The 144,179-nt window shown below is 44.1% G+C and overlaps 2 protein-coding genes across 3 annotated transcripts in view; both read right to left on the bottom strand.

Annotated features, from left to right (window-relative positions):
* Window positions 1-15,549, bottom strand: part of smad3b (SMAD family member 3b) — a 22,821-nt gene extending 7,272 nt beyond the window's left edge. The window contains exons 1-6 of one of the 2 annotated variants that reach the window (XM_066684267.1): window positions 15,096-15,549; window positions 4,201-4,394; window positions 3,934-4,068; window positions 3,228-3,443; window positions 2,602-2,673; window positions 2,450-2,500 (exon numbers count right to left, since the gene is read on the bottom strand). In XM_066684267.1, coding sequence (XP_066540364.1) covers window positions 2,450-2,500; window positions 2,602-2,673; window positions 3,228-3,443; window positions 3,934-4,068; window positions 4,201-4,394; window positions 15,096-15,298 — 871 coding nt within the window. In that variant the 5' untranslated portion in view covers window positions 15,299-15,549. The remainder of the gene's footprint in view (window positions 1-2,449; window positions 2,501-2,601; window positions 2,674-3,227; window positions 3,444-3,933; window positions 4,069-4,200; window positions 4,395-15,095) is intronic. The other variant, XM_066684268.1, reaches the window with a different exon arrangement.
* Window positions 15,550-78,211: 62,662 nt separating this feature from the next.
* smad6b (SMAD family member 6b) lies at window positions 78,212-115,194 on the bottom strand. The gene is made up of 4 exons (XM_066684785.1): window positions 113,595-115,194; window positions 108,377-108,433; window positions 107,165-107,242; window positions 78,212-79,178 (listed from the first exon to the last, which is right to left on the bottom strand). The coding sequence occupies exons 1-4, from the start codon at window positions 114,334-114,336 to the stop codon at window positions 78,628-78,630; spliced, it is 1,428 nt and encodes a 475-aa protein (XP_066540882.1). The 5' UTR covers window positions 114,337-115,194; the 3' UTR covers window positions 78,212-78,627.
* Window positions 115,195-144,179: the final 28,985 nt, after the last annotated feature.

Raw genomic sequence — 144,179 nt, 5'->3', positions numbered from 1 at the left:
GTCAAGCTAACGTTAACTAACACCAACTAAAACAGGCGAAGTGAGTGTCCTTACCCTGTTTACCTCCATGTTACAGAGGCTCTTGAACACCTTTCGTTGGTGTCCTTACATGCCCATATTGTTGGAAAAGCGCCAGTGAAATGAGCTACAGATAACGGAGTGAGCGGAGGGTCCTTTCCAAAGTGTCCGTTTAAAGTGGACAAATTTAGTCCATTTTCTGGATATTTTGGGATCTTTGGGCCATTTGTTCACAGATGTCCCACTGTACATTGAATGATTGCAGCCAAAAACAACACACCTTTTCATCATTTTGCATTAAATTAAGTGCAGCTTCTAGAGTTGTTGTCCACCATCTACGTCACAGGCAAGACGCCTATTAGAGTTTCCCAACACCGTTGTGGGGGGGGGACCAATAGTCTTTTAAACCTTATTCCTTCAATTTGTAAGAAATAACATGTTTTCTATCAATAAACACAAGTTAGGAACTCAAATTCCACTGTATTTATTTGTTTGACACTTTCATACAGCTGGTGCTTAGCATTTAACATAAAAATAAAAAGCAGCAGGACGTTAAGGCAGATTTAAAATTTGTAATTAGCACAGCCAGTATGAGCAGAAACAATGATTAAATAAGACACATTTATATTTATATTTTATACAATTCGAACTGCATATACTCCATATACACAAAAACACACAGATATTTAAACATTCAAGGGATACCTCCCTCCCTCATCTGAAGTGGGGTGTCCTAGAGAGCGCATTTGGCCTTGTTTTCTCTGAAGAGTCTCTAAACCATTTAACAGCGTTGCAGCAGTTCAGGGAGAGGAGAAAAAATAATAATAATAAAAAAAAAATTAAAAAATAAAAAGCAGTGAGCTGGCCTCACATTTCTCAGAGGAAGCATGTGTTGGCCTCCACCCTCCTGAGGCTGGTGACACTTTGTGAGATCGAAGGAGATTAAATGAAGTGTGGAATTGGAAATTAATAATAATAATAATATAAGGATGAAAATCCAGCCAAAACTATGATGAATTAAAAAATATTATGTTTACCTTGTTTCTTCATTCACTGTTCATTCTTTCAGCTCCACTGACCACAACATCTGATGCTCTGCATATTTTGTTAGCCTGTTTTTATTCTGTTCTCAATGGTTATGACCTCTACAGCACCACCAAAGAGCAGGTATGATTTGGGTGGTGGATGTGTAAAACTGAGGTCATGGTGATGTGGCAGTGTGTGTTGTGCTGGTATCAGTGGATCAAACAACAGTGATGCTGCGTGGGTTTTTAATCTGCTCATTGCCCCTGTTGGACTGAGAATAATCAACCAACCAAAAATATCCAGCTCACACGGTCCTATAGGCAGAGTCCTAAATAAGACCTGGTGTGTGTTGGTCCACTGGGAGATCCAGACCATTGAAAAATAGGGTGGAAAAGATCAAACAAGAATGCAGAGTGCAAATCTATATAAATTACTACACTTCTACCCAACACTGAGCCCTTCAAAAGCAGCAGGTTGTAGACACAGAACTTTCTAATTATTACTTCTACAATAGAGTAAGAATGAGGCAATACAATATTATCATTAGATTACCCCGGGCTGAGCAGGGGGGACAGAAACAAAGACTCCTTTCATATGAGGCTTCCTCTTACAGCAAAGAGGTAAGCCCTTGTAGATTACGACCTCTGAAGACTAGGGCTCCTTAACTCAACAAACACAGCATGGTTCATGTACAAGTTCAAAACTAATAACAAAAACTTTAATATCTGGAATATAAAAGGAAGTCAGATAGTGTTTCACACAGAGAAAAACATCCTGTGCTGATGTCGTCACAAACAACTGACCAGCAAACATTCCCCTTACTGTTACTTCATTTCCTTCACACACCCACATGCACACGCTCAGTCCTCAAAACAAAGTGTCAAACATCACCAACAATCCCATTCTCTAGGGGGAAAAAAAGAAAGACATTACAAAGAAACTGTGTTCATGTTCCAGGGCTGTGTGGTTCCTCCCCAAGGTCAGTTGCTGTAGTTGTGCTGTTAAGGACATGTCGGGGCCATTACTCACATTGCTAACTAACAGCGGCACACCCACAGGCCTGCGGAGGAGGCGGACTTCTGGCCTCACTTATCACTCCGTACAGGGCCTGGCGCACACTTGTTATGAAGATGTCTAGATAATCCCGCTAGATTTAAAGCAGCTTTAGGAAAATTAAACATCAAATCTCTCTGTCTCTTTTCTTTCTCAAGCACACCTTCACTTTCAGGAAATCTCAGGATTACCCGTCTTTACTCAATCACAGACTCAGGGAGAAGGAAACCCAAAAACCACTATCCGCATGTGAATACTGGCCTCTGACTGCAATTATTTATGAACATTAAACACGGTTGTATAACGCATGGTGAGGACAAGTGCTGAATAAGTAGTCAAGAGTGGTTCTTACCAAGGTTGCTATTTGCAGGGGAGACAGGGTTGGGCGACAGGCTTGGAGAACCTGCAGAAACATGCAAGTATGAGAGAGCAGTCTGTAATCTGAGTTACCACAAGCTGATTTTAATCACAGAGGAACGCAAGATAAGAAGATGGAGCTGGGACCTGTGTCCATGTGGTTCATTGGTTGATCACTGCTCTCACCATCCTCACTCAGGTATCCCGGAGGGGGCGTCTCTGAAACAAAGAAAGAGACTAGCGTCACAACTCAAAAACACAATGTCTTTACGTGAGGGAGGAAGGAACAGATAAAGAATTCAAATTCTATGTTGAAAAAAGGAGCGGCACGGTGGCGCAGCAGGTAGTGTCGGAGTCACACAGCTCCAGAGACCTGGAGCGATTCCCGCTCTGGGTGACTGTCTGTGAGGAGTGTGGTGTGTTCTCCCTGTGTCTGCGTGGGTTTCCTCCGGGTGACTGTCTGTGAGGAGTGTGCTGTGTTCTCCCTGTGTCTGCGTGGGTTTCCTCCGGGTGACTGTCTGTGAGGAGTGTGGTGTGTTCTCGCTGTGTCTGCGTGGGTTTCCTCCGGGTGACTGTCTGTGAGGAGTGTGGTGTGTTCTCCCTGTGTCTGCGTGGGTTTCCTCCAGGTGACTGTCTATGAGGAGTGTGGTGTGTTCTCCCTGTGTCTGCGTGGGTTTCCTCCGGGTGACTGTCTGTGAGGAGTGTGGTGTGTTCTCCGTGTCTGTGTGGGTTTCCTCCGGGTGACTGTCTGTGAGGAGTGTGGTGTGTTCTACCTGTGTCTGCGTGGGTTTCCTCCATGTGCTCCGGGTTCCTCCCACAGTCCAAAAACACACGTTGGTAGGTGGATTGGTGACTCGAAAGTGTCCGTAGGTGTGAGTGTGTGAGTGAATGTGTGTCTGTGTTGCCCTGTAAAGGACTGGCGCCCCCTCCAGGGTGTATTCCCGCCTTGCGCCCAATGATTCCAGGTAGGCTCTGGACCCACCGTGACCCTGAATTGGATAATTGAATTAGATACAGATAATGAATGAATGAATGAATGTTGAAAAAAAAAACTATTAATATTATCTATTAGTATATAATAAAGAATAAATATAGAGAAGTGTGTATTGTAAGCTACAAATTCTGAAATGGCATTTTCTGTTCATTTTATTGCAGTTTCTATTTATTTAAATCACACTGTGACACACCATGCTCAACCACTCAACAACACTGTTTAGAGGGTAATGTTATTCCAGTTACTGGACAGGGCATGTGACCAATAGCATCACTGTGTAGCGAGATTCTCAGGCATTTAAATCAACATGTGCATCCAATGCTTTCCTTAGTTCAATAAGGACCCAGACTTTACTCTTTGATTTCGACTAACAGTTTAACTATGTGTCTAGAAAATAAGGCTGGCTGTGTCTGTGTGTGTGTGTGTGTGTGTGTGGACCCAAGTTCATGTCTGGGTGACTGGCGGCATGTTTGTTTTTCACTAACCAGGTATGTAGTTTATCTGAGGTTCTATTCCAGCAGGAAAGTTGGTGTTTTCAGGGATAGAGTGGCTGTAGTCATCCAACGGTGGAAACTCAGTAGGGACGTCAGTGTGTCGGGGCACCAGCACAGGTGGCAAAACTATGAACAGATACACAAGTCATTCGACTTCTCATCGAGGAAACAGCAACATACGGCCAACTAGATGACTGTGTAACACATGATAATCAAAATTAAAGTCACACGCAACACATTCCTGCTCAGAGGGCTCACCTGGGGTCTCCACACGCTGGTAATGATATGGGTTCACGCAGACCTCATCCTTCTTCATGTGGAAAGCAAACTCACACAGGTCTACAGCACGTAGCTCATGGTGGGACTGAAGGTCAGGCCAGCGCCACAGACGACAGTAAATGACATGTGGGAGGCCCTTCCTGTGAGACACCTGTAGACGTCCATCCAGAGACCTGTGGAACACAGAAGAGAGAGATCTATGTAAGTGGAATGTTTAGTGTTGCATTAACATTTAGATTCTGTGATTGTAAATGTAGGTTTGCTTCATTATATCTACACTACACTGTAGAAGCCCACTATATGAATAAATTCATTCATTATCTGTAACCCTTATCCAATTCAGGGTCGCGGTGGGTCCAGAGCCCACCTGGAATCATTGGGCGCAAGGCGGGAATACACCCTGGAGGGGGCGCCAGTCCTTCACAGGACAACACAGACACATTCACACCTACGGACACATTTGACTCGCCAAACCACCTACCAACGTGTGTTTTTGGACTGTGGGAGGAACCCGGAGCACCTGGAGGAAACCCACGCAGACACAGGGAGACCACACCACACTCCTCACAGACAGTCACCCAGAGGAAACCCGCGCAGACACAAGGAAAACACACCACACTCCTCACAGACAGTCACCCGGAGGAAACCCACGCAGACACAGGGAGACCACACCACACTCCTCACAGACAGTCACCCAGAGGAAACCCGCGCAGACACAAGGAAAACACACCACACTCCTCACAGACAGTCACCCGGAGGAAACCCACGCAGACACAGGGAGAACACACCACACTCCTCACAGACAGTCACCCGGAGGAAACCCACGCAGACACAGGGAGAACACAGCACACTCCTCACAGACAGTCACCCGGAGGAAACCCACGCAGACACAGGGAGAACACACCACACTCCACACAGACAGTCACCCGGAGGAAACCCACGCAGACACAGGGAGAACACAGCACACTCCTCACAGACAGTCACCCGGAGGAAACCCACGCAGACACAGGGAGAACACACCACACTCCTTACAGACAGTCACCCGGAGGAAACCCACGCAGACACAGGGAGAACACACCACACTCCCCACAGAGAGTCACCCGGAGCGTGAATCAAACCCACAACCTCCAGGTCCCTGGAGCTGTGTGACTGCGACACACTACCTGCTGCGCCACTGTGCTGCCTAAATAAATAAATAAAAATAAAACCTGGGTCTGGGTGGTCTTGTTTCACAGTTGGTGGATTGATAACGTCCAGATCTCTAAATGAACATGCACAAACCCTGAAATTCATCTACTTCAAAACTCAGACAAACCCAACTGATATGCCTGATAAGAACTGTTTTTTTTTCTGTATCCATAGCAACGTCAAACTCCTGGACAGCAGGCTGTACTGGTGTAAACACTTGGTAAATGCAATAGAAAAGCATAAAAGCCTAGTTCAGGCATACACCATTAAGTCAGGATTTTTATGAGTGAGATGCAGAAACTGGGAGAGTAGAGAAACAGCAATAATTATTATTATTTTAAACATAATTCATTCCTTGGTAGTTGTTGAATATTCACCCAACCACCAATTGTCATTTCAGATTTCATCACATTAGCTGAATACCCCTTATAACACATGGTGCCATCAAAAATGGGTGGATGAGGAAAAGCATGTGCTTCCTCTGAGACAATGTTAACTATTGCCTTCATTTTGTACTGCTGCAAATGCAGTATCACTACACAGCCCAACGCACTGGAGAAGAGTGCCAACTGACAGTGCAGGTTGGTACAGTGCCATGTAATGAGAATGAGAACGAGTGCCATGTCCCCACCAACCTTAGGTTTTTTTAGGAATCCCAGCCTCGGTCTGCAGAGGTATCCCCAGGAATCCAAGGCAATTTCCCAATGTTAGCGTCAACACTTAAGGCTTATTTACACAAAGTCCAATTTTACCAGTGCCTTTCACGCCAAGTGCGAACTGGATGGACTGCAGCGCATTAAAATTTTTCAATTAGAACATGTTACATTTTCTGCCTTTACGGATGCAGTACAATCAGACCGACCAATCAGAGCTCACTTGTCATGTTTGTAGACCAAACAAATGAGCAGGAAAACAGCGGCTGAACCACTTGTCTTGTTCGTAGCAGAACAAGTTAAAATACACAAAAATGGGAGGCGCAAACATACAGAAGCATAGCTTGGATTTCCCTCGCTGACCTACAGAAACACCTTTAGAACAGCTCATTACCCAGCTGAATGAGGCGCTGAACTCCCCGTGTTCTGGAGACTGGGGTGATTCCAATGTGTGTTGTTTTGTTGCAGTGTGTAAAGTAAAATGATAAATTCATAATCGCTCCAACTCAGTGAATATACCTCCCCTTCTAGCATTTTCAGACTGTTAAGATACAAAGATGATTAAAATGAGTCAGACTTGATGCGAAGGTTCTGCTACAGGACCTATTATTCAGGAAATACGCTAGCAAGCTAGACGTGTTGTTAACACCTGTGAGCTGTTAGACCTGCTGTAGTGTACTTTGTCTGAAACCTTTGAGACAGCTTCTCAAGTGCTGTATCACGGAAGTCATCTTCAATATAAACAGCCCACAGCCAATCAGATCGATGGTGAAAGTCAACACTTCACCAGGTGTCTGACTGATTAAACTAACAGTGCCTTTCATTTTAAAACCTTTCTGCCAATGAATACAAATCCCATCCAACTGCAGAATACGGCGGAGTGTACATTTCCAAATGTGTGCACAAGAGCCCTATTATATTCATACATGGTTTTTTTTAAACCCTTAGCTTTCGTAACATTTTAATCAGCATGAACACGTCTTAATCCCTGTAACACCAAATACTCGTACTGCAGTATCCTTTGGTTATAATAGTGTTAGATTTCCCAAGCAGCCCTTAGGGTTTGCCATGTTACCAGACGAGAAGTGCTATATGTTTACTTTTCAAATTGCTTCAAGCTAAATATTAATAATACTGGAGGAGGTTTCTAGCTGTTTCCCATGCTGTTAAACACAACAGTGTTTTCTGGTGTTCTTACAGTGTTCTGTGAACCCGGGGTAATGTGAATAAAGTCCATGAGCTGCTGTTCAATTATAATAAATCAGCTGAAAAAGTGTTTCATCTTATTCAAAAGGTCACATTCAACTGTTTAGATTCCCATAGAATGAACTGATCAATATTAGAAGTGGCCAAACAACACAATTGATGTCTGGCCGCCACAACGAATGAGACAATACAGCTATGCTGATATTTCAAACTTTTCATTTATATTAAGAACTCTCATAATAGAAATAAAAATTCCTTTTTAAGGTGGTGCAGCACGTAGTGTTGCAGTCACACAGCTCCAGGGACCTGGAGGTTGTGGGTTTGATTCCCGCTCCGGGTGACTGTCTGTGAGGAGTTGGTGTGTTCTCCCTGTGTCAGCGTGGGTTTCCTCCGGGTGACTGTCTGTGAGGAGTGTGGTGTGTTCTCCCTGTGTCCGCGTGGGGTTCCTCCGGATGACTGTCTGTGAGGAGTGTGGTGTGTTCTCCCTGTGTCCGCGTGGGGTTCCTCCGGATGACTGTCTGTGAGGAGTGTGGTGTGTTCTCCCTGTGTCTGCGTGGGTTTCCTCCGGGTGACTGTGTGTGTCCGCGTGTGTTTCCTCCGGGTGACTGTCAGTGAGGAGTGTGGTGTGTTCTCTCTGTGTCCGTGTGGGTTTCCTCCGGGTGACTGCCTGTGAGGAGTGTGGTGTGTTCTCTCTGTGTCCGCGTGGGTTTCCTCCGGGTGACTGCCTGTGAGGAGTGTGGTGTGTTCTTTCTGTGTCTGCGTGAGTTTCCTCCGGGTGACTGCCTGTGAGGAGTGTGGTGTGTTCTTTCTGTGTCTGCGTGAGTTTCCTCCGGGTGACTGCCTGTGAGGAGTGTGGTGTGTTCTTTCTGTGTCCGCATGGGGTTCCTCCGGGTGACTGTCTGTGAGGAGTGTGGTGTGTTCTCCCTGTGTCCACGTGGGTTTCCTCCGGGTGACTGGCGCCCCCTCCAGGGTGTATTCCTGTCTTGCGTGTAATGATTCCAGGTAGGCTCTGGACCCACCGCGACTCTGAACTGGATAAGGGTTACAGATAATGAATGAATGAATTCCCTTTTAACTCAGTCCAAAAACATAGCACTGAACTTGAAATAATAAACAAACTTATACTAGTATATTTGGGGAGTCCTCCTTGTGCAAAGAGTGAATATCAAAAGCATTCTCCTATAGCTCTGATGCTACTGTGCACCAGCACAGTATTGATCCTGTGATTAGTTAAAACATACACGCCCCACAACTTTCTAAGAAGCAGCAAAACTCTCCGGACCACTGTTAGAAATTCTAGAGGTCAAGTTATTCCTATGATGCGAGTGCTTCATTGAAACTAAAGAGCAGCAGGCCTTATCTCACACTTCTTTCAGTTAGTCAAATTGAGTGGAACAAACAGCTGCTCGTTGAGAGGTCATTTGGTGTGAGAGTGCAGCGCTGCTACTGTGGCATGAATCATCCTCATGCGATTGTGTGCCAGGCCACACGACAGGCCACACAAAAGAACTCCATTATCTTAATGCATTTCCACTACAGATCAGGATTTTCTCACTTCTCATAGACCTCTGACAGCAGACGGGGCAGGTGTATGAATGACAGAGAGAGAGCAAGAGAGAATTCTGAAGTAGAAATTAAAGAAGGAAAGATTTCATTCCTCTCGAGTGGATGATAAATAACCTAGCACAAGAAAATCAAGCACGTACATCAGTCCTGACAACACTACACAAAGAATATATTTCAAACCTCCAAACACAGACAAACGAAAAAAAAAATTAAGAACTTATATAGATATAGATAAATTCACATAGTTCAATCAGCACACATCACTTTATCAAAATAGAAGCATTTGTTTTTTTACAGACGTATAGGGCCATTTAAAAAGATTTTATTCACCATGAAATGGGACACAAAGAGCTGCTGCCTGGCCCGTCTTCAAGAATGTGAACTGAAAGAGAGGGCCAACAGCTTCTATTGTGTAGCACCCCGTCCACACAGACAAAGACAAAGTCTGGAGTCTCCTAGCCACTCCTGCAGTGCTGCTGAATGAACTGTGTACTTTCTATTCTGACTGCTGCAGCCCCAGTGACCCCTAGTCTGTCCAGACACTCAGCACACCCCCACACAACCCAAAGTCACCATCAAGTGCATCAACGGGGCCCCCACAAACGTACTCAGCTTTCTTCAATTAAACACAAAGTTGTATGCGCCCACTAAAATATAAAAATGTATTAAAACTAGTTGAAGCCCAAATTAAATGAATGGATGCATGATGAACACTAGCTGTGGTCAATAAAGAGGTAGTGGAAATAACAATGGGAAAGTGTGGCTGACCAGTCACTCGAGGGCACCCTCCTATGCACCAGCCCCCAATGTGGCCTCTCTCAGCTTAAACACTTTCACAAATGCGCACATGCACTGCAATGTTGATTATGCAAAAAAACAAGCAAACAAACAAAAACAACCAACCACACACAGCACTAACAGCCCTGTATACTGTCAGTTAGGTTGTATTTCAGAGTCTCTTCTATAGTTGTGGGGAAAAGCTGTTCTCTGGTTTGTTTACGTTCAGAAGCTCTACATCTAAGGTGCAACGGTATGTTTGGAAACAATCAAACAAACAACACAACTGTTGTTTGTGCCTGGCTGAAGTTTAACTCTTCTGTAAGTATTTATTCACTTTCTGACTTACCACATGTAAACATTTGTAACTCAAGTTGTCACGTTTTGTAAAACTTTGTCTGCATTTGCTTTCCTGCAGTGTGCCATCTCGCACATTCAGAGCCAGATCCATCTACAGCAAAAATAAGTGAATACAGGAGGTCCTCGGGTCACGTCAGTCCCGAGTTACGATGTTTCGTGGTTACGACACATCTCCCATTTACTGTATAAAGCCTTGTTTCGACTTAAGTGGTTTTGCGTCGTAAACGTTGTATTGTGAACTTCGTGTTTGGTGTGCGCGGAATACACGGTTACGCGGCTCGGGACCGAGGAGGATAGGTGTGGGGGGGTAGGATAAGTGCTTACAGTATGTTATTTACGTACAGTATGTACGTATGTTCCAACTTACACCGAAAATCGGTTTACAACGCAACGTAGGAAGGGATAAGTTGAGGACCCCCTGTATTCCCAACCTATGGAGCAGGAATCCTAAACGTTTGCGAGGTCTCGTTGTCTGGAATGAGACAGGTTTTTTAAACCCCATTTACACTGAGACACTGGGGCTTTGTAAACACATTAGACCAGATTTAAGCACAGAGACTGGAGAGCAGCAAATGGTGAGGAATTTTATAAAAAGTGTTTTTTGATTTTTTGAAATCTTAAGAATTAGCTACGCTTCATATTAATGTACTGACATAAATCTGTCTTCTCCCAGATAAGCACGTACAAAAGAATCCGTGTAAAACTAATGTTTACAGATCTTAATCAGGCATCTAATATATCATTGTGCCTCCACCGGAAACCTGCGAAAAAGGAGTTCAGTTTGAATAAAGCAGGAGGAAAGGGGCTGCATTACAGAGATGTGTGGAAGAGTTCTAGCCTCAGTAAACTCAGAACAGCTGGAGATTTCCTGAGCTGGCCTTTGCGAGTATGCAGTCTCCTCTCTGTCCTTCAGCTACCTGAAAGAACAGAGACAGTCTACTCTCTCACAAAAGGACCTGCGGTGAATTATGGCAGCCTGAGAACTTTCCATGCTGTACCACAGTTGCTGCATATTTGTGTGTGTGTGTCTCTCCATGTGCATGCATTACTAACCCTCCTACTCCTCCTTTTCCCCTAACCCCCAGCCCTCAGGCTAAACCACAAACCAAACATCAACCTACGCCCTCCCCAGGGCCTGCGCTGCATTCCTGGCTGCTGAGCAGCCATGTCACAGCGTGCAGGACAAATATGTACACTATTGTGTGTTAAGTATCCAACGACCTTGTCTTCTTAGGGGTGTGTGTGTGTGTGGGTGCAGCTTGTGAGATAGCTGTAAGTCCACTACAGTAACAACCTCAGGAGACTTGTTTGACCATAATGTTCCTTTTGTTGGTTACTGATTTGACAGCATATCAATATCATGATTGATTTAACATTTTACTTCGATTCACTGATGAAGCTTGTACTGTAAATATGCTCTAGCATTAAAATAAGGATTTTTGTTCCAATGATGCTGATAAGCAGCAATTTATTTTTTGCTACAAGCTGCAAGAGTTACTCAGTTGTGTTTGGGTTCTCCTCCATGTTGCAGACTGGATGGGGCAGAATCACGTGGGCAGCCATGGCCTAGTGGTTAGAGGACCGTAAGGTTGCCGGTTCAATCTCCAAGACTGGCGGGAACATCCATGCCTGAAGTGAACCCACAACTGCTGCCTGCCTGCCGCTCCTGGTGTGTGTTCACAGCCCCCAGTGCACTAGTGTGACAGACGGGTTAAATGCAGAAGACACATTTCATTGTACATTGTAGAATGACAAATAATTACACATTAATGTGGCCACATGCTCAGTAATATGATTTAAGGGGACAGTACATCAACATGCCCCAGGGGACATATTAACAGAATTAATATATAAAAAAAAAAAAACTACAGAACTAACTAAAATAGCTAAGATCAGGTCCATTAGACCTTCTGAATGTTAATTTTCCATTAACTGCCTATCCATAGTTTGAGCTCAATCTTGTAGGGGATGACCATTACGGATTAAAAAGTATTTACATCACAATCCCAAAAATACATCAAACCCAAGCAGGTCTTGGTCAAACAAAGGCCACATTCATCCTAAAAGAAGCTCTACTGTGAATTACACTATGAATGAAAACACACAGACAAGATAATCAGTTGAATACGTAGGTAGAACCAAACATACATATTGGTTTGCTTTTGCGGAGGAGAACAGGATGCATGTGGTCTGCTTTTACGATGTAAAATTGAGTGCACCAGGACAGGGTAGAAAGAAGAAAAAGACAACAAATTGAAAAAAGAGCCGCACGCAAAACATTATCTCCCATCAAAGAGGTCACCCATTTTTTTCTGGTCAAGTTCTCCCACCCTCAGCAATAGAAAGACAACGCCACTCCTGCTCCCACATAAAAACGTGACCTCAGGCGCCAACATGTCTCTGAAGTCAGCTCTATTTAATAACACAACATGAGTCATGGGGGATTCCCAATGAGCTTTCTCTACCTACTTTCTCAGCCTTTCTTTAGCCTAAACAGTCTGCCTGTCATCTAAGTAAATGCTGACACATACTAATATATGTTCCATGATCAACAAGTGTAGACTTGTTTTACGTACTTGTCGGAGTGATTCAATATGCAGATGTCCAGGTCTTTTTTTCTGTGTTACAAATATTTTTTCGCAGATCAATAACAGTTTAGCAAACAAGCCTCAAGCACAGCTTAGGAGTGTAGGTGAAGGCACAATGATGAATGAAGTCTTGCTAAAGGTTTTGACGATTTGCCGCGTACCTCTGACAAATAACAAGAATCAGAAAGGAAGAAGGTGGCCTGTGGAGTTTTTCGGCATTTGAGACTCTTTCAGGAAATTCAGCTGAAAGTTCTTTATCTAAAAACATGGCAGAAAATTCTGCTCAGGCCACCAAGCAAGCAAATGGTCATTTAACAAGTCTCTTCATAAATCTCTGATTGTTAAATCATGCAGTGCCAAGTTATGAAACAAGCAGGTGGAAGGCCTAGTTGTTTACAACACAGAAAAACAGAATTCCATGCCAGAATGAGGGAGCAAGGGTAGGTCTATGAGATCTATTCAAGAGAGATTAATACTAACAGACTATTGGAAAAAACAGATCTGGTTGTGCGCTCTTGTGTCTTATCCCAAATCTTGTGTCTTATTCTTATTCCAAAAAAAGTTATATTTTCCAGACTGAGTACAATCATATTCCAATTATATCAGCTCTGCTGTGCAACCCTAAATGATCAAGTTGTCTAGCTCCACAGGCATGTGTTGATCATGAACCTCTATGCACTGTGGCCTGGAAGATCACTTAAGTTTCAGTAAGCCCAGCTTTGACTCTGCTGGTATGAGCTCTTTAAATCAGAGGGAATTTGAATCCATATCACCAGTGATGTCAGTACAGAATGACCAATCTAACCCCCTCCCATAAATTAGAAAACGTTTTAGAGGGAAAATAGGCTAGATCAAGAGATTGTGAGGATGGACAGGATGTATTTGGCCATTACTGAGGCAAGTGTAATTATATTTGTATTACCCTTTTCCTTAGCTTAATGTCTCACTCATACTGACATCGTACACACGTAGCATGTTATATGTAACACGCGTATGCTTTTACCTAGAAGAATGTCTTGTACGTGTATCATACTTGCTGAAATAAAGAGAATCTGATCAGAACAATGCACTTGCCCCAATAAAATGAAGGGCTATGACGCCAGAAATGAAACAATTCATTTTTATGAATGCCAATTCAGAGCTGCAGCAAATCTGGCCGTGACATAACAGGCTTTACTTGCTCCTGAAAGATCACAGTACTGGAGACTGACCACTGACGTATTACCAAGGGCATAATGGATTCACATGAACCATGTAACACTAAAAATACAAATTTGAAGGTATTTACTACATGAGTGTAACCTGGAATCAAGACCATAGCAAACTGATTCAAATCAGTGACTCTGTATGTTAGTTAAACCATTTTAAACAAGCTAGTTTTGTGTTTAACTAACTAATTTTACATGACTTACATATTTAAGTCCCACGTAAGTATTATAATTATTTTATTTTTATTTTATTTTTGCCACAAAGGCATGGACTGTCAATATGAGCCAGCCACTGTCCCAGTTAGAAGTGTGTTGCATAACAGGTGCTAAGCTGAGAAAGCTTTGTGGGCAGCTGAGTTTAACATTGTGGATGTCCTGCTAAGATAAATCCTTTAGATAACCTAGCTAGCTTCACTCCAAAATACACCTTACGTTTCTGGAAGTATTTACAAGAATACCTATCAGCAGTTTAAAACCTCACCAAGTTAGCTAGCTAAGTAGCTAGCTAGCCAGTCAGCCAGCTAATACCTACCCAAGTTAGCCTATTAAAAAGTAGAGTTGTATACCTAGAAAATACACTCTATTCAAATTACAAAACTACACTATTCAGCACCTCGAGGACGTTAACCGTTTGTATGCAAGATGAAAATGGTGGGTTTGATAACGGTACACGAGAGAGAGAGTAAGTTAACGTTGGGCTAAATGAGCTCGAGAGGCTAATGAAGCTAAACGACCAAGTTTCTAAGAGCTCCGCAATGCAGTCCATATGAAGTCAAAAACTACCTCAGATTGCCCCTGTTGTGTGTTTTATAACACGGCTATGAATTTACAACAATTTTCAGGACAACTTGGTCTCTCTGTGGACTCAGAAGGTAGTGTTTCAGTCCTCACACCGAGGACTTTGCGGGGAACAGCGTTAGAGCCGTAAGGAAATCGGCCCCACAAATCCTCACCGCCGTTTTTACAGGTAATATTGATGTCCACAGCCTAGCTCGGTTCTGTATTGAGACATTTATATAGAAACTGGACCCTGCTGTTAAGGGTAGCTCGGATGAATGCCGTATGTAAACCTGTAAGAAACCAAAGACGTTTAACAGCTAACAAACGCTCAGTCATCCGGCCAAACAGAGCTTACTAACTTATTCAGATCCCAGTCCCAGGGTTCAGTGGGATAAACAACTCTGTCTATCCCTTGGGTGTATAAACTACAACCGTAAAATGTGATAAAAGTATTGTTGTGAGTTACTCTGCTGCTACAAGGCTGACTGGTTACTATTATTTCTAACCAAACAAAACCCTGCCGGAGTGAGTGGCTCCTGGACGGATACCTCGGTATGGTTATGCATTTTGTGTTGATATTCTGGGTGGTTATGGCCTTCTCAAGCTCGTCCAGTTGCCCAGTTTTCTTCAGCTTCTTCACCAGACTCTTCACCGCCTTTTCACACCATTTCTCCTCTTGTCCGTTTTGCTCTCCCTTCTTCCAGCCGAGGAGCCTCTTCACTATCGGAGGGGTGAAAGGCAGTATAGACATCTTAGACACAGTTCCGTTCACGCCTCTCTCTGTCTCTGTCTTCTCTCAACACAACGCGGCGAAGGAGAAAAATAACGCAACAGTTTCCGTATCCGAACAAATCGAGTAACAGGTAAAATCCCGGGCCAACATCAAGCAGCGAATCTTGGTTCAGCTCCTATTCCAGATCAACAACAACAACAGCTCAATATCGGAGAAGAGGGACAGCGCTTGTGGCTCAACTACAGCTCGGCTGTAGATCAGCTTCTCTCTTTTTCTTTCTCTTTCCTCCCTCCCCGCACCCTTCCTCCTCCTCCCCCTCCTCCTCTTTCTGCTCCCCCTCCTCCTCGTATAGACTAATGCTCAGGCCATTGCTTGAACGTGTAGGCTGTAAAACTCACACAAAACAAGCATGGCTCTTGTTCTTTTAAGGTCAATTGTTCAAGTGGATTTTTACAGTGCAATTTTCTGTCTCCCTCATTCTCCAGGTTTCCCCTCTCCTCCCCTTCACTCTAAAGCCAGGTCAATTATTTGGACATTTCATTGTACTACATGTTTTACCAACACCTCACAGGAGATCTTTATAAAGATAGCTTCCTATAATTTAAGAGTGGTTCCCAATCCGGAGCCCTCAGTACTTGAATTACATTTTTTTTCATTGTCATTGTCACACAACGGTGTGTCTAGAGCTTAACTGAAAAAGTGGGGCGCAAGGCAGGAAAACACCCTGTCCATACCAGGCCATCACACCACCCAGGACCCTGGAGCTGTGCGACAGTGATGAAACCTGCTGCATCACCATGCCCCTACTGTTCGCATATGGTTTACCTTAATGTCGTTAAACACACTCAGATTGACATTTGTAAGTAAGGAGATATAACCCACGTGTAGTTACATGTAAATACCTATGTACACATTCACGTATGTCCATTTTGAGATCAAATCTGTGTGTGCAGGTGTATTATAAATTCAGTTAACAGGCCAAATCTATGCTGAGGTGGTGTAGCCAGTCTTCAGCTCTCAGAAACACTGCTTTGTGCAACAGCTCCAGGATCAGTGAAGGTAGAACACTCTGAACTACCGACCAAGCAAATCTGACTTCAAATAAAAACACAGACATCTCAAAAAAGTGTATACTGGGGCTAAGGTTTAGCCAACGCTGCAGCTGGGGAAAAAGAGGGAGGGGTGAGGGGCAGCAGTAGCCCCGGGTGCACTCAAATACATCTTTGGGCCTGTTGCAGCTTGTCCCATTTACATAGACACGGGGGGATCTCCCAAATCTGAGCATGTCTACTCAGGAGGACGGTCACTCCAAGCTACACAGAGGGGGCACAAAACACAGAGCTAGTTTGTTTAGCCAGATTGTGACATCTTGCCACACTTAAATGTCTTATCACTTGTAAAACATTAGGTTGTTTCCTCAGAAGTTATTCCATTCACACCCTTAAAAACTACGATCTCTACAACACGATTACCTTCTTTTGAGACCGTTCATCAATTCAGAAGAAACTCTAAGTCATCACAGAGCAAGTCCAAGCAGCTATTTCAGGGATCTACAAGGCAGATACGTGCCCTCCGAAAGAAATGACCATCTTTCTGTTTAAGAGAAGCTGCTTGTTTTCTGCTCTCAGCATTTGAAGTGTTGACACATTCCCCTTTACAAGCCCACAGAGCTGGCTCCGAAAATAGAGGACCACACTTAAGATAATCCTTTGATCTCCCGCACTAAAAGTGATTTAATTTCACCTTGAATGCATGTAGTATGTAAAGGTGACTGCCGTGTGGCGGCTTTGGTGTGGCTCTGTGGTGTTATTGATAAGCGCTGACCCTTCCCCCTCCACGGACGGAGCTGGGCCTGGGCTAAAAATAGCTCTGCTTAGAGGCCTGTCCTGACAACCCCCTTTTCCTTTTATCTATTTTTACTACACCATCAATGGACACCACTATATATTTTCTCACAGGTCTTCAGCATGGCGTAATGCTCCCATCTTCACTGACAGGCTCTGGAGTTGGGGGAGGGTTATCTGGGCTCTGTAATGGACATTTCGAATGGACAATGTAATAAGAGTTTTTTATCACCTGCTTTGTTCTAAGAATTAATGCTTGTGGATTCATGTTCCTTGGTGTAAAGTTAAACTATTCATTAAATCATTCATTCATTGTATGTAACCCTTATCCAGTTCAGGGTCGTGGTGGGTCCAGAACCTACCTGGAATCATTGGGCGCAAGGTGGGAACACACCCTGGAGGGGGCGCCAGACCTTCACAGGGCAACACACACACTCACACATACACTCACACACTCACACCTACGGACACTTTTGAGTCGTCAATCCACCTACCAACGTGTGTTTTTGGACTGTGGGAGGAAACAGGAGCACCCGGAGGAAACCCACGCAGACACAGGGAGAACACACCACACTCCTCACAGACAGTCATCCGGAGGAAACCCACACAGACACGGAGAACACACCACACTCCTCACAGACAGTCACCCGGAGGAAACCCACGCAGACACAGAGAGAACACACCACACTTTTCACAGACAGTCACCCGGAGGAAACCCACGCAGACACAGGGAGAACACACCACACTCCTCACAGACAGTCACCCGGAGGAAACCCACGCGGACACAGAGAGAACACACCACACTTTTCACAGACAGTCACCCGGAGGAAACCCACGCAGACACAGGGAGAACACACCACACTCCTCACAGACAGTCACCCGGAGGAAACCCACGCGGACACAGAGAGAACACACCACATTCCTCACAGACAGTCACCCGGAGGAAACCCACGCAGACACAGGGAGAACACACCACACTTTTCACAGACAGTCACCCGGAGGAAACCCACGCAGACACAGGGAGAACACACCACACTCCTCACAGACAGTCACCCGGAGGAAACCCACGCGGACACAGAGAGAACACACCACACTCCTCACAGACAGTCACCCGGAGGAAACCCACGCAGACACAGGGAGAACACACCACACTCCTCACAGACAGTCATCCGGAGGAAAGCCACACAGACACGGAGAACACACCACACTCCTCACAGACAGTCACCCGGAGGAAACCCACACAGACACAGAGAGAACACACCACACTTTTCACAGACAGTCACCCGGAGGAAACCCACGCAGACACAGGGAGAACACACCACACTCCTCACAGACAGTCACCCGGAGGAAACCTACACGGACACAGGGAGAACACACCAACTCCTCACAGAAAGTTAAACCACTGGAACCCGAATTTCTAAATCTTATGACCTCATGCTGCTCATTGTCTAAGTACGTTACCCATTACAAACTGGAATACAATGATGTGACGTAATAAAGCAACAGTTTAGTGGACATATTTCTCATTACAAATGTATGGGATCAGTTAAGGTCTCATGCTGTGTCTAAGGTTTGCTCTGCCAATTTGGTACTGGATATTCAGTGTTAATGTATGTATCTTACTTGTTCACTGACTGTTGTTTTGCGCAAATTCAGCCTCATGAATCATGTATCATGAGTGGAAGAAAGGACCAGGATAAACAAGTAGGATTTAGAAAAATACAGTACTGTTTTAATTTTATTATTCACTCTTAACAGGACCCCCCACACACACACTTTGCAGGTGTAATGAAAATTAATGAGTATACTCTAGCAAACCTTAGAGACACAAATCTGAGTGTAGTGCACCTAAAAGCACCTTGAAAACAAGCTAATTAGAGCAAGATGGATGGTTTTAACCCCATATAGATGTATGCGCAAAAACATACACACACACACAGCATGATGATGATGGTGAAATCCTAGTCATACACAGGACAGGAGCACAATTTGTCAAACAACTGCTGTACCAGAAACGGTAGCAGGGTTGAGGTGATGTTGTTGATCGGAGGCTGAGGAAGCAGCGTGTACTGCCATGTGCCTCTGCTCTGGCCTGTGCAAGCCCAGCACCTGTTTACACCCCAGGGACTGGACCAAGACAGCTGGTGTGGAGTGTGGACAGTGTGTGTGTGTGTGTGTGAGGGCGAGAGATTGGGGGCAGATGGGCTGGGGAAGGGTAGCACTGGGGAAGGCAGAGTCTCAGGCCCAAGGCTAGAGGAAATGATAGCTGTGGACAAAAGGCAAGAGCAGCAGGCTGAATGGGTAATGATGGCAGACAATCCGATGGATAACAAAGGCATTGTGGTAGACTGCACGCTGGGTACATGGGAAGCAGGCTGGATTTCGGGGGGGAGTGGGCGGATCAGCTGGACTTTACACTACAGCGCAAAGAGGAGGGGGTGAGGATTATACGGCTTTGTGTAACCACAAATAAAACTTAATAACACAGATGGAAACCGAAAAGAGAGTGTGTGTACTGCAATAACATGAGGGCATTTGGCATGTCTTCTTAGCTGCGTGTTATGGACGTCTTGATTCAGGAAATGATGGACAATATAACAAGAAAGGAACGTTTTTAAAGCTAGACACCTCTTGACTTCTAAGCATATTATAAAACTGTGGTGTATGGCCTAGAAATCCCCTTGCTTTGAAGTGACCCTTGATTTACCAACCTGCTTTTAGTCTTTACAAACAGTCTTATTTACCCTGGTGTTTGAACCTTCACTGAGACTACGGTGACTTTATTATTTACTCTCAAGGACTTACATCCTTCAGGCTAAGAGCCTTCAAAAACTGGGGCAGCAATTTGGTTTCAACCCCCCCTTCTCTACCTCATATCACTGCTGCAGCCATGTAATAAACCCCACAACCCCCCACATCCTGCACACTCCAATCCCTCTTTGTTTACGACTTTGTTTTTAATTTTTGGGTTGCGTCCAGCTCACACAAATGGTCTTCGTTTGCATAAATACATGTTGCGCATGCAGTGATTTCCTGTACACTACAAACTGGACATGATACGACAAAGAAATTGTTGCTTAGACTTCAGACATTCCAATAACTGTAATAAAACACAGCGATACAAAAGATATCTGAATAAAAAATCCAATGACGCTTGTCTTAAATGGCACAAAAATAAGGAAAAACGTAAGAAATAATTCCCTTATTCACTTGCACATTAACTTGAGCATCTGGAACCTACCAACCCTCACACTGTCAAACAAAACCACTTATGTTGCCTACGAAAGTTAGAACACATGAAATAAAATGAGCCATTCAGATTTCGATGTCAAGCACAGAGATAAAAATTGTCCCGTCCCCCCGTACGAGTCTCTCCCATCTCTGCTCTGGCCCCGTGTTCATGTGAGAACAAGTAGTATAGTAGCAAGTGGTATTTTCAACCAAATAATGTCACAGATGTTTCATTAAGACCCCAGAACTGTGCAGGAAAAGGGGTAGAATGTGTCCAGTTTAAGTTAAATGACATGTTATCAGTCTTTAAATATAGAGACAAGTTCTGGCAGCAATAAATGTCAATAAAAAAAAGATGATAAACTTTAAAGGACATAAATGTCTTTGATGCAAAGCACTGAATAGCACCTCCTTGTGGTCCGTTCCAAAAAAAAAAAAAAAAGGTGAGTGTATGACAGGCCAGTTCCATGCATCTAAAAATTCTCTGGGAAAATAACAACAACAACAACGCAGAAAAAGTACATGAGTATTTTGCTAAAGAAAAAAACAAAGTACAAAAATTTTCATTTAGATACAGTCAGTCAGACAAGATGTGTTTAGTATCCGCAATTTAATTTCCAAGATTTATTTATTTCTTTAGTTTAACAGTGGAAATACAGGGGTTAGACAATCAAACTGGGAGGTTTCATGGCTAAACTGGAGCAGCCTGGGGGCCAATCTTCATTAACTGCACATTGCACCAGTAAGACCCTGTGCATCCAATGGTTCAAACACTGTGTCCTGAAGGCGGTGCCGTGTATCAGGACGACAATGCACCAATACACACAGCAAGACTGGTGAAAGACTGGTTTGATGAACATGAAAGTGAAGTTGAACATCTCCCATGGCCTGCACAGTCACCAGATCTAAATATTATTGAGCCACTGTGGGGTGTTTTGGAGGAGCGAGTCAGGAAACGTTTTCCTCCACCAGCATCACGTAGAGACCTGGCCACTATCCTGAAAGAAGAATGGCTTCAAATCCCTCCGACCACTGTGCAGGACTTGTGTATGTCATTCCCAAGACCAACTGACGCTGTATTGGCCGCAAAAGAAGGCCCTACACCATACTAATAAATTATTGTGGTCTAATACCAGGTGTTTCACTTTCATTGTCCAACCCTTGTATCTCTCATCACTGTAAAACCTGGAGATCCAACATGACTTGACCGACCATATGGGGTAAGAATAAGAAATGTTTTACTGAATTATTCCTTTAAAACGTTAAATAAAATACGAGATTAGGCTTCGATAGGCGCTAGTAAAAGGCCTCGGGCGGAAGACTAATGGTAAGAATAATTGTGTTGTCATCTAGTGGACAACTATGGAATTGCAGCGCATAACGTTACTTTGCTTTTTCGTTGACTGGAATATGGTGGAACATGCTTTTTTCAAAGCTTGAGTGTGTCGTATACAATTTGAAGACACATTTGCAGTTCCTCTGCCTAGTAACAACATTTGTAAATCTGACCTGCTTTGCATTACGTCACAATGGACTTTTTTTCTCAGTCTGCAGAGGGTCATTTTTTGTTTATTTCATCCCTGTCCCACTTTCTACCTGCATGAGGCCTTTTGTTCCATGCTGACTGCATATGCAGAGGTTAGACAACTAACACCTTTGTCACACTACATGCATACAAACTACTGCCATCCCTAACTATGATAGAAACTTTCAAAGGTCAACACGGTTATTCATTCTGATAGAGGTACTGAGCACTGTCTGAGATTGGGGCAGTACAGAGGAGGTAGCCATGCTCTAGTGTATCTAATAGTCCAATGCCTGGAGGGTAAAACCTCTATTTGCTCCACGAGACAGGCCCAGGCTGCATGTGTCTCTCCGGGGACGCTTTAAGCCAACCGCAGACCGCAGAGCCTAACTACAGCTCTGATCGAGTCTATCCATCTCCAGCACGACTCACACTTGCACACACTCCACTCTCAGGAGATGCAGATCCACAGAGAGGCAGCGTGGAAATGAGTGGGTTGGGTATTTATACGCTACATGATGAGTGAGGGGATGAGAGTGCATTCAGCCTCAGGCCATAGTGAGGGGAGGGAGAGAAGAGTAATTGGCCTGGACCATGTCTGCATCTACTGAATAACACACACTCACACACACACAAACACACACAGACACACAGATACACGTGCCTGTACTTGTATTAACATATTTACAGCAGGCCTGTGTTTAGCCCTGTTTAAATGGAGCTACTCCTCTGCCCAATGAACCTTGCTCTAAAAGGGGATTACTTAGATTTTTCAACATTTCCACAAAATTGATTCATTAATATGTTAATTCCAAGTAGTTTGATGTGCAATGTGCAACTCTATAGCAACATTAAAGCAAAATCAGTCCATCACAGGGCAACACAGACACACGCATTCACTCACACATTCACACCTACGGACACTTTCGAGTAGCCAATCCATCTACCAACGTGTGTTTTTGGACTGTGGGAGGAAATCGGAGCAAACGGAGGAAACCCTCACTCCTCACAGACAGTCACCCGGAGGAAACCCACGCAGACACAGGGAGAACACACCACACTCTTCACAGACAGTCACCCGGAGGAAACCCACGCAGACACAGGGAGAACACACCACACTCTTCACAGACAGTCACCCGGAGGAAACCCACGCAGACACAGGGAGAACACACCACACTCTTCACAGACAGTCACCCGGAGGAAACCCACGCAGACACAGGGAGAACACACCGCACTCTTCACAGACAGTCACCCGGAGGAAACCCACGCAGACACAGGGAGAACACACCGCACTCCTCACAGACAGTCACCCGGAGGAAACCCACGCAGACACAGGGAGAACACACCACACTCCTCACAGACAGTCACCCGGAGGAAACCCACGCAGACACAGGGAGAACACACCACACTCCTCACAGACAGTCACCCGGAGGAAACCCACGCGGACACGGGGAGAACACACCACACTCCTCACAGACAGTCACCCGGAGGAAACCCACGCGGACACAGGGAGAACACACCACACTCCTCACAGACAGTCACCCGGAGGAAACCCACGCGGACACAGGGAGAACACACCACACTCCTCACAGACAGTCACCCGGAGGAAACCCACGCAGACACAGAGAGAACACACCACACTCCTCACAGACAGTCACCCGGAGGAAACCCACGCGGACACAGGGAGAACACACCACACTCCTCACAGACAGTCACCCGGAGGAAACCCACGCAGACACAGAGAGAACACACCGCACTCCTCACAGACAGTCACCTGGAGCGGGACTTGACTGCGATAGTACCTGCTGCGCCACCGTGCTGCCCCTAGTTACAAATATGTTGCCAAAAAATGACAGAAAAATGAGAGTATAATGACAGGACAGGTGCGAACACATGGATCACTGGACTGCTCAGAACACTTCATACTAACTCTCCAGATCTAGCCTTGTGCTTGAGGCACAACTGGAACAAAGTGGTGATCTCCTGATCATTGGCCAAAACCGCTGCACAATCTGGGAGCCCCAAAGTGGAGATGTAAACAAAACATCAGATTAGATGATGCTACCTCTTGGGGGAAGTGTAGACCTACACAAGTACAGCAGGTTTTAAGAGCACACACATAGACTCACTGCCGGGCTTCAGTAGGAATATCAGGAACGCTCCTCCTTACTAAACTAATTATTATGAAATTACTTTCAGTGCAATCAGAATCCCCCCACCCCGCTGCTATGAGCCCCCTGTCTCTGCACGCATGAAATTGCCTAAGTTAATATGGGTTATGAAATGGGGCTAATGCTGTGGATAATTCTGATAGTCTGCACGCACACTAATGTTATTTTCCATGAAATTGGGGCCTGTCTCTTTACTGAGGAGCCCTACAGCAGTCTGCTTGTAAATTGCCATGTACGGGTAATTAAGCATTACTCATGAACATTAAAACATGCTTATTTTGGAGAGCCGCTGGCTGAGGGACGTGTCCTCTCTTGTGGTGGGTGAAGTGTCTGGGAAGGGGGAGTTAAAGCACTGATCCCTAGAGCTCCTGTGTTAGTAAATGCACTAATAATTATAAATAATATCTCCAGGAAATCATGTACTGTACACGATAATATTAGCAGTATTGATTACGTAAGGTGTATCTAATTAAAGCATGTTAATCAATGGATATAATGGATCAACTCACAGAACCAATGAGAGGTCAGCCCTTTACAGCGACAGGTCAAGGTTAATATATCATGGGTACAACACTTTCCTCTTCAGTTTCGTATAAAATAATACTTCTCCTCGGCTACACCTCTCAACTGCAGTACTACATTAATAACTACGACTTTTTATAAAAGTTTATTGTCTCACAAATTGGTGAGCCACATGAAGCCTGCTATATAATGCTTAATTAGCTCCCGACAGAATTGCCATTACCTCATATATCGTTTCATTAATTTGATGCAATTCTGGACCGACGCTCCCAGCAAAGCAATAAAATGGTAAATACCACTGCCGCAAACAGCGGATGTTACTTTTATGGTTTCATAAATGTAATGGATATTAACGGATTTGCATTGAATTTTATTTTACGCCGCTGAGTGATAATGGCCCGGCCGTACGTCATTTCTGGCTCTTCTTAAGCGAATAGCATGATCAATGAATTAAGAGGTCCAAAAACATGCCCTTTAAGTTCATTTAACTTAATCTACACACACTGTTCACAAAAGCACCTTCTCTGGGAGTGTACTGTGTACCTGCTGACTGTCTATATGTACCCTCACCTGATGCTCTTAGGAAATCCATCCGCTCTGTGTATCCACTGTGTACACTATGGGCTTCCTGTGTTGGGATTTAGCCTGTGCCTGAGCTGTACAGCATGCGGAATGGTGACTCTCCAATGAAAGGGACGTGTAGTCTGCAAATGAGCCTAATCCCAGGTTGGAACACAGTGTACAGAGTGGGACTCTAGTCTGAGGACCTCTAGAGGATGTGCTTCTGTTTTGCAGTCTGTTGTAACTGAACACATACTTCTATTGAAGGGGTAATTACTTTACCTGGTTATGTATGTATTTGTCATTAATTAACTAAAATATTTTTATAGTGGTGGGCGGCACGGTGGTTCAGCAGGTAGTGTCCCGGTCACACAGCTTCAGGGACTTGGAGGTTGTGGGTTTGATTCCCGCTTCAGGTGACTGTCTGTGAGGAGTTGGTGTGTTCTCCCTGTGTCTGTGTGGGTTTCCTCCGGGTGACTGTCTTTGAGGAGTGTGGTGTGTTCTCTCTGTGTCTGTGTGGGTTTCCTCTGGGTGACTGTCTGCGAGGAGTGTGGTGTGTTTTCCCTGTGTCTGCGTGGGTTTCCTCCGGGTGACTGTCTGTGAGGAGTGTGGTGTGTTCTCCCTGTGTCTGTGTGGGTTTCCTCCGGGTGACTGTCTGTGAGGAGTGTGGTGTGTTCTCCCTGTGTCTGCATGGGTTTCCTCCGGGTGCTCCGGTTTCCTCCCACAGTCCATAAACATACGTTGGTAGGTGGATTGATGACTCCAAAGTGTTCGTAGGTGTGAGTGTGTGAGTGAATGTGTGTGTGTGTGTGTGTTGCTCTGTGAAGGACTGGCGCCCCCTCCAGGGTGTATTCCTGCCCTGCGCCCAATGATTCCAATTGGATAAGGGTTACAGATAATGGATGGATGGATGTTTATAGTGAAATTTTATAAGTAATATTGTTTCACATTTACTCCTCTGATTGTACAACTCTGGAAAACAGCTGTTACTTTGTTATCTTCGTTGCTAAGTCAGGATTTTCCCATTTCTCCAGCTCTGTTCCTACTTGGAGATGATTCTACTCTTAATATAAAGTTTTGTGAAAAGAAAATAATTATTACTGCTAGTACTGCGGTCAAGAAAACTGTTCTAAAAGGTGGTGTTGAGCTCTGTGTCCTTCTAAACTCTGTGTTTTTACACTTTTATTTGGACGTCCTTATGGTGCTGGAGCGAGCCACTGCCTGGCTACATCATGCAAGAGCCGCCACTGTTGAAAAATGGCCAGAAGCCATTGCTTTTGTTAAAGATGTTTATTGAAATGTAAAAATGTATGTAGTGTGCACCCCCCCTTGGTTTGTCCCCTCTCTCACATCTCTCAGAGCAGGACGGCCAGGTCGTCTTCATTAGAGAAGTTGTGGAATAGTGGGTGAATTTTCTGAAGTTTCTCATAGTTGTGTGAATATGTTACACTCGGGGAGGAAGTGCAGCTCTGTCTCCACAGTGTTCCTGTCGCACTGCTGGGAGGCTCTCTGCTCTTATAGAACATCTTATAGCCACTGGTCTGTATCTGATCAGTGTGGTTCTGTGTTTCAGGTCAGTCACTGTGCTCAGGTGCCCCTTCACCTTTCACTAAAAACATCAGGAGAGAGAGAGAGAGAGAGAGGGAGGGAGAGAGAGAGAGAGAGAGACAGAGAGAGACAGAGAGAAAGAGAGAGAGAGAGAGAGAGACAGAGAGAGAGAGAGAGAGAGAGAGAGAGAGAGAGAGAGAGAGAGAGAGAGAGAGAGAGAGGGACACAGAGAGAGAGAGAGAGAGAGAGAGAGAGAGAGGGACACAGAGAGAGAGAGAGAGAGAGAGTAAAACAAAGTAAAAGAGTGAAGACAGAAAAGTAGGATGGAGACAAAGAAAGAGTAACAATACTATGAAAACACACAGAGAGAGAAACAGAGAATTAAGTCAAAGAAAAAGATTGGAAGAGGGTGGAGACCGCAAAAGAGAATATGAATGTGAAGACAGAAAGAGAGAGAGAATCAAATTGAGACAGAGGAAGATGATGAATACAGTGTAAAGCCAAAGAAAGAGGATCTTTCTTTCCTTTGTTTACTTAGATAATTTTTTCCTTCCTAGAATATTCTTTCTTTCTTTCATTCATTTATGTTCTCTGTGGTACAGAGTAGGGAGTCAGTCTGGATGAGCAGCAGTAGCCTGAGCTGTATTTACGTGTAGCACAGGTATAAATGATGTTGTGGGGACCGATATTATTTTTTGCGTGCACACACTTTGGAAACTTGTCAGTGTAGTCATAGTAGTAGTGATAATTCAATTTGACCCTTGTTTACGATGTTAAACAGCCTTCACTATGTCACAGTGTAACTCCTTAAACGTAAAGGTGTAAAACGTGTGTTAATGTTCGGATTATGGTTAAAGTATTAGTATTTATGAATAGCCACACAATCTAAGAAAGGTCTAAGAAATGTCCCCGCAATTTAGAGAAACAAACCTGTGTGTGTGTGTGTGTGGAGATGTGAATGCAGTGCTCTTTCAGATCCATATGTAAACCATTTCCCTCTCTCTGCCTGAAGACTGGCCTCATTAGCGTGAGCTTTATGACAGAGCTCTACCTAAATAGCACACATTTTCCCTTCCCCTTCCCACAGTGCACTGCACCCAAACTCACCACATTTAGCCACACACACACACACACACCCAAACTAAAAACCACCACCACCCCCAGCCTTCAGATACAGTCAGATATTCATTAACAGAGGACAACATCATGAAACTAACTAAAGTTCAGAGATTTGATATTGAAACTGTATCTATATTTGATATACATAGACAATTTAAATATAAGGTAACACTAGCAATAAGATGTATATGTTGGCATCGCTTTCCTTGCCAAGAAACGTGAGGTGGAATTGAGATTGGAGTGAGTTTATGCCTCCCAACGGCACCATTACTTTCCCTGCTTGGTGCCCTGATAATAGCTTTAAAAACCTTTTTTTTTTTTCAAATAATGCAAAGTTAAACAGCAGTTTGATCAATTTCCTGAATATTATCAGACATACAGACGGTGTATTTGTGTCATGGTATTATACCACACCAATAAAATCCTTGTATCCTCACTCAGTGTCCATTTTATAAGCTCCACGGACCATGCAGGAGCACTCTGTACTTCTACAAAGTCTGGATTAGACACAGCAGTGCTACTCTGTAACACACCCCTATGTGATTGGTCCACCTTATAGATGTAAATTCTGAGACTGTAGCTCATCTGTTGCTGCACAGGTTTCGTTGGTCATCCTCTAGTCCTTCATCAGTGGCCAGTGAGTCCAACAGTGACACTGAGGATTTTAAAAACTCCAGCAGCACTGCTGTGTCTGATCCACTCATACCAGTGCAACAGCTGTGATTTCCTGGTCATTGAAACAGAGGGTGAAATGGGCTAATGACGAATGCAGAGCAACTGATTCGCTACAGGCTACATTTATTTGTACAATGACAAAGTCCATTTATGCGGTCAGTGGGGCTAAACAAACAGACAGTGTGCGGAGAAACAAGTAGGTCATTTTGGCTGAGTGGAGTATTCATACATTAGCAGTGTCATGCTGATCGCGAATGGTTTTGCATTTCAAACCTAGCTGTTCTCATGTAAGTGGTAATAACTTCTGTCTGCCACAAGGTGGCGGTAGAACATTTTTGTTGGAGTTGTTTTTCGTCCCCAGATTCCCACAAAGAAAACTCACTTTGGGCTTAATCCAAGAAACAAACGTGTAACCAGCATTAAACAACAGAGTGGAGCGAGAAAATGTCCTTCAACAAAAGTATTACATGTATATTTCACCATGGCCTTCCTTTGAGAGTTCACCATGAAATAAAAACAGTGAAAGGAGGTTTGAGTGAGACTTTCAAATGAATAGAGGTGGACATTAAACTCAAAGAAAACATGAGTGTACAGGTATATTTTGGTTCTCAATTGGAACCCAGACTGTAACTGTACATTTAAATGTACCACATTAGACTTTAAATCCAGTAGCGCCCCCTAAAGTTGACATTACATTCACTTTTGCAGGGGGAAATTCATTCATTCATTATCTGTAAGCGCTTATCCAGTTCTGGGTCGCGGTGGGTCCAGAGCCTACCTGGAATCATTGGGCGCAAGGCGGGAATACACCCTGGAGGGGGCGCCAGTCCTTCACAGGGCAACACACATAGTCACACATTCACACACACACTCACACCTACGTTTGTTTTTGGAATGTGGGAGGAAACCGGAGCACCCGGAGGAAACCCACGCGGACACAGGGAGAACACACCAACTCCTGGGGGAAATGTCATTACAAATTCCTTTGAACAGAACGAATAAAATAGTAAGTCTAGACAAGGCACAGTATATAATCCATCCATCCATAAATCCACACAGCCTCAGGGTCCTGGGGTCAATCCTCCACTTGGGTCACTGTCTTTGAAGAGTATGGTGTGTACACTCTGTGTCTGCACGGGTTTTCTCCAGATGCTCTGGGTTGTTCTCACAGTCCAATAACACACGTTAGTGGAATGGCTGTGTGAGTTTGTCCATTTTTGTGACTGTGTGAGTGACTGTGTGAAATTGTCCACAAAATGTGGAGCTCCAGACGCAATATGACCCTGATCAGGATGAAGTGTTTACACAAGATGAAGGAATTAATGTTTACTAAGTAACAGTATCGCAGTCACACAGCTCCAGGGGCCTGGAGGTTGTGGGTTAGATTCCCACTCCGGGTGACTGTCTGTGAGGAGTGTGGTGTGTTCTCCCTGTGTCTGTGTGGGTTTCCTCCGGGTGACTGTCTGTGAGGAGTGTGGTGTGTTCTCCCTGTGTCTGTGTGGGTTTCCTCCGGGTGACTGTCTGTGAGGAGTGTGGTGTGTTCTCCCTGTGTCTGCGTGGGTTTTCTCCGGGTGACTGTCTGTGAGGAGTGTGGTGTGTTCTCCCTGTGTCTGCGTGGGTTTCCTCCGGGTGACTGTCTGTGAGGAGTGTGGTGTGTTCTCCCTGTGTCTGCGTGGGTTTTCTCCGGGTGACTGTCTGTGAGGAGTGTGGTGTGTTCTCCCTGTGTCTGCGTGGGTTTCCTCCGGGTGACTGTCTGTGAGGAGTTGGTGTGTTCTCCCTGTGTCTGCGTGGGTTTCCTCCGGGTGACTGTCTGTGAGGAGTGTGGTGTGTTCTCCCCGTGTCTGCGTGGGTTTCCTCCGGGTGACTGTCTGTGAGGAGTTGGTGTGTTCTCCCTGTGTCTGCGTGGGTTTCCTCCGGGTGACTGTCTGTGAGGAGTGTGGTGTGTTCTCCCCGTGTCCGCGTGGGTTTCCTCCGGGTGACTGTCTGTGAGGAGTTGGTGTGTTCTCCCTGTGTCTGCGTGGGTTTCCTCCGGGTGACTGTCTGTGAGGAGTGTGGTGTGTTCTCCCCGTGTCCGCGTGGGTTTCCTCCGGGTGCTCCGGTTTCCTCCCACAGTCCAAAAACACACGTTGGTAGGTGGATTGGCGACTCAAAAAGTGTCCGTAGGTGTGAGTGTGTGAGTGAATGTGTCTGTGTTGCCCTGTGAAGGACTGGCGCCCCCTCCAGGGTGTATTCCCGCCTTGCACCCAATGATTCCAGGTAGGCTCTGGACCCACCGCGACCCTGAACTGGATAAGGGTTACAGATAATGAATGAATGAATAAGTAACAGTACTGAAGACCTCTGTGATATGAGAGTACTACCATAGGGAACAGTACACCTGTACTGTAGTGTGCTCCATGAACCCTAGGTGTCATTTAGATAATAGTGAAATTAATTGGAATTCTGGGTTATATTTGATAGATATATTCCTGCATATCTCACAAAGCTGTTGAATAGCTTTAGCCATTTCTTTCACATGACCTCATTCCCTGGGTCCAGCTGAACTCCCAAAATTTCAACTCAAACCTAAACTCGTATGAGACAAAGTGTATAGGCATTAGTGGGTTAATATCTGTATCTTGTGAAGAACAGCACACAGCCTGAAGTGCCTATACAGAATGATGCTCCTTTCTGTTGCAGGTCTGTCATTTCTAGATCTACAGTTTTCTGACCTAGTTTACGAGTATAGGTTTAGGCTCCATTCTCCTCTGTAAGTAAAAGAAAAGGCTGGCGTCCTCTAGTTTCATTCCTGCATGATGTCATGTGTTGGTGGTAATGGATGTAGCCTATGCTCTAACCGTAGGCCTCCTCCTCTCTCCACGCAGCCTCTTTACATTCCTCTCTCTCAGCCTGCCATGTCTTAGAGGACTCTGAGAAACGTGGGGGTGAGAAAGAAGCAAAGATCCAGAGGAAAACGAAGGAGAGTGGAACGTAAAACTGCCGAGGACTGGGAGCGAAGGGGAGTAGAAAAGAAAAACACAGCACTTCTTGTGCTTGCTTCAAGGTTCAGCTTTGTTTTATGGGGAATAAACCTGACTGAAAGCCAAGGAGAATTCTTCATGAAAGTTTCGCTGCTGTTCGCAGCCAGGGCTTTTCACTCTCATTGATTTATAGTTATGATGAATGGAGGGTTTGCCCTTCAGAGGTGATCATCTGCCAGGTTTATGACATAGCTTTGGGCTTCAGGAATTCGTCGCTGTCCAAAGAAAACCATCTCCATTTTTTTCCCAATTTTCATTTTTCAACTAAAATTTGAAAACCACAGATACTTTGTTCTATGTAACGAGTGCAAAAGTCTATGCTCCCTGATTGGAGTAAAGTCTCCTCACACTCACATTAAAAATGAATAATGATCTTATCTTCGTCTGTAAGGCCGCCATATTGGAAATACACGTTACTAGACAGTTGTGGAATTTAAGGAGCAAAACTGGTTTTATATCAACGTTTTTGGAGCAGGATTCTCCCTGAGAGCTAGAATATGTACATACCATTTTAAAAGCAATACACTCACATTCCTCCTACAATTCATTTAACCCTTTAATAGCCACATCTGAAATATTACATTTCTGTTTGGTCCATGTGTCTCTTTGACTTTCATTCATTCATTATCTGTAACCGCTTATCCAATTCAGGGTCGCGGTGGGTTCAGAGCCTACCTGGAATCATTGGGCGCAAGGCAGGCATACACCCTGGAGGGGGCGCCAGTCCTTCACAGGGCAACACACACACACACACACACACACTTACACCTAGGGACACTTTTGAGTCACCAATCCACCTACCAACGTGTGTTTTTGGACTGTGGGAGGAAACCGGAGCACCCGGAGGAAACCCACGCAGACACAGGGAGAACACACCAACTCCTCACAGACAGTCACCCGGAGGAAACCCACGCAGACACAGGGAGAACACACCAACTCCTCACAGACAGTCACCCGGAGGAAACCCACGCAGACACAGGGAGAACACACCAACTCCTCACAGACAGTCACCCGGAGGAAACCCACGCAGACACAGGGAGAACACACCACACTCCTCACAGACAGTCACCCGGAGCGGGAATTGAACCCACAACCTCCAGGGCCCTGGAGCTGTGTGACTGCGACACTACCTGCTGCACCACCGTGCCGCCCGTCTCTTTGACTTGTGTGAGCTCAAATCTGATTTTATTATCATTTTATTTTAGTCAGGATGAGTAAAATGGGTTTAAATTACTTTGTAATTAGATCATATTTAGTTCAGGCTGTTTATCACAAAAGTCTCTTTTTGAACAACCAAAGAAAAACAAATTCAATTGGGAATAAATGTGTGAAAATGCTAACTGTATAAGTGATCCAATCAGTGATAGATCATTCATTTTAATAAATAAATATAGGTATATTTAAATAATTAATTAAATATATAAATAATTAAATAAAATCAGAGAAACAGCTCAGTGCCATTTTCCTTCTGCGACATTTATTTGTTGGGGATGAATGGGTTAAACTTAGCACAGATGTTTCTGATAGAGCTCAGTCAATCTGCTCAGTTTCATTCAGAAACAGAAACAGGGTTCAGTAAAGGAGGGTTAGTGAAAAAGGGCAAGAAGAAGCAGAGAAAGCTGAAGAGTGACAGAGAGAAAGAGAGGAAGAATAACCTACGAGAAAAGTGAGAAGGACAAGCAGAGGATGTTCAGAGAAACGAGAGAGAGAGAGAGAGAGAGAGAGAGAGAGAGAGAGAGAGAGAGAGAAAGAGAGAGAAATACACAGAGAGAGAGAGAGACACAGAGAGAGAAATACAGAGAGAGAGAGAGAAAGACAGAGAGAGAGAGAGACAGAGAGAAATACAGAGAGAGAGAGAAATACAGAGAGAGAGAGAGACAGAGAGAGAAATACAGAGAGAGAGAGAGAAAGACAGAGAGAGAGAAAGAGAGAGAAAGACAGAGAGAGAGAGAAATACAGAGAGAGAGAGAGAGAGAGAGAGAGAGAGAACCTGATGGGGTAAAAAAAAGGGAACAGAGGAATATTAGACACTATTTGGGGAGTAAGAGAGAGAAAGGGAGCGAGGTACAGTGAGGAGGTGAAGAAGAAAGAGAAACACTGGAGAGAGAGAGAGAGAGAGAGAGAGAGAGAGAGAGAGAGAGAGAGAGAGAGGAGAAAAGAAAAGCGAGACAGAGAGACAATGTGTGTGTGTATGTATGTGTGTGTGTGTGTGTGAGGGGGGTGGAGGGGGAGGGGGATTAAAGTTTCCAGTGGAACTGTGAGCAGTTTGTTTTCTGTGTGTGGTTCTCTGGGGCCTGTTTTAAAGGCTACTCAATCACACTCTGCTGCTTTGTCTTCGCACAGAAAACACAAATGCACAAACGAATGATTTAATCTTCCTCGAAGTCCCCAAACCACTTCACATCTGACTCCCCTTGCCTTTGGAGTTCTGGCAGGGCTTTACGAGCATGATGTGATACTCTGTTGTCACATTTCCATAAGCATAATGTCAGTTATCAGCATTCTGTAGGTTAGCCTGAGGCCCAAAATGGAAGAGCTGGCACAGTGCCACCATGGCATGATTACTTCTGCGTTTACTGACAGCAGGATGACAGATGTACATAGTGAACGCTGTTAGTGCAAATCTTTTGTTGTTGCAATACCAGAAACTGAACTGAAGCTAAAGGGATTCTGCTAATACAGAAGTGATGGTATGTTACATTCACGCTTATGACATTTGTCAGAGGCTCTCATTTTAATCATGTTACAGAGTTAGGAGTCAACGACTCTCACCGCTGCTCTGTGGGGCTCCTGCACAAGTAATTAGGAGTTCAAGCTGTTGCTGTTACTGTACCTTTAATGCTGATATGTAAATGACCACAGTTTTGACGGGTTGCCATGTATTGTGCTTCATTCGAAATGCTCAAAAAGTTAAAAAACTCTATAACTACATTTTCTATTTATATATATATATGTAGAGGGGCGGCATGGTGGCGCAGCAGGTAGTGTCGCAGTCACACAGCTCCAGGGACCTGGAGGTTGTGGGTTCGATTCCCTGTCTGTGAGGAGTGTGGTGTGTTCTCCCCGTGTCTGCGTGGGTTTCCTCCGGGGGCTCCGGTTTCCTCCCACGGTCCAAAAACACACGTTGGTAGGTGGATTGGTGACTGTGTTGCCCTGTGAAGGACTGGCGCCCCCTCCAGGGTGTATTCCCTGCCTTGCGCCCAATTATTCCAGGTAGGCTCTGGACCCTGAACTGGATAAGGGTTACAGATAATGAAGATGATGATATATGTAGAGAACTGTAGGTAATTGAAGTAAGTGAAGGATACATTGTGTTCGTAAAACCTTTCCAAGAAATGCTGCAGTTCTAGGCTGTATTTAGAACATGCATCACAGGCTTCTAGAGCCTACTTTGACTGTGGGTTTTTCTTTAAAACACAGCTAGTGTCTTACTGCTGCACACCAAATTTGTATGTTTTTAACCAAAAGATTTTAAGGCATTACCTGATCCAAAACAGTTAACAGAGATTAATGGTACAGAGCTGTAACCATGGAAATGAAGTATTAAATTACTGATGACACCATTTTAGGGACACTTAAATATGAATAAATATAATTTTGCAAAAGAATATTTTAAAAATGTATTTAAAATTTGGAACTTTTCAGAAATATAAATCACAAACGTACAGTGCCCTGCGAAAGAATTTGACCCCCTTGAACTTTAACCTTTTGCCACATTTCAGGCTTCAAACATAAAGATATAAAGTTTTAATTTTTTGTGAAGAATCAGCAACAAGTGGGACACAATCGTGAAGTGGAATGAAATTTATTGGATGTGTCAAACTTTTTAACAAATAAAAACTGAAAAGTGGGGTGTGTAGTATTATTCGGCCCCTTGCGTTAATAATTTGTAGCGCCACCTTTAGCTACAATTACATCCGCTAGTCGCTTGGGGTATGTCTCTATCAGTTTTGCACATTGAGAAACTGAAATTCTTGCCCATTCTTCATTGCAAAACAGCTCGAGCTCAGTGAGGTTGGATGGAGAGCGTTTGTGAACAGCAGTCTTCAGCTCTTTCCACAGATTCTCGACTGGATTCAGGTCTGGACTTTGACTTGGCCGTTCCAACACCTGGATACGTTTATTAGTGAACCATTCCATTGTAGATTTGCCTTTATGTTTTGGATCATTGTCTTGTTGGAAGATAAATCTCCGTCCCAATCTCGGGTCTCTTGCAGACTCCAACGGGTTTTCTTCCAGAATGGTCCTGTATCTGGCCTCATCCATCTTCCCATCAATTTTGACCATCTTCCCTGTCCCTGCTGACGAAAAGCAGGCCCAAACCATGATGCTGCGACCACCAGGTTTGACAGTGGGGATGGTGTGTTCAGGGTGATGAGCCAAACATATCGTTTTGCATTGTGGCCAAACAGTTCGATTTTGGTTTCACCAGAGCACCTTCTTCCACATGTTTGGTGGGTCTCCCAGTGGCTTGTGGCAAACTTTAAACGAGACTTTTTATGGATATCTTGAAAGAAATGGCTTTCTTCTTGCCATTCTTCCATAAAGGCCAGATTTGTGCAGTGTACGACTGATTGTTGTCCTATGAACAGACTCTCCCACCTCAGCTGTAGATCTCTGCAGTTCATCCAAAGTGATCATGGGCCTCTTGGCTGCATCTCTGATCAGTCTTCTCCTTGTTCGAGATCAAAGTTTAGAGGGACAGCCGGGTCTTGGTAGATTTGCAGTGGTCTGATCTATCCAAATCCGGCTTTAAACTTCTCCACAACAGTATCTCGGACCTGCCTGGTGTGTTCCTTGGGCTTCATGATGCTCTCTGCACTTTGAACAGAACCCTGAGACTATCACAGAGCAGGTGCATTTATACAGAGACTTGATTACACACAGGTGGATTCTATTTATCATCATCAGCCATTTGGGACAACATTGGATCATTCAGAGATCCTCACTGAACTTCTGGAGTGAGTTTACTGCACGCCCCACTTTTCAGTTTTTTATTTGTTAAAAAGTTTGACACATCCAATAAATTTCATTCCACTTCACGATTGTGTCCCACTTGTTGTTGATTCTCCACAAAAAATTTAAATGTTATATCTTTATGTTTGAAGCCTGAAACGTGGCAAAAGGTTGAAAAGTTCAAGGGGGTCGAATACTTTCACAAGGCACTGTATATCCCTCATGTGTCATCATAGAAATGCTACATACAAGGATGACAACACTTTATTACTAATTTATTTAGCCATTTTTGACTCACTAAAAGTAAAGAAACCCAACATTAGATTCACTTTGGACTCACGGGTTTGAAAACACCTGCAGAACCAGGTTCAGTATGAAATTAATCAGTGATTTAATTACAAGGTTGGAGTAAGACTGGCAACTGACCCAACACGACAGTGTCTTTGCCGTTGTATTACAAGTAAGTCTTAAATTCTCTGTGATTTTCTAATGTCTGAGTAAGGTTTGTTTACAGTGTGGTGTTAATATCATAATGAAATGGATAGGAATCATAATGTTAAGGTTAAAACCAAGTCAAAATCCATAATGAAAATCCAGAGAACAATGCAAATGTGAGCAACTGAGAGACTACCAGCAAGAACAAGGCTGAGAGCTCAGTTAAACAGTAGATGGGGGGGTATACGTATGAGTGAGTTAATGGCTGTGTCATGGATCTTGCTGCCCATGCTGTCTCATGCATCAGTGCTTTAGAAGGCAGTGTTATGACATGATGGTATCTGTAACCGACTCACATTTGAGACACATTTCAAGGCATCGATACATCACAATGTTGCCAGGATACTGACAGCTAACCCACCTGGTGCAGTAACATGAACGTAAGCCATCAGTGAGAGGAAGAAGTAGAAAAATGCTAAAAATTTTTAACATTAATTCAGAGTAAAAAGAGATTTTATTTGACATTTCTCTTAAGACCCAAACTAAATAATGTTTCAAAAATATGGCATTTTCACATCAAACGTTGCTAATTTAAGCTCTCCAACAGTCCAAAAACACACGTTGGTAGGTGGATTGGTGTCCATAGGTTTAAGAGTGTGAGTGTGTGTCTCAGTGTGAAGGACTGGCGCCCCCTCCAGGGTGTGTTCCCTCCTTGCTCCCAGTGATTCTGGGGAGGCTCCGGACCCACCGTGACCCTGAATTGGATAAGGGTTACAGACAATGAATGAATGAATGATAAATCTTAGCTGAGCAAATTTTAAGTTTATTTGTGGTTCCATAAATGTCACACTACATTCTCTTTTCCAAGAGGTACAGTAAGTATATGTCAGAGAAATACTAAATAAAAATACAGTAACTGAAACAAGGTACATTAACTCAGTCTAACCGGTATAATTCTGTTATAGATATAGAGGACATCTCCTTGAGTGCACAGCGCTTAGTTACACGAGGGATACATCCCAGTTTTTCTAAGAATGTAGAATCCTCAGAACTGCTACTGTAAGCATGTTTCAGCAGTGGAACCAGCACCACACACCCAGCTGCCTGTGCCAGGATCTTAAACACAATGTAATCCTTCATGCTTAATTTCCTTTCATCCTCCATAAATCACCATTAGACCTGTGTGGACAGACAGGGAAGTGTAAACACCTGTTGTGGTGCGTGTCAGGATTCAGACTCCGGGTGAGTTCTTGCATGTATGCGTGTGTGTGTGTGTGTGTGTGTGTATGCGTGAGGATGAAAGCAAGCCAGACTTGGGGCGGGGGGAAGCAGTGTGAAATCAGAAGCAGCTCTGTGAATAGGCCTCAGCTGGAAGTGCTCTCCTGAAAAAGAGTTACTTTCACCCTTCAGAGCCACGCAGTGATTTGTCCATCTTTCGTTTCTGTGGAGATAATACAAGTTGTGTATTCACTAATAAAACTCAAGCTCCTAGATCCTGGGGTTGTGGGTTATAGTCCTGCTCCGGGTGACTGTCTGTGAAGAGTTTGGTGTGTTCTCCCTGTGTCCATGTGGGTTTTCTCCAGGTGCTCTGGTGTCCTTTCACAGTCCAATAAAAACCCTCAAAACACACGTTGGTAGGTGAACTGGCGACTCAAAAAGTGTCTGTAGGTGTGAGTGTGTGAGTGAATGTGTGAGTGTGTGTAATAACCATGGACTTCCTAGGAAAAGATGTTGGCAGCATATATCTCTCTAAAAAAAAACTTATGCCTCCACACCAAAAATACTTTCACACATATGTGTGAAAACAAACCACTCTTGTCTCAGGCACTAATCCTCCCTCAATCCTGTTACAGATGATGGTTTTTGCATCTTCCACTGGTATAACTTTCAGTGATGGACAATAACGAAGTAAATTTAATTTGTTACTGTACTTATAAGAACCTTCTTCATGTATCTGTACTTTACTGAGGTATTTCCATTTTAGACAACTATTTACCTTTTACTCCACTACATTTCAAAGCCAAATATCTTACCTTTTACTCCACTACACGATGAAAATCTACTGTTACATTTTTATTTAAGTGTAAATAAAACCGTAGTTTGTCTTAAAAAACCTTGTTTTTATCAAGTCTTGTGCGGATTTGACACTGTAATTATTTACTTTCAGTTCTAAGAACCGATATGAATTAACAAAATAATTTATACCATTTAGTATTTGACTGTATTTGAGTCATCAGTAACTACTGTTGATTCATATACATGGTTTACAGATCTGTAGATGTCACAAATCACTCACCAACTGTGAGAGTCAGTTGGACACAATACAAAGTGAGGAACCAGAAGAAATATTCCAAAACCCATAAATCTGTACAGTACATGTCCAAAAGACAAAAAAGGGTATCAGGCAAAAGGTCAGAAAATCAAAACAGTAGCCTGTTTAAGAAACAGATGTCCCATAATTGCAGAAACAGCTCAAACTATACTCTGCATATTTTTACCTTAAAATTACTGCAAAATTACTACTCAAAATCATTGTGATACTTCACTGACCTGTAATATGGAGAGTAGAGCTTCTGTTGTTGCTACTTTTGGAGGAGTGTAGGAAACCACCTCTTCCCTCCCCCTAACTACCAATTTCTGTACAGTGCTTTAAAATTTTATTGCATTAAGGGGAGCTCCAGGCGCATTCAGCCAAATCTTACCTAGTGTTTCAGTAAAAACTATGTTAGGCACAAGTGTCCTATGCCATTGTGAAAGTTTATACTTGTGCATTGGCGTCTGCCACGCTCTGCAATTACACCGTGAGACCACTAGGGCTGAATTTCAAACATTTTCTTTGTTAATATTTATTCTTAATATGAGTTAATATTTTTGGACTTTTGCCCTGTGAAGGACTGGTGTCCCCTCCAGGGTGTATTCCCGCCTTGCGCCCGATGATTCCAGGTAGGCTCTGGACCCCCCGCGACCCTAAATTGGATAAGCGGTTACAGATAATGGATGGATGGATGGACTTTTGAACTATGTTCATCCGACCAATCACAGTCTGCGTAGATGTGCTGAGTTACATTTCTGGAGAGGTTCTTATTCTGCCTATAAGAAGTGTTCAACACAGAAGCATTAATTAGGATTGATACTTAAAAGAGAGGGCGGCATGGTGGTGCAGCAGATAGTGTCACACTCACACAGCTCTAGGGACCTGGAGGTTGTGGGTTCGATTCCTGCTCCGGAGGAGTGTGGTGTGTTGTCCGTGTGGGTTTCCTCCGGGTGCTCCAGTTTCCTCCCACAGTCCAAAAACACACATTGGTAGGTTGATTGGCGACTCAAAAGTGTCCGTAGGTGTGAACATGTGAGTGTGTGTGTTGCCCTGTGAAGGACTGGCGCCCCCTCCAGGGTGTATTCTTGCCTTGCGCCCAATGATTCCAGGTAGGCTTTGGACCCACTGTGACCCTGAATTGGATAAGGGTTACAGATAATGGATGGACTCAGGAGAGTGCGACCACCTTAAATGTACTAAGCACGAGTCTTGTTACAAAAATGTTAATAGGACATTAGATCTATAATATGTCACAGTACATTTACTTTCAATACTTAAGTACATTTGAAGGGAAATACTTTTGTACTTTTACTCAAGTAGAGATCTAAAATGAGGTCTTCTACTTTTGCTGGAGTAATATTTGTATTCAACTGAAACACATGTTTTTATTCTTTTTCAACCAACTGAGATTAGAATTTGTTCAGAGAATTTTGCGGTTGCATTTCTTGATGCAGCACTAGAGGTGTAATGTGATGTTTTCTGAAGTATTCCTAGTACTATGTGTAATATATTTATCACAGTAGAAGGGTTCTCATGCAGTGCTGTCTGAGGGGTTGGTGGTAATACACTTTCAAAGGTAGATTTCTCAGATTCCTTGAATGTTGTCACTGTATTATATACAGTTTATGGTGCATGTTAAAAGAAAATCCCAGTCCTTTCATGAATATGGCTAGTCAAAATTTCTACTTTTTTTTACGGTTCTCCTAAATCTCTTCTGTTTTCATGAGAAGCTCTGAGGTACTTTTCCTCATTGCACTGAGTGGGTTTTTTGCTTTGTTGTGAGCATATATAGGTCAATATGAGCCTCTTACAGCTTTTACAATGGAGAGAATGTGTGTGTGCCTTCGTGTGGATGAGTATGCAAAGCTCTCTGTGACGCATGCAAACTTTTCTAAATGAGTTTGTGTACTTTGTGTAAGTGTGTGTGTGTTATGGCCCGCAGGCTGCTTTAGCTGACCTCTGAAAGTGAGCCTCATGACAGAAGCTTTGGCATTGTGTATGTGTGTGTGTGTGTGTGTGTGTGCCCATGCTGCTGTGGAGCCAGTCCGTCTGCCGGCCTCCAGCCCTGCTTTGCTTATAACTGCTGAGAACATCCGATCCCCTTGGGGAGGCCAGAGAGAGAGAGAGAGAGAGAGAGAGAGAGAGAGAGAGAGAGAGAGAGAGAGAGAGCAATAAGCAGAATGAAAGACAGAATGATAGAAAAAATGGGTAGAGAAAAAGAGAAGAAAGAGTGGGGAAGAAAGAGAGAAAGAATGAGAAGGAGGAAGATAGAATGAGAGAGAGAGAGAGAGAGGGAGGTAAGAATACTACAGCACTCTTTGCATTCTTCCCTTAAACTTTATCTCATCACTCTGAAATGAACAAGCATTACCTCCTTCAGCAGGAACTGTGTGTGTGTGTGTGTGTATGTGTAAAAGATATACAGAGAGAGAAAAGTGTTGGGTCATAATCTACAGAGAATGTACAGACAAGTACTGTACATAGAGAAAGAAACAGAATGCCTCTTAAGAAACAGTTTTGCTTCCTCAGTGTTTTTTTGCATGTTGTTGTTGAACGGCAGAGTTGAACAGTTCAAGCATTTGAACAAACAGGTAATTCAAGCAAAAGCTAATCAGGTTTCTTGCCCCCGGCCCCAAGCCTCTTCTAGTGGCGTCCTTTTGCGTTAGCTCTAAGTGCTGCTGCCTAAAGGCAGTCCTCTAGACTCCTCTGGAGACGCCAGCCTCTCAGCTCATTGTGTTTTTACTGTGGAACTTGTCATCAGCCTGAGGGTCCTCTCTGTTCGCTCGCTTCACATACACAGCTTTGTCTATCATAGCACAGACTCTGGAGTAGCCCCTGCACTCTGAAACCAATGAGCTGTAATTGTGTCCAGCCCCCCATAAGGCCCTGTCTACTCCTTGCTGTCTTGCCAGTAAAGAGGAGGCTCAGGATGCACAATCTTGGATGTTTGCAACTCCTTGAAACAATCAGAGTGTCCTCTCATTATATTTGTGCTCTAAGTTAACCCTATAACTGCCTCACAATAATTAAAGTGTGTTTTAATGCACTGCTATATAGCTCATATGGAATGCTAAGTGTACTGACATGAGTGTTCAGTCATTAGCAGATATTTGAAGAAAATGGCTTGATTCATAGATGCCAGTTTCACTGAAGGATACACTGTAAAAAGGTAACATAACATCTGTTTTTTTTCTTGAAGTGGCATATTGATTCACTTTATATGTTGCAGTTCTATAGTGGAGCCTTCAAACTAGGATCGAGGGTAATTTAATTCATATACCTTCTAATGCATGCATTCATCTCAGTATACTCAGCAGACCACAATAACCATTTACACCATGCGTCAGATGATTTCAGTGGAGCTTGAGCTTGAGGAAAACCAGCAGCAATTCTGGACATTGTTGACAAATGGCGTCTGCTGTGTACAGTAATTTTGCTAATGCTAATAGACAATTTATCCTGTCAATATTTAAACTCCTAAACACCCGCATATGTTTATCAAAATTACATTATGTCAAAGAATAAAAAAAATCCCCAATGCCTTGAAAATGGCTCAGATTTAAGTCTACCGCTCCACTTTAATTCAGTATGGGATCTATTAATATTTAACCCATCCCTTCCTCTACCACTATCTACCCGGGGTTTGATTACAGCTTTAAAAAACCCCACTTGCTGACTGGTTTGGTTTCTTATGTTTGTGAGGTAAGAAACCCTGGCTATCTGCTTAAAATTGTATTTATTATTTTGTTTCTTGGGAGGTGGCTGACTGCGTTACAGTAAGTGCTACAAAACTAAACAACTCGAGTTATAAATGAGTTTTTGTGGTATTTCAAACAGTGAATAGAAACTTAAGTTAAACCTCAGCCACATACAAAAGTTGTTATTTTCCCAAAAGATTCAGAGTTTATAGCTGTGTTTCCCCACAGTTGTAGATGTTCTCTTTAAGCAGTAATGCATTTTTAATTAATAGTAGTTTAAGCAAAACCACTTTAAGATCTCAGGCAAAAAAGACCATTACCAATGTTACAGATAAACACAAACATGGTAAAAGTCATGTGAATGGAAACATTTATTCCAAAAAAAAAAGGGTGTGGGGGTGTGGGTGGCTGTGAAAACAAAATTTTTTTAGGCATATATTCTTAAAATAGCTAGTGTTGGCTCCAGGAGAATGCGGTAAGGGTGTAAAATGGGGGGGTCATTGGAGTCATTAAGAGTTGGAATCGGATGATTCTCTTCCAAAGGTCCACTGAAGGGGCACAGAGTTTCAGGGACAGTGGCCTGAGCATATGGAACAATTCGGCCGAGTGAGGTGCAATATATTATCTGCCGTTAGTAAAGAAAAATGAATTTGAACAAAAGAGAGAAAGGGAAAAAGAGAAAGGAGTGAAAAGAGGAAGAGAGATGATAGCAGGGTCTGATTATTAGCGGGAGGACAACATGAACCAATGTGACCCTGGTTATGAAATGACAAACTGGCCTTGGGCACTACAGATTTTTCCAGTCTCTGTTTGTTTTGATACAGAGCAGTGTGGGTGCTATTTTGGGGAAAGAAAAATAAAACCCAGAGAATACAGTTGAGAATAGTTTATTTTTGGGTGAAATAACTGAAAAGCTCTTACACTAAGCCATGCAGGACCTATGAGTAACTAACTGTGAAAACACAAGCTTCTCTTGCGAAACATTTGGCTCGCCGCAGGAATTGCGTCGTGGATGGTTTTTCTGCAGTGATGGATGTAATTCCAGTTCTATGTCTTGCTTAGCTGGATGGAGACTGGCAGGGTCATGAATGCAAATGCTAACCTGTTGAGACAACCATTAACTTTTCATATGACATGTTTTGTATGAGGTCCAATGCAGTCATTCTTGCTTGTAATGATTCCTACACATTCTTAATAGGATCTATTCTCCCAGACTCTGTTCATCCGTGAGCTTGGCCACAACATTATTGTCAATCTCAGTGGCCCAAAGTTTGCTATCGCTTTTCATATGAGGGTTTTGTAGTTTGGCCCTCACTGCTGTGGCAACATGTTGGAACAATGTTGTGGACAACAATGTTGTCCAGAGAAGATAGTTCCACCATTTCACAGCCCAAAACTATACCACTGTAGCTGATCCTTGAGCATGGTGACCTTAACCTCATGGGCATTTTATCAGCTTGTAAGGTTAGTTTGTCACAGAATCAGTATATGTGGAGACATAATCAGGTGCTAAGGGTTTTAGCGTGCTTCTTTGGACAGCAAATGCCTAGAGGTTAATGAGTTAACAAGTGGTTGCAGTAATAAAGTGGTTAGGTTTGTGCACGAGAGGGAACTTATTCAAGAGCATGCGCAGGCTATAAATATTGGTAAATGGGGTGGAGCATGAGATTGGACTTTTCTGGTGGAAGTAGGTAAAAAACTGCAGGCCCCAGAGTGCATTGTGTTAACTACACGGAGGCCAAACACGGTGCTGTACTCTGAAAGTAAACAGATAGATTACTTCATAGAGTTTACAATTCCGTTTGAGGATGCAGTGGATGAAAAATTAAAAATTAAGAAGCTGAGATACATGAACTTGGCAGCTCAGTTGAAGGAACGTGGGTGGTAGGTATTTGTAAGACTGATGAAGATAGGTGTTATGGGATTTGTAGCCAAGTCTGCCACATCCCTGGATCCCTGCCGGCATCAGGGGCTGGAAACTGAGGGCAAGTGTGAAGGAGTTATCAGTTGGTTGTGAATAAGGAGAGCACAGACTACTTGAGAAGATACACTGTAGAGGTGCTATTTTAGTTGTTGGTGATGTAGCACGTAAAGTAGGGTGACCAGATCTGAGATAGTGAAAAAGAGGACACTACTGACGTGCAGACTGACCAATTAAATGTTTACAGAGAAGGTTATCGACCAATAACGGTAGCTCTACATTCAGAACGTCCGGGGTAAAAGAGGACGTCTGGTCAACCTACGTAAGGACCACATGGAAATAATGGCTCTGAGCATGCATTAACGGTGCCAGTGAGGCTAGGTAGAGCCTTAGGTTGTTTACACACCTGAACTTTTTAGATTGGTTAAATCAAATTCTGGTTCATTTTCATCCTTGGTGCGGTTTGCTTGGGCAGGTGTGAAAGTAATCGCACTCAGATGGGGACCAAAACAACTGCATCGAGACCCTTGAGAGGAGGGGGTCTCGGTCCGGTCCCAAACGAACTCTGGTGCGATTAGTTTCTGGTAAGAATGAGATACGACCTAGATCCGACCCAACAATAGGGTATACGCTGCAGGTCGGAGCTAAATGGCATTCGTAGCCAGGGTGTGCTTTGCATATTGGACGCAGGGGGCAGGTAAACAGAGGACTGGTTAAAGTTTAGCTGCTAATTGGAGTAATGAATCAGAAATGCACTAGTCCAGAAAACAAGGCCTTCTTCCTGTGTTTACGGTTTTGCTCCCGTCACAGTCGATCTGACCAATCAGCGATAAGAACAATCTCACGTGTTTTGTGGTGGCGTGCTTTGGTGCGCATCGATTATTCTGAGTGTAAAAACAAGACCAACCAAGTGTAAAATGCCCCAAGATTATGAGCTTCTTAACTGATTTGGACCAGAACAAACTACAGGTGTGAAAACACCTTTAGTAACTATGCAGGCCAGTGTGGATATATGGTGGTTAAGGGATGGTAGGGCTGTAAAGCTGGCTTTAAGGGGGGTAGGTATGGGGCACCAGACTTCACTGTTGAGCCTTCTGGAGGTGTCATGGGCTTATTTCAACAAAACACTGTCAACAAGTCCCTACCTGATGACCCCTGTGAAGAGCTAAGGATGCAGTGGGTGGTTTGGGTACTCCTGTGATGGGCTCAATGCGTAACATTAATTGTTAAATGTAGCTGGATGCTGATGGGATCATAAACAACAACAGCATCTTTAGTGGGTAGGTGTAGAAATTAAACAATGGGTGATAACAGAGATTTTGTGGCTGCAGGTAGGAAGACTAGACCAGGAAGGGGCGGGCCCTATGTTGAGCTCTAATGGATTGGCATAGGATATTTTACGTCTTGCATTGTTTGTGATTATAATTACTTGCATCTTTATTTACACTGAAGAGTACACAATATCTATGTCCTTAATTTGCTACTGTAATATCCAAGACTCTTCTTGTAAGTCTTTACAAATGATACTGTAACATGATGGTGACTGCAGTCAGCTAATTAATCATTAGTGAGGTTAGGCACCATGTCAGATGATAGGTTCTGGATCACAAATACCACTCCAGCTCATCCTTTTGGATGGTGGTTCATCACACCAGAGAATGCAGTCACACTGCACCAAATTCCAGTGCTGCTGATTTAAGATTATGTCTGAGAGTCCCTTACACATGTTCAAATCTGAACTCTGCTGGCTTGGTCACATACTAATTAAGATGTGCTCATCTCTGGCTGATATTGATACCGTCACCCCAGTGGGATTCACTTAGCCCTCCTGACCGCTGACCCCTCTGGACCTTGCCTTTCAGTCCCAGCGTGTTCTGGGAATGGCTTCCCTTCAGCTGTGCAAGAGAGATGTCAGAGATCGGTATTGGCGGCACATCAAAGCCTTCAGCTGTTCACCTCGTACATCATCACAGCGCTCCGTCAATGCAGTTTATCAGGGCTGCTGAAAATATTTCATTTGCAACTTTCACAATGAGAAGCTCCTTGAGTGATGCGCGCCCATATTTCTGCATTCTATCATGACGTTTATTATGAAAGCTGTCAAAGCTAAAGCCCAATTCCCAAGGCTGCGGATGGAGGTGATGAGTTATCAGATAAGCTTTTGGGTGCTACTCAACAAGTTCTTGCTCTTTAAATAAATCTTGCTCATGGGAGAGAATTATCTGCACACTTGTTTTTTGAATTAGTTGGAAATGCTTCTTGCAAGTCTAATATATCAGCATTCTAACAGGTTTCTAGACTTAAATTAGTTATATGCTAACTGATTACTAGTCTTATGGCTTATACATGTTAACTATTTTCTATATTACTTTTATTAGCATGCTAAATATCTGTAAGGCTAGTAAGCTTTTTATCAAAATGCTAACTATTTGTAAGTCTCATAATAATCATATTAGTTTTCAAGCTAATTATTATTCTTCTGCTGCTAAATCAGCATGCTAAAAGTTACTAAATTAGCTGGTTTACTAGTTGGTATTATATTTCTTATATAAGCAATATATTTTGTTGCTGATCCCATAATACTTATACAGTGGAACCTCTACTAACGAACTTCCCAAGATACGAACCGTATTTGAATATTTTTTTGCCTCCATCAACGAACCATGACTCTGGAAATGGCCACTGATCCCAATAGGCGAGTCTCCCAGCGCCCCCAGACTTGAGTGAGCTTTTAAGATTAGCAAATTGTAGCTTTAGCAATTTAGCATTAGTGTAAATAGCAGACATCGAAATTTGTGCTAGGTTAAGCCGTATCTACGCTTCGTCTCCCCACATTCACCCTCCTACTCTCCGTTATTCCACCCACCCCCACCTCCCGTCATACAGCCAGTGCCTGTGTTACTCCTCCAGCCAGTCGTCACGTCTTCAAGGTAGCGATGTGTAACCACTTAAAACTTTTTTATTTCTTTATTATTACTGTTTCCACTGTATTTTTTTTTTATTTTTAGTAACGCTACATGTATTTTTTTTTTACTAATCTGAGAGTGTTGTAAACATATATCAGTGCAAAAAGGGTGACTTTCGGGGTGGGGGCTGGAACGCATTAATTGCTTTTCCATTATTTTAAATGGGGAAAATTGACTCGAGAAACGAACTTTTCCACTTACGATCCGGGTCACGGAACGCATCAAGTTCGTAGGTAGAGGTTCCACTGTATTAGTAAGTAATTTATCAGTCTTTTATATTAGTCTGTTAACCAGTTAGAGGGCGCCATGCGGGCACGACTAGTAGTGTCATTGCCTCATGGCAGCAGGGCTCTGGGTAGGGTTGTATTTGGACACTAAAATAGGGGAACCAGTATGAGACGTAATCTTTTCCATATTTTTGGGGTTAGACTGTAGATGTTAAATTTGTTTGAGACGGAAAGAAGCAAAACTAAACAAGTTGAGTAACAAAAGAGTTTCTGTGGTAATACAAACGGTGAACAGAAAAGTTAAACTTCAGCAACAGTCTTTTTTTTCTCCCTCAAACATACAGTTCCATCTTAAAAGATGCTGTACATCTATTAGCTTGTAAGGTTAGTTTGTAGGTGCCCCCATACACAGAAAATTGGGATGTGACATTTGTACATCTCATTCATTATATAATGTTTTCATTCTGTGTGTCAGTTAAACTTAATGAAATGGAGGTCCAGAGGTCTGAATCTGGCCCAGGATGCTAGAGCGGCAACTGATTACTTACTACTACTGTTATATAGAAATTTTAACATGATGTAAGTGGCAGCTGGCATTTTCAAAAGCAGTAAAACAAAGTTAGAAGGTATGACAGAGAGGTTGTGTATTACTCTTACAAGAAGGAATATTAAATCAGTTCTGATAAATTATCTAAATATGGCTGACATTACTCTTTTCTGTAAGTTCAAATATTTTGGCTTGTTCCACTGAATTGTAGATAGATCTAAGATTGGAAGAAAATCGAATTTTGTTAGTGTATTCATGTAATATCTTGTTAGTTGTACAACATGTGTTGTGTGTTAGCCTGTGTGTATATGCTTGTATTCATGTCTTAGCTCACGCTCACTTTTAGAAATAAGTCCTTTAGCAATGCAGCCCCAGCTTGTTTGCAATGTCTAAGATTGTTTTACTAATAATAAATAACACAAAGCCCTAAAGAGGAGCCAGAATTCTGAGCATAACCTGTGGTTTCCATGTTGTCTGTGTCTTTACCACGAAGATACCACACGGCCCTAGGGCAAATCCTTGGGAATCTGAAGATGTTTTTTTCTTTCACTTTTTTGCCTGAGACAACCTCAAGCCTAGATGCTTGCTTCACTGTGGATCAAACTACAGTTGAGACAAACCACTTCATGGGGTGGAGTGCGTCTGTTGGATGGGTTTGTAGTTTTCCACTGTACAGGTTTCAGTCTTTTAATCAGCTGCTCATGATTGCGCTTTTCATCTGAAATGTGTCCTGACTACAAGAGCAAAGAAGCAAGCCTTCTGCCCTTCATCAAAACGACTTTTAGGAGAGTGGTGCTATTTCACAGCTATTAGGAGCCATGATCTTGAAAATGACAAAGTGGCGGGGTAGTTCCCATCAGAAAGAGATCCATTGTTAGCCTTCTGTTGTCTGGGCCGATGAGGTGAAATTAAGTTATTCAGTTTCAAACCTGTGCCCCAAGCAGACAGAGAGAGAGAGAGAGAGAGAGAGAGAGAGAGAGAGAGAGAAAGAGAGAGAGAGAGAAAGAGAGAGAGAGAGAGAGAGAGAGAGACTCTCTTTTGTGTACCACAGACGAGTCTCTCTCCATCCTGCCTGGCTCCTACCCCCAACCTTTTTTTCCTAACATCTTCCTTTTTTGCTGAACAAGGGTTGACAAGTTCTTGTCGTTCCTGGCTGGTTCTAGAAGGATCCAACAAAAGCCCCCTTGTTCCCGACTTACCCCTGTCAGACAGTGCACTTTGATATTAAAAACTCTGGAGTGAGGGAGGGCGAGGGAGAGTGAGACGGAGAGCGAGGGAGGGGGCGAGAGTGGGAGCAAAAAGATGAAAAGGATGAAAACAAACTCCTACTGTCTCCTAAGCCCGTGTCTGTAGGTGTAACCCCATAATGGACTCACAAATATTTGTCCAGTCAAAACAAAATAAAAACGGCTCTTTGACATGTTATATAGTGGGCTTAGTCAGTTGCAACTTGTGCGTCTCTAGCTTGTCTCCTCATAACAAACACAGCCGTCTACACTCGTTTGGTGTTAACAGTGATGGCATTGACACGTACAGTACCCGCTTTTCTCACAGAAAGTCTGAACTGCCATTTTACCCCAGCATGAAGCCAAAGCTGAAAATTCCACCCGACGCTGTAAGTCTAGCTCTCTGGCTCAGACACTGAAAATCCCAACCTGCCCCCCCTCCACTCCTCCCCCCCAATGTGAAATCAATGTGCTAACACAAGCCAAAACCGGTGTTTAAAGGATGCCAACAAAAAGAATATAACCCACAGTATGTCAGACTGAATATATTATAAAATATAATATATAAGGCGCTGGGATGTTATTGATTTAACTCATCTCTGAGGAGGGCCAACCTCTGTAACTTTTGAGTAGCACATATGCAAATCTATCATAAACAAGAACCATTGTAAGACCTCGTTTGACTATTCACAGTCCTGGAGAGCACAACCAACTTTACTGTCACTGCGCAGGATGGCCCTCCACCTCCCCTCATAAGAAACACAGTGCTTCTAGCCAGTGCAGTGCAGGCATCTGTTAACTAACATATGAAATATAAACCGTGAGAATTCCCCTCCAAGCGTGTTGAGCTGTTCAGTGGCACTGTGTTAGCAGCAGTCTCAGAGAATTCCTCTATGTGTTCTGATCATTCCAGATACACGCATCAATGCTGATACCTAAGGGAGACCTACAAAAAATACAAAAACAAATCATATGTGCACCTGGGAATAAGAAAAGATATTTCACTAGGTGCAGGATTAGTGATCATTTAAATATAGGACAAGCTTCCTTTACGGTGTGTACAGTGTTAAATAACACTGAGAGCATGGATGAGGAAGAGTGCGCCGAAGGAAGTGTGTGGCAGAGGGCGAGCGGTAACGGATGAGCATGGCGGAGGTCAAGAGTGGTAGAGGAAGGTACAGATAGAGTGTGGTAGAGGAAGAGAGTGGAGGACATAGGCTCCTCGTTGCTCTCACAGCAACAACAAGCCTCAGCACGCTACTTATCCAGAAGAATGCAGAAACAAGTGTAATGAGGTTGGGCTTTTTCTCTTCTCCCTCCTGTCTCTCTTCTCCTGTTCCAAGGCGCCTGCTATTACGCTGATTCGGGGAGCCCTCTGGGCAGCTATTACGCCATTTATATTAACTCTGGATTGCTTAATTTTGTTCATACAAGCAGAAGACGACAGACGATCGAAGGGGAATGCCGACAGTGCTGTGATACAGTGCTGCAGAAAAAAAAAAGCTGAAAGAGAAAGTAATAGGCCTAGAGAAAATAGGCTACATGAAAAAGGGATTAGGTGAACAACAATAAAGGCAGTGAATATAGGGTACATTAAAGGACTCAAAGGATGGTGGGCTGTTAGGAGGGATGTCTAAATACAGGTCAGAAACGTACAAAGATTCTATTAATATACATAAACTTCAACTAAGGCACTCTTTTTGAATAGTGTGTTTAGCTCATGGCACGGTGGCGCAGCAGGTAGCGGCACAGTCACACAGCTCCAGGGACCTGGAGGTTGTGGGTTTGAGTCCCGTTCCGGATGACTGTCTGTGAGGAGTTTGGTGTGTTCTCCCTGTGTCTGCGTGGATTTCCTCCGGGTTTCCTCCCACAGTCCAAAAACACACGTTGGTAGATGGATTGGCGACTCAAAAGTGAGTGTGTCTGTGTTGCCCTGCAAAGGACTGACACCCCCCCAGGGTGTATTCCTGCATTGTGCTCAATGATTCCAGGTAGGCTCCGGACCCACCACGACCCTGAACTGGATAAGCGCTTACAGATAATTAATGAATTTTTAGCTTATGTATTTCTAGTTAGAGATGTTATAATAAGGTTTGGTAACTTCTGTGTGTGGTCAAAGCTGTCCTTTCATCGGGTCCATCACTTTCGGATCCTTGTTGGGAGTCCAGTGCCCCTTTCAAACATGCACAATAATCCAGAAGTGTTCTGGAGTTTACCCAGAGGAATTGTATGTGTGAATGCCACCATTCCGCAACATTTGTCCCAGACATTACCCAGACTTTATGCTGGTAGCACCCTAGTTACTGAAGACTCTGGGTAAGGTAAGAGTCAGTGCATGTGAGAACAGCGTGGGAAATATTCTGGATTTTCACCTTCCCACGCTGCACCGACACTGCACCACACCTAAAGCTTTGTATTATGTCCCACTGCGAGAGCGCGCCTAATGCACAAATCCCCCGCTGTGAGCTGCATGTGTGAAAGACCTCTCCAGGACATCTCCGGACCCGATAGTCCAGAGTTTTTCTAGAAATTCTCCAGAGCTTGTGCATGAAAGAGGCACACGAGAGCACAGTTTGACCTTGCACTCTGGGCGGGGCAGTAATGCATTTAGTTGTTTTTATAAGACTACATTTCTTTATCCATTCATTCATTCATCAGCTCACGTTCCTTGTTTTCCCACCTCTATTTGTTTTTTCCACCCGTACTGAGACAAACCCCACCTCCTCACTTGTCAGAATATGGGAGGTAAAAGTAAACAAGGTCTCTGCCATGGCCTCAGGCTCATTCCTGGGGTACTCTGGGTCTTGTTAATGACTGTTTGAACATTGTCATGGCTGCCAGACTGCCGCCACTCATACCTGCAACCACAGGAAAGCTCATCAATCTCCCTCTGAGGATCCTGTTAAAACCGGGAGGAATTTGCAACTCCAACCAGGCTCAAATGTGGCAATGAACAAATTCTGATACGTCTGAAGGAATGTAATTCTCTGTTCCTCTTAGACATTGTACAATAGCTCAGATGAAACAACAAAATAAAAAAAATGATTGTGATAAAATGTAAACACAGCGACAAAAGCTTGAATGAAATCTATGCAATAAGGTCACAGGCTCTGTGTTGGTTTTGAATGCCGCCGTTATGGGAAGGGCCAGATGGAATCGCTTTCTGACTGCCATCAGGCCCAGCCACGACCTGGAATATATTCTTCCAATAAGCAGCTTTTACTACCTCCAGGCTAACATCAAGCCAAATCCAGATCTCAAACTCCAGATGCTACAGACGTTTATGTCAAGTCATTACCTTGTTGCAGATTTTAGGACGACTTCAGCTTTGAGCTTGGTCCAAAATGCCTGACATATCCAGCAGGGTAACTACTGAGACAAAGAGGGCCCTTGGTAACAAGGCCCTGTAATGTCTTTATTGGACCCCTTATATCAATTGATATCAACTGGTTCAAAGTCAGAGGGTAGACTTCTCTAATATTATTTCCTGGCAAAATGGCCTTTAAATGATCACTAGGTAAGATTTGGTATTTTTGCTCCTGGGCTCCCCCAACAGATGCAGAGTGTAATTAATTTTTTTACAGCCCTGTCCTGAAATCAGGCGGGAGGGCAGATGGGGAGGAGAGATGGGACGTCATTTCCTGCCCTATTCCAAAAGTTACATAGTGCAGTTTCTGTATTTCTAAACCTTGAGTAGCAAAGAAGCTCTGTTCTCCCTGTTACATGTCAGTGAAGCATCACAATAACTCTGAAGCTGTAATATTAAGGTACAGTACTACCTAGTGTTTCTTTAAGTTATTACTGTTAGAGTTCAAACAAGGGCGGCACGGTGGCACAGCAGGTAGTGTCGCAGTCACACTGCTCCAGGGACCTGGAGGTTGTGGGTTCGATTCCTGCTCCGGGTGACTGTCTGTGAGGAGTTCTCCCTGTGAGGTGTGTTCTCCCTGTGTCTGCATGGGTTTCCTCCAGGTGACTGTCTTTGAGGAGTGTGGAGTGTTCTCCCTGTGTCTGCATGGGTTTCCTCCGGGTGCTCCAGTTCCTCCCACAGTCCAAAAACACACGTTGGTAGGTGGATTGGCGACTCAAAAAGTGTCCGTAGGTGTGAGTGAATGTGTGTGTGTCTGTGTTGCCCTGTGAAGGACTGGCGCCCCCTCCAGGGTGTATTCCTGCCTTGCGCCCAGTGATTCCAGGTAGGCTCTGGACCCACCGCGACTCTGAATTGGATAAGCGGTTACAGATAATGAATGAATGAATGAGTTCAAACAAGCTTTTTTGCAAGATGGAAAAAAGCTGCTGCTTTAAATCTGAAGTATCTTTAGATTTTCTGTCCTATTCAGAACCTTATTACATTCACGGATCATCAGACTAGCCATCGCAGGGTCCAGCCTGCAACAGGACCGAATATGATTGAGTAACTTGCATTCAGACAAGCAGGAAATGCAAGCCACTAGACTGAATTTTGTGGAAAAACATTCTTGGCAAGAGTTTTGAGAATTTTTATGTAGCAAAAATGGTGGCTTCAGTGAAGACAAATTGAGGTCACAGATAACACTGAAACAGTGATAGTGTGTTAGTTATTGACTCATCTGTTCAGCTTGACTTATTGGCCTTTTTGACTGGAAATGCACTGGTACAATTTCTTCAAGCCAGATCCTAGGTATCCCCCTCTATCCCTCTCCAACCCCCACCACTGCTTCCCTACCCCCTCTCCCTTCAGCTCCTTACTCTCAGGTGTTGACAGAAGCCAGCATTCAAAGTCAGTGAGTTTGGGTCTTAACAGGGCCGAGCTGAAAGACACGTCCAGATTAGGAGCCGGAGCTGCCTGTTGTAGGATGGCACAGGACAAGTGAGGCACTCAGGGGTCCGCCACTCCCCTCAGCCCCCCGAGCACAGCCCAACAAAAGAGCAGAGGAATGCGAGCCAGGGCTTGAGTTACGTAGAGGGGCTCAGGAGTAAGACAGGTTATTAAAGTGGGGGTCTTTTAGAGCCTCCAGCGCTGTTTCTGTTCAGGTGAGAGGCCCCTGGGCCCCTCCAATGCAGGAGATAAAGAGTGAAAGGATCAGAACACAATTATAGACTGGTAAAAAAAAACTACCATGGCATTATCCATAACATTATTATGAGGTTTGAAGGAAAGTTTAGAAAAGACAGCACAACATCACTCTCCTGTCGAAATCTCGGAGTCTGAGAATTTTCTTACCACAATCGTAACATACACAATAAAAAACATATGCATTATTTGGGGCTAGTGTCAGGGGCAAGCCATCTTCTTAAAATTTATAAAAGGGTGTACAATATACATCATAATATTCATCCACCTCCAGTACAAAGAGTGTCCTACCTTAATAATGTGTGAGACTGCATTCAAAATAATTGCGGACTGTTTTCAAAGTTCAGTAAGTGTCAGTTGTCTTTCCAAAGCTTTTTTTACCATCCTCTGGAGATGAAATTGATTGTAGAAAGAACAGACTCTCCATAAATTTCCCACACATTTAATGCCACGAACAAGACCTAGTTCTTAGTTGTTTGCATCAGTTTCTTTATCCATTGTGTGTGGATGTGTTGTCACTGAATTATCGTCTCTCTGCTCACATTCTTTCCACATGTAAACCACACCAAGTTTTATTTCTCCGTTTGATCTTCTTCCAGAATTAAAGCAAGTGCAGACATTCACAAATTGTAAATTTGTGTAAACTGTGCTAATCATGGCAGTTTTAGAGCGGCAGCTCATTTTTATTTGATGTTTTGGAACAATGAGGAGAGAGAGAAGCGTGATTAAAGATTTCGATTGGCATTACAAGCACAAACTGCTGGCACTGATCTACTGCCCCCTAGTGTCGTGGAGATCAGTCAATGCAAATGTATGATAATATTCAGTAACAGAAGTCAGTCATGTCGAACATTTTAGGGCGGGGCAAAAAGCACCCATTGCAACCCCACTTCCAACCAAATGTCATCTATGATGTTAACTATAAATAATAATTAACTAAACATGATTAAAAATGATTTATTGTTCAGTTGCACGCAAATAACTTTTGCCACATCAACACAACTGAATAAAACTGCTAGAAAAGTGTTGCTGTCCCACATTTTATTTGTGACATATTTGTATTTTGTTTCACGATTTTTTAACCATTGCAAAATTCAACCTCTTAGCTAGGACTATCACATGATGGAACCCAGCGGAGATACTGCTTTGATTCAGTGTTGCTGATACAATTTCATTAGTCAGTTGGAAGACAACTCTAACTGCCCACTTCTAACAGACTTCGTTATCTAACAGATGAGTGCATTGCAGTTTACCTGTTATATAATTCCAAATCTTAGACACTTGCAAAGCTTGGGAACTTAATTCAGTTTGGTCATGTATTTCCAAGACTCTTTCTTTCGATTTAGCCAGCAGCAACTCTTTAGTAAGCCCCCTCAGTCCCGTGTCCTGGGGCTCAGGTCACATACATTATTTTGCCAAAGGTATTCACTCACCCATCCAAATAATTGAATTTAGGTGTTCCACCCACTTCCATGGCCACAGGAATGAATGCAGACTGCTACGTTTGTGAACGAATGGGTCACTCTCAGGGGCTGGCACCGTGATAGGACGCCACCTGTGCTACAAGTCCAGTCGTGAAATTTCCTCGTGACTAAATATCACACAGTCAACTGTCAGTGGTATTAAAACAAAGTGGAAGCAATTGGGAACCACAGCAACATCAGCCATGAAGTGGTAGGCTAGGTAAAATGACAAAGTGCGGGCAGCCGATGCTGAGGTGCATAGTGTGTAGATGTCACCAACTTTCTGCACAATTGCTCAATTGCTACCGAGCTCCAAACATCATGTGGCCTTCAGATTAGTGTGTAGAGATTAGTAGTAGAGATTAATGGCTGAGCAGCTGCATCCAAACCTTACATCACTAAGCGCAATAGAAAGCTTTGGATGCAGTGGTGTAAAGCACACCGCCACCGGACTCTAGATGAATGAGTTCCATAAAGACATGGATGAGTGAGTTGGGTGTGGAAGAACTTGACTGGCCTGCACAGAGCCCTGATATCAACTCGATAGAACACCTTTGGAATGAATTCGAGCGGAGACTGTGAGCCAGTCTTTCTCATCTCGCATCAGTGCCTGACCTCACAAATACACTTCTGGAAGAATGGTCAGAAATTCCCATAAGCACACTCCTAAACCTTGTGGGAAACCTTCTCGGAAGAGTTGAAGCTGTTATAGCTGCATCATATTAAACCCTATGGATCAAGAATGGGATGTCACTCAAATTCATATGCGTGCAAAGGCAGCCGAGCAAATACTTTTGGCAATATACTGTATACACAAAATACAGCAGGATCTACTGGAATAGCCTAATATGCACAAATGCATCCCAAACAGTGACTCCGGTAGTTATCTACAAAGTAAAATGAAATAACAATGACTGCATCACACTGTAGATTATACTGAACCATTAGCTTTTCCTCATCAGGCCAAAGCTCAGTATAAAACACTAGGGTGCAGTGGTTGGTGAGCAGGTGACAACAGATTGAATCATGCCTTTTTTGCTGTATCAGCAGACACATTAGCTAAATTTGGGTGTTAAACAAAGCCAGATTCTAGCCCATTTGTGGCTGTACATTTGATTCCTCACACTTGTTTTCCATTGCAGAGTCAGAAAACAGTAAAATAAACAGCATTGTTGCCTTAATCAAAGCCACTATGGCAGAGCTCTCTCTTTCTCATTTCTTTCTCTCTCTCTCTCTCTCTCTCTCTCTCTCTCTCTCTCTCTCTCTCTCTCTCTCTCTGTCTCTTTCAGTCCAGTAGGCACCAGCAGCACTTAAAGCTTCTCCCGTGGTTTCTCTTACTGGATTCCAGAGAGTTTTAAGGGCGCAAGCTTTTCTGCAAATTAGACGAAAATGCACAGTGCTCTTTCTTTCTCTGATGTTATTTTCTTTTTTCTTTCTTTCTTTAGTGTTTTATGTTAAAGGTATGTGTCAATGGCCCCTTTGTCTTGTTCTTTATAAGGTCAGTCTTAAAACATAGTGCAAATCCTTATGCATTTTACACTAGCAAACATCTTAATTAAGTCTTAATTATTTTTTTTCCTCTCATAATTAATTCATTTATTCATTTCCTGTAACCGATTTTATCCTGTTCAGTGTTGCAGTGGGTCAAGCGCCCACATGGAATCACCAGACGCAAGTGGAAACGGGGAGTCCATCACAGAGTATCACACTCACTTTTGATTGTTCGGAGAGGTGGATAATCAATCTGCAAAAGAAACGCACCACATTACTCACAGACAGTGACTGGAGGTGGGGACTGAACCTGCAACTTCAGGACCCTGGAGCTGTGTGTCAGTGACACTACATTTTCCCACCGCGCTGCCAAACAGTCTGCATTTACGTAATTGTTCTTTATTATTTATATTTTCTCTGTAAAGTGTCACTAAGTTGAGATGAAGAGTCAAACTTCATTGTAGTCTCTTAATGAACCAGTGAGGGTTGCCATATTTTAAAACATGAAGTACTTGTCATTGCACAGCAGAACAACAACAATTAGTCTCTAGGTTTAAACAAGCTGTGGTAGTGAGTACACACACACACACACACAGTCACACACACACACACACAACCAGCACTAAGTATGAGCCAGCGGTTACACTGACACCCAGGGGTCTGGATGTGTCAGAGGTGTTGTATTAAACTCACTGTTGCTAATCACTAGTGTGTGTGTGTGTGTGTGTGTGTGTGTCTCCACTAAGATGCACCATTGAGAATCAAATACTTTCTGGAAATAACATCAGTGTTACTGAACACACAAGAGACAATGTCATAAAAAGAGGACAAAATACTCTTCATAAACTGCTATGAAGGAGGAGGACGGTCAACATCTGGACTCTCCATGTGCAGAGCTACTTCCAAGGGCCTCGTAGACATTTACAGCCCAATTAGAGTGTCAGCCTCCGGGGTCGTCCTTCTCTCATTACTCCTCTCTCCAGCAGCAGACCTTGATACCAGCTCCATTCCCCTCACTTCCCTCTTGAGTCCAAAAACGGAGCCCAGGAATGTGCCTTTTCCAATGCCATGATTACGTCTAAAATATAAAACTGGGTTTTGCTGTGTCGCTCTTCTGGTTGGAAGAAGAAATCTAAATTTATAACAAGGATAGGATGTTCTATTTATTCCACAGTGTTCCTTCTGTTTTAGGAAGTCCTTGTATCTCCAGCTTCGTAAATGTTACCCTCTGAATAGAGCAGTGGTCATTTTGGATCATCATAAAATGGACACACAAAGGTACATTGGCGTTTTCCCTCGCTGTCTTTAAACACAGGCTGACGACTCATTATCCCCCCCTTCACCACCACCTTTTCCAAACCTGAACTCAGTTCTGGGGAAAGCAGCTTTCTCCCCGGTTCCTTTAAATGACAATGAGCCACAGCTCAGTCCAGCGCGAGAGCTTTTAGAGAGAGGATTTTATCCATTTTCACTTGCTTTTTTTTCTTCTCATTTTCATTTTTACTGTATTTAATCAGTGCTCTCATTTCTCAGCACCAGGTTTTTTGTTTGTTGTATAACGTCATTTTACACCCTCTATACACTCACATAATTGTGGATCCAGCGCTGTGATTGGAGAGATTCAGATGAGGAGGCAGGAAATTTGTACAGTGTTTACATTGTATATAAGGTGCAGCACAAAATCAGATTGACTCTCATTGTCCCAAATTTTCAGCCAAAAGCAGATCACAAAAACACTGACAGGGTATTGTGTTTCACAGTGTGTGGGTTGGTGGGCTCCGGATCCCCAAATTAATTTCCTGCATGGAAAGTCCCCTTTAATGTCTTGAAATGTGTCTCTCTGATCTTATTTCTACTGGTTACGATGTTTTCTCCAAACAAAATTACAAAGCACTATTCAAAGCAGGAGAAATTGTAATTTACTCTTGTTTTAGATCTGACAAATGGCAGAGTTAAAGAGGTGTGAAAGGATGTGTAGCTGTCCAAAAGCTGTTACTGAGAAAAGAAAATATAATTGAATACATAAGGGATCATTTAGACTGTGAGAAGCAGAAAGTTCAACCAACTTCTAAGTCTAAATTCTGGAGATGTGGAAAAGATCCAACAGATTTCCAAGAGACTTGGAACACACACACACACACATCCAGGTATATTAGTGAAGAGACAGGGTGGTGGTGTTGCACCCCAGGAATGTGTAACCTGACCTCAGAGCTGAAGCAGAATCTCCTTACCCATCTTTTCTTCACCAACAGTGGGGCTCCAAATCCCTCAACACACACACATACACACACACACACACACACACACACACACACACACACACACACACACACACAGTCTTGTCTCCATGTTTTCAGGGGACACTACATACATTACAACTTCCATTTTCATTATGTAGACATGTTTATATCTCTCTATAAGGAATACATGTCCCAGTGTGAGTACAATGTAAATGTGTAAACAGATATTGGTCTATGCAATACAATATACATCTGGACCCCCTACACACACACACACACACACACACACACACACACGCAAACATGCACTGAGCTCTTAAACTCCATGGCCTAGGAATTTTGATCAACACACATCATTACTTTTACATCAGCTGTTGCGTCATTACTCTTACATTTGCTTTTTACATGGTTATTTTTTTCATGTCCACTCCAGTGTGGGGATACAGTGTGAGATAAAGTCATGAATGAGAGAACAAGTGCTGCCAACACAGTGCTGAGTGATCCCCAGCAAGATGTGCTTCAAACAGACAGGCCTCTGTGTTAGATTACAGAGAGAGAGAGAGAGAGAGAGAGAGAGAGATCCCTGATCTTCCCTTTGCTCTTCAGTGTTTCTAAAAGCATTCTAGCTTGTAAAACAGCCCAAAGCTTAATGTACACACTTCAAAACAAAGCCTTTGAAGCAATGTGCAACTCTTTAAAGCACCATGTCAGGTTCTTGAGTGGTAGAATTGTCCAGATGATACTGTTGGAGACACGCATTAAGCTTGTGTACAACGGCCTTCCATCTACCCCATGATCCAGAGATCTGTGAAGGTAGTTGTTTTTATATGTTTATTTTTTATATATTTTTTATATGCATTAAAAATATCCAGGTCATTTTGGATTCCACCAGTGGAGTGGCCACAAGGGGGCAATCAGGAAGAAGAGTTTTTTTTTTTTTTTGCTCAGGAACTGTTTACTTTTTCTTTTTTTAATACATTTTAAATACTTTTCTTTATGTACTACTACTACACACATGCTTGCACACACATTCCTGCTCTGTGTTTCCCTCAATCCATCAACCAGATGCAGGAAGAACCGATCAGGTTCTAGGTCATTAACCCTAAGTTAAAGATCCACCTCCGCTGATCATAGACTATTGCCCTTGTGACCTGCACATTTCGAACGCAAAGCCCTCGTCATGGACAAGAACACAAAGCATGGTGGGAGTGTTATGGTCAAGCAAGGCTGGCCAATATGTGGACCCCCACTCTCCCAGGAGGACGAAACCCAACACGAGCTGGCGAGCCCAGGCCCACAGAACCACTGCACACTGCGCCAAACCTCAGCCTGGAAGCTTGGACGGCAAGGCAGTGTGACTGCATTTCCTGAGTCCACCCCATTTAAAGTTGCAATATGGAACATATTAGTAGAGAGAGCATGTGTGTGTGTGTGTGTGTGTGTGAGAGAGAGAGAGAGAGAGCGAGAGAGAGAGAGAAAAAATCCCTATATTTTCTGTTTAACGGCCCCCCGTGGAAAATAGAGTCCTTCCTGCCGAAGGGACAGAGTAAAAAGGAAAAAAAAGAACCCACGCTTTCATTAAGAGCCAGATCCGCGTGTCATTTTTCAAACTCTTGCCTCTATCCTTCACAGAGAAAAGGACTAGGGAGGTTCATTCAAAAAAATGTGGACAGAAGTGTAGGCCATTAATAAGTTCCGTTCACTTCATTGATGTTTTCCAGCATGTTCTGCAGTGAATCATTCTGCTCATATTGTTTTAGTCCAGTTGTGAAGAAAATTATTTAGACTCACTCAGTTTAAACAAAACTGGATTCCTACTTCATCTAACAGTTCAGCTGTTTCTTTCTTAACATACAGTAGCTCTTCACATACCATCGACTCATCAGAAGCAGTAATGAATCACTTGTCCTCGGCGCTGGGAACCAGTCTTATTCCAACTGATCAAACACAGTGTGGATAGTTGTCTTTTGGATAGTTGTCTTTTGGGTGCCAGGTATTCCCTCACTTAAAGGGATTGTGTGGAAATGCAGTTCTAAGCTCCTCATGTATGGTATGTTTGATCAAACGTAACGTCTGTTGTTTGTATGTGGCTGTAAGTTTTTAATTCACAGTTTGAGTTCGCATAGAAACTCATTTGTAACTGGTGCTGTTTAGTTTTGTAGCACATTTGGTAATGCATTTAGCCGTTTCCCGAGTTCACCGTGATCTGAAACAGCAAAAATAAGTCATTATTACCTAGGGTGACTAGATCTGAGATGATGAAAAGGAGGACACGTCTCCGGGTGGGGGGTGGAACCGGACTTGTCCTCTTTTTTAGACTTAAAAAAATGTCTGGGCGGAATTTCACAAACGTCCGCCATTTTGTTTTTCTAGAGCTTACATAGAACTTCGAGAAGTGTTTCGTTCACAAACTAGTCCCGCCCTCCCCTACTCCGATTGGTTCGCTCAAGTGAGAAGGGGGCGTGGTAAAGTAGCCTAAAATCTTCTGATTGGACGGTCTGACTGTAGAGCTACCGTTATTGGCTGATAACCTTCCTTGTAAACATTTAATTGGTCAGTCTGCACGTCAGTAGTCCTTGTTTACGTCAGGCAAAGCTCATGTACCTACCATCATCTCGAGCAGCTAAGTTCTCGGATGAATTAAAAAGAAATTCTCATGTTTTGTGTAGTAAATAAAGGTGTAAACAACCTAAGAGCACACATAGGTTCAGCTAAGCATACAATGGCAGCGAGGGGCGAGAGCTCATCACCCCCCACCCTTCCCAGACATGTCCTCTTTTTCACCACCTCAGATCTGGTCACCCTACCATAGGTAGACTGCTTCTCACCCAGTTAGAGTGCATAGTTGGATCTAGCGGCTCGAACAAGGCTCAGCCAATCAGTCTATATCCCCATTCACACAATGCACAGTGTGAAAGCATTTGTACATTTGGACTATTACACAGACTTTATCATGCCAGCCTGCTAGTATACAATCTGGGTAATTTTCGAATGAGTGCATGTGTAAATGGAGCCGCTAATGTACCGGAGAACCACGCTGTTCCTCACAGACACCTCCACCCTGAAGCTGTAATTCTCCAGTTGTACATTACACGTGTGAAAGGACAACTCTGGAAAATGTCTGGATCTAATTCTTCAAAGTTGCACGTTCTTTATTTATGTGAAAACGGCTTGTACAAAGAACTTAAAAACTTCTTATAAACAGCTTTAAAACTGGAAGTAAACAACTTTTTACATTTTTTTAAACGTATATTTTGATATGGTACATGACCATCTTCCCATTGCCCATGATTCAATATGGCGGCTTTCAATATGGCAGCCATGTTCTGGACACAGCCTAAAAGGTAGGCCCCCGCACCCATTACTTGCTGGGGTACTCAGATTAAAGGGTGTCCTGCGATTTTTGACTCACCCAGTATGTATTTTAAAATGCATTAAGATTGTGCCTTGTGAAGGACTGATGCCCCCTACAGGTTGTGTTCCTGTCTTGCGCCCAGTTATTCTGGGTTGGCTCCGGACCCACCACAACCCTGACCTGGATAAGCAGTTACCAAAAATGAATGAATGAATGAATGAATGAATGAATAAATGAATGAATTAATTATTAAGATTGTGTCCATTGCCTGTGATCATAGCTTGTTATTAAGCTTGAGCTTGAATTCTTAGTGATCAAACAGAAATGCTTATCCAGACAAGCCATATGTAAAACTCATATAGCTTTTATGCTTCATGTGCAATAAGGTAGAGCCAGCGATAAATTCTTGTTCATTTAGCGGCGGCACTTTTGCCCTCTTTAACAGAGCAGACACCAGGTACCCCCTCCCCACCCCCTGAAACTGAGCTTACCCTTTCTATCCAAGAAAAACAGTGGAGGCGAGGAGGTAATTCTAGTCTGATGCTGTGTGAATGGAGGCTTGTCCCATGGTAGGGGTTAATTGAAAGAGGAATGCCTTTCTAATTCTGCTGAAAAAAAAAATGTGGGCCTTGGCCAGGTTTTAGAAGCAGAAACTCAGAGCAGTGTCATGTGTGCTGCTGAGAGAGAGAGAGAGAGAGAGAGAGAGAGAGAGAGAGAGAGAAGCACTTTTTGTGCTTTGTGAAAATGTATAGTGAAGGAAACTAGATTTTCATGACATTTATTGCAACCTGTGGTAATACTGGAGAGGAAAGGAGACCCAGGTGAGATTCCTGCAGCAGCTGGAAGCTTAAATATTCTTTGTCTTTTCGTCTTATCTCACCTGTGTGTGGGAGAAACTATAGAGACACATTTTGGAATTCAGAAAGTGCTCAAAGGGGAAAGGGGGAGACATTACATTCTAAAGATCATGGGAAAAAAGTAATTTTTATTTTAAAGAACATATATTATGCATTATATTAGCAGAGATATCAACTAACCAGGTGCAAAAGTGACTTCTTGGAATTCATTCTCTGTCTCGCTGTAGTAGGGGTCTAGATGTATGGAGTTCTTCTCATTGCCTAACCTCAATCCTTCCGTTTTTTCCTTTCCTGAATATTCATTATTTTATATCCTGTATCAATCCATATATTTTAATTACATGTTCTTTAACCATGGAGTCACTGGGCTCAAGGTGGAATCATAATCTGGACTGGGTCCCAGTACCATCTCAGGGCATCACACCCTGGAGGGAGCGCCAGTCCTTCACAGGGCAACATACACACTCACTCACACCTATGGACACTTTTGATTCACCAGTCCACCTACCCACGTGTGTTTTTGGACTGTGGGAGGCAACCGGAGCGCCCGGAGGACACCCACGCAGACACAGGGAGAACACACCACACTCCTCACAGACAGTCACCTGGAGGAAACCCACGCAGACACAGGGAGAACACACCACACTCCTCACAGACAGTCACCCGGAGGAAACCCACGCAGACACAGGGAGAACACACCACACTCCTCACAGACAGTCACCCGGAGTGGGACTCAAACACACAACTTCTAGGTCCCTGGAGCTGTGACAGAGACACTACCTGCTGCACCACCGTGCCACACATGCACTATACAAACATTTCCAAATGGTTTATTTTGATTTCGGGTTGATTCTAAGCAGAAAATGCTTTCTTTATGGACTGTGTTTCTCTACATACAATTTTGAATGTCCGTTCCTTTAAAGGCAGCCCACATAAAACTGACTGGGTGGTCTAATTTCACATTTTGTTCATGGCACTGGAATTGATCATAAATTTACAAACAAAATTCTCTCAGCTAACCTTGTTGTATGTAGTGATCTTTAAGTGTGGAAGTAAAAGTCCACCTGAAACCACAAACTTAAACAAGGCCTATTGTGTGTGTTCATCAGCTTATAGCTTATAAGAGCTAAGAGCATTGGGGGAGGGAAGGGGGGTATTTGTTGATTAATGCTGTCAGAATCCTGCCTCGGGGTGTGTGTGTGTGTTTGTGTGTGTGTGTATATGTGTGTGTCTGTGAAGGGAGTGATGTGGCATTCTTTTAACCTCTGTGGAAACTCACTAAAATAAATCCTGCGCGTACGTCAGCGAGGCTGCTTTTTACCCTGTAATTAGGAAGGTGGGGGATGGGGGAGGAGCTGTAGCACACAAACACCTCCAGCTCTGCACAAGCCTCTTCACTGCCATGTAGTGGGTGCACTTTTACAGCAGCTGGAATGATGCAAAGTCAGCTTCAGTTGAAACTGGACATAACGTCCCAACACCATTATTGTTGCTGTCCGACAAAACCTTGTATCTAAGAAATGCTGTTTTTTTAAGAAAAATAATGTAACTTTTTACAGTAATTTTGGACAAATTCTATTGGGCTGTTCTTCATAAATCCTTCACACAACTGGGGATTTTAACTGTTTTAGTTGCGGGTGCAATTTCTTTCCATTCAAATTCAATCAAATTTTATTTATATAGTGCTTTTCACAACAGAAAGTTACAGAGATCCGGGTCCAGGCCTCCTATGAGCAAGCCAAGGGCAACAAGGTAAAACTCCCTCGGCGCACGAGGAAGAAACCTTGGAAGGAACCAAGACTCGTACCCAGTCGACACCGGAGGGCACAACAGATTACAAAACATAAGTAAAAGTGAACTGATGACAGATAAATGGGTTATAGTAATGTGAATGTAGAATATTAGTGATATATGAGTCTGAGGAAGGAGGAGGTGGTCAGTGATTCTGTGGGAGGTAAAAGCAGGTGCAGGGGTAATTTGGGATAAAACAGCATCCATGCAAGACCAAGCATGATACTGTAGGTGAGACAAGGCCAAGATCTTGTACGGGACACACAGGGTCAGGGGCTGGATCAGAGCAACACCTGGAGAGCAGCAGGACATCTCGAGGCATCAGAGAGACTGGAGAAAGAAACCCAGACAAAAGCTTCCATGGGCCAGGCAAGAGAACCCAGCACCAGAGAGTGGGTGAGAGAGAGGGGGAGTGCAGTCTGGTTGGCGGTTACCAGAAAGCTAACTAAAAAAGCTGTAGCTATGGTAGTATGACAGGGTTAAGACAAAGTAGTTCTTGCTCATACATACCATACATGATTTCAGGTGCTCCACAGTTTGTGGTTGCTGTTGTCTGATCTTCTTTTAATGTGCCAGAGAGACAGATCTGGACAGCAGTCAGAACAATTCAAGAACCAAGTGTACAAAGGAAAGCTTTTGTAGCACATGCTGAAATAACCATGGACTTCCGAGGAAAAGTCTTGCCTTGATAGCAACATGTCTTTCCAAAATCCTAATATACACATAAACATGAGCTAATCACCAATGCCATGGTCGCTGACACCCCACCCCCAAACATTAGCATCTTTCTCCAATATCAGTCTGGAGGTTTCTGTTTGTCTTTGGCACAATACATTAAAGGTCCATTTTCCAGAAAACAAGCTGATCATCTGATTAGAGATTTTGCAATGTATTTATGCTTGCTTTTTCTCTTTTCAAAGTTTCAATATGCATTTCTTGATGCAGTGGAAGATTTGGATTTCTTAATATTCCTGAACTTGTGTGGCTGTATTTCAAGACTGTAATGCAATGCTGTGTGAGGGCTTGAAGGTCAGACTCATTAAACAGTGTTGTCTGGTCTGGTCCTTCTCACAGAATTAATCTGGAATTCCTGAACTGTTTCTCAATGTGATGTATGGCAAACTATTTTCAATCTTGCATTGAGTGATTGACCATTCTCTCACAAATTTGCAATCTTAGCAGCAAAGTTTGAAATTTTGGTTGATGCTCTTTTTACAGTTCTGTTTTGTATAGTTTTAATAGTGTAATATTTGAAAACTATATAAATATATATATGCACGGTGGCGCAGCAAGTAGTGTCACAGTCACACAGCTCCAGGGTCCTGGAGGTTGTGGGTTCGAGTCCTGCTACGGGTGACTGTCTGTGTGGAGTGTGGTGTGTTCTCCCTGTGTCTGCGTGGGTTTCCTCCGGGTGACTGTCTGTGAGGAGTTTAGTGTGTTCTCCCTGTGTCTGCGTGGGTTTCCTCCAGGTGACTGTCTGTGAGGAGTTTAGTGTGTTCTCCCTGTGTCTGCGTGGGTTTCCTCCGGGTGACTGTCTGTGAGGAGTTTAGTGTGTTCTCCCTGTTTCTGCGTAGGTTTCCTCCGGGTGACTGTCTGTGAGGAGTTTAGTGTGTTCTCCCTGTGTCTGCGTGGGTTTCCTCCGGGTGACTGTCTGTGAGGAGTGTGGTGTGTTCTCCCTGTGTCTGCGTGGGTTTCCTCCGGGTGACTGTCTGTGAGGAGTTTAGTGTGTTCTCCCTGTGTCTGCGTGGGTTTCCTCCGGGTGACTGTCTGTGAGGAGTTTAGTGTGTTCTCCCTGTGTCTGCGTGGGTTTCCTCCGGGTGACTGTCTGTGAGGAGTTTAGTGTGTTCTCCCTGTGTCTGCGTGGGTTTCCTCCGGGTGACCGTCTGTGAGGAGTGTGGTGTGTTCTCCCTGTGTCTGCGTGGGTTTCCTCCGGGTGACTGTCTGTGAGGAGTGTGGTGTGTTCTCCCTGTGTCTGCGTGGGTTGGTAGGTGGATTGGCGACTTAAAAGTGTCCGTAGGTGTGAGTGTGTGTGTTGCCCTGTGAAGGACTGGCGCCCCCTCCAGGGTGTATTCCTTCCTTGCGCTCAATGATTCCAGGTAGGCTCTGGACCCACCACAACGCTGAACTGGATAAGGGTTACAGATATTCCATTTCATTCAGTTACACTAATTTACATTCTGGCTGGAGCATTTTCAATGTATTTAATGTACAAAATGACAGAAACCTGATTTTAAGTTTTCATTTTATATTTAATGAATGCACAGGCCACAGCTATGTGTAAAATTCAAAACTACAATAAAAACCCACTATTTAGGAACATATTAAATGTTTAGATTAAGCCGTTGGGCTCAATGACCTACAATGAGAAGGTAATTTTGCAATCGTTGATGTCAACAGGGATTTCTATGGGTTAGGTAATTTTGACGGTGATTCATTATTAAGCTTAACCTGGGAGCGGCCCTGGCCCTGCATGTTTATTTTTCAGGATGTTTCTGAAAGTGAGAATTGACCTCTTTTAGAAGAACTTAAGTATGTTTGTGGTTCTTGAACTTTCACCTTTGCATTCAATAATATTTTAATATGAATGGGAAAATTCACTATTTTTGGAGTCACAAAAGCTGCCATGGAAACTCATGCTTTAGAATGGGCTGAGGAGCACCTCAAACAGAGGCTTGTTTTGACATCAAACTAAAATCTCATGTCTCCAAAGTGACGGCGTTAAAGGTAAAGGAAAAACTATTATTTTAAATATTTAGTACTGTTTTAATGATGATTTTAACTGGTCAAAAATTTGTATCGGTGCAAACAACAGCTGTTTTCCCCCCCAAATTCATTGTGGACAGACGTTCAGTTGCACAGGCACAGCTGGTGTAATGAAGAGCATGAATTGCAATGAGATTCACTTGAGCAGTGGCACATGAATGTAAAGTCTCATGTTTAAGGCCAAGTGGTGCCTGGAGGAGTATAAATCCCCCCAGCACTGTATTGTGGTAATCTATGGGAAACAGTAACCTTTGTATTGAGCTGGAGTGGCATTTGTTTTACAGAACTATTCATTTCACATCAGCCCTGAAACCTCCTCATTGTCTGCCATCAAGCCCTCACAGCAATGTGCTAATATATAGTTTAAAGCCTTCCTGGAAATGTAGAAGCTGTTACTGTAGCACATTTGGACATATTACATATCAACATCCTTCATTTAAAAAAAATGTTGGATGGGCAAATGTACTCAAATGTGTTGGCCGTTTAGACAACCTAGGAACAAAACTGAGAGACCCTCCTGTTAAACTCTCTCTCTCTCTCTCTCTCTGTGGATCCCCTAACCTCCACGAGCAGCACAAACACACAGGTTGTGGCTGATCGTGTGTGTGCTTGTCCTGGTAAGTGTGGTCGGCTGCTTCTCTGTAATTAGGAAGCTCTAAGCCAAGGTGAGAAGACTTCCGCAGGCTGCCTCATGAGAGAGCGCAAGCAGGAAACCTTCCAGCCGTTCTGTGTAATCTTTCTCTCCCTGTTCCTTAATGTGCTATTACTCTTAAATGTGTGTACCGGGGCCAGATGTGCTGGGCTGCACTGCCTCATCAAATGGAACTGCAGCTGATGTACAGGACATTCTTTATGGCTGCATTTATGTTAGACAGTCACACAAGGAAGAACACGGCAGTGTCCAAAATGGCTCCCTATTTGTGTTTTAGGGAAGTATTGAGTACATCACCTTTTTTCTCAGTGTCTGAATTCTAAAGTGTAAGTGGGCACTACGATCTTCCACAATGCACTCGCAACTTGTAGTAAACATTGTAGCCCACAACATGAGCTGATCGTGGACCAGGATGCATTGCGAGTTTCTTTGTTACTAAGCAATGGATAGTGGAAGTGTCTGAGGCTCAGTCCACACTGATGTGTTTTTGTCTTTTTTGTTTTGGCCTCTTGTCCAAAGTTTAAAGGCCTCTTGTTTTAGATCTCAGACAATCTCCAAGGTGTAGATTTTTGAAAATGCAGTTGTCACAGTTTCCTTGTGTGGCAGAGGGAAAATTTATGAATTTTTTTGGAAACACTGACAGTCTGCCTGTCTCTGGCTGAAATATGAATAGCTCCTCACTCCCTACATAGTGTCTTACAAGTCAAAAACTAAAATGTACACATACATTAGTATGGCATCTAGACAGTCTGCTTAAGTTAAGCCCCGCCCACCCAGCTGATTCGGCACACCCGGTTACGTCAATCTTACCCTGACTGGAAAAAGACTGTCCGGCAAACACAGAATCTGCTGTGTGGGCGGGGCTTAACTTTAGCAGCCAATGACTGTCTAGATCCCGATCCCCGTCAAAAGTCAAACGCGAGAAACTTCTGGAGGCGAAAGCGAGACTGAGAGAAGCGCAACCAAGAAAAGGTGGAATGAAAGCAAAAACAGATTCTTCCAGGAAATATTCTGTTTACAAACCAGTTTTTATAACTCTCAATATCAATGACAGTTTTCTCAATTATAAAATGATATTTATTGCTTATGGATTCTGTTTTTTGGTTCTCAGAACCTTAGAACCTGTTTTGACGCCATACACTAGCACCAGATTTCAGATTCCCACATATGAATAACGTAAATGATGCTGTATTTGAAATTATATAATGCACTATTAAGATCTTTGTGGTGTTTTGACACCTCTCTTTAAGAGGTACTATGGCCCCCTACTGGACTGGCATGATAATGCAGCCATTTTTGATTTTCGTATACATCTGAACAGGGATATTCTTTTTAAATGAATAGACTTGTGTGGCTCACTTGTGTTTCTTAGTGCTACTTAGTGAACTAAATAGTGCCTCATTAATTAGGGAGCCAATTTAGTCACAAACCATGTCTTTTTTTAAAAAAGATGTAACAGAATCCTGAGACCAGGCTCAAGTTAGGCAGTCAGGAAAAAACTGACATGTCAGAGACCCCTAAAGGCTCTATAGATGTTATTGTGTTCTGGAAAACATACTCATGATATCTGTCCCAAAACCTAGTGAGCTGTCTAGGTAAGCACTGACTGAAGTAAACAGCATTCTAAAGGTTGTCTGTCCTCATGAGGCAGATTACTGAGATGCTGTAGTTAGAGAACGATTGCATCATGTCTTGTTCCCTCCCACCGCACGCAACCGATGTTTTTTTTTTTTACCTCAGCGGCTAGCGTCGCCTCAGTGTTTCAGTGCTGTGGATTATAATCTTTCTGTTTTTATTGCAATTTAAAATATTTTTGCACTGGCAGAAGAGCGAAATGGACTCGAATTGTTCTTGCGTTGCATCCTGGGATTGTCCCCACAGCTAAGGAAGGCTTCGATGCTGCCTTAAAATTAGGCCAAAATAAGATATATTAGTAGACAGCATAATGAAGAATCTAAGGATCGGTACAGCCTACGTGTCGGGAGCACACACACTGTGATGTAAAATGCTTTCTAGTCAGACAGCTCACTAGGTTTTGGGACAGACCCAAAACTTGGTTTCTGTGTTACTAAATGATGGCTTTCTTACATCCATCCATTATCTGTAACCGTGTATCCAATTCAGGGTCACGGTGGGTCCAGAGCCTACCTGGAATCATTGGGCGCAAGGCAGGAATACACCCTGGAGGGGGCGCCAGTCCTTCACAGGGCAACACACACACTCACACATTCACTCACACACTCACACCTACGGACACTTTTGAGTCACCAATCCACCTACCAACGTGTGTTTTTGGACTGTGGGAGGAAACTGGAGCACCCAGTTTGGGTGGACAATAGTGCATTAGTGCCAAACCTGAATTCAAAATTGGACAATAGTGCATTAGTGCCAAACCTGAATTCAAAATTGACACTCCTTTACTCACTATTTTGGACACACCTATTTTGTGATCTCTAGGGTGATGGACCACTGTTCAATCCATATGAGATGAGGTTGATTGGAATTTGTGATCCAGGATTTATTATCAAACAACAGAACCTGACCATACTAATGCTTTGGTGGCTGAACACATTCAAGCACAGATGTTAATGTTGCAACATCAAATGTAAAGCCTTCCCAGAATACAAGAATCCATCACTACAGCAAAGGGGTACGGGTGGGATAGACTTTCTGTTAAAACCCTTAAATAATACTCTGAAGTTTATTGACAATGTCCCACCTCTAAATTCATGACAGCCATTATCTCCCACCATAAAACAAGGTGCAAATCACAAGTGTGGCTTTAGAATGGGGAAAGGAGCAGGTCCAGTGTTTGGAAGAGCAGAGCAAGACAGGACCTTCGAACGTGTGCCTTGCCTGGGCTGTATCAACAGAATGCAGTGGGCGAGTGACTAACAGGATGTGACAACATGCAATAAACCAGCATCAAAAGGCATTGCGGCGTCGTATCATCAGCCCCAGTGATAACAGCCTAATATAAATGTGGGTCAGTAGGAATTGAATGGGCGTGATAAGAAGAAAAGTGCTTACACATGTCTCCTTGTCCTTATCAGCTGCTGAAATCATCTTTGCTATATAAAGTTAAACATAAGCAGACTTCCTGTAACTCATTACTGGATGACAACTTGCAAGCTGCCCTGTCCAGGGTGTGTTCCTGCCTTGTGCCCAGTGATTGCGAGAAGGCTCTGGATCCACCATGACCCTGATCAGGAGGATATAGTTACAGAAGATGAATGAATGTATGAATGAAACTTCAGAACTAGAGGTGGTGTGTAAACCCATTGTTAATGGGTGGGTTGTTACAGCCTCTGCTCTTCTGGAGGAAAGTTTTATACCAGAAGCTGGAACATTTCTATGAGGATCTGATGGCATTCAGACATAACAGCACTAGTGATGTCAGGCACTGATGTTCTAAGATTAGGTCACACCATCTCATACTTAATGTATTGAATAGTTTTCCATCACTCCAGAGAGTACAGTTCAAGTCTGTGACTCATATGAAATCCACAGAGTTATAATCCTCTAGTTTATGCTTGGTTTTAACGCCAAGTGTCGTACCTGTGCCTCTAAGCAACAAGTTGTTCCTAAGTCAATGGGACCCCTACACCCTATACCCTAAGTCGTAGTGTGACGCGCACCTCTCCATGTATGTAACTACACTTCAGATGCAGACCACATCTGTGATTGGCCCAAGGAAGTCCAGAAAGATGAAATCCTCTCTTCTCACTACAGACCTGCAGACAGCAGCAAATTAATGGCAAGAGATTTACTCAGACACTGATTTGCATGTCACAGAACAAATAAAATTTGGAACGTGGGAAGAATACTGATACCTTCTGTGGGCATTACAACATCTTATAGAAATAAATAATCGGAAATAAAATAGAAAACCTGTGAAGGACTGGCGCCCCCTCCAGGGTGTATTCCCGCCTTGCGCCCAATGAATCCAGGTAGGCTCTGGACCCACCGCAACTCTGAACTGGATAAGGGTTACAGATAATGAATGAATGAATGAAATAAATGGGAACATGCTCCGTTTGTGTGTTTCTGGCTGTTGGCTACTTTTCTCCACTGTTCACAAGCTAAGCAGGATGCTCAGGGCTCTGCATCATTTACAGATATGTATCATATCTCGCTAACATCTGAATAAGCTAAAGACAAAGATTAAACAATGACCCTGTTATGTCCATTTATCTAATGTGGTGGCTATGAATTCAGCCACAACCATGCTGGAACCGTGACACTCCACAACCCCCCATGCTTATGATGATCTTCGGTTCCTATCTAAACTGCTGGAAATGCAGGCTGGTTTACTGGAGAGCACCACGGTTCTAAAATCCAGGAACGGTTTGGTGGTGTAATTGCAGAACAACACAGAAACAACAACACACAAGTACAAACTCTCACTATGACGTAGGGCACTTGCACAGGGTACAGCATAGGCTTTCTGTTAAATCAACACAGAAGCATAAAACAGCCTTTAGGAATGGTGTCATTGCTCCAGACAGTCCTGTTTTATTCCATGCTTTTCTATAAGGATTATACAAGCTGTGTTTGCTTAGTTTAATATCAGTGGTCACAATGTGTGCAGCTAAAAATAGCTGAGTTTACTAATTACAAGGAGACTAACTTTGGGACATAATGTAGGACAGTCTCGGACGTTCAAATCTGATTTCTCAGACTTATAAAAGTACACGTGTCGATAAAAAGCAGGCTTAGTAAAGCACAAACATGCGAGAAGACTGATTAAGGAGCCATGTTATCCATGTTGTTCTCTGCCTGCAGGTTGAAACTGGTCTTTTGCGCCCGACTGTTTTTTTTTTGCCCGTTCATAACAGTGGCCCAGTTTGCCAAAGGCTTCAGCAGAGTTCAAAGCAGAGGCCACATTCATTAGTCTTACACTGACTATCATGCCATTCCACTGAGGTCTGTTCAGAGCCCCTCCTAACCATATTCAGTTTGTTTTGCAAAAGACATTAAGTGACTTGCCGTGTACGCATTAAAAGTCTTAACGACTTGTACATTTACTGGGCCCTTGTCTCGCATGCATTCAAGTACAGCAGGCAGGAGGAGGACCAGCATCCTGGAATCCAAAATCAGTGGAATGCAGTGAGGCTTTGGCAGGACAGAGGCCATAATCACAAGGTTTCCGAAATGTGCTTTAAAAAGTCGTCAGGCTCTCAAGGCACTCGCGTGCAAGTAGAAAAAGAGCGACTTTGTAGACTTTTTTTGCAGACCTCTTTCAGCAAATTAGATCTATGCTCAGCAGAAACAGTGATTTGGCACATAAGCAGAAGTGCTGTGCCAAATCTGTGCTGCCATTCATAAAGAACTATGTGTGGTCACTTAGACGAAACAAACGAAACTCTGAACTTTTCCAGTCTTTGTGAAGCCAAAGAAGTAAACAGAATGGCGTCGGGGTCTGGCCCAGTTAAGTCCAGCGCAGCCTAGATGCACTTTGCTGCAAGAGCCTTAAAGCAAAGGACTTTAATCAATACCATCCCTGAGGTAGCAGCGCGCTTGCAAAGCTGCTTACATGGCTTTTCCGTTCTCCTCCCTCCCTCCCTCCCTCCCTCACTCTACGCTGGAGCTGCAGCTTTGCCACAACTATGAGAAGCAGGACGCCTTCCCAGACCTCTCTCTCCCTGCCTCTCCCTCTTTCTGGACCTTGCCCAAGCCCGCTCTAATTAGGCGCCCTTTCGTACCCGCTGTGGTGCCTTGTGTAATCTGTGCACTATGTGGATGGGTCTCTAGTTCTGCCCAGTAGAGCAGCCTGCCAGCTCCATCTTCCCCCAGCACTAGTCCAGGCCCTTTTCCCATAAAGACACGCACACAAAAGCATGGGATAATGGCCCCCAGTTGCCGACAGAGGAGCCACTCCTCTGAGTCGTTTGAACTCGGTACGGGGCCGGCGTCACACAGGCTCTAGAGAGGGAAGAACAGCCGCGGCCATGGAGCCCTCAGCTTGTCGTGAGATGGCAGGGAGGTAGGCCTGGGCTTAGCCAGAACTTCCAGCACCTTTGAGGACGGACCGCATTAACAGACTGTGGGGCGCGGGTCATGTTTGCTCAACTTGTTTCAATTAGGCGCTCCAGTCATACGCTCACCAGGACACAGTGCATCTTTTCCCTGTCGATCGCAGAACAGGATGTTTACAGTTTCTAAAGCCCAGACTGGTTTTACTGACCCAACTTTCGTAATTTAAATATTTACAGATTTACAGAGATCCATGAATTTAATCCAGACCGAACTTACAGCTACTTCTAGACTGGTAGAAGTAAGAATTCCAGAGTGAGTGTGTCATTTTTCTCAGTCCAGTCGACTCTCGTGCAAACAGAACTGGTTACTGGTGTCCTGTCACTTAGGCGTAGTCAACACATACGTGGTCATTTTTTAAAACTTCCCATTCACACACGTAGGGTTTTTGTAAGAAGTCTCTGTTCACAAGAGAACGTTAAAAACCCACTGTTGAGTAATCACATTACAGTGGTCTGACCTTTAACCTTTCGGCAAAGCAGTTTATGCAAAAACCAAAGCAATGTCCTTGACAAGCGAAACGTCTCACGCGATTGAGCTGTCCACCAACTAGAGGTCGGGCCGGGCTTCTTCCAAAATGGGTTTGTTTTTTGTCAGAGTGCTGGATGGAGAACTGACTATGACTTCAGTGAGGTTTAAGAGTAGCTGTAAATTTACATGTAAATATCTTCTTAGCAATGTACAACCTGCTAAATTTTGGCTGTGTTTTATACCTTTAACAATTGGAAAAAAATTGCTTTATGTGAACAGATGAGAAAAGGAAGTGATGGCACACTCTTGTTATATCAAACCTTGTCTATATGACAACACTGAGTCTCTGAAAATCTTAACCCTGGAAGAGGTTTCCTAAAAGATTCATGTTCAGTAACATTAAAAATGCAGTTTGCGGGTGGATGAAAAGCCACTGAATGTAGAAATATCCACTTACCAATGTAAGTGCGGACAAGGCCTTAACTCTGCGATGAACATCTGGTCAGTGTTTCAGTCTGCATTCCAATCGGTGGCAGTTGAGGAAAACTGCACACACTTTTTTTCCTCTTTTAGCAAATTATATTTCATTACAGAAGTCCTCTGCCAACACTAATCCAGCCAGATTCTGCTTTTAATATTAGCTCCCTACCATGGCCTTAGTGTTGCTCTATCCATCATGTTTAATCATTGTCCTTCCTCCCATACGCCTAATTCAGGACAGAGATGTGATAATTCCCTGCAGCATATGGGCTAGAAAACACTAACCTCTGCAAGGCACAGGTACTCTAGGACCAGGATTGGGAACCAGTGCTCCATGAACGACATTTACTGCAAGAACAACACACAATTGTAAGGTCATGCTCAGTGCTCACTTCAAGGAGTTGTTTCTGTTTGTGCTCAAAAGAGAATGTGTCAAAGACAAGCATTTTCTGCCGCAGTCAGATCGTTGCTGGAAACTGGATGTAGAGTCCACTACAATCCCCTCTTTCCAAACCTCATCCCTCAACCCTCCTCCTCAATCCAGTCTGACAAGCAACACCCGCAATTAGAAAGGAAGCCAACATGGCCACATCCAGCCTGACCACGTCCCGCACTGGCCTTCCCCAGGGACCCTCAGAGAGCCGAGATATCCGCGCATGTGCACTTGGGGATCTATCAGTGTGGCCGGTCTGGAACCACCGCCTCCTCCTTTTCTGGTCAGTCATTGTGAGGAGAAGCACAGCCGGGCCTATAAAACCACTGTGGCCGCTACGGATGTTCGTCTCTCAGCAAGCATGCAGGCTGGATTTAGCCGGAGCTGTGGATGAGGAAATTGGGCCAGGCCTCTTCCCCCACTAAACCCAGCTCCTCCCCTCTTCTAAGCATCAGCCACTCAGGCTCTCAGGGACCTCAAGGAACTCTGGCTGCAGCCGTTCATCTTCCAATCAGGGCGGCAGGAGGCAACACTGGTGTCTGGGAGGTGCAAGGATGTGTGCTTTGGACTTTGGAATGAAATAGGATTTTGGCCTAACAAAGCTATAATAAAGAATGCAGATCCAAAAAACCCCAAAATAACCAAAGTTCAGTCTTAAAAATGTTGACCAAATGGCATAGTTTAGTTCCAGACTTTTGCAATATAAAAGAAGCAACACCGGTTGAAACACGGTTTTACTGAAGTCATGTTCAACGCCTGCATTCCTCCTCCAATTTCAGAGGGTAACGAGATGAATATCTTGGACAAGGTTCTATTTTTTGGGTTCCTCTTGTTAACCAAAGAAGGGAACAGAGAGAATCAAGAATTAGAGTCTACTGTATAATACTGACTTGATAGGAATTCCAGTGGCCCCTTTCACAGACCTGGGGGAACCTTCTAAAGACGGATGTACTTCCAGTGATAGTCTACAGACAACACTACAACACATCCATTCTGGGCTTTACACAAAAGACAGGTATCAGAAAACCAGCTACTGGCAAGTTAGACAAGCACTGCTGCAGGGGGTCCTTTCATAGTGCCTACTCGACTGCTAGACACTTTGGAGCCTGTGGTAGAACATGAGAAATTCCCCTCTTTGTGCATACATTTGGAAAGCTTTGCTATGAGCACAAAAGCACTCGGTGCTTCACCAAGTGGTCACCGTGTTTTGTGAAAATGACTGCCCCCTTATTATTTGATATGAAAGAATCTGCAGCATTGTGAAAGATCTCCTTTGGTAACCGCTGAGGTCATGGAGGTGAGGGTGAAACAGAAAAGCAAGCAGCTCAAGATGTATAATGCGAATACTTTATTATCAATGTGTGAATGGTGTTAGCTTTTTGTCTGGATATTAATAATATACGAAAACTATACACCAAAACCAGGCTCATCCTATTTTTGCTGTATAATTTTTCAAATTGGTATTGAAAGATTCTTTATCTTTATAGATATTTTTATATATATAATATATAAGCCAAAGTGCATTTCCTGTTTTTTTTTTCGTTTTTCACTTGTCCATGTACACATTGCACCATACATAAATAATTACATTGTAAAAATGACTCCAGTATTTACAAGTATAATATATATTTCATATAATATATAAAACTTTATATTAAATCTAAGTAGATGATATTTGGGATAGTTTCTGGGGGCGTCCGTATGGTCTCTCGGCACGTGTCAAGGAGTCAGAGTTTGAGTCAGTTTGTTTTTGCGTGTGTTATCTGTGGTTGTTGAGGAGAATTTCGAGCCAGCAGGGGCAGGAGGTGATAAACTGGCGAGAGTAGCAGGGACCCCAACCCTTGGCGAAGCTGATCCGAACGCTGTTGGGGTCGTAGGGGCCGTCCGGGAGAGGAGGCTCCACCCCCTGCCGAAGCAGCAGTGCAGAGCGCTCATAGTCGAACACTTTGATGGAGTATCCGGGCATGACTTTGCGCACCAGCAGCAGGCCGCGGGGGGCAGGGCCGGACTCCAGCGTGGGCGAGTTGACGAAGATGGGGTGCTGGCTGCGGTTGTAGGCCCACACGCCGTCGGGCTCCTTGCTGAGCAGCAGGCCGTAGCCAATCTTGCCTCGCGTGCGCTGGGCAGTGCCACTGCGCCGCTCGCCACTCAGCTGACCCAGGCAGAAGCCTGTGCCTTGAGGTAGGTCGTAGAAGATGCTGACAGAAGGCTCGTACACCGGGTAGAGGCGGCCCACCCGCGTGCGGTGCTCCCAGTACGCCACGCTGCACCAGTGCGTCTGCTTGGGGGCGTCCGGCGACAGGCTGGCATCTGGAACAGAGAGAGACAGAGAGTTGGTTAAAAAGTAAAAAGTGTGCTTGAAGCTAGCTGTTGTATTTAAGCTTTCACTGGTTGTTAGCTATGCTTCCTTTATACCTCCAGTGCAAATCTAAAGAAATACACTATAGTGGTGTGTTATTTATGGTAAGAGTTTTTTGTATTTGCCCTCTCAAGCCTGCAATATGTGCCACAGCAGGTACGGTGTAATCCTAAACTCCCAGGATTTCATTGTTTACCTGTTCTAACATATCTGAATTACTAAGGATGTCTCTGCCTAAATCTGAGGTGTTACTGTGGAGAATAAACAAGACACTGATGTTGCATTTTTGTGCACTGCCTCAAGAGGGCACCACTCAAGAGGGTTCATGTCAGATTACTCTTATACACAAGCACCCTTGTCTGCTTCATGTTTTAAGACCATGAAAAGTTTATTATTGGATTACACAACCCAGAAACTGCTTTCAAACAGCCTCCTAAGCAAAGATGTCTGCAAACTATTAAGTGGGCCTATTCATTAGAAAATCTAATGATCCTATATACAGTTTGATGTATAGTGCACTCAATAACCAATCCATACACTACACCATGAACTTTCATTCACTTGAAAGAAATGAAGTAATAATAATAAAATAAAATATATGACGTTAAAGAAAAGAAACAGCCAGTAGCTATAGCACCTGATCACTTGCAATTCCACTGAAGGTAAAGGAGTTTGGGCTTGGCCAGTAGCTAGATATGAGGCTGGAGGCCTGTGCGGATCCCAATGCCTGAGTGCAGTGACAGGGACACTGTACTGAACTAATGGCTCTGTCCCTCAGTTGAGACATATAGCTGATTTCTGGTGAATGTAATGTACCACTGTAGCCACACTTGGTCTAATAACGATCCCTATCTTCAAAAACTGGCTCAGTCATTCTCTCTTTTCCTCTCTGACGAGTGGTGAGAGTACTGGCTTGGATTGGCTGCTATCGATCGCTTCATTCAGGTGGATGCCGCACAGTTATGGTGGTGATGAACCCCTAACATTCCAAAGGACGTAAAGTGTGTTGAGTGTCTACAAAAGTATTATATAAGCGTAGATTTTACACAATAAATAAGCCTATTTTTCCTCTAGCCGTTTGGTCCCTTCCCATGTTTACTGAAGTTATAAGAAGTGTTTCAGCCTTGACTGCATTTCGAATGAGATACAAATCACAGCGCTGTAACAAAACAGCTTGTTTACTTCTAAAGATCACAAAGAGGATTGTAAATTGGTCATTTATTAACCCTGGTTTTCTCTGGTCACATGGCTACTGAAACACGGGCAGCCGATCACACCTGCAGTTTGCTGAGAGAGAAAGACAGAAAAGAGAGTAGACCCAGAAGTCCACCTCCACTGTAAATCTGCTCGCTAATTCACTTTTCATGGCTGGGGAGTCCGTGTCTGTGGACTGTGTTCGGTGCCAAAGCCCTGCACTCTCCCAGTGAGTTATAACTCCCAGGATACATGCCGAACTTTGCCTCACACACACACTTCTATATTCCATAGGACTCGGCTTTACACACGTTTGTGTACACTTCTGCTTCTGTGGTCTTCCTCTGGAGACGGAGAAAACATCCATGGTGGGATGGAAGGGTTATGAGATCACATCCGGTTTATCCCCCCAACAACCTTCAGTCTCTCTCTTGGCTTCTCTCTCCCTCTACATTCCTGTAAGGGGGTGGGCTTTGGGTGGGTGGGTGGGAGTGAATGTCCCCTCCCTCCCTGCTCCTGCTGCGGGCCAGGAGGACGGCATTCAGCTCCCTGACAACTTAGCCCAAGCTCGTGACCCCCTGACCCCCCAGGCTTCGCCCTATCGGCTCCCATTAACTCGCACACAGAGTGATGCCATTATTTTGCTTCACAGAGTCTATTGGCAGAGGGGGATTTAAAGGGCCCGCTCTGTGGCCCCATTCCTTTCACCGGCCCTAATGACCGCCCCTGGCCCATTACCCAGAGCTTTTAAGGTGGAGCACCGCTGATACACGCGGCCCGGCCTGGACAAATATATGCACATTATAAATAGGCCACACACACACATATAAATATACACACTACTATGCAAGGGTCAGACATTGCCTTTATTTATTTAACTTACACTCCAAACAGCCATTAAATATAAGTCATTCATTTTTTTTCCAGAGATATATCTTGAGGAGATCAAAGGAACATAACTGAAGGAAAATGAATTATTACTAAAACATACAGGACCTAGTAAATCAGCAAAAACTTTGATCCACGTGATACATCCTGGCTTCATATCTGAAAAAAAAATCTATAATTGTGTCTCTGTCCTTAATTCAACTGCGAAAAGACGACACATTAAGTTATTACTGAGTAAAGGATGATACACTGACCACCCCAGAGCCCATACCTCAACATCTTTGAATGTGTTTTCATTACTTTGATCTTAACCAACCAAACTCCTACAACTACAAGTGGAAACATCTCCCTGCAAACAACAAACTGCAAGAGCCGTTCTGACTGGGAAAAGAGGCTGAACTGCGCTCTATACGCATGCACACTTGCACATACACTGGTGATTTAATATCTCTTACACATAAAATAAGCAGTGCACAACTAGCACATGCATTATATATTAAGCACATTCTGGCCTGTTCAGCGTGATCTACAGCTCTAATGTGGGAGGGGTGGGGGGTGGGGGGTGTGACTAGTGCTGCCATGCGAGCTGGGCTGTGGTACAGGGGCTGGATGTGTGTGGGTGGGGGAGTAGAAGTGTGGTTTCACTCACACACATACACACACACACACACTAAAATGGCCCCTCTTCACTGGGCCCCTGAATGTTACCATTAGTGAATTCCTCAGATCCTGCGCTAGCCTGCAAGGCAGCTCCCCCCGCGCCCCCTCCTCCACAGCCTTTATAGCCCTCTGGTCGCTATGATTTCTGCATACTTTGAACGCAGACACAGTCTTACATGCAGTGTGCACTCTGTATCACACACAAAAGCACAAAGTAAAGGAAGAGCAAGGATTCATGTCGTAATCTACACAATGAAGCCAGGGGAGACAGTAAATAATGCTGTTCCGTTTGTAGTAAAATAAAGTGCTGTGCAAAACTCAGAGATCACACTTTATGTCAGAAAGACCATGATTTAGATTGGGGTTTTGAGAGACTTGCTTTTAGCTTTTTCAAAGAGATTGAGATGCTTCTTCATATCTACAAACGTCAAGCACATTCTGTAATATCCTGAGATCTGGACTCAGAAGAGGTCAGAGCAATTTGAACATGATTGTCTCCATTGTCTAAAAGAACTACAGATGCCTTTTCTGTGCCATGAGCAGAGAGAGAGAGAGAGACAGAGAGAGCGCGCGAGAGAGCCTAGCATACCAGACTGAGACATCTTGTTTTTTTACTTGTTTACTGACACTGGGGCTTCGTAAACTCATTAGACCGGTTTCGAGCATGAAAACATCAGAATTTCATAAAAACATTTTGTTTATTACAATCGTGAATGTCGCATTTAATAACCGGGTCATGCACGGTTGTTAGGACTGCAAATGCATTTATTAGGTTTACATCTGAAAATGTTGGTGATCTCTGTGTTGCACAGTGCTCTACGCGGAGCAGAGAGAGAGGTCTAAAGAGCAAAAGTTAATAATCGATTTAATGTTTAACATAGGACTAACGTTCATCGCAGCAGGTCCCGACTTTTCCTAATTGTGTCGTGAGTGTGTGTGTGTGAGCTGTTCTATGCTATTGAAGTGTGTGAGAGTTGAAGAGAATATCAGGCTGTGTTTTTGTTTTGGAGTGAAGTGTGTGTTTTGGCTGGGTCATGTCTCGCTGAGCACTGCTCCATGATTGTGTGTCAGAGAGAGAGAGAGAGAGAGAAATAAAGGAGAATGTATCCTGTGAAGGGCAAGCTCAGGGTAATCTCCCAACAAAAATGTCATCACTCTTTCACTTATGTTCTCATTCCTTTAGTCCATCTTTCTTTTACAGACTGTTTTCTTTCCTCTCTCTGTCTTCATTCTCCCTCCGTCAACTAACACACACAGTTCTGTTTGGAAATAATCAGAGCAGCCTCTTTGGCCTTTTTGTCTGCCCCTCCTCTCCCTGTCCCCTTCTCTCTCTCTCTCTCTCCCCTCTGTTGACGTGTCTACTTTAATGCAGGGTCTTCGTTTTTTCCACCGGAGCTCTCATGTTCGTCATCTTCAAATCATCTTCTGTATTTCAGCGCCGCTGTAATTGCTCTGTGTGAGCTGCCGTTTTAAAGCAGTTAAACACACACACACACACACACATGCGCAATGTTTGGCTGTCTGTTTGAGAGAGGCAAGTAGACCTGGAAAATGCACATCAGCTGAAAACAAGCAGGATGCACAGGTTGCCCCCCTCCAAGACCGCCATCAGTGAGACGCTCAGGACGCACAGGAGCCACCAGCTCACACACCGCTGTACCCACTCACACACTCGAGTGCACTCAAGCAGCTCTGTGCTAATGAAGTGCACTCGGAGCTCACCAGCATGAGGACGGCTCTGTGGCTCCAGTCAGCCGTAAAGCCAGCTCCGTTTTTTTTCACCAGCCGTATTAACATATGTGCAGAAACGGAGGCAGTTCACCATCGGTGTGTGTTAGTGCTGACCGAGGCATTGCTTTTACATCACAATCACACTTGAATTTGTAAGAGTGATGTTCTCCAAACAGATATTATAGCCTGCTAAGTTTTTCATTCATTCATTCATTCATTTTCTGTAACCGTTTCATCCCATTCAGGGTCAGGCATAAGGCCATAACACCACCATTGACAGGGCGCTAGTCCATCACAGGGCATCAAACACTCACCCAGTCACGCCCCCTACACCAATAAACAATGTCACACAATGTCACAAAGCCAATCCACCAGCACGTGTTTTTGGATCATGCGAAAAAACTGAGACACAATCCCCCAAGGAATCTGAGTCACCCAGGACCTTGAGATTCTGGAGCTTTACGCAGAGCCGGTCCAGACTTTCCTGGGGCTCTTAGCAAAATTTTGACAAGGGGCCCTCCTACCTGAACTCTGTAGGCCATTCTGTAACAGCTGCAGCACTTAAGGTGGAATAAAAAAAATAGAAGCAAACCTAGTTGTCTATTCCTCCAGCTTGCAGCTTTGTGCCACCTTAAACAATGCACAAGTTTTGTCCAGGTGTTTAAGGTGTTAAATGAAAACGTCATTTGTCAGTATGTCAGTGTTAGTGTGACTGTGTGAATACTGCAGCGGCATTTAAGGTGGAACTGAAACTTCAAAGAACTCAACTTAGCACTTGGAAGTAACTACGCCAGTTTTTAATGTGCCATGGAATAGTAAGGACATTTTAGAGTGTACTGGTGTGTTTGGGGAAGTTTAGGTAATATAAAAACATCAGTATTTGTTCACTTATCTGCTTCAAAGTTTGGTTCTTGATACTGTGGCATAGACTATTATTTATTAGCAATGCAACCTTGATAAGAGCAGTCACACGTTTACCTGACTGCTGCTCCCACATCTCAGTCTTGTGGAGTCTTCGTTTCCTCTTTTCATTTCCTGAATGATAGTTTCACTTCATCATCTGATGATACACTAACTCTTGTTTACTTGACACGAGGGGGCCTTTGTTAATTTGCGGGGCCCTATGCAGCCGGCTCTGGCCATACAGCAGAGACCCTATCTGCAGCGCCACTGTACCTCCAACCCTAACAATGTTTTATGTCCGTAGAAAGACACCACTAGGTAGAAAGGAGACTGATGGTGATAGTGATGAATATAATTAGAAGACTAGAAGTGACCACAGGGTTCGATTTAGACAGACGCTTGGGACACCCCACCACCTTTTGAAAGAATGCCTCAGAGATTCTCTGTGTTACAGCTCATCTGAAGCAACGAGCTACTTTTCTTCAATACAGTGTCCCAGACACTGCACTCAGGCATTGGGATCCACACAGATCACAAGTAGAGCGCCTCCTGTTGGCTCCAACTGCACCACCTCCAGCAGCTGCTCAAAATTTCCTTGGAGGTCTCCCATCCAAGATATGGCCAGTTCTGAACCTTGTTTCAGTGGATTTGAATGTCCCGATGCTCAGGTGTTATGGCTGCAAGAAATTTATAGCAAAGAACTGCAGTAATGGCCATAAAAAAAGGTCCCAGTAGTAGATTTTGTACATTTGTTACTGCACACAGTATGTTCACAGCTGAACCTTCACTAATTTCCTGCCTCCAGCAGAAAACACCATCAGCTGCAGATAATCTCTGCGCTCTGTTCAGACCGGCCGTGTCACTAACAAAACCAAACGTTTGGGTCCTGATGCTCTCCCTGGTCCTTCATCACCCACTCAGTCAAGATAATGCACGATTTAAACTTCATAGGCTGTATTCTATTACCCAGTGGAGTAAATGGACACTAATATGAGTTGTAAGCATCTGTGTATTCATTAGAATAACCACAGTCCTCTCCAGGGGCAGCTGAGAACACTCTGAAGAACATCTGATGTCCCATTTGAGAGCATTCAGAACATATATCCGTGCGGTTTCTGAGGATCTGCGTCCCCCTCATTTCAGAGCAGATCACGGGTACAGGCACCCAGTCACACACACACACACACACACACACACATACACACACGCACACACTGAGCAAGGAAAGAAAGCTGGGAGCAATTACGCCACTTTGCATCTGTTTAACCCCTCCACCTCCCAACAGCTCCGTTTATCCATTAGGAAAGTAGCAGGTGCTATTATCGTCATTATATTCTCACAACTGTCTCCTCTATATGTCAGTCTCTTTAGACACAGACAAACACGCATGCTTCAAGCAGCCAGTGGAGACCTTCTCCCTGAGCCTGAGCTCAAAAACAAACAGGAAAATCTACAACATTTCACTGTAGCTTGATGCATGCCAACCATAACGTACATATTACTCTCTCCCTCTCTCTCTCTCCTACAATCATCCCCAGTTCCACTCGTTAACTAGGACTACACCAGTCATATACGAAGTCACTATGGTATGAGGACAAGTACATGCTTTCTCTGAGAGAACTGAAGCCAACTATGGCTTCTTTTTAAACTGCTGCTTATACACTACTATTTAAACACGCACTTGGAGGAGAATGCTAACTGTCCAGATCTGCTATATCAGCTAAGCAACAAATGCACTATTCATTAGCAAGGCCAACTGTGCTCTCACCAGGAATCAACCTCTGGATGATAGGCTGCAACACATGGGGTCCGCGTATATGCTATATTTTCAGAAAGTCCATAATCCTACTTTTGTTTACTTTACACACTTGTATAATGTGTAATGCTCATTCCGAGGACAGTGTGTCATGTTTACAGGGATTTCCATAACACTGTTAAATACCGTTTAGTCACTACAACTGTGAATGATGCAAGACCCAAACTTTGCTGGGGAAAGTGACTGGGTCATGTCCTGGTTATGAGTGTGAAAAGAGACTCCCATTCAAGAACTCAAGAGCGTGGAGAAGGGCTAGAGCTTTGAAGGAGGACTGTGTGATGCTGCTGTGTGAGGCACGTCACCATTAAAGCTTTCAGTCGGAGCAGAATGATTTAAGTGCGTTAGCAAACCGCACTCAAACAGTGGATCAAAGGTGATAATTCAGGAGCGTGTCCAACTGAGATCAGTCAACAGAGGCCTTTTACACTGTCTGTGCTGGAGATGGAGAAGAAAAAAAAAGGACTACCTCAAATGGTGCTGGGTCCTTTCACGGTATAAACACACAACTATTTGGACAGGAGGCTTTTATTTCTGCCCAGCGTTTTGTTCTGCTTCATCGGTAGACTTCTTCCAAAATAGTAGAGCACGCACACACCACACACACACACACACACACATGCCTGAAGGCGTTCCCTTTGAATGTCCACGCTCGCACATAATGCCCTGTTAAAACTGCAGTACAATCACTTGGGTAAACAAGTGCATTTCATAGCTCTTTTCTCATCCCGTGCTTCACAGGGCAAAGAGCGAGATTATTCACCAACAAGGAAAGTGCTCCATGGAAACCACTCCAGGGCTGTACACACACACTTCTCCTCCTCCAGCCACTCACTAAGGGATAGGAGTATCAAAGGCAGGGCATGTTGCTTGTAGTGACTGGACACAAATTTAGATAAACCATACAATCTTCAAGTGTTGCCCTTGAACATCTCGGTAAATGACCTCGGATTTCTTCATAACCTATAAACCTATAAAGGCCCCGTGGGCTGATATGAGAGCATGAGGCCAGTATAACTATCCCAGTTTCGTATTACGGATGGCCATTCCAATCAAAATTGGTCAATGGACCACTGTTTAAATAAACTGCCTTCATTATATTTATTTCACTATTAAGTAACGTTCTAATGTCTTTTGAATGGACTGTCAGTGTGCACCACATCCAGCAGCTCTTTCCTACCAACAATAAACCAGTTATGTTCTCGTTCACTAGCGTAATTCTGAACGGTGATTTGGGCGATTTCACCAACATAAAATGGTTTACAAAGCAGGAAACTTTGTCCTCGGTTGGAACCATCGAAGAGTAGGTTCTTCCATGATGGCACTCGTGGGCGTGTCAAGTTATAGAAGCTTTGGAAAAAGCACAGAACCACAGATAAAGTGTTATTTGCGCAGTAGAGCTGCGCAGGGCCTTCGCAGTGTGTTATATATTCCTCTATGGCATGCGGGAAAATGCCACGTCTGTGTTTTCGGTGGCACAACTTGAGGTACGTTGGATACTTTTCTCCACTGCTGTGCGGTTCTCAAGCTCAGCAAGATGGTGCCAACTTATCATTTGCAGACCAGAACCCATTGTAGCTGAGGAACCCTGCAAAGACTTCCGCCGATGAGGTTCTTTAGGTGCTCTCTCTTACAACTAACTGAGCAACTGAGCTGCTAACCGTCCAACCCTAGGTGTCAGGTTTCTGTTGTTCATATTTGTAAATAGAAATGCAAACTATCATTATATTAAAGTCTGAACACAAAGCAAAGTTTCCAAACTACTTACAAATGTTTCCTAGAACTGTCCTAGTTGCTTGTGTGTGTAGCAGCAGACAAACAGAAGGCATGTTAACAAAGGAGTGGAAAAAAAATAGAGAGAGATAGGCGTAGGGATTTAAAGTTGGGACCACCCCACCACCCCCACCCCACACACACACACACACATCCCGTCCCATCCCTACCACCCCGGCTCTTCAGCAGGGCGAGCTGGGAGTAATTACTACTAAAGTACACAAAAAGGTCTCAAGAGTTTCAATGACAATCCACTCTTATTATCCAGTAATGCTTTTAAAAGCACCACACAGAGAAGAAAAGAGAGAACAAGAGCCGAGAGAAAAGATCTGCCTCGGGGTAAGAACTCACATCCACAGAGAGACCAGAGAAAGAGAGAAAAAGAGAGAGAAACAGCAGCAAAGCTGAGAGGGCTTGTCGTCTCTTCCCACCAAACTGCAGGCCCACGTCCCTCTCTTTTTCATCCCCCTCTAATCCAGGGAATTCTGAAAAGATGAACTCATTCCTCCACAGCTCAGAGAGAGAGAGAGAGAGAGAGAGAGAAAGAGAGAGAGATGGAAAGGAGGGGGAGTTGGAGTCTCTTATCCTGTGCCAAGGATTAGATTCCCCTCCAGCTATTAGACTCTACCACTGGGCTGACAGGCAGAGGGGGAGACAGACTTGAGTGTGTTTGTATGTTTATGAGAGAGAGAGAGAGAGAGAGAGAGAGAGAGCAAAGCAAAGAGGAGGGAGAATGGGGAACAAGAAAGAGTGCAGTTTTATAGTGGACAGAATTCATCTTTTGACGCCACTCTTGACAGAACAGAGCGTTCTGTTTTTCCGACTCTGGCTGGACAGTGAGGCTGCTCTTGGGGGACTGCGGGACCCTTCTTACTGGGAAAGACTGAAACATAATAAGCCTATGTATAATAAACATTGTGAGCTGGAGCCTCCCCTCACGAATCCCCCGTCCCCAGGCTCCAGCTATGACTTGGTACGGCTCTGATTTTTTAGACAACTATCACTACAGGGCAACTTACAACTCACTAACAGGCCGCATTTAGGCTGGCGTCTGTGCTATCTCTGCCATCAAAGACTGCTCTATCAGCCAGACGCACTAACCGGCCCAGCACTCTCACACAGATGGATTTCTCTCTCTCTCTCTCCCTGGAGCCTGTAATGTGTTTCGGCGACATCAGTGAAGCCTGAGTGAGCACAGACCCGAGCAAACAAGCAGACCAAAGTAAAAGAACTGCACAATAATCATTGCACTGATGCACTGTTGATTAGTGGTCACCACAGACCAGTATGAACACCCAGTCACTAACACCTCTGCTGATAACCCACTACCAGCTGCTATCAATGATATGGTCAAAGAACAGGGCTTGGGTTTTTCATGTGTCTTGTGAATCAGAAATACATCTGGATACAAATAATCCACATAATACCCCTGATGTAAACACACCCAACCAGGTTCACTCAAACCTCTTCAGGATGCAAGGTGTAAACGCAACAAAATAGCTCTCAAAGCTACTTTTGAGAAGCGAATACCTGCCCTGTACAGCACTTCAGAACGCATGTGATCCATGACTGAAGAGGAAACAAATTGTCTGGTCCCACACAACACAAAGCAAACAGATTTCCAAGTGACAAAACGACCAGTGCTAATGCATGTGGGTAAAATCTGATCAGGGTGCATTCCACATTCCACAGGCTAAAACAACACTGTAAACAGGGTCGGAGTTAAACAGTGATGTATTGCCTGATATGACGGACAGTGCGTTCATTCATTCATCTTCTGTAATCGCTTCATCCCGTTCAGGAGCTTACCAGGAATCACTGAGTGTGAGACAATACCACACCCAGGACGGGGCACCAGTTCATCACGGGGCATGACTGGCAGATGTCATGTCAATAAATTCAAATAAACAAACCAACGTGTCAAACAATCCATCTCCTTCAACAGACTTCAAATGAGCTGGATTTACACCCAGAGTAACGAGGCATTCGGGTTTCTTTTATGTTATTGAAGTTGTGCAGTATGGGCGGTGGTGCAGCAGGTAGGTGTCGCAGTCACACAGCTCCAGGGGCCTGGAGGTTGTGGGTTCGATTCCCGCTCCGGGTGACTGTCTGTGAGGAGTGTGGTGTGTTCTCTCTGTGTCTGCGTGGGTTTCCTCCAGGTGACTGTCTGTGAGGAGTGTGGTGTGTTCTCCCTGTGTCTGCGTAGGTTTATTCCAGGTGACTGTCTGTGAGGAGTGTGGTGTGTTTTCCCTGTGTCTGTGTGGGTTTCCTCCGGGTGACTGTCTGAGAATTGTGGTGTGTTCTCCCTGTGTGTGCGTGGGTTTCCTCCGGGTGACTGTCTGAGAATTGTGGTGTGTTCTCCCTGTGTGTGCGTGGGTTTCCTCCGGGTGCTCCGGTTTCCTCCCACAGTCCAAAAACACACGTTGGTAGGTGGATTGGTGACTCAAAAGTGTCCGTGAATGTGTGAGTGTGTATGTGTTGCCCTGTGAAAGACTGGCGCCCCCTTCAGGGTGTATTCCCGCCTTGCGCCTAATGATTCCAGGTAGGCTCTGGACCCACCGCGACCCTGAACTGGATAAGCGCTTACAGATAATGAATGAATGAATGAAGCTGTGCAGTATTCTGGTGGACAACACCACACCACTGAAAGTTAAGAAGGATTTTCATTTTCCTGTAAAATACTACTTTGGTGATACATGTTTTTCTTTGGACAGCGACAATACAAGACAACAATAAAGTATCTATAAGCTATATACAGTGTAGACCAACGTGTGACTGCATTCAGTATCCAAAACAGACTTCCGAAGAGCAGGGTAAACAGCCTCTCTGGGACTGAATTACCCAGCCAATGCCTTAATCCTCACACTAAGGCTCTGTGGTGTTAATGATGGACTTGGACACTGGGTCAGTTGAACATAAGATTCACACCTCGGCCTCATGTAAATCTCTGCTCTTTGCTCCTCTGGTGCAGGTCCAGCCTCGCCCCCGGCCCCTGGAGCTCACTGCTGTTCACACTTCGACACATGAGCCCGCAGACACCAGCAGGCCGTCCTTTCCACCCAGGGCTTGTACTTCAGCTCTTACGGTCAGAATCTCTCGTTTTCATATAAATAAAATAAGGAAACCATGATAAGGAATTGCTGTACCTCCGTGTTTGTCACTGTGGACCTTCTGAATTACAAGGTCATTTATCGTGTTATGGCTTAAAACGGGTTATTGATATTTAATGTTTCTATAAGTTCATTATTTTGAAATAAATGTATGCTTTTTTTGTCATGACAGCGAGAATAAGTAAAGCCTTTCATTTCTACAGCTCAGAACCCAGAGTCTAGCAGCGGATAGAGCAGGAGGGACAGCGAAAGCCCAGATGCTGTTCTCCTGCCAACAGAGTAAGCAGAGAGCTGTGCTGAATTCTTGGAGTGACCACAGAAAGGCAAACTACATTTCCCATCACTCCCCATGCTTTCCCTCCATGAATCTCCCACAGGTGTGCCACAGCTTACTGAGAAAGCCCTTATGAGTTCCTCCGTGTGAACAGTAATCCTTATATCCACGCTCCAATCCAAACACATGTCCTGTGAGGAAGCAGGCAATGGGCTCTGACAGCTGAATAAAACACTGCAGATACACTTTCAGGTGAGTGGAAGTGAGAGTTGCTTTAAGACAAATGCTGTGTATCTGGATAGTGTGTGTGTGTGTGTCTGCGAAGTGAAGGACACACACTTGGCTCGGAAGATGGCCTGCTATTGATCGGCCTGCCGGATTGTATATACTCGGGAAAAATGTGTTCTGTCAGGACGCCGCCGTCCGCGTGCTCTGTTTCAATCACAACAACTCATAGCCACACACCCACGAGCAACCAATGAGAGCCCTGGCGTTTTTGTGACAGGTTTAATGTTAGTTTAAAGCACAGTTAAAGGCAACACAGATGATTCTAGGTGGAATGGCAAGTTTGACGGGAAAAAAAAGGACTTGTTTATATTTTATATGTGGCTTAAGTTTTACTTGTCTACGTTTTTATTCACTGTTTGAATTACAACAGAAACTCTTTTGTAACTTTGTAGCATGTTTGAAGCATCTACACTCTGTATGTAGTTAGTAGTCTTCTGAATTTAGAGTCTGTTATTCAATAACACCCACCTGTGGAGCAGGAATAGAGTGACATTTTCACCTGTCTCCGCTGTTTAATCACCTCCAGGTGCAGTTTCTCTGATGTGAGCAAAGAGAGAATGCCTAGCCTATCAGAAACCCTTTATTTTTTAGCTTGTTTACTAGTTTAAGTAGGGCTTCTTTTGCAGTGCTAAACCTCTTTTGTGGCACACTACATAATGTTAAATAATTGTTTATTTGTAAAATTTGTAAAAAGACTGAAATTTTTCTGGATTCATCTCTGGAAAATGGGGGCTTTCTCCTCCCTCAACATCCACGGCTGAAGTGTCAGTGAGCAAGGCTAAACCCATACCACTCTATGCCTACTGAGGTGGCTGCCTCTGCTTCAAGAGTACATGTGTTCACTCGCGTGTGGGTAAGATGGCCCCCACTACCCCCAGTCACCATGGTCACACGGCTAGAAGCATGGCATCGATTAGCTGATCACAACGGATCTTAACGTTCCTCTCCAGGGTGTGGAACTGTCCAGTGCCTTAGTGTTAGAGTTAGTGTTAGTGGCAGTTCAGAAAGAGGCGTTGGTAATTTTCACATCTTGGAGGACACATGGTTTTGACTTCACTCTCCTGGGTTGGCAGCATTGTGTGTGAGGTTAAACACATGAGAAAAAAGCTCACACAAGAATCACAGAGAACTGTGATGAACCCACAGTAACCAGAAAGGTGTATACCCTCCCTGTCTGTAAATAGCCTGTGTGCGGAGAGTTTGGAAAGTCCTCAGTAAAGGGCACTAAAGGGCAGCACAAACTCTCCATTGAGGCCTGTAATTACATTTGGAGAGCGAGTCTGAGCACTGGACCCTAAGATGATGCACTGTTCTGCGGGTCAGCAGTGTATTCCTCCAGGTTCGTTCAGCCTGTGATTGATCAAAGTGGGATGTGGGGGCACAATGACACAGTTGTATATCCTGTAACACAGGTGTATATGCTCACAACACTAATATCAGCAGAAAGCAGAGTGCAGGAGTGCAGTTTTCAGGCTAAGTCCAAGGATCTGGGTCTGTTTTCATCTCTCTCTCTCTCTCTCTCTCTCTCTGTATCACATTAGTTAGGTAATTTCGTTTGAATTTCGATTGCTTTCTCCACCCACTACTTTCTAAAAAGTAACAAGATGAGTACAACATGGAAAAAACTGCGCAACTTGATGGAGCACAGAATAAAATGGAAAAAAAGCAGTGTTTCCACTCCACGTTTTTCTAGGAGGCTGTGCAGATCATGGAATTTGTCTGCAGTCCAGTTGGGGTGGTCCTGCTGCAGCGCAGATTAAAATCCTCTCTTTGTGACGTACAAACCTCCGCACCCTCTGCTGATGGATTCTGTTTAGTGTGAATTAATAATATTTCCACATTTACAAGCAGCAAACATGAGCGGCGGAAGAAAAAAAAAAAAAAGAGAAAACAAGTCTCCACAAAGGCATTGGTGTTCTGGAAAAATCTAAAAATACACCGGTGCCAATATGAGTTAAGCTGACAATTTTGCACTGCATTCAACCCTTATGACTGCAGCACCCGCTTCTAAGATGGCTGCTACATCATCTTCGCTTGGCTCTAGCAGTGGAAAAGAGTGTGTGAGGGAGAGAAAGAGAGAGAAAAGAGCAATAACAGGAAATTCAAAATCCAATTCTGTGGCAAATACATCCACTCTGTTAGCATAACAAGGTGGCGTCAGACTGCTGGAGGGCCACGGCACTGTGGAGTTCAGGACGCTGCCTCATTAAACACACCTGATTCAACTCATCAGAGAATTACAAAGACTTTAAGCAGTTGAGTTCACTGTGTTAGGAGAAGGAAAACATTACACTCTTCAGGGTCGTGGCCCTCCAGGACCTCAGCTTGACTTGAAAACTATAGCAGTTCACAGGTACAGACAGGTCACAGAATATTGAATTAAATTTGTTGAAGAAGGTGGAGAAACCACGAAGCGTAGAGTCCAAATGCTGTTTAATACACAGGGAATAACGAAGTCTTATGATGCCCCCAGCCCAGGCCTTAACCGCATTAAGAACACAGTAACACAACAGCATCCCTTTTACCCATGGGAGGAAAGCCCCACCCCTCAAAGTCTCCACCACACATAGGACCCAAAATCTATTACTTGTACCGCAATTTTGTCCTTTCCTATATTCATTTCTCTGGCCATCTTAACCTGCCAATCAACGTTTGAGGCCATTTCAGGAACAAATCCATGTCTCTAACTGAAATCGGTTGCTTTGAAAACCACAACAATGATGGCGGCAAAATCAGGTGCTGTTTACTCGTCGTGTATTTTGAGCTTTAGGTGTTGTTTTAGTTTTTTGGGCTGAACACGGCTCCGTGCCCCATTCATTGATTAAAAATAAACGTGAATGGTTTGTGCTGGATTTGAATGAGCTCTGCATTTCATGGTGATTGACATGGCTCTGGTGAATCAGCGCTCTGCAGGGTTTCCATGTCACCATCCAGTACCTACTCGACACGGTTGGAACCTGGAGCGAGCTGGAACTGAAAACTTACCCGGTTCAAGGGCCAAGGGAAAAGCAATAGAGCCGTGCCAAGTCGAGTAGAGTCGTGTAGGTTCCATGCAGTGAAAAAGTCTCTTACACATGCATACCCTAACACAGTGCCTCTGTCTCAGTAGGGGTTGAGTGTTGGGGAAGGTGGTCTTAGCGTTCCCCCAAGCTAAATCCTCACCATGCATTCTGCAGGCGTAGAAGAATGCGGCAGCTCTTCACAGTTTTAAAAATACTGCCCCCGTCGTCACTCGCCACACAACTGTCAATGTTCCTCCGGAGAGGAATGGGAGTAAAATTCTCAGCCTTATTTTAGATGGATGATCAGACCACAGGTCTAAGACACAACTTAACCACCCCCAAACCAAAAGCCCCCCACCCCACACTCACTCACACCCATACAGCAAACACAGGGGAATGTATAATTGCCAAGTCCAGAAAGTCAGCCAGAAAATAAAAGTGAGAAAGTCAGCATCCACAAATGCCACCACCTCTTCCGGCCGCTCTCCTGGGCCCAGGCCGTTCCCGGGTGCTTTCAGAGCGACTGCCGCTCAAACGGAGTATTGTTCATCAGCCCCCCCGCCCCTCCCATCAGTGGCCTTGAGAGGAGGCTCGCTAAAACACTAAACCAACAGTTGGACATTCCATACATTTTTAATGGCATGGCTGGCTCTTTATTTGTTGTCCTAACCCCGTGGCCTGGCCGGCATGAATGGCTCCATTGGTAGAAGGCGGGCGGGCGAGGGAGCAGTGCATGGAACGGAGAAAGAGAGAGAGAGAGAAATGGCCAGCACCAGCCTTCCCAAAGCACACTACGGGATTAGCTCGCTGGCATCGCAGCACAGAGGAGGAAATCTCCAGGCGAAAATGATAACCTGTGCAAATGGGGCGTATTTTTAAACAAGTGATCCTGCATTCGATACTTTCGCAGCTGTCTGAACAACCGAGGCTCCGGTGTGAATTACGAAATGCACGGATACACATTAGCATCTTGGCAAAACAAAGTGGCCCATTCTATTGTTGGATACGGCTTCAAATGGGTCACTGAGATCCAGCAAACTGCACAAGTCAAAGGTTTGGGGGACACACGTTTTGAAGCAGGGACACGCCGATCTAAGACAGAAATCTTTGAAACCTACCCAATTGATACGGATAATTGCTGTGATGTGTAGTGTCCCCGACCTTGTGCAGACAGGGTAATGCTTGTTTCAAGGTCAAGCTGGTAAAACCCTGGAGTCACTGGAGGCTGAAATGGCTCATAATAAAAAAGCCACATCATTTAGATTACGCCTAGCCTCTTATACTCGGCATGACCCAGCTCCTGATAGTGTTGCCATGAGGGGGTAAATAAATACAGGGGAGTTTCTGTTGACTTTTACTCCAGTCTATTTCCACATGGAGCAGTAGATTACCCTCAGAGACTAGATTATCTGACTCGGATAAGCGCTACAGCCCCTATCTACTGATTGACGAACATTCATGTTTGGGCTCAAAGCCACTGTGCAGACGCCCGTTTGCAATCTTCAGAAACATTCAAATGAAAAATGACACAGCTGAGCTGAGAGGCAACACATATTGTGGTGTTTTAAAAATATGCAACATGATTCCCTGGAAAAATCACTGCACGTTCCAAGCAATTCCCCTCTCTCCCCCTCGTTCCCTTCCTCTCTCACACACCCCCAACCCCCAGCCATAAATGCCTCACATCTTGAAATCCTTATAATACTCAAACAACCTGGAGAGCAAACAAAAGATTCTAATCTAATATCCCCGAGATTTCATTCCAATCCCACATTGGGAGGCCAAATCGAGTACGCAAACACACACACACACACACAAAACCACACACATACGCACGCACGCACCCATGCACAAACGCATAGAGAGTATGCACCTGAAATGTCATACACACTGATGTCAACACGTGCACTTGTCCATACAAAGGTGATACAGTTCCAGTTTATTGTGTATTCAGTAGTTTATCATTCATTCATTATCTGTAAGCGCTTATCCAGTTCAGGGTCGCGGTGGGTCCAGAGCCTACCTGGAATCATTGAGCGCAAGGCAGGAATACACCCTGGAGGGGGCGCCAGTCCTTCACAGGGCAACACACACACTCACATTCACTCACACACTCACACCTACGGACACTTTTGAGTCGCCAATCCACCTGCAACATGTGTTTTTGGACTGTGGGAGGAAACCCACGCGGACACGGGGAGTGGAGCGGGAAACGAACCCACAACCTCCAGGTCCCTGGAGCTGTGTGACTGCGACACCTACCTGCTGCACCACCGTGCCACCCCAGTAGTTTATCAACATGTGCAATTTCATTCACTCATTCATCTTCTGTAACTTCTGCATCCTTTTCAGGGTCACAGAGGGTCTAGAACCTACCCAGAATCAATTGGCGCAAGGCAGGAACACACCCTGGATGGGGCAACAGTGCATCACAGGGCATCACACACTCACAATATGGACAATTTCACACACTCCCCTAGTCACTCACAACCACAACTTTGGAAATCCAATCCAGCATCTTCATGATAACGTATATTTCACATTCACATTAATTGTCTGTAACAGCTCATTCAGTTCATGGTCGCGGTGGGTCCGAAGGGGGCGACACACACCCACTTATGTACACGTCGCCAATCCACCTACCAACGTGTGTTTTTGGACTGTGGGAGGAAACCGAGAACACACCAGCTCCTCACAGACAGTCACCCGGAGCGGGACTCGAACCCCCAGCCCCAGGTCCCTGGAGCTGTGACAGCGACACCACCTTCACATATAGACATCTAATGTACCTCCCATTTGTTAGGATTTCAGGAGCTTAACTGTAGGCCTAATGTGTTAGATTCAGTGACAATCCTGACAGTAAAATCAATCAGGTTTTGATTTTCAAAAAGCAGGGAACAAAAAAAAAAGTGTCTTCTAGAGTCCCATTCAGGCACTAGCAGGAATTAGAATTAGACATGTTTTTTTTTACGTTTGAGTTGCGACATTTATGGCGCAAACTGAAGGCTTAGCTCTAATAGTGACGGTTGAGCACAGACCTAATTTAACTGTTGGTGACAGCCCTACAATATAAACACATTACTGATGGCACTGTTTCTTTTCTCATGTCATTAAAACTCACAAAAACACGAACAGCTGGCGGAGGACGGGGAATGGGCAGCAGGCCTCTGACGTAAACCCGGCAGTCGTAGCCATGGAAAGTAAATGTAAAGCAATAGTGATTATGATGCGTAAGTGCTAGAGTGAAAGAAAGTTATTGTAATTATCTAGAAAGGTCTTTGATGTGTTGTGTGCGCATGGTTAATCTGGCAGGGCTCACATCGACTAGGACGTGTTTCCCGTTTAATCTACTGAAGTGTGTGGAGAGTAGCAGTGATAAAGCAATGTAAAAAGCCACGGTGGCCTGGTAGCTGTAGGGTAGTACAGTAGAGTGGAGGTAAGTAGCTCATGCAGCTGTCCTCTAATGACTGATAATGCTGTGTGTGTGTGTGTGTGTTTGTCTAGTTTACATGTGTTATGTAAGGGGAAAAGGAAGCCAGGCTCTCTGGACAGGAACACACACTCTAGGAGACCCCTGCGGCCTTAGTGACAGCACTGCAGTGTGTGTGTGTGTGTGCTTGCGCTAGATGAAAACACGTTTACTCAGGATGTTCAGTATCACACACTCAGTATGAAAGCTAAGAACAAAACATGTCAGGAAAGGTCCATTAACAAACACACAGATACATATACACACACACACACACAAACACACTAACGCATCACCTTCAGGCCCCTGGCCTTCTCTTCAACATTCCTCAGCCTCCCCCTGTCGTCAAAGGGGCGATTGAGCGGGGCCCAGCGCCCCGGCGCTACAAAACCCAGGCAGGCTTTTTAAAACAGGATGTTTGGCCCAGGCCTCCTTCCCCTCAAATAAACAATCTGCACAACCTGATTTTCTGGAGGCAGGGTGGAAGTACTCGAGTCACATTATTTCCACATCCCGTATCCTGGAGCTCGCAAAGCCCTGGGGGAGAGCGGCCAGCCTCGGGGTCTGTGGTGGAAACCTGAGGCCCGGTGCCAGGGAGAAAAGAGAGAGAGAGAGAGAGAGAGAGAGAGAGGGGTGGTGGGGGGGCTACAGTCCATCAGGATCAACCAGGGCTGAGAAAAGCTGTAAAGAGTGTTTAGATAGTCTGTTGTGATCCAGCCTTCCCTCAGCCAATCAATGGTGGTTCACTTTTCACTATAATTTACCTACCTATTTATATTATTGTATACTTTACAGTCCCAGTCTTATATATATAACTATTCCTAGGCCCTGGTTTGTCCTGTCCCTTTGCTGTTGGCATGATTGAAATTAGGTCAGTTTCTCTGTTTATGGTGCAGCAACAGCCATGTCGCCCCCAACAGTTCCTGTAGTGTACTGCAGTGTGTCAAAACAGTGAATCCATCTGCAGTTTTTAATACCACATAAGGTCTATATAACTACTGTATAGCAGAGAGTACACTGTACATTGCCCATAAGCAAGAACAGAAAACCGTGACACACACTGACTGCCACTTAAAAATTAATAATATATAAGGACAGATGTGGAAATGCAAGAGCAAAGGGCTGATGCCAGCATGTGAAAGCTTGTGAGACGGGAACTCCAATTCCATACAGGTACAAGTAGTTCTTGGTGTGTCTGACAGTATATGAGCTACACCTGGAGCCACACCTGGGCCTCACCTCTCACCAGAGTGACCGCTATTTCAGCCAGGATTTGCCTTACATAAATTTTTAGTCATATGTTGAGGCGTGTTGTAAATGATGTCACAGAGATGATGTCATCTCAGCCATCCCTTTATGTCTCTGTGAAGGACAAAGCCCAGCCTTAATTTGGCTAATGCTGAACCAAAGGCTCCTCAAGAGGATGGGTTTGGCAACTGTGTTCTGATAGCAGTTAGCTTAATATGTGCGCTAATAAACATTAAAAAGGAGCCTTAAGCTGAGACAGAGGACTCACAACGCAGTCCAGCCATTTTCAGATGCTGGCGAAGCCGCTAATGAGCTCAATTTGAAGAAAAGACATCACATGCCTTTTAAGCCTGCACAAAATCTATGGATGCAATCTAATCAGTGCTAATCAGCATGGCGTCACATGCTGTGATTAATCTGTTTAATTGTGCTGTGCGTTTCCAGGACCTCCCTCTTCCTCAAAAAAAAAAGAAAAAAAGGCATAATCTCTCTCTCTCTCTCTTCCTCTCTCTCTCTCTCCTTCCTCTCTCTCTCTCTCTCTCTCTCTCTCTCTCTCTCTCTCTCGATTAGCTAAACTCTCAAGGTGGTTCAGGCTTTTGTAGCCAGACAGGATTTTTGTTTATAACTGTGTGCATCAAAGAAGAGCAAAAGAAAAACAGTGTGTCTATGAAGGTGTGGGTGTGTTTGTCAGTGTCAGTCTGGAACAGAAAACCACCACTTGTCCAAAGCAGAAAACAAACACAGCAGTTCCATTGTAACTCTAACCGCAGCTGTGCTACCTGTACCCATATGAAACCTCTGGAAGCTGATGTGTTGTAATGTGAAAATACACACACACACACACTCACAACATCTAACAGAACTCTCATCCAAGCAGGAACCATATATTGCCATTTCCATACATTACCATACATTATGCATTATGCACCATTTCCCATACATTACCATGCATTATACATCACACTGTGCATCTTTTATACACTAGATCACCTTCGCATACATTTATACTCATTTACATTTTGATATAAATATTTGCCCTATAGACATGCTAGGCGTGTTATTTAAGTCCAGTACTTCACAGGGATGCACAGAGATTGCAGGCTGATATCTGCTATTTCTATTGGGAAACTCTATAACCTTATAATTAGTGAATTCAGCTACCAATTTTGAACACAAACCTTCAATTATGGCTGCAGAGTGTGTATAATCTCCATAGAGAAGCATGAAATGAAATGGGAAGCTTTGGATCAGCTGCACCTGAGCCTACCCAGACAGCAAAAGATGTTTTTCCCAAATGTAGCAAATCTGCAGTTTTCTTATGGCCCACATTTGGCTTTGAGTGACGGCGCTGACTCAGGGTGAGTCTGGCTGTATCAAATCAGCCACAAGTCTTCCTTATATGGGCCAGATGTCGGGTCTGTTATTCAGCAAATTAGTGCCAAATCGATACATTACACAACATTTTCCAGTGCCATAACCGGGCTGAAAGAGCCAAATGTGAGACAGATTTGGCCCAAATGTGTCTGCTATCTGGATAAGATCACCATACGTAATGCCAATCTTGGGTATAAGGCCCCCCAGAACTGGGTTGAATGCATTCCCAGCAGTGATGGGCGACTGTGGGACACGTTGGAGTAGCTTTGGAGTTTTGATGATACGGATAAGAGTCTAATGTCAGTGCATATTAGAATCATATCCATATTCTCCAACTGCTTCACCTCTGCAGCTTTACACAAATCCACACCCCTAAGTACACAAGCCAAAGACAACAATCCCAAAGAGAAACTGAAACTTTCAAACAGGCAACTCACCATCATCCAGTCGTCACCCAATGATTAACTCAGTAAGAGTTTAGTTCGGTTTAGACAAAGTCATACCGATATTCACTCAAAATTCATTTTCTTTCTTATTGTTGCCATCCAAAAAGACTTATGCCTCAGGGCTCCTGCAGCAGACTGGCTAACCTCATAAGACAATAGAGGAGCCACACAATCTGCAGGCTCACATGAAAAAACAAACACAGCAGTGTAACATTACCGAATCTGTTATCCCATATTCCCCTGCCTGTGTCCCCATGCCTGCTTTGTCATGAGTGAAATTATCTGTACTATTGCCTGGCTGGACAAGCCATGGTAGTATATGACATGGGTAAGTCATTGAAGTGATGGGGGACCTCTGTGGGTGGGGGGAAGCTGGGCTGTGCTGTGAGTGAATGGATCTCAAAGTTACTGATGTAGGGCCTTATTCTGAAGTTTGTGAATGAACGTTATGTTCATATTGGTTAGCTATGTGTAACTATTGCAGTGTGTGGCCCGCGACCAGTTATGTAAATATTAATCTGGCCCCTAGTGTGAAGATTTCCCCCAGCCTCGCCATATGGCCTCCAGACAAGTCGGGTGCTACACTTGTGAGCTAATCTATAGTTTCAGTAGAAACCACCTTCAGACGCGTATCAAATAAAAGATCACTGGAAATTGAAAACACACTTGAAGCTGTCTTGGTGCATCATGGGGTTGGATGAGACTGAGCGGGATACTGCTAGATAGAACCCTCAACAAACGTTCCAGCACCTGTGTCGTACCACCTCCTAGGAAGTGTGTAATGGCACTCCAAAATCTACCCAAAAAGGGTAAAATAAACAAAGGCACTGCATGCTGTCTCTGAAGAAGCTGTCCACAGAAGAACACATGCGTAGTAGTCATTTCCAGGCCACGGCGTTTGCATTTAAGGGGCCGAGTGAAAGTGTCCACTGAAGCTTAAATCTGATGCCAGCTCAGCAGATCCCGGCAACACTACAGGCCTGAGAAACAAGCCTGGCCTCATAGTGATGACACAACTCACTCCACACGCTGTCAACTGATGCACATAATTATGATGTAACACCACATGAATGTACATTTGCACAGTTGTACGGTTGTAAATAGTTTGCATTTGCTTCCTTTTCGACATCTGGCAGCTGATACCGACTGCCTTCTGAAGGGAGCATTCTGAAATCATGACGTCAGACTCGGGCTGTTTAAAAGACACCATGGCTCTGGTCTTCACTGCAGACTGTTAACGTGGATGCCTCAAAGCCCTGCTGCACAATGTGGCTCTTTATAGTTGCAGTTATCACAACTGCGATAACAAAAGCTTGCTGTAATGGTTTAAGGATTAAGATGTGTTTTCTCACTTGTACTTCATGTTGAAAATGGAAATTCTGACAGTTCAATCAATGTGTAAGTATCGCACGTAGACAATGAAGACCTGATATTTAGGTTTAGTTTTGAAACCAGTGCAAAAAGGAAAATAGAAATGTCACAATTACAGTCTTGAGTCTTAACCTCGGAGTAAATCAGACTATTCTTATTCACACACTGATATTTAAACGGTCTATTAATATGACATTATTAGGTTAAAAGGATTAAGGTGGTACCCGTAGGTGCAAAATACAACACCAGAAACCACTGCTTCTGTTCACACACTCTGTCTTAAGATGCCATTAGCAGTAACGTTTCGCTATTACACACCCATCAGCCCAAACATGTGAAACTCACAGATCACACGCCCACCACAGAGGGGGAAACACACAGTCCAATACACAGTTATACAGGAAGCAATGAGCAAAAACTTCAAAGAGGCATCATTTTAATGTCCACACGTCCACGAGCGAGGAAACAGGTGTTCTGTACGACTACAGCAGTCACAGATTGTGCGCACACACACATCCCAGCACACCGATGTGTCACCCCAGAGCCATATGTTTAGTGAAAATGGAGCACTTAATTAATGATCACACCTAGGCACAGTCTAAACACAAACTGACAGATGCTCGTTTTCTTCGTTGAGACGTCATCAGCCCATATTTAAGAGCTGAAAAACACATTCAGAATCTAGGCTGACACCGACAAACACAGATGGAGACAGACGGACCTAAACACAGTAGCACACCCATCTCACGCACACTGACAAACACAGCCAAATCACCCGTGTTTAATAAACGCCTACGTACAGAGCAGTCTGTAAGTAATTGGGCAGTAACAAGGATTTCGGCTGTTGGGGCTCTTTCCTCCACTGCGCTGCGTTTGAATTTAGAAAGCGTGACTCTGATGTTTAGCAGCAGAATGTAAGCTTTAGTTCAAGATGAATAAACTCTGTAGGACTCACGGCTTTGGTGTTTAAGCAATATGCCAATTCCAGCTGTTTCTAGGCCAGTTTGCCAATGGGAACCATGGGCTGATGAACCTATTCATGTACAGCTTTTAAGGCCCTGTATACATTTATTTTAAATGCAAAAGCCGATGCCAATCAGAGATATGTTTGAGAGCATGTTTACTTGCAGAATCACTTAAATGAGGGCATTATGAGTAAAAAGGCCAGCAATCCTTACACAGAACATGCAGGAGAGGGATAAATACTAGAAGAATCAAAGCTAATATTGTGCAATCCAATAGATTAATTCTGAATGCACACCAAGCCAAAACAATCCAAAGTTGTGTAACTGACTTATTCCTTATGGACTGCCATGTAGTTCGATTTGATAAAGCTCCTACAGAAACAAAGGCATGATATGAGCACGAATTCTCATCAGACTTGACCCTGGAAAAAATTCAAACCTACCAGAAGATGCAGAGGAACTGCAGAGGAGCTTAATTGAATCAAGCAAACATGAACTGCAGAACCAGATGCTGCTTTCTAGTCTGAATATCTGAAGGCACAAATAATACCCTCTAGAAAATGGAGAAAAAAACACTGGCTTTTGAAAAAAAGAGAGGTTTTAAGATTTAAAAAAAAAATAACACGCTCTCAGGCTTCGATCTCACAGGTCCAGTTGAGACGTGCTCTGCAGCGATTGTCAAACAGCAAGGGATAAGTGTAAGAAGCAGGTATTACAGTAGCCCAGGGGGTAAAAATCTGCAGCATGCAGTTCCCTGTAGAACCCTCCACCAATCTGCCCCCCTGGCTCCACTTTTAAGGGCTTTACTAGTTCCTGCATGTGGATGAGGGACGTGGGCGGTGGACCACACGTTCTGAGTGCTGCTCGATTGATCTCCGTTTTTCTGCAGGCCAAAAGGGAGGGTGGGGTGCTTGAGCTGGAGACGGATGTGGAGGTGTACTGATAAGTGCTTAGGGGCGAAAGAAGAAGGATTCTTCTCTTCTCTAAGCCTGCCTTGAGAATACTGAAGGAACGGCATTTCTCAAACCGTTCTCCAAAATGAGCAGCCCAAGACAAACACAATTCATTACATGAAGGAGCAGCTAAGAGGACGGAGCAGAGGTGTTTAGGGACTCTGGGAAAATGACCTCACTGCAAGGTCACGCCACGACATCCTTCACTACAGATCTTCTGCTAGTTCCCACTTTCTAACTGCTCTTTCACCAGTGGAAACAAAGCTCGTGTTGCTAAAATGAAGCTAACGAGTGTGTTTTTCAAGTCCAGGTTGGAGAAACGACCCTCAGTTTGGCCTGGAAACAAGATGGAAAAAATGACCCTCTGAGCACACAGGATTAACGCAAACACAGCCAGTCCACCCAGGACCACTCCACACCAGATACAGACCGCTAGAATCAGAGGTAGTGTTAGGACCAGCGTTTGTTGACACAGGGAGTGTCGCTTGCCCAAGGAGTAGTGGAGAACGGATACGTGAATGTGAAGTGAGGCCGAGAGTTTGGCCAGGATTTGGTCATCTGGACTGGACTCCCTTCATATTTGCTGAATTATAATTATAAACTATGCTCTTCTCAGTTCAGGAGAGAAAGCTGATAGGGTTGCACAATGAGTTACACATCATATGGCAGTAATACTGTTTACGAAACTGAAATCGCAGAAGACTACAATAAACAACTGCGCTGTCTGAACAATCAGTGAGTACTGCGCACAGCTCCGTATTAACACAGCTGAGTGTTTCCGTGAGTTTTTGTTGATTCCAAGAGGCTCTAATTGAGCTTGTTCCCTCTGAGTGGGCCTCTAAGCGAACGCTAGTCAATAGTAAACGATCTTTAAGCTAATGTAACAAACGTAGCAGCGTGTGTTCTCCTCCAAGCGTGTTAAATCTATCTAATGACAATGCAACCCCAGGTTTTTACTAATGGGGCTCCCCCTAGTGTAATTAATTATTACAGCACTGTACTGAAATCAACAGGGAGGTGGTGGGAGGTGGAATGGTGTCCTACCCTCCATAGACTTCATAAAGCCGTTTCTGCAGTGCTGAGCACAGAGGAGCATTGACAGAGTCTCTATTAACTCTATTACAGTTTAGTGAAGCACCGGATTTGATTTTGAAGTTGTAATTTTAAGGTAAAAATATTACAAATTGCTCCTTTAAGCTTCTGAAAAACAACCATTTAATAGCCTTCATCAGAGGGAGAACTTTATTTACCATGCATATCACTATGGCGATACGCAGCATACACTTTAAAGTTTAATACTCTGTACCTTGTTCACATTGTCCAGCCCTAAAAAATGGGAGAGACCTTATATTTTTCCTTTCTGTGGCCATGAACCTACACATGCACAATTGGCTTCCAGGTTTATGAGGCAGGCATGTTGAGCTCATGCCATGAGAGGGGAGTGTTTCTTCTCAAATGGAGAGACGGGATGGGGCTGGTTCTCCTCTTTACTCTTAGTGTGGCCCCATTCACAAGAGCAGAAAACTGCTCCCCCACCAGATACTCTCCTCCCCTCCCCTGCAGCCCACTTTCAGCCTGCCTGGATAGAGCTGTAACTCTGTGTGTGAATGTGCATGTGTATATGTGTGTGAGCATTCCTCCTGTGTGTGTGTGTGTGTGTGTGTATGAGAGTGCGAGTGGCCGGTGTGACTAAAACGTCCCTGTATGCGTGTGGATATGCAAGCGAGTGAGCTTGGATCTTATTACAATTTGATCCCACTCAAATATTTCTGAAAGAAAAACAGAGGAGGGGAGGCCAGCTCTGTGGCCAGCATGGCCCACTGCGCCTCGGCCGGCCGCACAATGAGAGCTTTATCTGAGCCAGCGCTCGCCCTGCTCCTAATGGCCTTTAATGAGGAGGAGTAAAGCACAACATAAGAAAAAATAATACCTGGAAAATTTGCACATTTAAAACGAGAAGAAACTAGCACTTCAAAAAATAGAGTTATCATCTACGCCTTTATCATGTTTACTCACTTCCACTTCATGTGGACTCATGTAAGTGTAAGAATTTGAGGCATGGAAGTGTTTCGTCTTTCATCAGGAACTCAAGCTCGTTTGCCTCGGCTGATTTGTGGAGTAATCTTTCAGGACAGGTATGATAAAACATGATATCCGCTAGTAGAACAATGCCTCGTGGGGAAATGGCTTGCTGGATGATTCATTACACAAACTATTCCCTCTAGCACCACAAAAAAAAAAGAGAGAGAGCGCAAATATCTGACACAAGGTCACTATCGCAAGCACGTAGCTTGTGTTTGAACAGTGATATTACCTCATGGGTTGGAAAAACAGCGCTGAATCTGACAACCATAGCACAGGACATGCTAATGCTCGGAATGCAAGGCATAGCCTTTCTTGGCACAGGTACTAAGCTAAGCGATGGCTTGTTCAAAGCCCTTAGGATTCAGAGAGAGAAACAGAGGATAGACTCACCTGAGAATTCCCCTTGGGTGATGTTTGGCGAGCTGGCAGCCTCCGTTTCAGTGTAAGACAGTGTGGAATCTGACAGATCTGTGAGAAGAGGAGGCCATTAGCATGACATTAGCATGTAAACTCTTGTCAAATACTTGCAGCTCAGGTACAGTGGACAAATGTATATTTCCACTTCTTTCCAGCACTCAAACATTTGTAAACTCATTTCCTTTGCACCTGAACCTGCTGTACACTGCATGATTCCTTTATATTTAAGCCAGTGTGTTAGCATACATATAGGCTAATGCTAACATGCAAACTCACATACAGAATGCTGGTTAACGTCTGAGTAATATGGAATTGAATTAGCAAAAATTTTTCATTTTCTAAAACAATTTCAGAGAAATAAATTTTAAATAAATCTTAAATATGCGCAGTGATATTTTTAAGTGATCTCAACATACTTTTACAACGAAACTTAGCAAGCAGTGTAATGTAACACCATGCAAATTCTTTACACAGCGTGGACTAACAAAGATGTGCGATTTGTCCCATTAATCCCACACGCTAACACAATGACCAAGCCTAACACCAAACCACAAGAGCCAGTCCTATTTAGAATGGCGCCACTCCAATTTACTCCTTCCCACAGGCTTGGGTGGCAGTAATGGGGGATATCCCAGCCTAGCCCCCAACCCACAGCCAAGCTCTGGCGGCCCTTGCCACAGCCAGACCCAAACCCAGTCTGCCTCCATGCTGGCACGCTGAAAATGGACCCGCCGGATGCTGGCTACAGCCCCCAATCTCTCTCGGCTACCGCACACATTCCTGGTCACTGTGCCTAATTGCCACCATTAAAATTCTTCACGTTGTTGTACTCTTTGCTTCCTCTCCGCCCCTCTCTACAGCCAGAGATTTGGACAGCGGGTGAGAGCTGATGGCAGTGGCTTCACCGCTAGGGCCATGTTTTCGTAAGGTGTTGCAAAGCATTTTTGTGTAAAATCTAATATCATGTCATTTCTAGAAAGGCAGCCATTTTGTTACTACGATATTTGTTGTAGTGAATGCAATTATGCATGTGATGTAAGGTATGAAGGCTTAATTATACTGATTCATTAAATTCTGATTCATAAATTTCATATATAACTGGTCATCCAATGGATGTACCATCATATGTATTGTAAAAAAACCCTTTTCCCCATATTTAGCATGTGTTCGTGCAAGGATGCTTACCCAGTGGCTTGTGTTCGTCGCTAGGGGAAAGCCTTGAGTACGGAGGAGGCGGTGACTCTGAAGAAGAACAGAAGAATATTACAACAGAGAATTACAGACATGCTCATCCTCAAATTACTGAGGCTCCAACTAGCGATGATTCAACAACCATCACGTCATCTCTGATGCTCAACACATCTATTTTTGATTTGCACTCCTGTGTATGAAGGGAAACAGGTCAATGAACAAAGCACCTTTGCAAATGTGATATGCTACCTAAGGCATTGCATGCGCTCATTGAGTCATAGGCTCTAAACAGATAATGATGATTTCAGACAATTATCAACACCAAAACAGACTGCTGTAACTCAGTTATACTGAATATATACTTTTCTGTGATATACATATGATTTTAAATGGAGAGCAGGTATTTGATATCCTCTCTTGTGCCTCACGCCGTTTGTAATACTTTGCGTTGTAGTTGGTTGTTTTACAACATGACATAAAAGAGCAACAGTTCAGGTTCAGGAGCTAGGCAAAGTCATTTGTGAAACTGTTCCCAGTTCATTATCCAGCTCTGCCTCCTCATTACTGAAATTCTCTTAATAATCTAATTATCTAAATAAGTTATGTTGGTCTTGTATCTAATGTCTTTCAAGCAATTTCCATGAGACAGACAAATGTTTTGTGGCAAAGTTAAATCATAAACCTTTTGGCATCGTGGTGCACTCCCCTCATCTCGATCACGGTGGTGAGGATAGCTGTATTTTTCCTGTGTTGACGTTCTGATAAAATCAACCGTGTTTAACATAATCATAGGGTTTTTTTTTTGGTCTCGGCTCATGCAAACAGTGACTGTGCAAGACCCCCAATCTTTAAAATCACAGTCTGTGACTAAAAACTCATTGTCTTTAGATGTGAGGGTGTCAGATATCTAGTGTGTGGTTAGCAAATGCTAAGCAAAGTCTTTTCTGACGTCTGACATCAGTGCACAAGAGCACACAGGCCTCCATCTCTTTGGCTGCTGGTGCTCCTAGTGTTTTACTCATGTTTTTTGCATTCCGTTTATTTATAACTGTATTTGAATATTTGCTCTTGTGCTATTGCGATTTCTGACCGGGGCCCTGGAATCTTCATGGCAGCTTGGTGGTTAGCTGCCTGCTATCACCAATGCTAACGGTTGGGCCTGTTGGCCAGGGGAGCCTGTGTTTGATTCTGCATTTTGGCAGCTGCCTGCCTGCCTTTGCAACTTCTGTTCGGTTGGGACTGTTAATTGAGTGAGCCTGTTGTCGTTGCTGGTGGCTAGAAGTCTGCTATAACTGCTGCTGGCTGTTGCTGGCGTCGACGGTTGAAACTTGTCCTCAGTCCCCATGCTGCTGCTCAGCACAGAGGGAGCACGTACTTATAGCCTCTGACTGGTGGCTGTCTCTTGCTAATGTCGACCAAGGGAAGCCCTTTCCAGCTAGTAGCCTGCTAAAATTGCCAGTGACTATGAATTGTGTGAGCCTGTTTTAACCCTGTGGTTCACAAATCCTCATTGGTTGTCTATGCACTCTCACCAATGTGTCCTTTGTTACGTTTTTTGGGTTCTTGAAAAGGGCTATATAAATATAACCTATTAGTTGTAGAAGTGGGCTACTGCTAAACAGTTGAAATCTGACCAAAATTGTGCTGGAACATTGCACAAAGAGTCTTCACCTACACCCAGCTTTTTTTTAACAACTAAAAACACTCTTAAAACTTCAACAAATTGCAAAGATTTGTAAAGCCACATGAGAAAAAAGGACTGAAAGAAAGAAGGGAGCTGTGTAGAGGCTCTCAGGGAGAGCACAAAGGAAGAAAAGTTTGTGAACACGTAGTGACCTCGCCTAGAGGGAGAAGGAAAAGGAGAAGAAAGAAAAGCCATAATAGCGTCTGTCTCTTTAAGAGTGGCGGCAGTAATTGCCAGGATCCTAACTCACTCACTCACATACACAGCTAGTCAGTCTGGCGCCAGTAGTATGCAAACTGTATATTATCACCACTCCTTCACCTAAATAGCATGAGGGGACCTTCTTAGGCAAAAGGGCTTTTAAAAACGCAACTTGAAACTGATCTCATTTCAAAGGGATAATGCCTAACCAAATAAAAGAAAAGAGGAAAAAAGGGGGGAGGTTTGGTCCACTTACATACAACTTCTTTTGAGTGTAGGCTTGAAATGCTCTGCATGCTGCGGATAAATTCCTGTTTACTTGGCGAGATTTAGTGATAAACCAGTTAAAGTGTAACGTTTTATAGGCACAGGGCTGCTGTTATACAACACTGTTCAACTTATTCTTAAGAAGAGTTTGCAGAGAGACAACTAACAGGACTTAATAAGTATCTTTATGCACCTCTGATTTTTTTTTTTGGACTCTATTTTGATTGAAATGACTAATTAGATTTAAAAAGAAATACCAAAGCGCCATGAAAATGCACACAGTGTAAGAACCAATTTAGACAGCACTGCTGCCTTTAGCTTCATTTGTGAGCATTAACAGAAGGCAGAAAAAAAACAACAAAGGAGATTACAAAGTTTAGGGATTTGAGAGGGCCTCTGTTCAATCGCATGAAAGAAATACCACCTTTATCGGGACACGCATGAACGCATGTGAGTTATGTCTCCAAGAGGCAGTATGTGAGAGAGGGGGCTTTTTTTCCACAGCAAACCCCCATAGAACTGAGGAAACTGATTAGAGGGATAAAAATATACTGCTAGCGCCTTTACCATGTGTGAAGTCCTCTCTTAAACATGAGTTTTCTTGGCTGGAAGTTTACAGATTTTGAACAGGTTTAGGACGTTTAGCTACCTAGCGGTTGCTAATACCTCACAAAAAAGTAGCATAACATCATACTAGCCGCTAATTCTCACAATTGTTTTAATTCTTCAGTCTCTGACTGACCAAAAAACAAACAATTAGCACAACTGACTCTGAAATAGAATGGATTTAACCAGTTTTGTCTCAAACAGTCTCAATTCTTAAAAAGAATTTGGAACTCCATATAAGAGAGAGACATTTTCAATGAATTTTACCACAAATGCTGTTCAAAGAGGAAAAGAAAGGCATGGTTAAGCTACTTCTTAATGAGTCTTTAGACACATTAAACAATATGATGTCACACATCACCAGCCTACTGACCTAATAGCAGTTTTAAAAGACCCTAAAATGAGTGCTGTAATAGTTTAGGTTGTTTGGTCTTTCTAGTTTGGTACTTCCACTACAGGCTACACGTCAGTTTAGTCAGGACCTAAATCAAAGGCTCACTGCACAACTCAAGGAGCAGACTTCAGGGGTCTGTGCAGTTCATCACTTGTTCAGTACATTGATTAATGTTATAAAAATGTGCAGATCACCACAAAGCGTTTAAGCCTTTAGCCTAAAATAAACTTAATTACCCTGAGTTAAACGACACAGGCATGTGTAGATAATTCAGTCCATTAGAATGCATAAACTAATCAGTTAACAAATATTTTTGCTCTTCATTTGGAGCCAATATTGTTTGTCTGCTCCAACTGCGGAAGACTTACTTAGGCATAAAGAGGCCTCGTGTAATGGAAAAGTCGGAGTAAGTAGAAAAGTGACCATGTAAAGAAAATAAATTGGGTGGAAAATGGTCTCAAATGCATGCAGTTTTGTTTAAAGCTTCTTGCTCAGTGTCAGATAAACACTCTCTCCACACTGACTGGCAAGGCAAGCGCTCCACTTCGCTTTGAACCTGGGAAATATTTTAACCTTTCACTCACTCAGTGAGCGCTGTGCTATAGTGCAACATTTCATCAAAAGCATGTGTAACGTGTTAATCACACTGTCACAGTCGAAGGGCTCAAATCCAAAACCTCTTGCATGCAAATCTGGGAAGATTAGACTTTAGAAATATAATTATTTATTATTGTAACTGAAAAAGACGTGTTATCTGTGCCTCAAATTATTTTGCATGCTGAGCTAGAGTTCAATGGAAGACAAAATACTAGTTAACATCAGAACTCACTGGCTCTGTCAACAACACTGGGGAATGGAAGCTGACATGACAAAAGTTCAACCGACTCAACAAGTCACAGTGACATGAAGGACCTGGAGGACAGTTGCTAGCTCTTCAACATGCTTTGAGTCAACAAACTCCAAATGACATTTTCTAAATACTTTGAAAATAAAAATTGTGAGCTGCATCAGGGAAAAAGTTAAACTGTGCAGGGCATGAGAGTTAACTAGTGGCAGGAGTAAGGAGCATTGCTTTAGCGCAGGGGGTGCCCAAACTCGTGTCTTAAGGGCCAAAGAGTTGGGTTGAGGGCCAAAAAATGCAAAGAAAAGATGATTTCTGAAATAATTCAAATACAATAATTAAATTACATTTAAATGAATTAATTAGTGGTAAATAATTTGTCCTGTCATCAAAGTTATTTATCAGACCGGGGCTTGTCTTAGGGTACACGTCTGTTGAGCCAAATCAAAGCCCACAAAATTTGGGCGAACCTTCTGTAGAGCAATTGAAGAACACTAGTTTTACTTAAGCTTTTTCACTTGCTACTTCATGGACAGGCTTCAGAATTCTCATAGCACTGTATGGGCATTACAGATAGCACATATTTATATGTTTAATTGTGGCATTATTACAAACCTGACACTGGACATGGCATTGTTCATGCACTCAGTTGTTCAGAAATACTGAAGCCACTGAACCAACTCCTACGTTTTTCATCCTCAGTTTATGTTTTCATTTTATAATGTTGTGTGTGTGTGTGTGTGTATATAGTTTGTGCATTGTTTTTTCTGTGCATTCATATGCAAAGTTTGACATGCCCCTGATCAAATTACACATTGATGTTGTAAGGGAACTGTACTAAATTAACTGAAACAGAGGGCATGAGCTCACATATCAAGCTCATAATGTGTCTTGTGGAAGTGCTATGGCTGAATGATTGATATGTTTTCAGTGTGTTACACTCTTACATTGTGCTCTGCAGCTCGTAGGACAACGCCATGACCTCTTTTTTCTTTTTGCTCCTTGCTGCTAACTTATTTTCACTTGGGAAATCACCCCCCTTCATTCACCAGGATCTCTCAGTTGTCAGTCTTGGTCACACGACTGTGTAAACTATGTTGCACAGCTTGAGTTTCAATGCACGGATACCCATGGCTTATTAGAACCCCTGACTTTATCGTGTGTGTGTGTATTTTTGTTGTGTTTTTTTTTTTTTTGGAGGGGGTGGTGGTGGTCTTACCTGGCCCACAGAGTCTGCTGTAATGGTAAGGGTTGCAGCACACCAGCGGCCCGTCCTGCGCGCCGAAGCTCGTGCACTCGCAGAGCGCTTTGAGCTGCGCCGCGTGCTGCACGTCTGCCCAGCGGTACAGTCTGCACAGGAGCAGCTGCGGCGGCGGCGTGGTCACGGCGCTGTGCGCGGAGCCACGCGCCACCAGCACGCATTCGCTGCGCGCGCCGCCGCCGGACTCCACCGCCTCCAGCAGCGCGTGCAGCGTGTTCTCCTTCAGCCGCTTCAGCAGCGCGTACGTGGCGCTTTTTAGCTGGTTTTCGGCGTCAGCGAGGCGGCCGGAGCACGAGCTCTCCCCGCCGTCCCCCGCGTCTCTCTCTCCGCCGTCTCCGGCGTCCCAGTCTCCGTCTCCTCCACCTCCCGGCGACCGCTCTTTGAACAAGCAGCAGGTCACGGCTCTACAGTCTCCGTCCCCCGCGTCCTCCCCGCTGCTGCTGCCGCCACCGCCGCCGCCGCGGCCGCCCCCACCGGCGAAACAATCCTCGTTCGCGCTCACAACTCCCGGCTCCGTTTTGGCGCCGTCGTCCGCGCGTCGTTCGCTGCCGCCGTCCCGTGGCCTCGAGCCCCCCTCGCCGTCACCGCCTCCTCCTCCGCCGCCCCCGCGCCTGCCATCGCCGTCGCCCCCGTCTTTATCCGCAACCAAACGGCTTCGCCACAGTCGCCGCACGAGACCCGAGCGTTTCGTCCTGAACATACGACAACTTCGAGCCCCCCTCGCGGCGCGCTTTCCTTCTCTTCTCCTCCTCCTCCTCCTTCTTCTTCTTTTTCTTTTTATTTAAGCTCTTTGGCTTTGTTTTTCTCCTCTTTGTCGGTTCTTCCCGGTTCAGTCCTGTTGGCTCCTCCGCGCTTTAATCCCGCGGCGGAGCCTCTTCATCGTGCGCCGCCGAGCTGAGCGCGGAACCGCCGCAACTGCATGAGTTTGTTAGGAGTCAAGGCGCCGCGGAGGCTCTCATTTAAGCCGGGTTTAAATCGGAGCCGCTGCTGAGGCATGCAGCTGCGCAGAAATCAAAATGCATTCAGCTTTAACTGCCGTGGAGAAAAAGTAAAAAATAAAAAACAAGAAGCCCGGAGTTCACCGCGGTGTGATTCTCACGCGAACCGGAGAGACTCAACGGAGTCTTAAAAGTGCCGCAACACACACCGAGACTGGCTCCATCCGCTCCGCGCACGGTGAAGATCCTCGGGGTACAATCCACAGATAACGACCCCAAGCAGCCCACCAAAACAGATTAATATCAACACAATACAAGTTTACATTAAAAAAAAAATCCCCCACGGGTTCTGCTCCTGTTTACTCATCCACAAGTATCCGTCCGTGTCCGCGTGCGTGTGCAGCGTCCAGAAAAAAAGAACAAATCCGTGCAAAAGAGAAAAGAAATAAAACCACACATACACACACACACACGCGCGCACACACAACACACACACAGCGCAGCTCCGGATCCCTCCGCGTTCAGACCTGGTCCAACTGCAGCCCACTGCTCTGCCTTTCTCTCGTTTCTCTCTCCCCTTTTCTCTTTTTTTTTTTTTTCTTATTCTCCTCTCCCGCTGACACACATACTCACACACACACACACACGCGCACACGCACACGCACGCACGCACGCGGGGCCCCCGAGGAGAGCGCTGGAGCCATTGGCTGCCTACCATCATGTGCTAGTCTAGACACTTTGGCGGCTCGGAGCTGCACTGATTGTTGCGCAAACAAGGTTTCAAGTTTCTGAACTCTTAAAGGAGAAACAGCCATCCATCTCTATCTGACTTAGAGCACAGGAGGGTAAGGGAGCGAGAGAGAGAGAGCGCGAGAGAGTGTGTCCACTCTAGGGCTGAGGAGAGTTTGAACGAAACAGAGCAAAGAAACTTGTGACGTTAGCTTTTCTTTGAGCTAAGTTTTAGGAACCCGACTAACAGAGAGTCAGACTTTGACTGAGGACTCAGAAGCTTGTTGGGCGACTCTGGAATGACACAGGTGATGCTTGTCAAAATAACTTTGTAGCAGGGGCTACTCTAAACAGGGCATCTTATTATTATTATTATTATTATTACAGACTCGCCTACACTTTGCAGGAAGATGGGCTACAGACGACAAGACATATCAGTTCTACATTCCATCATACCATCATACCGCTTCTTGACCAGGGTCCCAATGTGTCTAAAGCCTACCTGGCATCATAGAGCACTGTGGAGGAAGACACCCAGGGCAATGCCATCCCATCGAAGAGCACAGAGTATCACACCCTCCTGCAATCACTCACACACTGCACATACTCATCAATCTTCATCACCACACTCACACACACAATCATTCCAGCCACCAGTCTATGATTTTGGATTGTGCGATGAAATCAGAGCAACTGGAGGAAACCTATGCAGACACAGGGAAACCCGCCTAACCCGAGGCAGGTATCAAACCCTGAGAGCCTTGAGCTTTTTGGCTAAATGTAGAACCACAGTGCCACATTAGATAGATATTATTTCCCTATTATGCTTCAGCTGAATTTAAAAAAAATAATAATTTTTTAAAGAAACTGACATGACTGCAAATGGGATTGACACACTTTGGAGTCTTATACTGTGATGAATATTCAGTCGAAAGGCATAGAATGTAAGCTAATATGCAAATAAATAATAAACAAGGGTAGTCTATGGATACGTATCATTAGAATTAATCATTTTAATTATACTACAGAGATATGCACTAAAGCTGCTAATCAAAAAACTAGCCTAATGCGCTAATGCACTTTCAGCAACCTACTTCACACTGGTTTAGTTTCATAAAGGAGTTCAGACCAGTTTCTTCACCATACAACCTCTTGAAAGAGCAGTATAGGGATAAACTGGGTTTGTATATGTGTTTGTTGGGGGGTATGTGGGTGTTACCAGGTACAGGAAGCTCATCTCATCTCAATAAACAGATACACCCTGTCAACATTAGCCACAAGTTTACAAACAGCAGTGGCCAAATCACTATAGTTAAGTTTGGAGGTTCATACTGTGAGTGGGAACATTAGCAGACTCTGTCAAACTTGAAATCCAAAAGATAACACACTGGAGAAGTGCTGAATCACATTATTTTCCCTGAAATATCCCCCGCTCCACACTTCAGCTCCGGCAGATGAAGAGTTAAACCGCTCTGAGCTCTGGCCCCGCCCCTCTGTGTACTCTCTCACTGAAAGTAGCAAAAGTTCAACTCAGAGCGCTGCTCATTGGCCTCCGCGAGGCTAAGCCACGCCTCGGGACCGCTGATTGGCTGAAAGCGGGAGAAAAACCCAGCGAATGGACGCGCCCACCGTTGTTGAGTTTGACAGTGAATGAAATGAATTCCCTACTTTCCCGGCGGGTTGCCAAGAGGCCGCGCTGTGTTTGACACGCTTCTTCTCGAGGAAGCTATGTAAATACTGCCCGGACAATGGCGCTGTGTTGACAGTCTTATTTATCAGGTGATCCGGATGTGAAATGGAGCTGCGAGAGAAAAGGCTTCGTACAGGACACAACCATAATGTCCACACACATGGAAGCGTCTTAGCGTGATCAGCCATAACATTAAAATTATCTCCTCTTTTCTACACCCGCTGGCCATTTTATCAGCTCCTCCGTCCTCACAAGTGCCCTTTTATGTTGTAGGGTTATAAACTGTAGTAAATCTGTTGCTCTGCATAGTTTGTTAGTGCTCTCTCACCTTTTCTTTATGGCCCTGTGTGGTGGTATTAGTAGGTTAGCGTGTATTTCAGTAACACGAGTGGATCAGACACAGCAGTGCTGCTGGAATTTTTAAATACTCAGAGTACTCACTCTGTTATTAGACACCTGTCTTCTTGGTCCACATTGTAGATGCTCTCTAGCCTTGTCATGAGTGACCACATGTTTATGGACTACGCTCAGTCCAGCAGTGACACTGAAGGGTTTATAAACTCTAGTTGCACTGCTGTGCCCAATCCACCCACCAGCACAAGATCAGTGTCACTGCATCGTTGAAAATGAACTTCCACACAGATCATTTCTTTGGTGGTCTTGTGGAGTCCTCATCATTGAAAGGCAAAGCAATTCATTGATTACAGTCTATAATTGTAGAACTACAAATGGGTCCTATATGGTCAGTGGAGCTGATGAGATGGACAATGATTGTAGAATCCAGTTCATTTTAATGTCATGGTAGATATATAGTTGTGTATACAGGCTATTCAAAAAAGTGATACTGATTGATACTGTTGAGTGCCCTAGCAGGTGGCCTTATTTAATGCAATAATTGTGCTGATGTTGTAAATGTAATAACATATATTTATAAGAATATGGATTCAAATCAATGCATTTTTTCCAATGTTTTAAAGTATAGGTAAAAAGAAAAAGTGATAGTCACACACACACACACACCCTTGGCTGTATCTGTAAGAGTGGTGTTTGCCAATGTGAGGTGGAATCAGGTTTCTCTGGCAGGTTCATAGAGGTTAGAGAGAGAGAGAGAGAGAGAGAGAGAGAGAGAGAGAGAGAGAGAGAGAGAGAACGTGGACCTTGCACTGTGTTCTAGGCACCTGTTGCAAATACATGCTCTTTTGTAATTCAATCACATGTCAGACAGGGCAAAGAAAACTGTTATTGCAGCACTACATTTCATTTTAAATCATTCTCACACTTTTCAGCCAGGCAAGAAACAAAAAACCCTTCGCAGAAACACTGCTCCGTTATGGTGATAATGGTACCAATTTTCCCAGAAATAACACTGACATGTAATATTTTAGAATGTAGTTCTGAGACAGAGGCCTCCAAGATCCTTAGTCAATGCACATTTTTTTGTTTCTGTTGGCTACTCCCCTGAATCAGAAGCAACATTGACAGATCAAAACTGGGGACCAGTTAAGTTCTTTATATATTTGTACTTATAAATCCTAAAGATAAACAGAGCATGAAGTGATAACAGTCTTGAGAGTCCATCTTGAGTCCATATCAGGGTCTGCCAAAGTTAAAAATATTTTAGCCTCAAACTAAACACAGTACATTAAAATGTTCTGTATATAAAATATGGGCGGCACGGTGACGCAGCAGGTAGTGTCGCAGTCACACAGCTCCAGGGACCTGGAGGTTGTGGTGATTGTCTGTGAGGAGTGTGGTGTGTTCTCCCTGTGTCTGCGTGGGTTTCCTCCAGGGGACTGTCTGTGAGGAGTGTGGTGTGTTCTCCCTGTGTCTGTGTGGGTTTCCTCCGGGTGACTGTCTGTGAGGAGTGTGGTGTGTTCTCCCTGTGTCTGTGTGGGTTTCCTCCGGGTGCTCTGGTTTCCACACACAGTCCAAAAACACATATTGGTAGGTGGGTTGGTGACTCAAAAGTGTTCGTAGGTGTGAATGTGTTGCCCTGTGAAGGACTGGCGCCCCATCCATTGTGTATTCCCGCCTTGTGCCCAATGATTCCAGGTAGGCTCTGGACCCACCGCGACTCTGAACTGGATAAGGGTTACAGATAATGAATGAATGTATATAAAATATGCATTTATAATATGCATATTAACAGTTAAACACTGTCTAACTGTTTATTTTATTTTATTTTATTTTATTTTTTTATCAATAGGCCACAGTTGCAAATGTTCAAAGTAATTAACTGGATTGAGTGATTCTAATTATATATAATTAATGTATTGAAAAGTTTCACTCAACTTAACCATTTCTATCCAGTTCAGGGTCGTGATTGGTTGAAAGCCTACCCAGAATCACTGGGTGCAAGGCAGGAACACACACTCACACATTCACACCTATGGACACTTTTTGAGTTGCCAATTCATCTGCCAATGTGGAAACTCACTTATTTAGATTTACAGTGTATGTATTTATTTGTCTTGCTAACACCCACCCCCTCCCTGCAATAACACCGAGCCCCCCTAGAGGTAGCCCACTTTGGGAAACCTTTCGTAAACCTGCTGATATTAGCTAAGAGATACAAAGTGAAAAATAAGCAGGCTAGTAATGTTGAGTGAGTTTCTCTTTCATGCTCTAGACCCACTTCCTTTATAAATTTTTTAATTTGAAGTCACACTTTGAATCCAATTGTCAGTAGAGTAAATTAAATGAAATCAAAGTGTCGTTGATGTGAAGTGCAACAGCAAACCCTTGGCAGTTCTTAAATGTGAGTGAGTGGGTGTTAAGCCAGTTCCATTAGGTGCTTCACATCTTAAAAAAAGTAAAACACTGAATAGCGCCCTCCTGTGATATAATTCCTAAACAGGAGTGAGTGAGTGAGTGAGTATGTGAGTGAGTGAGTGAGTGAGTGAGTATGTGAGTGAGTGAGTGAGTGAGTGAGTATGTGAGTGAGTGAGTGAGTGAGTGAGTATGTGAGTGAGTGAGTGAGTGAGTGAGTATGTGAGTGAGTGAGTATGTGATTGAGTGAGTGAGTATGTGAGTATGTGAGTGAGTGAGTGAGATTTAGAGAAAGTTTGCAGGACTGGAAGTTGCCAAGTGTCTGCGAATGCAGAACTAAGTGGTTGTTTGTGTCCTATACTTGTGTATATTGAGTATTTTGCATCTCTCAGAAATGGTGCAGCTAATCAGTATCAGCCAATTAGAATTTAATTTATAAGTGACATTGTCACTGAGGGATTTTTTTTAATGTCAAACCAATGAATGAAAAGAGAGATGCTCTGAAATCACCATTGTTAGAGTTACACCGCACATCACAGCGGCTGTCTTTGATCTAAAGAAGACATATGCTGTCTGTTTGTAGTTAACCTCTGGAGCCATGATATGTATACCATGTCACACATACACTGAGAGCCAGTTAGCCAAACCCAGATCAAGACCTTGCCAAGACCGAAAATAATTTACTCTGCTGAGTCACAATTTTGCGCTGAAATTTGGCCCAAGACTAAAATTAATCCATGTCAGGAAAACTGACCTGGAATACTATAGGGGCTTAAACTTGAAGCTAATATTTCAGATTCATTCAAGCCAATACACAGCCAGAAAAAAATGTTTTGGCGATCCAAGGCAGGAGACACCATGGAGGAGACATGAGAGGGCAAAGAGTTGAGAAAGGAAATGGGGTCTGATCCCTCAGCTTCCAGTAACCCCTTCACTCCACTGACCCTAATGTGTGCTGCATGTGTGAAAGTGTGTAAGGAAAGAGCTCTTCAAAGTGGTGGAGGTAATAGAGTCAGAGGGCTGAAAACAGGGCCCAGCTGTTCCCAGGCAAACCCCACTTTCCTTACACTGTGACCGCTGGTGTGGACCATCCACCCCCCCAAGAGACCCCCGGATAATAACGCGGCGGTCACGGCAGCTCAGTGCAGGCCGGACACTTCAGAATGAGAGGATAGCAAATCAAATTAAACACGACAGAGAGATACGTGCAGACAAGAGCCACAGGAACCGACAAGAAAAATGGCATCTGGAGATATAGTAATGCCTGGCCTTAGCATCGTGGCACAGCTGAAATATAAACTGGCTTTGATCAGTTACAGGGAGTGCTTCCAGCAGCAGATTGAAGACAGTGAGAAGTGCATAAACCTCTTATATTATTACTGAGGCAGCCAGTCAATCAAGGGCAGGTCTGAACATCCAGACCAGTGGCCTGCTCAAGGTCGGTTTAAATCATAGTTTTGCTTGGACTCCTACATTCTTAACCAACATGGTTCAACAAAATGGTTTCTGTTTGGGTTTGATGGCATTCAACCATGAGAACATTAGAGAGATCAAGTACTGATGCTGAATGGTTAGTTCTGCATCATAAACCCCACTCCAAGTCGTTATGAATGTATACTGAAAGGTGATAGAATCATTCCAGGGAACACAATTTCAGTGCTTCAAAGCCCTATGCCTAGGGGTAGTGCTGGGCGATATGAGTGCAAATCTATATTACGATTAATTGTAGATTTTACCATTCATTCATTCATTATCTGTAACCCTTATCCAGTTCTGGGTCGCGGTGGGTCCAGAGCCTACCTGGAATCATTGGGCGCAAGGCGGGAATACACCCTGGAGGGGGCGCCAGTCCTTCACAGGGCAACACAGACACACACACACATTCACTCACACACTCACACCTACGGACACTTTTGAGTCGCCAATCCACCTACAAACGTGTGTTTTTGGACTGTGGGAGGAAACCGGAGCACCCGGAGGAAACCCACGTGGACACAGGGAGAACACACCACACTCCTCACAGACAGTCACCCGGAGGAAACCCACACAGACACAGAGAGAACACACCACACTCCTCACAGACAGTCACCCGGAGGAAACCCACACAGACACAGAGAGAACACACCACACTCCTCACAGACAGTCACCCGGAGGAAACCCACACAGACACAGAGAGAACACACCACACTCCTCACAGACAGTCACCCGGAGGAAACCCACACAGACACAGAGAGAACACACCACACTCCACACAGACAGTCACCCGGAGGAAACCCACACAGACACAGAGAGAACACACCACACTCCACACAGACAGTCACCCGGAGCAGGAAACGAACCCACAACCTCCAGGTCCCTGGAGCTGTGTGACTGCGACACCTACCTGCTGTACCACCGTGCAGCCAGATTTTACCATGTTTACGATTAATGAACAATTATTTTGTCTTTGTATTTTTGACCCTCAGAGTTCAGTGACGAGGCTTGCGCTGTAAATATGCTCCAGTATTAAAGCTGGAATATATTTTCTAATGTTGCCGGGAGCTTGTTCCTCTCGTGTGATTGTGCTTTGGCCACTGAAACATGTTTTTTTTTCAGTGTTTACATTTGATTTGTTTTTGTTCAGTGTCTTCTTAATTATAGTCAAAATAAAGCATGTCCAAATCACAGACGAGGTGTTTTATTTTGGTACGAGCTGCTCGAGTCGCTCGGTCGGCCTCGGCATTTAGGTTGCTTCCATGTGGCCGATAAGGGCAGAATCACATGACTACAGCTTGGTAGTGTGTTTTAAAGAGACCGTTCATGAACACTCAGTGGGGACATAGAATAAAAATAATAATAAAAACAGAATAAAAATAATAGATATAATCGATATAGACAAGAATCTGAATGTTGATTTTGATTTGTTTTCGATTAATCGCCCAGCTCTACCTGGGGGCTTTATATTTTCTATGTAAACCATTGCAAAGTGTGCATATAGTCCATTATAAATGTAGCCATGTCAATGTAGTCATATAGGGTGATTACGTTTGTAACTGAAATGAGGACACGTGGAAATGTAGGGTAGTCTTTGATTATTTTTGCAGTGAGACGGACTACAGGGAAAGGCCTTTGTCTGATGAAATTCAGCGGCGGGAGAAAGAGGCTACACTACAATAAAATGCACCAGCCTGTGACAGCAGCCATATATTCAAAGGGTAGGAGGCATTAAGTCTCCATAAGGAAATTGGAAGTGTGTGTGTTGGGGGTGTAGGTATGGACAGATACTAACGAGAAACAGACACACACTTGAGGACGCCATGCGGGTTGAGGGCCCAGAGCTGATAGGGAATCTACCGTTAGATCCTCATTTCTCCACATGCTGTGGCAGATGACCAGAGGAAACACCCTCCATTAAATGGTGAAGTCATAATACCAGGCTTTTGCCTGGAACCTCACCTTTTTTCCAAGCTCATCTCACAAAGAATGGACCAATCCATCTTCCATGTATTGTACAATCTTTAAAAGCAACTGTTCTACGACAGAACAACATTTACAGGAACGTACAGAGCTTTTATCAAATTAATTCACAATGCATGTTGCGTGGGTTTGTGTGAAAATACGTACTGTTGGTCACCATTTACTTTTTTATACCCTATAAGCTTATATTAGCTCTGTAAAACACTAGTGCCTTTAAAGACACCTTAAATGCTTAGTGTATGAGCTATATGCATGGAAAGAATGGTGGATACGTTTGAGGGAATGGAGTGCAATATGCAGTTGGATCATTCAAATAAAATTCAGCTCAATTTACTAAAGTTTGAGCAGCTCACACGAGCCAGTTTTGTATCTGGTTCCTTACACCTTCTAAAAACCAGTATCAATTTGCATCTCAAAAGAAGCGCAAGCCACAAACACATCCTGTAACAATATTTACCATCAGAGTAACTGTTTAAACTCTCCCCACCAGATGCAGGTGTGTGAGAAGTCAGGCTTCTCATGTTGTTGTATCACAAACTCTACCTTCTTAGTCAGAGTAAGACAACACTCCTCTGTTTGGTCTCAAACTGGTGGATAGCTTCATTATTTCACTGTCATTGACTTCAAACATTAATCATTATTGATTGGTTTGAACAGGTTTTGAATTCTGACCAGGTTTTGCATTCAACTAATTTTCCCTCAAAATCATTCATTCATTCATTATCTGTAACCCTTATCCAGTTCAGGGTTGCGGTGGGTCCAGAGCCTACCTGGAATCATTGGGCGAAAGGCAGGAACACACCCTGGAGGGGGCACCAGTCCTTCACAGGGCAACACAGGCTCACACATTCACACTTACGGACACTTTTGCGTCGCCAATCCACCTGCCAATGTGTGTTTTTGGACCGTGGGAGGAAACCGCAGCACCCGGAGGAAACCCACACGGACACAGGGAGAACACACAAACTCCTCACAGACAGTCACCCGGAGGAAACCCACGCAGACACAGGGAGAACACACCACACTCCTCACAGACAGTCACCCGGAGGAAACCCACGCAGACACAGGAAGAACACACCACACTCCTCACAGACAGTCACCCGGAGGAAACCCACGCAGACACAGGGAGAACACACCACACTCTTCACAGACAGTCACCCGGAGGAAACCCATGCAGACACAGGGAGAACACACCACACTCCTCACAGACAGCCACCCGAAGTATCGTTTTTAAATTTTAAAATACATTAATAGTCAACAGTTTTCATTTATTTTGATTTAAAAAAAAGTGTTTAGTTTCAGGAAATGTCAGCTGTGCCGTTTTTAATATTTTGACTTCAATGTGACATAAAACATAAGCTCAACTTTTTCTGATTCTATTGTTAGGAAGGAATGTAATATGTCCGATTTTATTAGATAAAAATTACTGGAGTTAGTAGTAGTTTTCACAGACCATAGGACAGGTATCTGCAGCAATCTATAAAACATTTTCAAAGTACACTTGCAAAAGTGGTGTGGACAAAATCAGCAATTTAAGAAAGGTTCAGAAATTGTCCCTCAAAACCCCAGAGTATATTACACCTATGAAGAAGTGCATTGTGGGTGCTTACTGCAGTTCCAGCATTTTTCTGATGGAGTAAGGAACACAATACATTTTCAAACAGCTAATCCACCTTAAGGTGACCTCCACCATCTGTAACCTTCTTTAAATTCATTCATCCAAATTCCTACATTACGTATCAGTGACTGGGAGGCACCATCCTGCACCGTGTCTGTTTGATTCAGTTTTGCTTTGTTCTGTCACTTACAGAAAACCACTGCAGTAACAACGTTTTACCTTCAGTGCAGCCATTCCCTTCCCCATAAATACCACAACAGCTCAGGCATGTTTGTATCATGGGACTGTGAGCACACTGTGAAGAGTAGAGGGAGCAGGAGAGAGAAGAGAGAATGAGACACACACACACACACAAGGCAAAGGCAAGAGAGATGGTTAAATCTTTAATTGGAGGCAATTTGATTCATTTGGTTGTGTTGGAGACGGGCAGTCCAGGCAGACGGGGCCCGGGGCAGTGTGTGTGTCATCTTCTCTTTGCATCTGTCAGAGTAATTCATGCCCCCAGGGGCCTGCTGTCAGTGGCCAGGCTCCATGATCACATTCCTGCTGATCCGGCCCATTATGGGCCAATTCAGCCTCTCGGGGTCGGAGTCTAGGCCCTAGTCCCGAGGCTCCCTTCAGCCCTTTCCTGCCTCAGGCTGGGGACGCACTTTCCACCCCTGCACACACAGCTCTGTGTCAAAACCAAGTGAGTGATTCTAGTCGTTTGAGCTGGAGGAAGTCTAGGCAGGATTTCAGGCCATTAAATCTTCAGGATATATGCTGCTTTATTACTTATATCTATTAACTTTAATTAATAGACTTTCTGTAAACTGCTGCTCTACTCACAGACTTGCCTCAAGCCCAGGCTGCTTCAGTGTAGTTAAAAGCACTGGGTCTCATAGCTTTCATATCACAGCATTCAGAACAGTCTCAGATTTCTCTGTAATGAGCCCTGATTGACCTTAAGCACTGTGAACAGGGATCACTTGGCACTAAAGCTGAAAAGTTGAAGACTGATGTTAGAAATTGTTTATATCTCTTGTGAAAAACATGAAAGTCCATTGATCAATTTCACACAAAATGTAGACGGATATTTTGAAGTCTGAACATATTTCTGTGTTGCATTATCGCAAATATAGTCATTAAAACATAGTTAAACACTGAACTTGTCAAAGCCCCAAGGGTTAATGATCCTGTTATTAACCTTTTAAACGGTTGGTCTATTAAGTTAATTAAGGCCTGTTATTCAGTAACTTCTCGGTAAACACTAGGAAACCTCAATGCTTGTACAAATGCTCTATGTAAAATGCACATTGTCGTACAACCAACTGCATGGGTGAATGTGTGCGAAATGTTTGTAAAATAAATTCAATGGGTAAATTGCTTAAACAAGACATTTTATATTACACACAATTATTTATGTATCCAGAGTCTACAAACCAACACAGTCTACATCTCCCTGTGTCTGCGTGGGTTTCCTCCGGGTGACTATCTGTGAGGAGTGTGGTGTGTTCTCCCTGTGTCTGCGTGGGTTTCCTTCGGGTGGCTGTCTGTGAGGAGTGTGGTGTGTTCTCCCTGTGTCTGCATGGGTTTCCTCCGGGTGACTGTCTGTGAGGAGTGTGGTGTGTTCTCCCTGTGTCTGCATGGGTTTCCTCCTGGTGACCGTCTGTGAGGAGTGTGGTGTGTTCTCCCTGTGTCTGCGTGGGTTTCCTTCGGGTGGCTGTCTGTGAGGAGTGTGGTGTGTTCTCCCTGTGTCTGCGTGGGTTTCCTTCGGGTGGCTGTCTGTGAGGAGTGTGGTGTGTTCTCCCTGTGTCTGCTTGGGTTTCCTCCGGGTGACTGTCTGTGAGGAGTGTGGTGTGTTCTCCCTGTGTCTGCATGGGTTTCCTCCTGGTGACCGTCTGTGAGGAGTGTGGTGTGTTCTCCCTGTGTCTGCGTGGTTTCCTCCTGGTGACTGTCTGTGAGGAGTGTGGTGTGTTCTCCCTGTGTCTGCATGGGTTTCCTCCTGGTGACTGTCTGTGAGGAGTGTGGTGTGTTCTCCCTTTGTCTGCGAGGGTTTCCTCCGGGTGCTTCGGTTTCCTCCCACAGTCCAAAAACACACTTTATTAGGTGGATTGGCGACTCAGAAGTGTCCGTAGGTGTGAGTGAATGTGTATCTGTGTGTCTGTGTTGCCCTGTGAAGGACTGGCGCCCCCTCCAGGGTGTATTCCCGCCTTGCGCCCAATGATTCCAGGTAGGCTCTGGACCCACCGCGACTCTGAATTGGATAAGGGTTACAGATAATGGATGAATGAATGAATGATGTCAAGGGCTTTAGAGGCTTTAGAACTGTACCTCATCATCATCTGAGGATCTTCAGTGTCATAATCGATGCACAAAGACAGAGTGAAACAGACACAATGATTAGAGAAATTAGAGCACTGAGTAATCACAGCAAATACATAAAAAACAGATAAGAAAGAGAACCAAGCAAAACTGACTAAAACCAGAGATTCTGCTCATTGCTCCTCACAACTGTGCACTCGTGTTGGAGTGAAATGTGGCTTGTTATTATTTAAAGAGACAGGTGTGATATGGGCCATTCTGAACAGGGCAGTGTAGGCATGATGTTGAGCAAATAATGTCATTAAGACCCCAAAAGTAAGCTGAGTTATGGATAAGGGTTTAATATATACCCTTAAGCAAGACATTTCAAGAAAGAGAAAACATCAATGTATTGACAGGAACAGTCAATCTTAATTTTGTTTTGAGGTCATGAACTCCACAGCCACAGCTTACGTGCCTCAGTGGAAAAGCCTCGGATGAGTCAAACACACTGGCGCTCGTACCGCCCACTCCACACGTCAACAGTTCACTCAGGGGCAGCAGCGGAGCAGTCAGTGTTTGTCAACATGGGCAAACGGGACACCTGTGTTATTCTGCTCCCTCTCGGCAGAAACGGCAGCCTCGGGTTTCTCTCCATCAAATTATGCTTAGGGCATTTTTTCTTCTTTCGAGGCTGAGTCTCAGAGATGACCGATCAATACGTTGTTATCTGAGTGTTCTGTGTTTTTTCCCCTTCTCTCTTCCTGACCGGCAGAGACGGCGAGGCTGAGGCCTGCATGGCTCGGTCAGCCGAGCCCCAGCCAGAGACACGCTCGTGTGAAGAATAATATTTTCCAGCGTTTTATCAGCATTTGTACAGTGGGTCATGGAGACAGTTTGTCTTTGAGAGCTAGATAACCAAGTCAAAGCCTCTAATTGCATGGTCTTTGCCAGATTGATTTAAACCCAATCTCTCTCTCTCACACACACACACACACACACACACACACACACACACACACACACACACACACACACACACACACACACAGAGGGGCATTCCTCAGGGCCCTAAATTAGAGGCATAGGAGGAAGAAGGCTTTGAGGCGACTTATACTCCCTCCCTACACCACCCAGCCCTCTGTGTGTTGTTGTCTGGAACCTCTTCTGGCAGCTCATTGTTTTGCGGTGGTGTCTTTGACTAGTTTTACATTCAGCAGGGGGGGCTTTCTCTGGTTTTGACCAGTCAAACTCCTTTAGGTCAGTCTTAGTCGACAGGTGTCAGCTCATTCATATTTGTGCACATACAGCTTAATAAATCCCCATAGAAAAGCATGAATGAATTTAAATGGAGTGATCTGGAGCTGACAAACCTGAGCCTATGGTCAGCATGCTCAATGCCATGCATGGGCTGGAGGAGTATGAACTCTCCCCCATCTCAAAGCACCATTCAGTATCACTGGGATGGATCCGTGACCCAGAACTAAGCATCAATCCTGATCGACCTCTGACCTCCCTATTATTCCAGAAGAGCTGAAGCAGTTTAAACAGCAAGGTACCTATTAATACCCTTACGTTTAGAAGTTGGATGAGCAGGGGTCCAATGACTTTAGGTCACATGGTGTAAGTTTTGACATGGCTTTGCTTTAACTACAGATCTGAACCCTCAGAAATGCCTATGCTGCATTTCCAGCCAGCAACACAATATTCCTACTACAGCAAGCCCTGCAAGTCTAGCCAGCAGCTGTGCTTCCATGCTAAATAGTCCATTGACAAAGCGGCAGAATTTACAACTGCGAGTGCATTAAAGAACTGGAGGGATAATTACCCTGCATTTGTGTATGCTAAGATTTATACATTCATAAAGTTTTACTCCGGATTGCCTGCAGAAGTAACCGGGATACGTTATAGCGAGGGACGAAAATACCGCACGAGAAAAGATGCCAACACACACAGAGAGTGGGGAGCGGCGGCCAAAGTAAACTGGCACCGAGCACATTTTCACACCTCGGGAAGACCCAGTCCTCACACTCAGGCAAAAGCATTCGCATGCAGGCCCTAAACACACTTAACATGGCCTCCACCAATAACAGATTATTGACTTAGCAAAACAATGGTGCGTGGTGTACTAGCTACTGCAGAACAACGCTCAGTGAAGGGGCCTGTTGAAAGAAGCAGAGCTGTAAAACTTCCCCAAAGAGCAAAATGCGGGAAAGAAAGTGTTGAGCGTTTTAATGAAAGCGTGGTTGTGATGAGGAGGCCATGTTTTCAGTGACATGGCTGAGGAGGAGAGAGGGAGGCTGTTGGAGTGAGTACAAACGCTCGCAGTGTGGACCGCTGTACTTTTTAATGTTTCCCGTATACTAGTAAATCCAAGCCTCCTAAAAGCCACGCTGAAAGCAAACGCCAGCCATGACATCATCTGCAGCACAGACACTTTTTCACAGACAATTTTTCACAAAGAGCAAAAGGGCTAGTGTACCCACAGCATACCCTGTCCAGCACTAACCCACCAGTTCAACCCAGGAAGGAGCTGCTAGGATTTGAAAGTCTGCAGTTGCTGAAGCATACAAGCAAGAGATAGGAAGCATCGGTAGCCATTTGGCTGTAACTGATTGTTGTGCAAATGCAAACCATCTGTTGGATTCCTGCTTAATTGACAGTTTGGGGTGGTGATGTGGCGAAACCCCATCTACTGTTCATTGCCCAAGCATGGATCTGAGCCTCGGGGGCAGAGAGGTTGATTATACTACCTTGTTACGTTTGGGAGTTTGGCTCGTCCACAGCCTAGTTTAATGTAGATCAACAGCATTCCTTCTTGGCACCGCTGATTGAACATGTGGGCTGATGTTTGTGTGAGTGTTCGCAGGCGTTTTTATTAGACTACTTCTCTTTTGCTTTCCCCCAGAGAGAGAAGGATCCAGGCTGACAAAGGCGCTGAGAGAGGGAAATGTTCCACAGCGCCACAGTCAGGGAACTTTACGAGAACATGACCTGAGAGAAAATGATAGGTTCTTACGACATTCTCTTTACAAGTGGAGGGGTACAGTAGGGGCCACTCCCCGTAAACAGGCGCCATGTTGAGTGTTACTAGTGTTCCTATTCATATTTAACGAGTGCCTGATCTCCGTCCTTTATAATGTCTTTGGATTAAGGCCCATGCCCAGTTGCCAAGTGAGGGCTAGTGAGGTATAAACTCCCACCCACCCAGCATTTGGGCTGTGGAGCAGCCATCTTAGGAGTAATGGAACATCATTCCATACCTTAAAGGAGATGTTCACCATTTTAATTCAGTACACTTTTTTTAAATATAAAATTCAGAGAATGTTTTCTCACCATTTGCCAGCTCTCTGCTCTGTATGCAGCCCTGGCATTGTAAATGGGAAACAAAGAAGGTGTCTCAGTCCAAGGTGGCTCTGGTGCTTGCTCCCCCTTGAGAAACAGCACCTGGAGGCGTCTGGACAGTGGAGAGACCTCCGTAATTTGAATATAATAAAAAGAGTTGCTCTATTCCACCTACATATGTTTGTGACATTAATTTGTTTTTGCAGTTATTCTTATAGCCCAGTGAAGGACTGGCGCCCCCTCCAGGGTGTATTCCCCGCCTTGTACCCAATGATTCCAGGTAGACTCTGGACCCACCGCGACCCTGAACTGGATAAGGGTTACAGATAATGAATGAATGAATGAGTTATTCTTATATTATTTAAAGTGGAACTGATTCCAGAGACTTTAACCTATAACTTTAACCCTAGCACTAGACTGAAGCTTTCAAGGATGAACACCATCAACTTTTCACAGCAATCTTTAAACATCTATTCTAGTTTTCCCAGAACACGAAGGGGAACAAGTTTCCTATTGGGATCCTTAACTCAAAGGAATGTTGGATAGGGCCACAATGTCAGCATGCAAAAAAAAAAAAACCCAACAGTAACTGTGTTCTCTTAATCTCTGCAAGGACACTGACTCAGTGCGTCCACTGACTGAACCCATTATCATGTTTATGTGCACAGTGCTGACATTATGGAACGCCACTGCTCTGTATTCCTTATGGTGAAGCCTATATCGGATGCTCATTAGCACAGTGGTCAGCTAATCTGCGGTCGGAGGTCCTGATAATGATAACTGTGTAGCCTGGCGTCAGACTGGTAAGTAGTAGTGACTCCCTTCTGAAAGCTGGCGGTTGATACGCTATCAGGAGACAGGCTGAGCTGGGGAGACACGGCGTCCAGCTCCAAATAACCTCTGAAAATAGAGCATCTCTCCTGGGCCCAGGGTCCCACCATCCCCTCCTCTCCACAGGGGCCAATTTGGGGCCGACTCAGGAAGAGCATGTCATCAGACTCATTTCAGTTAATGGGCCTCAGTGTAGCTACCAGGGAGGCGGAAAACATAACCAGTGACCAGATCTGACTGGACGATCCCAACAAAATATGGAATCTGTGGGGTCAGTCATTACGTTCTGGTCCTGGCCACGAACTGCAAAGTAATGATACACAACAAATGTCATTCTACCTTGGTGCACATAACTAATATATTGTTAATTTTTTTATAATTTAAAAAACTGCCCTGAACAAAAACACCCATTTCAGTGCAGTTTCAACTTTTGCCAGAAGTGACAGAAGTGGTCATAGTTTAGTAACTGATACATAATGTGGGAGCTTGATGTAACTTCCACTGTCATATTAGTAGTTTCCTTTCCATAGCGTTTTGAATACAAGCAAGTTTTTATCGGGCAAAGAGATCAGAGGGCTCAGAATTAATGCCCGAATTAACATATACATGCACTGAACAAGAGAGGTGGGCGGCACGGTGTAGCAGCAGGTAGTGTCGCAGTCACACAGCTTCAGCGGCCTGGAGGTTGTGGGTTTGATTCCCGCTCCGGGTGACTGTCTGTGAGGAGTGTGGTGTGTTCTCCCTGTGTCTGCGTGGGTTTCCTCCGGGTGACTGTCTGTGAGGAGTTTGGTGTGTTCTCCCTGTGTCTGTGTGGGTTTCCTTCAGGTGACTGTCTGTGAGGAGTTTGGTGTGTTCTCCCTTTTCTGCTTATTTTGTTTCCCTTGCGCTAACAGAACAGATACAGGTCATTAACAAGCTCTACCTAAAATTGGAAATGTATGTGAGAAACTACTTCAGTTTGCAGGACATGTGCTCTACAACCAGGACTAGCAACTAAAGAGGTTTTTGTCTAAATATCTATCTATTGACTTCCCCTGGAATGAAAGTGTTTACACTCCTCGCAGTGGATACTGAGCAGAGCTAGTGGGAGAAAGCTGACCCCTCACCTGAGTGACTGCAATGTCCTATGGAACATGCTGTTTTCATTACACAGCTCCTGCTGGCTCTCTCCACCCAGGGAAGCTGGGTGATTTAAGCTCTGCTGGTGCTGCGGGGGTCAACCTGGTGACCTGTTGCTCCCTGCATATGATTTACTCTGCCATGGTGGGCACACTTTCCACTGTGACCTTTAACCCTGACCTGTCTTGCTCCTCCCAGAAGAGCCACTTGTTTGGTATTGTACAGAGGGCAGGCAGTAACAGCAGTGTAATGCCTTTATTTTCAGCTAGTGGGAATAAATCAGCAGCAGAGACTGGAGATGTGAGCTTGGGAAGAGCAGCAGGAAGCTTTGGCTTTTGTGCTGGAAGTCAAGAAACCCCCAGTAGAGAACAGTCCAAGGCGCTGCTGACCAGTGAGCCTGGGAGAGCAGGGGAAACAGGGCCAAAAAAAAAAAGAAAAAAGGCATAACATAGATACAACTCTGATTCCCAAGCATTACAATGGCTTTCTCTGCCTTTGAAGAAGGAATAATGCCTTACATACTGTAGTCCATCAGTTGCTCTGCATACTTTGTTAGCCCCCTTTCAGCATGTCCTTCAATGGTCAGGACCCCAACAGGACCATCACAGAGCAGGTAATAATGTACTTACTTGAAAACAATACAATGGCAGCATTTAGAATATTGAAATTTTATTATTTATTTGAAAAATATGTGACAATTTTGAGGACAAGGAACAAAATTCTGTAAAGTTTTTAGTGACCTGACTGGGTTTAATAGAAAATCTCAGAGAGGCTAGGTCTTTCATAAGTAAAGATGGGGAGGTGTTCACCACTCTGTGAAAAACTCCAAACATTTCAAGAGTCGTGTTTCTCAACATAAATAGCAAATAACCTAAATTTCTTAATCTACACTACATAATAGTTTTATAATACATTTAATATATACAAATCCGTAGTTGTGTGCTTAGAAACAGACAAAGAACCCATAAACAAGATGCAGAAACAACGCCATGCTATTATCCTGTGATCAGACAAGTCAAAAGTAGAAAACATTCAAAACTACAGCAACTGGTCTCCTCAGTTCCCAAATGCTGACAGATTGTTGTTAAAAGAAGTGATGCAACAGAGTATTAAACATGCCCCTGTCTCATTTCGTAAGTAGAAACATACACTGGAATCCAAAAGTCAGTTTTTTATTTACACTAGGTGGGAACACTTTCAGAAAAAAAAGACAAAATCACTCTAGGCTTCTGGACAGCTATGGATTTTGTTTTACATATCTTCACATATTAAAGTTCAATCTGGAGCAGCCAGAGAAATGGTGGAACACTGTAGGACTTGTGTGTTCTTATAGTCTTGTGGTCTTGCTTGAGGCCATCTTTACAGTACCTTATAACAGCACGGTTACAGGACCTTTGTGATTCATTTTGCAGAACGATCTTAAATAGAACCTAAGTCCATGTTTTGCTATTGAGAAATAGCCTTTGTTTTTCAGTGTATTCTAATGGGACCCACTTTCTACAATTAAACACAGTATTGGGGTCTTTGTAAGCGTCTGTGACATGCTTTATTCAAAATACCATAAGGATCAAACCCCACAGCACTGTTGTCCCCTGTATAAACAGCCCTGTTCAGAGTGACTGGTTTCAGTGCCTGTTTCTTTAAATGATAATGTTCAGTTCAGGTGAGAGCCCAGGAGTGAAGAGCAGAACCTCTGTCTTTTAGCTGTTTTCACTCTTTTCTCTTTCTTCTGTGTTCTTATTTACACCTTATTTCATTTAATATATTTCTGCATTGTTGTGTTTGTTTTGCATCTGTTTAACCTCCTCTTTCTTTATTTACTGATGTTGCTATTTTATTTTATTTTATTATAAGCTGTGTGGGTCGGTGGGATCTAGATCCCTAAATTAATGTAATTCTAATGCACAGAAGTGATTATATTTTTCATATGTCCCTTTAAAAATGATGGCTTGATCTGAAGGTATAGCTCTAACGGTCATGGTTTGCCACTGAGGCAGCTACTGTGTCACAAACCTCCGAACTGCAGTAAATCCAATAGACAAGACTGGCTGCACTGAGTGATTTATTCAATTCACATTCATTCAGTCACTTACTTCAAGTGACTCCCTGCTCTAAAAACTCTGCTTTGGTCATCTCTTTAAATATCAATTTCCACAGCCATTGGAATTAAGACAATGTGCAGAAACAATCAATCAACGTAATGCCAGAGCTGACAATGTGCACTGCTAAGAAAGGTCAGGCTTTTATACACGAGAAAGCCTAATTCTGCAGCCCTCTGAGGATTATGAGTGGAAATATAAGAAGACGGCTTTTGAAAACTATGAATCTAACAGAATATGAAAAACACAGGTACAGACACGAGAGGGAAGAGAGTATTACATCAGCGTGTCTCTCGTCCTTGTCTCTCTGGCTGGACCTGAGCATGAATCAGAGCGAGTTATCAATACGGCAGCGGGTGCGATTAATCTCCATATGTCCACTCTCCTGTGCTCCCTTGACAGGGCAGCCGTATTAAAATCAATTGGTTTGTCTCTGGACTTTATAGCCTGAGGCAGGCCATGAAAAATGGATCTCCTTATGGGGTGACAGAGTAACAGCACCACACATGGATCTGTGGGTTTTAGCAGCCTAATGGAGCTCTCTGTGCTACAACACTAACTCTAACAGGTCCTGTATCAGCCAGGCCCAGGAGAACACTGCGGAACAGTAGAACACCTTTCCAGAGGACACGTCCTAACAAGAAACGCTTGTTGACATGGCTTCTTTGGTGACTCCAAAATAGCCCTTTTTGTTCCCACAGCGGGCCGCCTCTCTGGTGCGGCTGAGTGCTTGGTGAGGAGTCGCCGTCAGTCGGGCTCCTAGAGGACTAACGACTTCTGATTTACTTGATCTGGTATCAGGGAGGAAGCTGCAGAGTGCCTGCCAGTCTGGCTCCCCCCTCATGACCTCAGCGCTCAGGCCTGCTCACAATGGGCGGCCCATTGCGGCGGCCCAACGGCCTCGTGGGTAAATGCACAGTCAGTGGCAGAAGGAGGATATCCTGGTGAAGGGAATGCACCCGGAAACGGCGAAGCCTTCTTGGGTCCAAGGAATACTGACCGACGAATGCTCTTTTTATAGCCTCTTTATTAAAAAACAAACAAAGCATGTCAGACACACACATACGCCACATGTCCAGTTAATTTACAGTGCACAAATGTGGACACAAGCTTTCAGTTTTGCACACACAGCTCAAATGATTTCCATGGAAAAACAACAACATAAAAATGAAGTGGAATGCTCTGGTGAAGCCACACATGAGCCTAAAATCACCATATTCAATACCGAAGAATAAAGTAGAAGAGCTATGTTCTGAAATAATGGAGTGCCTTCCTGTACCTGTGGGATGAGGTGGCGTGGTTTCACAACGATTAATCATTCAGCATCAGTATCTGACTTCACTAATATTAACAAATATTCTTGCTGCACAGTTTGTGTTGGTCACTTTCAAGTCCTTCATTGGTGGTCACAGGATGCTGTGGTTGGTGGACTATTCTCACTCCAGCAGTGACACTGAGGGCTTTAAAAACTCCAGCAGCACAACTGTGTCTGATCCACTCCTTCTATCACAACACACACTAACAAAACACCAGCTGCAGCGCTGAGAATGACCCACCACCCAAATCATACCTGCTCTGTGGGGGGATCCTGTTGGAGTCTTCACCATTAAGGAACAAGAGGAAAGAGGGCTAACAAAGTATGCGGAGCAAAAGAGCTACACTCTGTAACCGTGAAGTTACAAAGTGCACCTATAAGGGGTGCTGAAAAGGTAGAGTAGAACCAAGGAGGTTATTTGGTAACATTGTAATGTTATGGCTGATGTTTATAGGTGTATAAAACCATGGCAACTCCAGTTCAGTGTTTAAACGCTATAGAACCCTTGTTGCCAAGTGTGCATTGGGTAGAACTCCTTCCAGTTGAAAATGACTGTGTCAGTACTGTGGAACACATTTGTCATGATGAAAACTCTTGATCCAGACTTTATTTGGTCATAAATACATGGACGGGAATGGAGGAGGTTGGGGGTGGGGGGCCCTTGATTTATGGAAATTTCCTTTAGCGTTGGGCCGACAGCTTTTTTCCATGTTGATATGAAAACTTCCTTGAATTCATTTGATCCCCCGATTCTTGAAAAAATACAAGATGGAGTGGTGAAAGGTTGCCGTAAATATGGCTGCCAAGTCTGGGGCCGGTAACTAGAGGGCAGCGGCTGAGTGGGGCGGATAGGGTTTAGGAAAGTTAGCTTGACGTACTACATAACCCCAGCTCTGAGCTACACCAGGAATCCCAGATATGATCCGTACGGTGTAGTGTTTAGTGCCAGAGCCCCTGCCAGAGAGAGAGAGAGAGAGAGCCCTAACGAGTTTTATTCAAGCGTGCTATTTATATACTTCTTTTAAACTAAAAATAAGTGGGTTTGCTTTTGGTATACCTTATATATAATGATTATACTTAATTGACTTATACTGACAAGAATACAGAAATGCCTAAATATATGTGGAATATTATTGTACTTAATCTTTAGATCGAGATAACTGATAGATCGAAATGGAACTGTATGATGTAAACCAACACAGAAGCAGATAAACATTTGGATTGTTTTATAATAATTGTAATCATTCATTCATTATCAGACACAGGGAGAACACACCACACTCCTCACAGACAGTCACCTGGAGGAAAACCACGCAGACACAGAGAGAACACACCACACTCCTCACAGACAGTCACCCGGAGGAAACCCACACAGACACAGGGAGAACACACCACACTCCTCACAGACAGTCACCCAGAGCAGGACACGAACCCACAACCTCCAGGTCCCTTGAGCTGTGTGATTACAACACTACCTGCTGCACCACCGTGCCGCCCTTAATTGTATTACTTTATTATATATAAATTATTCTTCCAAGGTTCTTAACTACTAAAATCTTGTCATTTGTACGTTGAGGACACTTTGGTACTGTACGGGCTCTAAGTGATCACCAATCTACTGGTGGCTCTGTTCACTACAAACATATTTATGGAGAAAAGCAAAACCCTGCTTTTCTGACTGTCTGGACTCTGCAGTGAAATTTTCGGGTTAAGTTAGAGTTTGCGTTGGTTCACAGTTAGGACTGGGCAAAATTTTAAAGCTGCTTTTTCACCCGGGTTGCCAGATATTCACATCTCTTTCATGAACAATTTACAGATACTGGGAATGTTGTTTTAGTAACATATGTATGTTTTCACCATGATACCAGGTTGGGCCAATTTAGTCCCAAAAAACATTGATATAGTACACTTACAAATATTCATTACATTCATACTTATTACATTAACTTCACTTCTTTTACAATATCTGTTTGTAAAGTATGATGAAGTATACTTTTTTTAAGTGATGTAGAAGTTAATACGAGTATGTATACATTCATTCATCTCTTTTAACTTCACTTAAAGCTGCCCTTTGTCTATTTTATTTCTATTTTCAGAATATTTGGTTGATTTTTCTTCAGGTTTTGTTTGTTGTCTGTGTTATTATGTCACATTTGTCTGCATGCACCAAGACATTTTCTTTTGCACATTAACTTGGTGAGATAAATGAATTCTGAGACTGAGTTATACCAGTGTTGTGTTCACAGGAGAACAATGTGTCACGCAGGTGATGTGTGTCTGGACTCAGTGATTGCTCCAGACTTACAGAAGAACAGTGATGAAGGTCCTACTTACTGTGTTTTATGGCCTCCTCTGAGCGAGGCTCGGAGAATGGGAAACCTTGGCCTCCCATTGATGTGGAAGATCAGAACACTAGCATAAATATGCAACCGTATATTTTCACGGGGGGATTTGAGCACTCAGAACAAAAGAAAACAGACCTGGCCTCGCCACAAGTGATACATGGCAGTGTGAGTTCTGCTGACATCTCAGACACTCCTGAGTATGCAGAGTCTTTCCAGTCTGCTTAAGAAAAGCTTCGACACCACACTACACTCTGTACCATTGAAACATTTAATGCATGATCTGAATGTATCAGTCAGAGGCATATCATGAAGCATGTTTTATTCACAACAGTTCTCTTTCAAAGGCTAAAGGAACTCAAATATATTTAAGTCAGAAGAAACATTCCCCAGATTGTCTTATTTTCCGTAGGACTGTGACCACTGCAAGCGCAATGTGACAAAGGCAATCACAGTGTTTAACCTTGTTAAAAAATCCATGTGCTGTTTGTATGCTAGAACACATATCATGAGTGAAATAAGAAGTCAGCTGCATGGTTAAGTACTTCTGCTTTGAAATTGCAGTGTTCTCAAATGGGCTGATTCAGAGAGGCATGGTTTCTGACATCATACCTTTTATGAACAAGCAGGCGGGGCTTTCAAGCTGCATGCAAGTAGCTGAGAGGTGGGGACTAACTGCATATTCATAGATCTGTGCATACTGAATGAAGGCAAAGGTGTAGAGTTACTTTTAAGGCATAAGCAGATTTATTTTTTCTAAACATGGAATGTGTGGGGGTGCATGGTGGTGCAGCAGGTAGTGTCTCAGTTACACAGCTCCAGGGACCTGGAGGTTGTGGGTTCGATTCCCGCTCCGGGTGACTGTCTGTGAGGAGTGTGGTGTGTTCTCCCTGTGTCTGCGTGGGTTTCCTCCGGGTGACTGTCTGTGAGGAGTGTGGTGTGTTCTCCCTGTGTCCGCGTGGGTTTCCTCCGGGTGACTGTCTGTGAGGAGTGTGGTGTGTTCTCCCTGTGTCTGCGTGGGTTTCCTCCGGGTGACTGTCTGTGAGGAGTGTGGTGTGTTCTCCCTGTGTCTGTGTGGGTTTCCTCCGGGTGACTGTCTGTGAGGAGTGTGGTGTGTTCTCCCTGTGTCTGCGTGGGTTTCCTCCGGGTGCTCCAGTTTCCTCCCACAGTCCCAAAACACACGTTGGTAGGTGGATTGACGACTCAAAAGTGTGTGTGTGTGTGTGTGTGTTGCCCTGTTAAGGACCCTGAACTGGATAAGGCTTACAGATTATAGATGGATGGAATGTGTGATGAACAGAGATGAGGATTTGTCTTTTCAAACAACTTTACCTTGAGCAACTCAAAATTAATAAAAATAGCATGCAGAATGTCTCAGAGTTTAGGTGGATGCATGGGTGGGTGAAAGGAATTTGATCCCAAAGGAAATAAATAAATAAAATATAAAAATACATAAAAAAAGAAAATATCAAACAATGTCCCATGGACACTTTTGACCAATGGCTACAACCTAGGTTTATGTTTTGGTTTCTTTACATTGAAAGAACTTAAACAAGCTTTGTTTGGGTGCTGCACTGTGATTGACTGCATCAGCATGTTGTGACAATCTGAATGCAGGCCCGGCCAAGCGAGACGTCTGCGCTCTCCCGGGCCGTCTCCATGGACGCCAATGTCACTGCCGCTCCTCCCTTCTTTCAGCTGTTTACTTTCTAAATAAGCCTCTGTTTGGACTGACATCAGTGGTGAGAGAATATCTAAGAAACCGAGGAAGGAAATTTGGTGGAAAACAAAGGAAAGGGAAAGAAACCCCAGGCGATAGCAGGCTGCCCCCGCACTGTTCCTGCTTACGCTCCGAGCCCAGCACTGCTTGGCGCCAACGCAATCGGCCGTCCAGTCTCGTCCAGACAGGAGAGAAACAGAGAGAGGGAGACAGAGAGAAAGAGGGAGAGACAAGTGGGTGACGCTCACTAAATGCCAAGTGGAAGGGCCAGTCAGTCAGGCCCTGTTTATGTATCTTAGATGGAGGTGATTTGGGTTCTGCCACAAAAACACTGAAGAAATAACGGCCTCCTCCCAAAGCCCACCAGCAACATTTAGGTTATATAACTGAAGCATATGTAATGTGTTTGGCTGATTATAAATGGCTTCATTTATAGTCATTTGCAGAAGAAAACAAGCGTGTTGGCCTTTAAATGTTCAGTCAGTCAGATCTAAAGCAGATCTGAGGCCTTTAAGCAGCGCCACACTTGCACAATAGAACAACAAATCACTTGCTCAAACATGTATCCAGTGAAGTTCACAAGAACTAATTAAAGTGCACTTTAAAAAGGCGAGCGACTTCAGGAACGTGCAGACGCAGTAAAATCACACTGCTCTCATTCTGCAGGGGATGTCCAACAAGTGTTTTCTGTGAGACGCCACTTAATGATGCATATGTTTCATTAAATTCATGCATTTGCAACAATGTTTGTATAAATGTACATGCCACTGTGTAGCTATCTTCCACAATTTAATATAAGATCAGCTTTAAAATGTAAACGCTCAAGCATGTCTAGGCTTAGCACAGATTACTGATTTATTAAAGCCTCAGAACCCTGTGGTAGACTTATTGCAAACATCTAGAATCACACACAGCTCAGCTAAAGGAACCTTTTTTTTTTCTAAAAGTACAGCAGGACTTAATCTCCCAAGACATGTTTGGAGGCCAGATTTTGCTTCTTCATATCAGAGCAGGATACATGAGGCTAACATTGCTAACACACATAGGAAGTCATTAGACACTAAACTAGCCTTCGTAAATACCTGCCCTCAAACAAATCTCGCACCACTTCCATGTCTCCTGTATAAAGTCAATGTGTTTTAGGATGCGGTATGAATTATGACCTAGAATTTGAACAGGGGAGGCATGGAGGTGCAGCGGGTAGTGGGGTGGGGGGGCAGGGGGGCAGGGTGCGGGGTGGACAACTACTGATGTGCAGACTGACCAATTAAATGTTTACAGAGAAGGTTATCGACCAATAACGGTAACTCTACAGTCAGACCGTTCAATCAGAAGATTTTAGGCTACTTCACCACACCCCCTTCTCACTCAAGTGAACCAATCGGAGTAGGGGAGGGCGGGACTTGTTTGTGAACGAAGTTCTATGTAAGCTCTAGAAAAACAAAATCCTGGACGTTTGTGAAATTCCACCCGGACGTCTGGTCACCCTAGTTGTGAGGAGTTTGGTGTGTTCTCCCAGTGTCTGCATGGGTTTATTCCAGATGCTCCGGTTTCCTCCCACTGTCCAAAAACACGTTGATAGGTGGACTGGCTACTCAAAAGTGTCCAAAGCTGTGAGTGAACGTGTGAGCGTGTGTCATCCTGCGAAAGGATCAGCGCCCCCTCCAGGGTGTGTTCAGTGTTTCCAGGAAGTGACTTCAGTGTCACTGCTGGACTGAGAATCCACCAACCAAAACATACACGGCCAAGAGCATCCTGTGACTGAAGAAGATGACATAATCTGTGCATCAAAAGATGTGCTACACATCAACAAGGTGGGACAGTATGTAGGTGGCTTACTAATTATGCAGAGCAACAGATGGACTACAATCTGCAATTGCTGAACTACAAAGTGCATCTGTACGGTCAGTGGAGCTGATCTAATGGACAGTGTGTAGAAGTGACGAGGTCATTAATGATAAGATTGATCAGGGTACGTGTGAAGTAAATGGCATTAGAATTGAGAGTCTGTATGTGTGTATTTGTGTGTGTGTGTGTGTGTGTGTGTTACCTGACTGACAGACAACTGTGTCCTGTCTGCAGTAAGAGGCTCTGGGGATCTCAGCTCAGTCAATTATGCAAATGGTCATTCCAGTTTTCTTAAGATAATCTTTGTGTTACCTGCTTGGCACTTGGTGACGGCAGTTTTTTTCATTTGTCACAGTGATGTGCATCCAGGCAGACAACCAACAAACACACACACACACACACACACAACACACACTCAGACTTCAGGCGCCCATCAGACATCAGACTCTCTCTCTCTCTCTCTCTCTTCACTCATCACTCAGATAAAAGCTGCCATCAAAAAGAACTGTCCCAGACCCTCACAAACCCTCAAAACACACACTCACACAAACAAAACTAACTCTGTATGTGGTTGTGGGGGTTTTCTTATCTCCAACATCTGCACAAAAAATATATTCCTCCATTTTTTCTTAATTTAATTTAAAACAACTACAACTTCTAACACGTTTTTAAGTTACTGCTTTGAAGACACAAGGTTTTGGTAGTGAAAATACCTCATTACATTATCTCTCTCTGTGCAATAGTATTTTAGAATTAACTGGAACTGAACCAGTGATAAGATCAACATTTAGACCACCACACCACTCGGGGCTCTCTAAGTTCTTTTTTGAGATCAGAGAAAAATCAAGCTCTATATTTTCCACTATGAAAACGCAGAGAAATTGCTGGGAAAGAGAACACTGGTGAAGGGGAGTTAGATTCCATGGACTGCCTGTAAATCTGTATTTGAAAATCTTTGGGCCACAGCCAAAATGCACCAAACAGCTGTCATTGCAGAGTGTCCCTAACTTTTGTATTGTATTGTAATTAATGTCCCCAGTAATGATACTTTATTGGAGACGCAAGATACACTTACGACAGTGATGATATGTAACTAACCATATGTAATAACAATCTAGGCCTAGCCCTAAACCTAACTTTAACCTCAGTAACCATCAGGAATTGTTTTCATCCTTTCAGCCTCAAAAATGAAACTGTTTACAAAGTCGCAATGACTTCTAAGGTCAGTTTTTTGGAGCTGGACATTATTCTCTCTCTGGTTTTCCTACAAAGTCAGTGTAAATGTATGAAAACAATCATGAGCAAACACAAAAACACACACTCTTGATGGTGAAAAACAGAGGGAAGGGGAGATGCAGAACCAGTGTGTGTGTGTGTGTGTGTGTGTGTGTTTGTGCGCCATGGGCAGGAGTGAAGAGAAAAATCAGCAATAATGATTTCAAACAGGAAGAGTGTGGCGTCAGTAGAATCTGGAGATAAGAGTGCTGTGCTGCATACACAAACACACGGATCAGCACACACACATGCACACACACACACACACACACACACACACATACACAAAAACAGACAGCTCCAGGCGCCTCTCAAACAACACTGTCCCAAACCCACTCGCTCTCTCTCTCTCACACACACACACACATGCACACAGCTACCGGCACTCTTCAAAAAACATTGTCCACACACCCAGAGAGGACCCCGGACCCTCACACCCACGCACACACTGATCCGCTGTCTGTCTGATCTGTTGCCTGCATGACTCCATGGGTTTAGTTGCGTTTACACACAGAGAGACGTCTGTACTCGGTGCCTCCGGCGGTTCGGACTGTTTTCCCACACACTGCTCCAGGCTCAAGGAACGCACAGAGGAACGGCCAATAAGTAGCCAGCCCAGCAGCCTCTGTGTTGTGTAGATGAGGTACAGGCTCTTTGCTCAAACACCAAACACAGTCATGGGAGAGAGCAGACACAGTGTTTAATACCTGCACCCTTTTTAAAAAAAGATTTTAGAATTGTCCCTTGTAGTACTTTGACCAAAGCATTTCACTGATTTTTCATGAAGACCCCAGAACTTCCCTTCTGGAAAAGAGGTACAATACTTTACCTTACATTTCCAGACAGGGTGGCATGATGGTGCAGCAGGTAGGTGTCGCAGTCACACAGCTCCAGGGACTTGGAGGTTGTGGGTTCGATTCCCGCTCCGGGTGACTGTCTGTGAGGAGTGTGGTGTGTTCTCCCTGTGTCTGCGTGGGTTTCCTCCGGGTGACTGTCTGTGAGGAGTGTGGTGTGTTCTCCCTGTGTCTGTGTGGGTTTCCTCCGGGTGACTGTCTGTGAGGAGTGTGGTGTGTTCACCATGTTTCTGTGTGGGTTTCCTCCGGGTGACTGTCTGTGAGGAGTGTGGTGTGTTCTCTCTGTGTCTGCGTGGGTTTCCTCCGGGTGAC

The sequence above is a fragment of the Hoplias malabaricus genome, chromosome 11 (assembly GCF_029633855.1).
Source record: "Hoplias malabaricus isolate fHopMal1 chromosome 11, fHopMal1.hap1, whole genome shotgun sequence".
In the NCBI taxonomy this organism is placed as follows: domain Eukaryota; kingdom Metazoa; phylum Chordata; class Actinopteri; order Characiformes; family Erythrinidae; genus Hoplias; species Hoplias malabaricus.
This window is presented reverse-complemented; position numbering and strand designations above follow the sequence as displayed.

What these genes read in the sequence shown, in the direction of transcription:
- smad6b (XM_066684785.1), bottom strand. Translation starts at nt 114,336, where the DNA reads ATGTTCAGGACGAAACGCTCGGGTCTCGTGCGGCGACTGTGGCGAAGC. An exon ending in CAGCAGACTCTGTGGGCCAG is followed by an intron (nt 108,434 to 113,594) that starts GTAAGACCACCA and finishes GTTCTTCTTCAG; the next exon opens with AGTCACCGCCTCCTCCGTAC. An exon ending in CGACGAACACAAGCCACTGG is followed by an intron (nt 107,243 to 108,376) that starts GTAAGCATCCTT and finishes CTCTTCTCACAG; the next exon opens with ATCTGTCAGATTCCACACTG.